At 42.0% G+C, this 144,179-nt stretch overlaps 3 protein-coding genes across 8 annotated transcripts; 2 read left to right on the forward strand and 1 right to left on the reverse strand.

The window, feature by feature from the left end:
- Nucleotides 1-16,837: 16,837 nt before the first annotated feature.
- On the forward strand, nucleotides 16,838-78,557 carry rtf2 (replication termination factor 2). 4 transcript variants are annotated; one of them, XM_014168125.2, is made up of 9 exons: nucleotides 16,838-17,078; nucleotides 17,573-17,667; nucleotides 21,872-21,965; nucleotides 22,343-22,482; nucleotides 23,068-23,158; nucleotides 60,001-60,114; nucleotides 62,475-62,529; nucleotides 77,091-77,168; nucleotides 77,540-78,557. In XM_014168125.2, the coding sequence occupies exons 1-9, from the start codon at nucleotides 17,010-17,012 to the stop codon at nucleotides 77,749-77,751; spliced, it is 948 nt and encodes a 315-aa protein (XP_014023600.1). In that variant the 5' UTR covers nucleotides 16,838-17,009; the 3' UTR covers nucleotides 77,752-78,557. The 4 variants fall into 4 exon arrangements, with proteins under 4 accessions (XP_014023600.1, XP_014023602.1, XP_014023601.1 ...); XM_014168126.2 differs by having other exon boundaries at nucleotides 16,854-17,078; nucleotides 23,068-23,146; XM_014168127.2 differs by lacking the exon at nucleotides 62,475-62,529 and having other exon boundaries at nucleotides 16,853-17,078.
- Nucleotides 40,935-55,340, reverse strand: gcnt7 (glucosaminyl (N-acetyl) transferase family member 7). Its single transcript, XM_014168124.2, has 4 exons — nucleotides 54,059-55,340; nucleotides 44,874-45,875; nucleotides 44,056-44,151; nucleotides 40,935-43,855 (listed from the first exon to the last, which is right to left on the reverse strand). The coding sequence occupies exons 2-4, from the start codon at nucleotides 45,865-45,867 to the stop codon at nucleotides 43,617-43,619; spliced, it is 1,329 nt and encodes a 442-aa protein (XP_014023599.1). The 5' UTR covers nucleotides 45,868-45,875; nucleotides 54,059-55,340; the 3' UTR covers nucleotides 40,935-43,616.
- Nucleotides 78,558-82,509: 3,952 nt separating the features above from the next.
- tfap2c (transcription factor AP-2 gamma (activating enhancer binding protein 2 gamma)) lies at nucleotides 82,510-99,934 on the forward strand. 3 transcript variants are annotated; one of them, XM_014168130.2, is made up of 8 exons: nucleotides 82,510-82,961; nucleotides 84,122-84,580; nucleotides 84,796-84,847; nucleotides 86,527-86,610; nucleotides 87,577-87,799; nucleotides 93,112-93,230; nucleotides 97,867-98,008; nucleotides 98,353-99,934. In XM_014168130.2, exons 1-8 carry the CDS (start codon nucleotides 82,914-82,916, stop codon nucleotides 98,645-98,647), a joined length of 1,422 nt encoding a protein of 473 aa, XP_014023605.1. In that variant the 5' UTR covers nucleotides 82,510-82,913; the 3' UTR covers nucleotides 98,648-99,934. The 3 variants fall into 3 exon arrangements, with proteins under 3 accessions (XP_014023605.1, XP_014023606.1, XP_014023607.1); XM_014168131.2 differs by having other exon boundaries at nucleotides 86,527-86,598; XM_014168132.2 differs by lacking the exon at nucleotides 86,527-86,610.
- Nucleotides 99,935-144,179: the final 44,245 nt, after the last annotated feature.

Raw genomic sequence — 144,179 nt, forward strand, 5'->3', positions numbered from 1 at the left:
ATAGTTTTGTTGTTATTACAGTATGTACAGTTCAATGTATTAACAAACACCTGTTGCATGAATGTAGCTAATTGGTTGGATTTTCAAAAAGTCATCAACCTGCATAGTTTTCTGTCAATTTAAACCCAAATTTTAACCAGAAATCAACAAGTCTCAATGTTCTATTTATTGCAGGTTGAATTCAAGTTTGCTGACTGCTCAATCAAATATCAACCAAAATTGGATGGTTTATCTGACGTCTTTGCCCAGTGGGTTGAGAGCTAAGTAAATGGGTAAATAACACAGTGGTAGAACACCAGGATGAAGCTTGGAGGCTTGGTTTGCTTCAGCCTAGGGAGTTTCAGTATTTCGAAAGAGAGTTTACTAACAGTGAGAGCACTCCATTGCCTAATGAAAATCCATACCTCAAAACATTTAGCTGTGTGTGAGAGAAGGAAATGTAATAAGACACATAACACAATTTCTGAATTACAGGAAGGCCTAATCGAACCAGCCAACATAATGGAGGAGCATATGTCTTTGTTTGTCTATTCCTTTATTTAGTATTTTTGCATAACGAGAAATTACTGCATTACGATGGTGACCTAGGAAATCCCCAGAAATCTATTTCTTGCCCCATATTAAGTTAAAATCTTGTTTTTTTTCTGACCTGCATTTCTAAACAGCGAATCAATCATGTGGCCGCAGACGTCTACACAAAGGTACCATTCCACAAACTAATGGTCACTCTCCAACGAGGACGTCGATGGTAAACTAATCTTAACGCTGGAAGGCACAGGAAGCCGATCTTGATAGCACTCAATGAGCTATCTTCCAAGGAAACTTTTATCTTCGAACCACCCTGACAAAAAGCCTAAGAGCAAGTCTAATGTCACTTACCACTTCTGTGTTGAGACCTACTATACTTACGGATGAGTCGGTCAATAACAGGCTGAAAACATTATCAAGCAGTGCAGTGGCTCTAAACCTTTGTTTTCTCCCATGGCCCCAAACAAAAATAGATAAAGGTCTCAGTAGACCCCCAATAGAATATTAGGCCTAAACACAAAGGGTATAATAATAATTTGGTGGGTGTTTATATTTGTCCTATTAGCTAATGTAGCTAGTGGTAGCTAATGTCAGATCAATTGCACATGAAAATATAAACATTGATTAATATGAGAGTAGGCTACACATTGCACATTTGTTGGTGACATGGCATTGTAAAAGTAGGTTATAATATCGATTTTGTGATCGATATGTGATTTTCGTGCATCATTGTCTTTTTGGCCTGCCATTTTCGTGAAATAAATCCAAAGTATTTTTTAAAGTGGGGAACCAGTTTGGAAACCTCTGAACTAGAAAAAAGGAGTAGTTATTTTGAATTAAGGTGTTGTTGCTTAAAACTATTATGGTGACTTTTACTTTTACTCAACTTAATTAAGAGTCTATTGATGCACCTGTGTGTCAATCTAAGTAACATAATTAAAAATCCCCATCAAAATCTGTCAGTTTAAGATAGAGATATCATTTTTTTTGCATCAGCCTATGTCAGCCTTTCGCATCTGCGGTGGAAGGTGGCCGCGCTACAGTGGTGTTTGTCAGACCATGAGACATCCCAAAAATCGGTCTTCTCACGAAAATGTCTGTAGAGTGCCACGGGACTCATGGGACCCGTCTAAAGGTAACCCATACAAATGAATGGAAGTATGGAGATATATATAGATATTAAACCTTCATCTGAAGGTAACCCATGCAAATGAATGGAAGTATGGAGGTAGTTTTGTGCCAACAAAAATAAGTGGTTAAATATGTGTCCCAAAAAACAAAAATATTTTCTGAGGTTTCTTATATCTCCTAGATATAGGACAGACACTTCAAAACCTTATTCCTAATGATTTATTTATGTATTTTTTTGTTGTTGCCGTTTATGAATATGTTATTCAATGCGTTTCTATGTGTAATAAAGGCCAAGTTCAATATTTTATCAAATAATGCTTAAATATATATTTGTTATACCTAAAGGGGTTCAAAAATTCATAATCAAATAGCTAAATGATCCATGATAGGACCATCTTAAAACAATTCCATATGTTCAATTGGTAGACCCCCCACCCCCCCAACAGCTTAGACTGTTAAAGGTTTTTAGTGTGGGAGGGAAAATATAACTTGCACATTAAGAAAGAGGTTATCCAGAGCCGTTTCTGTCTTAGGTTTATCCCTCAACATCACGTGTCCAGTAATTACCCTTTGTGTCCATTCTGGAGACGTTTGGTACTCTTTATAATAACTCCATCTGCACACCAATTTGTGGCATTGAAAAAATTCATGAGAACAGAAAGGAATATTGTCCTCTCAGCCTCCCCATAGCCAATTTAGAAGTTGTTCACTAAATAATGATACATTGAAATTATAATACTTTGAGAACTCGCATATACAGTACCAGTCAAAAGTTTGGACACACCTACTCATTCAAGGGCATTTTTAAATGTTTACTATTTTCTACATTGTAGAATAATAGTGAACACATAAAAATATGAAATAACACATATGGAATCATGTAGTAATCAAAAAAGTGTTAAACAAATCAAAATATATTTTAGATTTTAGATTCTTCAAAGTAGCCACCGTTTGCCTTGATGACAGCTTTGCACACTCTTGGCATTCTGTCAACCAGCTTTTCCAACAGTCTTGAAGGAGTTCCCACCTATGCTGAGCACTTGTTGGCTGCTTTTCCTTCACTCTGCAGGCCATTTCATCCCAAACCATCTCAATTGGGTTGAGGTCGGGTGATTGTGGAAGTCAGGTCATCTGATGCAGCACTCCATCACTCGCCTTCTTGGTCTTAAAGTAATGATGGACTGTCATTTATCTTTGCTTATTCGAGCTGTTCTTGCCATAATAAGGACTTGGTCTTTTTAAAAATAGGGCTATCTTCTGTATACCACCCCTTTAATTTTAATTTTTATTTCACCTTTATTTAACCAGGTAGGCTTGTTGAGAACAAGTTCTCATTTGCAACTGCGACCTGGCCAAGATAAAGCAAAGCCGTTTGACACATACAACAACACAGAGTTACAAATGGAATAAACAAACACACATAATACAGTAGAAAAATCTATATACAGCATGTGCAAATGAGGTAGGATAAGAGAGGTAAGGCAATAAATAGGCCATGGTGGCGAAGTAATTACAATATAGCAATTAAACACTGGAATGGTAGGGTGTGCAGAAGATGAATGTGCAAGTAGAGATACTGGGGTGCAAAGGAGCAAGATAAATAAATAAATAAATACAGTATGGGGATGAGGTCAATTGGATGGGCTATTTACAGATGAGTTATGTACAGGTGCAGAGATCTGTGAGCTGCTCTGAAAGCTGGTGCTTAAAGCTAGTGAGGGTGGTAAGAGTCTCCAGCTTCAGAGATATTTGCAGTTCGTTCCAGTCATTGGCAGCAGAGAACTGGAAGAAGAGGCGGCCAAAGGAAGAATTGGCTTTGGGGGTGACCAGTGAGATATACCTGCTGGAGCGCGTGCTACGGGTGGGTGCTGCTATGGTCACCAGTGAGCTGAGATAAGGCGGGGCTTTACCTAGCAGAGACTTGTAGATGACCTGGAGCCAGTGGGTTTGGCGACGAGTATGAAGCGCGGGCCAGCCAACGAGAGCATACAGGTCGCAATGGTTGGTAGTATATGGGGCTTTGGTGACAAAATGGATGGCACTCTGATAGACTGCATCCAATTTGTTGAGTAGAGTGTTGGAGGCTATTTTGTAAATTACATCGCCGAAGTCGAGGATTGGTAGGATGGTCAGTTTTACTAGGGTATGTTTGGCAGCATGAGTGAAGGATGCTTTGTTGTGAAATAGGAAGCCGATTCTAGATTTCATTTTGGATTGGAGATGTTTAATGTGAGTCTGGAAGGAGAGTTTACAGTCTAACCAGACACCTAGGTATTTGTAGTTGTCCACATATTCTAAGTCAGAACCGTCCAGAGTAGTGATGCTGGATGGGTGGGCAGGTGCGGGCAGCGAACGGTTGAAGAGCATGCATTTAGTTTTACTTGCATTTAAGAGCAGTTGTAGGCCACGGAAGGAGAGTTGTATGGCATTGAAGCTCATCTGGAGGTTAGTTAACATTGTGTCCAAAGAAGGGCCAGAGGTATACAGAATGGTGTCGTCTGCATAGAGGTGGATCAGAGAATCACCAGCAGCAAGAGCGACATCATTGATGTTTACAGAGAAGAGAGTCGGCCTGAGAATTGAACCCTGTGGCACCCCCATAGAGACTGCCAGAGGTCCGGACAACAGGCTCTCCTATTTGACATACTGAACTCTATCGGAGAAGTAGTTGGTGAACCAAGCGAGGCAATCATTTGAGAAACCAAGGCTGTTGAGTCTGCCAATAAGAATGTTGTGATTGACAGAGCTGAAAGCCTAAGCCAGGTCGATGAATACAGCTACACAGTAATGTCTTTTATCAATGGCGGTTATGATATCGTTTAGGACCTTGAGCGTGGCTGAGGTGCACCCATGACCAGCTCTGAAACCAGATTGCATAGCGGAGAAGGTACGGTGAGATTCGAAATTGTTGGTAATCTGTTTGTTAACTTGGCTTTCAAAGACCTTAGAAAGGCAGGGTAGAATAGATATAGGTCTGTAGCAGTTTGGGTCTAGAGTGTCTCCAATGTACTCTCTTCCTACCATACCTTTGTCTGTACATTATGCCATGAATCTATGCTATCGTGCCCAGAAAACTGCTCCTTTTACTCTCTGTTCCGAACGTGCTAGACGGCAAGTTCTTTTAGCCTTTAGCCGTACCCTTATCCTAATTCTCCTCTGTTCCTCTGGTGATGTAGTGGTTCATCCAGGACCTGCAGTGCCTAGCTCCACTCCTACTCCCCATGTGCTCTCATTTGTTGACTTCTGTAACCGTAAAAGTCTTGGTTTCATGCATGTTAACATTAGAAGCCTACTCCCTAAGTTTGCTTTATTCACTACTTTAGCACATTCTGCCAACCCGGATGTCTTAACCGTGTCTGTATCCTGGCTTAGGAAAATCACCAAAAACCCAGAAATTTCCATCCCTAGCTATAACATTTTCCGCCAAGATAGAACTGCCAAAGGGGGCGGTGTTGCAATCTACTGCAGAGATATCCTGCAGAGTTCTGTCTTACTATCCAGGTCTGTACCAAAACACAACACAACTGATTGGGTTAAACACATTAAGAAGGAAAGAAATCCCACAAATTAACTTTTAACAAGGCACATCTGTTCATTGAAATCCATTCCAGGAGACTACCTCATGAAGGTGGTTGAGAGAATGCCAAGAGTGTGCAAAGCTGTCATCAAGGCGAAGGGTGGCTACTTTGAAGAATCTCAAATAGAAAATATATTTTTATTTGTATTTGTTTTACACTTTTTGGGTTACTACATGATTCCATATGTGTTATTTCATAGTTTTGATGTCTTCAGTATTATTCCACAATGTAGAAAATAGGAAAAATAAAGAAAGACCCTTAAATGAGTAGGTGTGTCCAAACTTTTGACTGGTGCTGTATATAGTAGCTGTAAAAAGTAAAAGTGTATTATCATTCATGCCTAACTAATGATTGCCGTAATAAAGGTCTATTTTTGTGAGAGTAATTTTTGGTATCCATGATCGAAACAGTTCAGTGAAAAACATAACTAACCTCTTACAAGGTTATTGTGCACATTGTTACAAAGAAATTAATTGATAATAAATAATACAGAAATATGTAATATGATATACATTGAGTGTGCAAAACATTAGGAACTTTCCATGACATAGACTGACCAGGTGAAAGCTATGATCCCTGAATGATGTCACTGGTATATCCAATCAGTGTAGATGAAGGGGAGGAGACAGGTCAAAGAAGAATTGTTAAGCCTTCAGGCAATTGAGAAATGGATTGTGTATGTGTGCCATTCAGAGGGTGAATGATTGAAGATTGAAGTGCCTTTGAATGGGGTATGGTAGTAGGTGCCAGGCACACCGGTTTGAGTGTGTCAAGAACTGCAACGCTGCATTTTTAGTGTGTCAAGAACTGCAACGCTGCTGGGTTTTTCACGCTCAACAGTTTCCTGTGTGTATCAAGACTGGTGCACCACCCAAAGGACATCCAGCTAAGCATTGGAGTCAAAATGGGCCAGCATCCCTGTGGAATATGTTTAACACCTTGTACACAGACAGACAGACAGACAGACAGACAGACAGACAGACAGACAGACAGACAGACAGACAGACAGACAGACAGACAGACAGACAGACAGACAGACAGACAGACAGACAGACAGACAGACAGACAGACAGACAGACAGACAGACACCAGCAAGGTGAGGTGTTCTAAACAGTGGGCTGAACCATGAGGGTCTCTCCAATAAACATAAAGGTGAGGCTGTCTAAACAGGGCTGAACCATGATGGGTGATTAGATGCAGTTGAAAGGAAGTCCATTTCCCCCTTGGTTGAGGACGTCTACATTCCCCTCTGCCTCCTTGGACTTCTTCTTGCAGGTATCATCGCTCAGCTCATCCTTGTTTTATATCCTGGAAGGTACTTCTCCTGTTTAAAAACGTTTATTGAAAATAGATAAAAACTTAGATCTAGCAAATATAAACTCTCTCTCTCTCTCTCTCTCTCTCAACCCAGGCTTTATTATCTCAGGTCATAAATTCCTGGCAGAGACTCTCTCCCCCAGGTCATGCAGGAAGAGAGGGACAGAGCACAGAGAGAGAACAAAGGACTTAACTTGGAAAAGCTCCTGAATCCCCAAAATGGGAGAATTAAACAATATTTATACTTTTGAGAATGTGGGAATGGTCCGTGGACAGTTAGGGGACAGTTATGACGAGTGTGTTTCATTTGGCGATCTCATGGAGGACAGGAAACACACATAATAGTATATCTTAAAGTGTACATTTCCCAGCTGTCAGGTTTACATCTAAATTCATCTAAAAATCTGAAACGTATGTGATTAAACATGAAACTATTTGTGAAAAGATGTAATGTGATATTAACCTTCTTAATGAGAGTCTGGATTTTCATATCAAGATGAACTAGTCAGTGGCCACACCTCCATGAGCCCAGACATCACATTAGGTGTCATAGAACCGCCCCTTCTTCGACAGAGGATAAAACCACTCCTGAAGAAATTCACACCAGACCAAAACATGCCGGGCGACGCTGGTGTGTGAAATGGTTTAAACTACAACAAACCAAAGAGACCCATGTTAAGATGGACGTCTTGAATGGTTAAGAAATCTACAAACTGTAAGACTAGAAAACCATCCCACGTGGAGCATTGGCTACACGGCTGGAAATGGTTCAACTCTGAGACTATTGATTCACTGCAGAAGGAGCAAATTCTAGACGACACTAATTACTAGTCTGCAGCTAGAACTTACGTAAACCTAGAATGAGAATACCAACAACCGCCGAAGCATCAATTCTATTAGAACATTTCCGGATGATACTCTGAAGTATCCATTCTAACCACCTACAACCACCTACGACTTTGATCTTCTGGTAAACGCAGCCAGAGACTTTTCTGCCGACTCTCTCCAACAGATGGACCGGTTACCACAGAGAGAGACAGCAAGAAATACTCGTAAATATGTAAATTGCAATTTATTTTCAAATGAGCGGTCATTCGTGTAAAGTATTAGCAATTTCTATGAGTGTAGTAATCCTCTATGAGTTTCTCGCTCTTGAACTGCCACACCCCTTTTCTTTGTCTACCAAGCTGTCATATCAGTTTCGTCCGCCAGGGACTTTTCTTTGTATCATATAGCAACCCAATGTCTGAACTACTTGTGTGTGTTTTTATGTATTTCTGTGTTTTGATTAGTTTGTAAATAAATAATTAAGACAATTTGTATATCACTGATTCATAATTTATGCTATGACTAATCTATTAGATATTAAAATATCTGAAGAGCTATATTTGGAAAATTATAGCTCTGTAAATCAACATTTTCCCGTGGTGCACCGACTTCTTACTTAATTAAGTTTACATGATTAGTTTAATCATGTAATAATAATTACACATAGAGAATTGATTTGATAAAATAACAGTCTTCACATTTAATGATAGTAAAGACACGACAATGGGCATGACAGCCCATGTTTAGATCCTGAATCAGGCCACTTGAAGCTGTTTCAGCAATGGGCTTGACGGCCTCGTCTTTCAGGTCCTTTAGGAGGAACTGTATGGCGGAGGTTGATCCAATACTGCCGATTGGCTCCCACACATCTATCTCATAAACCCATAGAGAGATGTTATTAGATTCTGGAGAATAGAGGTATTTATCACCGAATATCTCCACATGGCACACAGAGTTAGAATGTAGTCTTGTTCCAAGCCAATGAAAGCATTGGCATATGACCGTGTCATTCGGTGTCCACGCTGAAAGATACACCATAGCACCACAAGGTAAATAAATGATTTCAGCAATAACATTATTTTCTCATTCTTATCCATGGTTATCATAGATTCAAGAAAATATTGACATTATTAATAAGCTCAATCATAAATCTCTCTAATCATAAATCTCTTTAGGGCATCAGTATTTGGTAGTCTATCCTATAGTTATTAAACCACAAACACAGACAACAGGTCTAATTCAACAAATAGGTCTACCTTGATATACAGTACCTTACTTCAAACAATTGTTTTCCTTTAAAATGTTGAATTAGAATTATTGAATTTGTCTCACGTAATGTACATTTTTCCCCATATTTGTGTTTTGTGTGAGAAGATTATGATATTAAAGATATTAAAATATTGAAACTGAATAAAGTGGTGTCTTTATTGTTTGGTATCTTGAGAATTCTGTGAATGAATTCTGTGTGATCAAAATCCAACAGTTCAGTAGTATCTAACAATTCACAACAATACAGACAAATCTAAAAGTAAAAGAATGGAATTAAGAAATATATAAATAATAGGATGAGCAATGTCAGAGTGGCATTGACTAAAATACAGAAGAATACAGTATAAACACATGAAATGAATAAAACAGTATGTAAAAATTATTAAAGTGACCAGTGTTCCATTATTAAATTGACCAGTGATTCCATGTCTATGTACATAGGACAGCAGCCTCTAAGGTGTAGGGTTGAGTAACCGGGTTGTAGCCGGCTAGTGAAAGTTACTAAGTTCAGGGCAGGGTGCTGGGTGGAGGATGGCTGGCTGGATGGTTATTTAACAGTCTGATGGCCTTGAGATAGAAGCTGTTTTTTAGTTTCTCGGTCCCAGCTTTGATGCACTTGTACTGACCTCGCCATCTGGATGATAGTGGGTGAACAGGCTGTTATTTGAGTGCTGTAGGTGTCCAGGAGGGCAGGCAGTGTGCCTCCGGTAATGCTTTGGGCAGACTGCACCACCCTCTAGAGAAACCTGTGGTTGTGGGCGGTGCAGTTGCCGTAACAGGCGAGGATACAGCCCGACAGGATGCTCTCAATGGTGCATCTGTAAAAGTTTGTGAGGGTCTTAGGGGCCACGCCGAATTTCTTCAGTCTCCTGAGGTTGAAGAGGAGCTGTTGCGCCTTCTTCATCACACTGTGTATGTGGGTGGACCATTTCAGATGTCAGCGATGTGTATGCCGAGGAACTTGAAGCTTTTCACATTCTCCACTGTGGTCCCGTCGATGTAGATGTTGGCATGCTCCCTCTGCTCTCTACTGAAGTCCAGAATCAGCTCCTTAGTTTGGTTGACATTGAGGGAGAAGTTATTTTCCTGGCACCACTCCACCAGGGCCCTCCCCTCTTCCCTGTCGGCTGTCTCGTCATTGTTGGTAAAGTATATACAGAGTATTATACAGTGCCTTCGTAAAGTATTCAGACCCCTTGACTTTTTCTACATTTTGTTACGTTACAGCCTTATTCTAAAATTGATTAAATAGTTTTTTTTTCTCATCAATCTATTATTTATTTATTTTATTTTATTTATTTCACCTTTATTTAACCAGGTAGGCAAGTTGAGAACAAGTTCTCATTTACAACTGCGACCTGGCCAAGATAAAGCAAAGCAGTTCGACACATATAACAACACAGAGTTACACATGGAGTAAAACAAACATACAGTCAATAATACAGTAGAAAAGTAAGTCTATATACAATGTGAGCAAATGAGGTGAGATAAGGGAGGTAAAGGCAATAAATAGGCCATGGTGGCGAAGTAAATACAATATAGCAATTAAAACACTGGAATGGTAGATTTTACACTAGATGAGTGTGTAAAGTAGAAATACTGGGGTGCAAAGGAGCAAGATAAATAAATAAATACAGTAAGGGAAGAAGTAGTTGTTTGGGCTATTTATAGATGGGCTATGTACAGGTGTAGTGATCTGTGAGCTGCTCTGACAGCTGGTGCTTAAAGCTAGTGAGGGAGATAAGTGTTTCCAGTTTCAGAGATTTTTGTAATTCGTTCCAGTCATTGGCAGCAGAGAACTGGAAGGAGAGGCGGCCAAAGGAGGAATTGGCTTTGGGGGTGACAAGTCAGTTATACCTGCTGGAACACGTGCTACGGGTGGGTGCCGCTACGGTCACCAGCGAGCAGAGATAAGGCGGGACTTTACCTAGCAGGGTCTTATAGATGATCTGGAGCCAGTGGGTTTGGCGACGAGTATGAAGCGAGGGCCAGCCAACGAGAGCGTACAGGTCGCAGTGGTGTGTAGTATATGGGGCTTTGGTGACAAAACGGATGGCACTGTGATAGACTGCATCCAATTTGTTGAGTAGGGTGTTTGTTAATGACATCGCCAAAGTCGAGGATCGGTAAGATGGTCAGTTTTACGAGGGTATGTTTGGCAGCGTGAGTGAAGGATGCTTTGTTGCGAAATAGGAAGCCAATTCTAGATTTAACTTTGGATTGGAGATGTTTTATGTGAGTCTGGAAGGAGAGTTTACAGTCTAACCAGACACCTAGGTATTTGTAGTTGTCCACATATTCTAAGTCAGAACCGTCTAGAGTAGTGATGCTGGATGGGCGGGTAGGTGCAGGCAGCGATCGGTTGAAGAGCATGCATTTAGTTTTACTTGTATTTAAGAGCAGTTGTAGGCCACGGAAGGAGAGTTGTATGGCATTGAAGCTCGTCTGGAGGGTTATTAACACAGTGTCCAAAGAAGGGCCAGAAGTATACAGAATGGTGTCGTCTGCGTAGAAGTGGATCAGAGACTCACCAGCAGCAAGAGCGACATCATTGATATATACAGAGAAGAGAGTCGCCCAAGAATTGAACCCTGTGGCACCCCCATAGAGACTGCCAGAGGCCCGGACAACAGGCCCTCCGATTTCACACTCTGAGCTCTGTCGGAGAAGTAGTTGGTGAACCAGTCGAGGCAATCATTTGAGAAACCAAGGCTGTTGAGTCTGCCGATGAGGATGTGGTGATTGACAGAGTCGAAAGCCTTGGCCAGGTTAATGAATACGGCTGCACAGTACTGTTTCTTATCGATGGCGGTTAAGATATCGTTTAGGACCTTGAGCGTGGCTGAGGTGCACCCATGACCGGCTCTGGTGCAGTGCTGTTGACCGGGGTAGGGGTGGCCAGGTGGAAAGCATGGCCAGCCGTAGTAAAATGCTTATTGAAATTCTCAATTATAGTGGATTTATCGGTGGTGACAGAGTTTCCTATCCTCAGTGCAGTGGGCAGCTGGGAGGAGGTGCTCTTATTCTTCATGGACTTTACAATGTTCCAGAACTTTTTTGAGTTTGTGTTGCAGGAAGCAAATTTCTGCTTGAAAAAGATAGCCTTGGCTTTTCTGCCTGTGTATATTGGTTTCTAACTTTCTAACTTTCTAATCTACACACAATACCCCATAATGACAAAGCAAAAACAGGTTTTTAGAAATGTTTGCCAATTTATAAAAAATATATATACTGAAATATAACAATTACTTAAGTATTCAGACACTGTACTCAGTACTTTGTTGAAGAAACTTTGGCAGCGATTACAGTCTTGAGTCTTCTTGGGCATGATGCTACAAGCTTGGCACACCTCTATTTGGGGAGTTTCTCCCATTCTTCTCTGCAGATCCTCTCAAGCTCTGTCAGATTGGGTGGGGAGTGTCGCTGAACAGCTATTTTCAGGGCTCTCCAGAGATGGTTGATCGGGTTCAAGTGCGGGCTCTGGCTGGGCCACTAAAGGACATTCAGAGGCTTGTCCCGAAGCCACTCCTGTGCTGTCTTGGCTGTGTGCTTAGGGTCATTGTCCTGTTTAAGGGGAACCTTCACCCCAGTCTGAGGTCCTGAGTGCTCTGGAGCAGGCTTCCATCAAGGATCTCTCTGTACTTTGCTCCGTTCATCTTTCCCTCGATTCTGACTTGTCTCCCAGTCCTTGCCGCTGAAAAACATCCCCACAGCATGATGCTGCCACCACCATGCTTCACCGTAGGGATGGTGCCAGGTTTCCTCCAGATGTGATGCTTGGCATTCAGGCCAAAGAGTTCAATCTTGGTTTCATCAGACCAGATAATCTTTTTTCTCATGGTCTGAGAGTCTTTAGATGCATTTTGGCAAACTGCAAGTGGGCTGTCATGTGTCTTTTACTGAGGAGTGGCTTCCGTCTGGCCACAAAGGCCTGATTGGTGGAGTGCTGCAGAGATGGTTGTCCTTCTGGAAGGTTCTCCTATCTCCACAGAGGAACTCTAGAGCTTTGTCAGTGTGACCATCGGGTTCTTGGTCACCTCCCTGACCAAGGCCCTTCTCCTCCGATTGCTCAGTTTGGCCGGGCGGACAGCTCTAGGAAGAGTCTTGGTGGTTTCAAACTTCTTCCATTTAAGAATTCTGGAGGCCACTGTGTTCTTGGGACCTTCAATGCTGCAGAAATGTTTTGGTAGCCTTCCCCAGATCTGTACCTCGACACAATCCTGTCTCAGAGCTCTACGGACAATTCCTTTGACCTAATGGCATGGTTTTTGCTCGGACATGCACTGTTAACTGTGGGATCTTAAATAGACACATGTGCCTTTCCAAATTATGTCCAATCGATTGAATTTACCACAGGTGGACTCCAATGAAGTTGTAGAAACATCTCAAGGATGATCAATGGAAATAGGATGTACCTGAGCTCAATTTTGAGTCTCATTGCAAAGGGTCTGAATATTTCTGTAAATAAGGTATTTGTGTATTTTATTTGTAATAATACATTTGCAAGAATTTCTAAAAACCTGTTATCGCTTTGTCATTATGGGGTATTGTGTGTAGATTGATGAGGGAAATGTTTTATTTAATACATTTTATATTAAGGCTGTAACAAAACAAAATGTGGAGAAACGGAAGGGGTCTGAATACTTTTAGAATGCACTGTATCTACAATACAAAATCCATCTGTACGTGTGTGTAGAGTGAGCGTGTTATCATGTGTATGTGTGTCTGTGCCTGTGTGTGTGTCTCTTCACAGTCCCCGCTGTTCCATAAGGTGTAGTTTTGTCTGTTTTTAAATCTGATTCTACTGCTTGCATCAGTTACCTGATGTGGAATGTAGCCATGGCTCTATGTAGCACTGTGCACCTCCCATAGTCTGTTCTTGACTTGGGGATTGTGACGAGACATTTGGTGGTGTCTCGACTTCCGCCAAAGTCGGTGCCTCTCCTTGTTCGGGCAGCGTTTGGCGGTCGGCGTCGCCGGTCTTCTGGCCATCATCGATCTACTTTTCATTTTCCATTTGTTTTGTCTTGTCTTTCCACACACCTGGTTTCAATTCCATCATTACATGTTGTGTATTTAACCCTCTGTTCCCCCCCATGTCCTTGTCCGGAATTGTTTATTGTAAGTGCTTGTGCACATAATGTCTGGTGTGCGACGGGTTTTGTACCCATTGATTGATTGTTCTGTTTCCGGTGGTTTTTATTATTAAACTGCACCGTTGTAAACACAGTTTTTGCTCTACTGCGCCTGACTTCTCTGCCGCCAGTACGCATCCCTTACAGGTGGCATGTCTTCTGGGGAACGCATGGGTGTCCGAGCTGTGTGCTAGTAGTTTAAACAGACACCTCGGTGCACTCAGCATGTCAACACTTCTTACAAAAACAAATAGTGATGAAGTCAACCTCTCCTCCACTTTGAGCTACAAGAGATTTACATACATATTATTAATGTTAGCTTTCCGTGTACATTTAAGGGCCAGCCGTGCTGCCCTGTTCTGAGCCAATTGTAATTTTCCGAGGTACCTCTTTGTGGTACCTGACCACATGACTGAACAGTAGTCCAGGTGTGACAAAACTAGGGCATGTAGGACCTGCTGTTTAGAGCAGTGCTTTATTATGGACAGACTTCTCCCCATCTTAGCTACTGTTGCATCAGCATGATTTGACCATGACAGTTTACAATACAGGGTTACTCCAAGCAGTTTAGTCACCTCAATTTCCTGAATTTCCACATGATTTATTACAAGATTTAGTTGAGGTTTAAGGTTTAGTGAATGATTTGTCCCAAATACAATGCTTTTAGTTTTATAAATATTTAGGACAAATGTATTCCTTGCCACCCATTCTGAAACTAACGGCAGCTCTTTGTTAAGTGTTGCAGTGATTTCACTTGCTGTGGTAGCTGATATGTAAAGTGTTGAGTCAACCACATACATAGACACACTGGCTTTACTCAAAGTCATGTCATTAGTAAAGATTGAAAAAAGTAGGGGGCCTAGACAGCTGCCTTGGGGAATTCCTTATTCTATTTTATTATGTTGGAGAGGCTTCCTTTAAAGAACACCATCTGTGTTCTGTTAGACAGGTAACTCTTATCACAATATAGCAGTGGGTGTAAAGCCATAGCACATACGTTTTTCCATCGGCAGACTATGATCGGGTGTCCTGTTTCGCCACGTCTTGTAGAGCCAATCTTTGTGTTGACCTCAGTGGCGAGAGTGGCTATTTATGTGGATAGGTCAGTGGATAGTGACTCCAACTTAGCCAGCATAGTCTGTTCAGACTTATTGATAGCCGCCATTATCTTGGCTAAGTTGGGGGTCAGAGTCCATGTCAGTGTCCGGTGAGCCCAAGAGGCTTGCTAATTTGTGAGTTGTGGCCATTGTGTTTTGACATTTTATGAAAAAAATGCCCAGAAATGGCGGGAAAAATGGCCAAATTAGTGAATTGGGTTTGATTCCTAATGAAATGTTACAAAATTAACATGGTTATGTTATGGCGCAAACCCGTGGAAAGTTAAAGACCCCCCGCCCTTGAATGTCACGGTATAATTCGCATTCTGGTTGATACTATTTATACTTTATAAACGATTGACCTTTTTTGTATCCCAATTCATTTCAATGACGGAATGCGGGCATAAAAACTCCATCGACTTCAAAGGCAAATGTGGATTTGCCACTGATGTTGAACCGTTCCTGTTACAAACACCACCCCAAAGTTAAAATGTGCAGACTGACTCAACATAGATTGCTTCAACAAAGCTTTTCGCTACCATTCATATTTCATAAACTATATAGCTTGTTGTATCCTCATTCATTTCAATGGTGGAATGCAGGCTTCAACATTACAAACTGAAATCACTGTCACAGAACTTTCAGAATGTTCAAACTAAAACAATTATAAAGCTTAAAAACACATTCTGTAGTACTCACTCTAGCCTACTATACTAACCAACTACTGTATAACCTGCTATAATAACTCCAAACCTACAAACCACCCCAAAATAACTCACTATAACTAACCCATAGCCTATGACAACCCTGTTACTACAATTACTGCTATTACCATTACTACTGCTGTGACTACCACTACCACTAGCTCTGGTCCAGGGTGTAGCTAGTACATAGCTATCTCTGGTCCGCACTAGCTCTGGTCCAGGACGTAGCTAGTGTAACCGATGTGAAATGGCTAGTTAGTTAGCGGTGGTGCGCGCTAATAGCGTTTCAATCGGTGACGTCACTCGCTCTGAGACTTGAAGTAGGGTTGCCCCTTGCGTTGCAAGGGCCGCGGCTTTTGTGGCGCGATGGGTAACGATGCTTCGTGGGGTGTCAGTTGTTGATGTGTGCAAGGGTCCCTGGTTCGAGCCAAGGTTGGGGTGAAGAGAGGGACGGAACCTACACTGTTACACTAGTAGCTAGCTAGCGCTGGTTGGTACTGGTCCTGCTCTTGTCCAGCCTGTAGCTAGTAGCATTGATCTAGCTCTGGTCCTCAATAACTAGCTCTGGTCCAGGGTGTACAGACTGACTCAACTAAGATTGCTTCAATAAATCTTCAATTTACCACAGTTGTTACTAATACCTACTATTGAAGTAACTACCATTACTACTACTACTACCACCACCACCACTACTGATACAGTAACAACTACTATAGTACCACTACCATTACTACTAGCCCTCTATAACCCACTATAATAACTCCACACCTACAAACCATCCCAAAATAGGTCACTATGACTAACCCATAGCCTATGACAACCCTTTTACTACAATTTCTAACACCGTCCCTACCACTACCACTTCTTTAATTACCATGAAAAACACCTCAAAAGGAGCAAGCAAACCACATTTTCTTCAGGAAATGTAATTTTTCTAGTTACAATCGAATGCTGGAGATCTGTAAAGTTCTAAGTATTGCGTTAGAAGTGACCTGATGAAATATTCATATTAATTTGTTTATTTGGGAACACGTCTTGTAGTTTAAGTGCAAGAAAGAAGCTTGCAAAAAATTTGCAATTCTTACAACATATTTTGGAAAACAATGTAAACTTAAATGCATTTTTTTTTTAACAATAGCATAGCTATTCATCTTATTTTGGTATAATTTCCTCTTGACAAAGTTTTTGAACTAGTTGAAGTCGTAGTAAAAACCTATATGCTGCTCCCTGGTGGTCATTACTGGAAAATATTATAACAGGCAAACCTATTTCTGAACACTAGAGAGCGACATCTAAATTTGTGGAACATTGAGAGATGTTCTTTGAATATTCTTTGTTTATTTACAACCAGCCTTTTTGGATTTTCTCCGTGCAAAATTATCAGGCCATTCCAAGAAATCACTTTTTGTGCTCTTTGTCAAAATGGGATGTGATGGTGGAACAATTCCTAAAAGGCATGAGTTGGTGAAAGGCCCAAAGAAAGTTGAGAAGGTAACCTTATAGCTAGCTAGCTTAAACTAGCTAACGTTAGTTAACGCATATGAGCTAGCTAACGTTATGGATGTTTTGTTAAAAAAAAAACTGATAAGCGATAGTGTACCACATAACGTTACATATAAACAGTTATCTTGCTTTTATTCATCAGTTAGTTCGCTTACTAACTCGCCATGCCCACGTAAAGTCCGCTAGCTAGCTAGCTAGCCTGTTATGCTAGTTTCAGAAATAACAAACCATCAACATTCATCATAGTTGATGAGATACTTTGACATGGTTGTGTAATTAGCTAGTTAATACGGAGCATTATGGCACAGGTGGTAGTGCAGTGGTCCTGCATCTCAATCAGAGTTACTGTAACAATTCCTTCCTTGGTTGTCCCCTTTCACTAACGGTATTTAGCTAGCGACGAAGTATTTAAGATATAACCAAATACAACGTAACAGCAGTGGGCATGAACTAAGTTGAAAGTGTGAATCTCTCCACTCAAGGTTGACAAAAATGCAGCGCTTGCTGCTCGGTGGAAGTATTGTGCTCTCAGCACGGAGAAACTCCGGCGCCCTATTGTTACTTGTGATCTGGGAAGGTGAGGATTATTTATATCAGTTTGTTTTTTATTTTATTTATTTTACCTTTGTTTAACTAGGCAAGTCAGTTAAGAACAAATTCGTATTTACAATGATGGCCTACCAAAAGGCCTCCTGCGGGGACAAGAGTCAACACTACATAAAGAGAGACCCAAGACAACAACATAGCATGGCAGCAACACAACATGGCAGCAGCACAAAACATGGTACAAACATTATTGGGCACAGACAACAGCACAAAGGGCAAGAATGTAGCGACAACAATACATCACGCAAAGCAGCCACAACTGTCAGTAAGAGTGTCCATGATTTAGTCTTTGAATGAAGAGATTGAGATACAACTGTCCAGTTTGAGTGTTTGTTGCAGCTCGTTCCAATCGCTAGCTGCAGCGAACTGAAAAGATGAGGGACCCAGGGATGTGTGTGCTTTGGGGACCTTTTAACAGAATGTGACTGGCAGAACAGGTGTATGTGGAAGAGGAGGGCTGCAGTAAATATCTCAGATGGGGGGAGTGAGGCCTAAGAGGGTTTTATAAATAAGCATAAACCAGTGGGTCTTGCGACAGGTATACAGAGATGACCAGTTTACAGAGGATTATAGGGTGCAGTGATGTGTCCTATAAGGAGCATTGGTGGCAAATCTGATGGCCGAATGGTAAAGGACATCTAGTCGCTTGAGAGCACCCTTACCTGCCGATCTATAAATGACATCTCCGTTGTTGTGTACTAGTCATATAGCTGGTGTGACACTTATGTATTTACACTGAACAAAAATATAACCACAATTTCAACAATTTTACTGAGTTACAGTTTTATAAGGAAATCAGTCAATTGAAATAAATTCAGTAGGCCTTAATCTATGGATTTTACATAACTGGGTGGGCCTGATAGGGCATAGGCCCAGTGCAGTTTGGTCACGGAGCCAGACTCACCCACTGGGGAGCCAGACTCACCCACTGGGGAGCCAGACTCACCCACTGGGGAGCCAGACTCACCCACTGGGGAGCCAGACTCACCCACTGGGGAGCCAGACTCACCCACTGGGGAGCCTGGCCCAGCCAATCAGAATGAGTTTTTCCCCACAAAAGGGCTTTATTGCAGACATAAATACTTCTCAGTTTTCATCAGCTGGTCTCAGATGATCCTGCAGGTGAAGAAGTCAGGTGTGGAGGTCCTTGGCTGGTGTTATTACGCGTGGTCTGCCGTTGAGAGGCAGATTGGACGTACTGCCAAATTCTCTAAAACGACATTGAAGGTGGCATATAGTAGAGATATGAACATTCAATTTTCTGGCAACAGCTCTGGTGGACATTCCTGCAGTCAGCATGCCGATTGCACGCTCCCTCAACTTGAGACATCTGTGGCGTTGTGTGACCAAACTGCACATTTCAAAGTGGCCTTTTATTGCCCCCAGCACAAGGTGGGCCTGTGTAATGATCATGCTGTTGAATCAGTTTCTTGATATGCCACACCTGTCAGGCGGATGGATTATCGTGGTAGTAATTACTTCAATAGTAGTGGTATTAGTAGCGACTGGCAAATTGTAGCATAAATTGACTGCGTGACTATCAGATTAAAAGCAATAAAAATGAAAATGAATGTTTCTGTTAAGAATTCACTTCTTCATTGATGCATATTTTCCTTCGTTAAAATATTGACAGCTGTTATATAAAAGGTTCAATCACTGAATAAGATACCCAGACATATCAAATCAAAGTTTATTTGTCACGTGTGCTGAAAACAACAGGTGTAGACCTTACAATGAAATGCTTACTTACTAACCAACAGTGCAATTTTTATGTAAAAAATAGGTATTAGGTAAACAATAGATAAGTAAAGGAAAAAAAAACTAACAAAAAAACAGTGAAAACAACAGTAGCGAGGCTATATACAGGTGGTACCGGTACAGAGTCAATGTTCGGGGGCACCGGTTAGTCGGGCTAATTGAGGTAATATGTACATGTAGGTATAGTTAAAGTGACTATGTATAGATGATAAACAGAGAGTAGCAGCAGCGTAAAAGAGGGGGGTGGCGGGACACAATGCAAATAGTCTGGGTAGCCATTTGATAACCTGTTCAGGAGTATTATGGCTTGGGGGTAAAAGCTGTTGAGAAGACTTTTGGTCCTAGACTTGGCACTCCGGTACCGCTTGCCATGCGGTAGCAGGGAGAACAGTCTATGACTGGGGTGGCTGGGGTCTTTGACAATTTTTAGGGCCTTCCTCTGACACCGCCTGGTGTAGAGGTCCTGGATAGCAGGCAGCTTAGCCTCAGTGATGTACTGGCCTGTGCGCATTACAGTGCCTTGCGGTCGGAGGCCGAGCAGTTGCCGTACCAGCCAGTGATTCAACCAGTTAGGATGCTCTCGATGTTGCAGCTGTAGAACCTTTTGAGGACCCATGCCAAATCCTTTCAGTCTCCTGAGGGGGAATAGTTTTTGTCATGCCCTCTTCACGACCGACTTGGTGTGTTTGGACTATTCTAGTTTGTTGGTGATGTGGACACCAAGGAACTTGAACTCTCAACCTGCTCCACTGCAGCACTGTCGATGAGAATGGGGGCGTGCTCGGTCCTCCTTTTCCTGTACTCCACAATCATGTGGAGTACTCCTCAATGCCATCGGGAGAATCCCGGAACGTATTCCAGTCTGTGCTAGCAAAACAGTCCTGTAGTTTAGCATCTGTTTAATCTGACCACTTTTTTATAGACTAAGTCACTGGTGCTTCCTGCTTTAGTTTTTTCTTGTAAGCAAGAATCAGGAGGATAGAATTATGGTCAGATTTGCCAAATGGAGGGCGAGGGTAAGCTTTGTACACGTCTCTGTGTGTGGACTGAAGGGGATCTAGAATTTTTTTCCCCTCTGGTTGCGCATTTAACATGCTGATAGAAATAAGGTAAAACTGATTTAAGTTTCCCTGCATTAAAATCCCCAGAGGGGACAAGTAGCGCTGCTTCTGGGTGAGCAGTTTCCTGTTTTCTTATTTCCTTATAGAGCTGACTGAATGAATGCATATTCGCTTTTGCTTGAGATACTGTAAGAAATACATCTTGCCATATTGCTCCACTTTTCCTGAGACAAAAATAACATTTGGTGTATCATTATCCTGGAAGAAATACTTAATTCTGCAGGAGTTCATTTTATATTTGGCTACATGTAAGATGTTCTAGCCCTGTCAGTGTCCAGATTTCACTTAGTATTCCATTAACCCATCTCAAGTTCAAAGGTGTCATTTTAGCTCTCTCATTTCAACTCTCTCATTTGTTGGCAAAGTAAACATGTTATAATGCAATATTTTAGTCTCTCACAATATTATTCTTTCACAATAAACAAGTAATTCACAATAATACTCAAAGTAGTTATTGTAAAAGACATTCGCAACAGTGTTGTGGGTGTAGAGATGTGCAATGAGTCATCTTGTGACATCGTCATGGAGAGAATAGATACTTTATTGTCCGTTGGTTAGAACGGAAATATGTCTTCTGTTTTTCCCAACTGCCTGCAGTGCAGCACCCCTGGGTGGAGAACAATTGTGGGCATAGAGTCATCCTGGGCAGAAACCATTGTAGTTATGCACCACACTCATTTATTGGTCCTGTAGAGCAGTGTTTCCTGGTCCTAGAGTCGCAAAGGGTTGCACATTTTACTTTTTGCAATAGCACTACACACCTAATTCAAATCATCAAAGCTTGATACATTGATAATTTGAATCAGTTGTGTAGTCTTAGGACAAAAACAAGAATGTGCACACCTTTGGGTCCCCAGGACCAGGATTGAGAAACAGAGGTTGGCGAGGCAGACCAGCAACTGGAAGGTTGATGGTTTAAGACCCGGACTGGGGCAACACAAATATGGGAATGGAACTGAACTGGCAACTGGAAGGCTGCTGGTCATTGATACCATGTACCATCTGCTACCACTATGCCCATGAGCAAGGCATCACACCTCCCACAATTGCTCACCATCTACTGGCAAGCTAGCCCTGTCAGTATACAGTAGTAGTAGTAAATAAGAATTTGTTCTTAACTGACTTGCCTAGTTAAATAAAGGTTAAATAAAATCAAAAATCTTGCCCCATGCAACAGGAAATGGTCAGGGGCCAAGATTTAACATTTAACAGTTCTCAAATTTTGGTCAAAACAGGTCTATTAGATAGAACTAACACACATGTATTCCGTAATCAAAATGTTATTCTGGTTTACAGACTTTATAACAAAGATGCCGTGATTGAGTTCCTTCTGGATAAATCCGCAGATAGACCCAACAGCGAGGTTGTATCACACCTTCGTGGCATTAAGGTATGGTAATTATCCGTGGCCACACCTGTATCTTGTTCTACATCTTCTTTTGTAATAGCGAGCCAACATCTTTCCTGCACTTTTATTTCCCTGATTGAGCAGAACTCGTTTTCTCGTGCTCTCTTGTATTTCCGCAGCAGACATATAGTGAGCAATATGTTTGGAACATCACTTTGCAATAAAATCTCAGTACCAAATTACAATACATATAGAATCATGATAATCGCAATACATATCGTATCGCTACATAAGTATCGTGATAATCTCTTATTGTGAGGTCCCTGGCAATTCCCAGCCCTAATATCATTGCATTATCTAAAGGGAATGAAATGAAATAATAACCCATAATATTATGGTGTGTGTGTGTCATTCCACAGGATATAAAGGAGCTGAACCTGACTGACAACCCAGCCTGGGAAGGCGAGCGGAGGAACACCAAAGGGGACCGCTACGAGGACATGCACTGTGCCATGTTCATCTGTCCTGTGGTGGGCCTGGAGATGAATGGCAAACATAGGTACTGTGTGCGTGCACGTTATTCCTCATGGATTTCTTCATCACTCTCAGGGACCTACCTAAATTTGTCCAATTAGTAAGGCTTGTTCTCCTTTGCAAAATGTTTTGCTACGGTGTGCACTAATGTATAGGACCCTAGATACTAGCATCTCGTCAACTTCTCACCATCTTATCAATGGGTTTCAATGAGAAGCGTAGATGGGTGCAGTTTGGTCTCAAAGTGTCATCTCACAATATCTGCATCTTACGGAGTACTGGCACTGAGTCTAGTGCAGTTGCCTCTACCCTGAGTGTCTGCATTACTTCACAATGACAGTAACGGAGTTGGCAAGAGCACACACAGATCTGGGACCAGGGTATGTGCAGTAGGACTCAGTGCTAAAGATGAGATTGAGTGATAACGTGAGCCACTCCACTATTTGAGCATTGTCACTTTCTTTAATCATTTTTTTAAGGAGAATATAATTCTGATCTCCTTCTGGATAGGAATAGAAGTAAGGAGACGGGCAGGTAGACAGAGTAAAAGGGGACAATAGAGGTTTGTTGCATGACAACCTTAACCCTTATGTGTGATCTTGTCTCTCAGGTTCTGTTTTCTGCGTACCTGTGGTTGTGTGTTTTCCGACCGGGCCCTGAAGGAAGTCAAGACTGAGATATGTCACAAGGTTGGTCAGACTGTATGTAGCATCCTCTCCAACAAGCTATCTGCTGTTCTGCTGTTGGTCAACTTTCAAGTTTTATTGTACACTTTCTTGCAATCTCTTGCCCAACAATGCAGTAACTAATATCCATAGTGCACATGAGAAGTAGAAGTAAGAAGAACATGAGGAAGTAGATAAGCTATATACAGAGTCAGTTCCATGGTCAGTGCCTATACCTTATTTACAATGTGCAGGTATACTGGAGTGGTAGTGGTAGATAGAGTGCCTTCAGAAATGATTCACGCCCCTTGACTTTTTCCAAATGTTGTTGTTACAGCCTGAATTTAAAATGGATTCAATTGTGATTATTTTTTTTGTCACTGGCCTACCCACTATACCCCATAATTTCAAAGTGGAATTATGTTTTTTAAATATTTAAAATGTAATAAAAAAATGTAAAGTTGTAGTGTTTTGAGTCAATAACTATTCAACCACTTTCTTATGACAAGCCTAAATAAGTTCAGGAGTAAAAATGTGCTTAACATGTCACATAATAAGTTGCATATAATTAAAATGCATCATACGGGGATGCTTCCTGTATTTTGAAAGTTACATATCTTTCAAAACGTTTAGGACTATGTCAACAATGGATAATGGACAAACAAATACCAGAATATAGTTTTTGGATGGAGTTTTCCTTTAACACGTTACACAATAGGTTGCATGGACTCCCACTTTGTAACACAACAACATTTGGAAAAAGTAAAGAGGTGTGAATACTTTCTGAAGGCACTTGTATGAATAGGCATCAGGAAATATGATAAACAGACTAGCAGCAGTGTATTTGATGATTGTATATGAGTCTGTTTGTGTAGAGTCAGAATGAAGTGTGTGTGTGTGTGTGTGTGTGTGTGTGTGTGTGTGTGTGTGTGTGTGTGTGTGTGTGTGTGTGTGAGTGGCCGTGTCCGATTACCCATACTTGTGTCCTAAATAGTACTTACTCAGGTGGTAAAACAGGACTCAGCTGCCTGCTTGTTTGTGTCCCGCTTGAGTATGTGACAAAAGAAAGATGAATAGTACAGTCGTGGCCAAAAGTTTTGAGAATGACACAAATATACATTTTCACAAAGTTTGCTGCTTCAGTGTCTTTAGATATTTTTGTCAGATGTTACTATGGAATACTGAAGTATAATTACAAGCATTTCATAAGTGTCAAAGGCTTTTATTGACAATTACATGAAGTTGATGCAAAGAGTCAATATTTGCAGTGTTGACCCTTCTTTTTCAAGACCTCTGCAATCCGCCCTGGTATGCTGTCAATTAACTTCTGGGCCACATCCTGACTGATGGCAGCCCATTCTTGCATAATCAATGCTTGGAGTTTGTCAGAATTTGTGGGGTTTTGTTTGTCCACCCGCCTCTTGAGGATTGACCACAAGTTCTCAATGGGATTAAGGTCTGGGGAGTTTCCTGGCCATGGACCCAAAATATCGATGTTTTGTTCCCCGAGCCACTTAGTTATCACTTTTGTAGTAACCAAAAAAGCGTTAAACAAATCAAAATATATTTTATATTTGAGATTCTTCAAAGTAGCCACCCTTTACCTTCATGACAGCTTTGCACACTCTTGGCATTCTCTCAACCAGCATCATGAGGTAGTCACCTGGAATACATTTCAATTAACACCTGTGCCTTGTTAAAAGTTCATTTCTGGAATTTATTTCCTTCTTAATGCGATTGAGCCAATCAGTTGTGTTCTGACAAGGTAGGGGTGGTATACAGAAGATAGCCCTATTTGATAAAAGACCAAGTCCATATTATGGCTAGAACAGCTCAAATAAGCAAAGAGAAACGACAGTCCATCCTTATTTTAAGACATGAAGGTAAGTCAATCTGGAAAAGTTCCAAGGACTTTGAAAGTTTCTTCAAGTGCAGTCGCAAAAACCATCAAGCAGTATGATGAAACTGGCTCTCATGAGGACTTCAGAGTTACTTCTGCTGCAGAGGATAAGTTCATTAGAGTTACCAGCCTCAGAAACTGCAGCCCAAATAAATGCTTCAGAGTTATAGTAAGAGACACATCAACTGTTCAGAGGAGACTGCGTGAATCAGGGCTTCATGGTTGAATTGCTGCAAAGAAACCACTACTAAAGGACACCAATAATAATAAGAGACTTGCTTGGGCCTAGAAACACGAGCAATGGACATTAGACCGGTGGAAATCTGTCCTTTGGTCTGATGAGTCCAAATTTGGTTCCAACCTCCATGTCTTTCTGAGACGCAGAGTAGGTGAATGGATGATCTCCGCATGTGTAATTCCCACCGTGGCTTCCTGCATGGCTACCACAGCATTCTGCAGCAATACGCCATCCCATCTGGTTTGCGCTTAGTGGGACTATCATATTGTTTTTCAACAGGACAATAACCCAACACACCTCCAGACTGTGTAAGGGCTATTTAACCAAGAAGAAGAGTGATGGAGTGCTGCAGCAGATGACCTGACCTCCACAATCACCTGACCTCAGCCCAATTGTGATGGTTTGGGATGAGTTGGACTGCAGAGTGAAAGAAAAGCAGCCAACAAGTGCTAAGCATATGTGGGAACTCCTTCAACACTGTTGAAAAAGCATTCCAGGTGAAGCTGGTTGAGAGAATGCCAAGAGTGTGCAAAGCTGTCATCAAGGCAAACGGTGGCTACTTTGAAGAATTTCAAATATGAAATATATTTTGATTTGTTTAACACTTTGGTTACTACATGAATCCATATGTATTATTTCATTGTCTTCATTATTATTCTACAATGTAGAAAATAGCAAAAGTTAAGAAAAACCCTTGAATGAGTAGGCGTTTCCAAACTTTTGACTGGTACTGTAGGCCAAGTCGTTTTTTGGTCTGCATAAAATAACGAGTATTTCATCATAGGCATATTATTATTATTTTTTACCCATACTGGATTTATTTTTTCTCATTGAAAAGTGTTTATTGTTCTCTTGGCCGTTTTAAACGAAATATTAAGCCATATTTTTTTTCCCTGAACGTGTCGGCATCGGGGACTCGGGATGTGGCTGCGTTTTTGACGTCATGTTAATCAGGCCTTTTGATTTAAACTTATGGATGTTAGGCTTCCTGTTTAATTATTTAATTCATGGATCAAGTATTTGCAGTCGTTCTGATCTTGCTCCCAATGATCCGTGCTTTACTTTATTATGTTGCTGTCCGGCGATAGTCTGCCTATAACCAGCCTGAGTAGGCCTATAACTCTATTCCTATTCTATTCAGAGTTTGGAGAAATTAATTGAAATGGAAATGAGCTATTATAAGGCTGGTTAATGCGATGCATGTCTGTTGAATTTGGAAAAATCCACCTAGCCCCATCTACTCAGCCAGTCAGGAGACGCTACTGCGTTGCAGCCGTGGCATACTACATACTTTTTACTAAACGTTATGTGCTAAATAGTATGCGATGATGAGTACATAGTATGCAGTTAAAGTATGTAGTACGCTAGTATGGGTATTTGGACACAGTCAATCCTGTTTGTGTGCATAGTCAGTCTGTGTAGCCGTTTTGTTAGCTACAGTGGGCTCCAAAATTACTGGCACCCCTGACTGGCAATGCATAAACAATACTTTAAAAAAAATATAAACAATATAATTATAGAGAAACTCAAAATACCAACATGTGAAAAATACTGTACTTTATTCATGTTTCAATTGAACCCACCAAAATCATTTATTGATTTAATTAAAAATCCATGTCCTCCAAATCAAGGTTTGACAATTAATGGCACCCTTAAATATTATTGTAAATAACATCTACCAAAATTAAACCAGGAATTAAATTCCACTTATTTAAGTTTATCTAAGTGTTAAGAAACTATATTGAGCCATTACATCACTTCCTTTTTCACTAGGGTATAAAAATGAGGTAACACGCATGCAATATCCCACTGTCATCCAACACCATGAAGAAAAGAACTGGCAGTTCAAAAGAAACAGATGGTCGTAGACCTTTTATAAATCTGTTAATGGCTACAAGAAGATCCACAAACGATTGAATATATGACTGAGCACTGTCAGGGCGATTATTAAAAAATTTAAAAGATATGGAACAGTTGAAAACCTCACGGGTAGAGGACGCAAATGCATTTTGCCCCCCAGGATAGGGGGGAGGATCGTGAGAGAAGCAACAAAATCCCAAAGAATCACTGTGAAAGAATTCCAGGCCTTGGTGGCATCTTGGGGTCACCAGGTTTAAAAAAGCACCATCAGACGCCACCTCTACAACCATAGACTCTTTGGAAGGGTTGCCAGAAGAAAGCCCTTAATGACCCCAAGACACAGACGCAAGCGCTTGGAGTTTGCCAAATGTCATTTAAATTATGATTGGAAGAAGGTGCTCTGGTCAGATGAGACCAAAATTGAACGTTTTGGTCAGATACAGCATCGGCATGTTTGGCGTCGAAACAGAGATGCATACAAGGAGAGGCACCTCATACCCACGGTGAAATATGGTGGTGGGTCAGCGATGTTTTGGGGCTGTTTTAATTCCAGAGGTCCAGAGGCACTGGTTAAGATTGATGGCATAATGAATTCCACCAAGTGTCAGGCAATTTTGGCTGACAATCTGGTTGCCAGAAGGCTGGGACTTGGCTGTATGTGGACTTTCCAATAGGACAATGACCCAAAACGTACCTCAAGATCCACACAGAAATGGTTCTCTGACAACAAAATCAATGTTCTGCCATGGCCATCTCAGTCGCAGGACCTGAATCCAATCGAAAACCTGTGGGCTGAGTTGAAGAGGGCAGTTGATAAGCGCAAACCCAAGAATGTGAAGGATCTTGAAAGGATCTGCATAGAGGAATGGTCCAAAATCCCTCCAAATGTGTTCCTTAACCTTGTCAAACATTACAGGAAAAGACCATGCTGTTATCCTTGCCAGTGGTGGTGGCACTAAGTACTAAATGAGGAGTGCCAATAATTATGAAACCTTGATTTTGGTGAAATGTATTTTGTATTAAATAATTGTATTAAATAATTGTATGATTTTGGTGGGTTCCATTGAAAGATTAATAAAGTACAGTATTTCTCACATGTTGGTATTTTGAGTTTATCTCTATAATTATATTGTTTATATTTTTAAAGTATTGTTTGTGCATTGCCAGTCAGGGGTGCCAGTCATTTTAGAGCCCACTGTATTTAACAGTCTTACGGCTTGGGAATAGAAGCTGTTCAGGAGCCTGTTGGTTTCAGACTTGTTGCTCCGGTAACGCTTGCCGCACAGAAGCAGAGAGAACATTCTATGGCTTGGGTGGCTGGGGTCTTTAACAATTTTCCGGGCCTTCCTTTCACACTCTCTGATATAGAGGTCCTGGATGGCAGGGTGCTCGGCCCCAGTGATGTACTGGCATTTGTATTTAAAATGGGACCTCCCTTGCTGTGTTTTTTTCACAGTATTACTTCAGCGCCTTTGCATACAAGATGCATGGTTGGAAAAAAATGTATTCTGTATATTTGTTTTCTTCTTTTTACTCTGTAATTTAGGTCATTATTGTGGAGTCACTACAATGTTGTTGATCCATCCTCAGTGTTCTCCCATCACAGCCATTGAACTCTGTAGCCAATAGCCCCATCGTAATATCCCTAAGCAGTTTCATTCCTGTCCTGCTGCTCAGTTCAGAAGGACGGCTGTATCTTTGATATGTCTGGGTGGTTTAATACCTAATCCATAGCATATCTATGAAGTTGGTAATGCTTAAAGAGATATTCAGTGTCTGGTTTGTTGTTGTTAACAATCACTGAACTTCTTTGAGGCTTTCAAAAATTTCCCTGGTCTTTGTAGGTAAATCTGGCATTGAAATGCAATACTTGACTGAGGGACCTTACAGATGTTGTTTAAATTACATGGACTCCATGTGATTTGTTTAGCCAAATTTTACTCTTGAACTAATTTAGGCTTGCCTAAACAATGGGCCTGAATACTTATGCAATGACTATATTTTAGTTATGCATTTTTTTTCCCTTAAATTGTATATTTTTTCTTCCACTTTGACATTCAAGTATTTTGTGTAGATTGACAAGGAAATTACAATTAAATTAATTTGAATCACACTTTAACACATTTTAAGAAATCCAAGGGGTCTGAATACTTTTGCAAGGCATTCTACTTATCTAGGGTGGGTGAGGGCAGTGTGGAGTGCAATTGAGATTGTGTTGTCTATGGATTGGTTGGTGTGGTATGCAATTTGGAGTGGATCTAGGGTGTCTGGGATGATGGAGTTGTGTGCAATACTTAGCCTTTCATAGCGATTCCTGATTACAGACGTGAGTGCTACAGGGCCGTAGTCATTGTGGCAGGTAGCCTTACGTGCTGACCACACCGCTCGTGCGCATGTTGATTTTTTTCCACCCACACCAGACGTGATCAGGACACACAGGTTGAGATATCAAAAAGAACTCTGAAGAAACTATATTCATTTGGGGACAGGTCGAAAAGCATCATTTTTGGGGGGCAATTTAGCTAGCTAGCTTAATGTTGATAGCTAATTTGTCCTGGGATATAAGCGTTGGGTTGTTATTTTACCTGAAATGCACAATGTCCTCAATGCCGACAATTAATCCACAGATAAAAGGGTAAACTAAGTTTGTTTCCAGTAATCTCTCCTCCTTCAGGCTTCTTCTTCTTCTTTGGACTTTATGTTGGCTTTACAACTTTAATGTGAATTACCACCACCAACTGGACTGGAGTGTGGACCTCAGTTCATCTTTCACCCACGTGGGTATTTGCTCCTAAAAAACTATGAGGAGATGGGAGAGGTGGAACTTGCAGAGTGTCAAGTGTCACAAATAGAACCAAGTTCTATTTTAGCGCCTGGCTACGCAGACGCGTGCAAGCAGTGTGGGTGCAATGATTGAATAACATGTATGTGTACATTTATTTTGCAATGCTCATGCATACAACGCGGGGGGTGTGGTCAGCATGTTAGAGTTCTTGGGAATAGGAACGATGGTGTTCAGCTTGAGACTTGGGGATTACAGACTGGGACAAGGAGAGGTTTAAAATTACCAGGAATATGGTTGCCAGCTCTTCTGCACATGCTCTGAGGATGTGCCCTGGAAAACCGTCCAGCCCCGTGGCCTTGCGAGTGTTGACCTGATTGAAAACCTTACTCACGTCAGCCTCAGAGCGAGATCACCCAGTCCTCTGGGTTGGCGGGGGCCCTCATCCAAGGCTTGGTGTTGTTTTTTTCAAAGAGTGCTTAACGTGCATTACGTTTGTCTGGTAGAGAGGCATTGTTGGGCAGATCCCAGCTGTCTCTTCCTTTGTAATCCGTAATGGACTGTAGCCCCTGCCACATGCAGCAGGTATCAGAGTCTGTGTAATAGGATTCCACTTTAAGCCTATATTGTCCTTTTGGCTCTGCAGAGGTCGTAGCAGGACTTCTTGTACTTGTTTGTGTCCTCAGCCCTAGCATCGGAGTTGGCTGTGATAGCTTTGTGTGTGGGTGCCCCTGTCCTTTACCTTAGTGCCAACCTTTGTGTTAATCCAGGGCTTTTGATTGGGGAAGCAGTGAATCTTCACTGAGGGTACAATGTCGGCGATGCATTTCCTGATGAAGTCAGTCTGGCTCATGTTGGGTACCAGAGCTCTAGTTGTAGTGACATTTCAAGGATGATCAAAGGAAATTGGATGCACCTAATCTCAATTTGGAGTGTCATAGCAAAGGAGTGTGACATGAATACTTGTGTAAATGAGATTTCTGTATTTTATTTCAATACATTTGCTAACATTTCTGTAAACATGTTTTCACCTTGTCATGATGGGTTATTGTGTGTATATGGGTGAGAGAGAAAAATCAAGGGCTAAGAATACTTTCTGAAGGCACTGTACATAAAAGGTATCTACTAATATTCAAATTTATTTAAAAAAACTTAAAGTAAATAGTTTCAACGGAATTGAAAAACCATCCCGTGGCTAGGGTTGTTGCAGCCACCGTATTACTGGCACACCGGCGGTCACGAGTCATGAAGGCAGTCAAATTTCATGTGACCGTTTAGTTACGGTAATTAGGCTTCTCCAAGTTCTGATGCTGCTGGTCATTAGTAGCCTACCAAACATGCTAACTGCCTGGTACTCAGGACTCTGTTGTCCCTCTAATCACTCTGACATCAATGCAAATGCGTTTGAAAATCAAACGCTTCATGAGAGCCCATGAGCTCAACGTTTCGCTACATTTCTATAGGCTATGCAATTTTGTGAGAAAACAGAGTGATGGCCTATATTAAAAAGAGGATCTCTTCAGCTTTCTATAGGCTAGGCTTACTATATTTATTTCTTAACTTTCCTAATACTAAGCAAATATTAAGCACATTGCTTATCTTTACAACAGGAGTATAGCCTTCCTGGCTGGCATGAAAATGAACCACAGGAAAAGCGTCCTCTATTCGCTATGACAGAGATGCAGAGATGACTTTTTTTCCTGACCCTGTTACGAGACAGGTACATAATAATGGTCCTTTCTACATCAAAATGAATTTCACACATATATTATTTAGTATATGTAAAGACAAGATTAAATCAAGAATATTCTGATGGGTGACAATATTAGCCTAACACTTGTGAATTATATATTATCACTTGTGAATGATGCCCAGATAAACGCAAGAAACAATGCCTTTTTTTGCGAATTTTTCTAAGCATAGTCGCACACCTCATGTAGGCTAGCCCATAAGCCTATATGTTTTGATAAGGTTTGTATCACAACTAAAGTGGCCAAATAACTTCTTAAAATTAAGCACATTAATCCACTTTACAAGGGGTGTAGAGCCTAACTGGCATACATAAGCAGCGCGTGAGTTTCAAGTTTGGGGAAGATAATTTTCACCATAAAAATGCACCTTTTTAATAAAAGCATTATATGCATAATTGCATTTTTGGTCACTTTTGATAATGATGTTTTCCCGCTAATGGAACATTTGTGCTTAGCCATGTGCGCATTGCTGCGCTTATACTGTGAAGAAATAGCCTAATAGTTTAAACATTTTAAGCTAAATGTTGTGATCTGCTGTGTCAGCCTCATTGCTTCAAAACGTTCGTTTGATGCTAGTGGTTGTTTTAATTTGGGATCTATCGCATGCCACAACTGTCCCAGACTATGTTTGGAATATTTATTTCTCACACAGAATAGAATAGGTCGACTTTTGTACTGTGGGGGATAGTTGATTGACATAGGCTAGTGCTTTGGCCTACTCATCTTGTTGGCTGATGAAAAGTAAATGTAGACAGTTCTTCCAATATCTTCAGTATGCACCTCGGAATTGGATAAGTACGTACGCAGCTGCGTCCCGGATGTGTCTGTCTTCACTTGTAGCCTGTGAGAAAGACCCAATCACGTGATGGAGAGCCATGTGAGTGAGATGAGAGGTGCTTCGGGGCAGGCAGGCATGGGTTTTTCTAGGGTGTATTATGGCCACACAAAGGGAATGCCACCGGGAAATTCGAGGCATTATCAAGTGGTTCTGAAATTGTGAATGAGAGACTGACGAAGTGTGTACAGCCTGCGCAAAAAAACAAAGCAGAGATCATGCCTTTCAATCGACTTTTTTCAAATCATCATTAGTCACATCATGAAGCCTTACAATGTATTAAAAATCAAAATATATAGCCCAACGTTTGTAGAACAACTTAAGTTAAATTAATAACTATAAATTAAGCATATGGAGTACCTATTTCGTTGTTAACTGCTCAACACAGAATAGCTGCATGTGCGCATTCCCTCAAATCGCTTAGAGAAAATATCGCTTTGTTCAATTGTGTTCTTCATACTATGAAATAATGTCACAGAATTCTAAGCAAATCTTGTCTGCTAAATGAACTAGTATAGCCCACTGCCATATGGCATAGCCAGATAAGGAACTAACATAAGGACAACTCAGAGTATGTTATTCTGTTCTTCTGAAATAGACTACATTTTCTTCATATCATGTTTCTTTAGACCTGTCTAAAATAAATCATGGATTTATTGTGATGATGTAGGCTATATTACATGGATTTATTGTAGAGGTCGACCGATTATGATTTTTCAACGCCGATACCGATTAATCGGACGATATTTTTTTTTAAACGATTTTTTAAAATTTGTAATAATGACAATTACAACAATACTGAATGAACACTTATTTTAACTTATTATAATACATAAATACTATCAATTTAGCCTCAAATAAATAATGAAACATGTTCAATTTGGTTTAATGGAAAAACAAAGTGTTGGAGAAGAAAGTAAAAGTGCAATATGTGCCATGTAAAAAAGCTAAAGTTTAAGTTCCTTGCTCAGAACATGAGAACATATGAAAGCTGGTGGTTCCTTTTAACATGAGTCTACAATATTCCCAGGTAAGAAGTTTTAGGTTGTAGTTATTATAGGAATTATAGGACTATTTCTCTCTATACGATTTGTATTTCATATACCTTTGACTATTGGATGTTCTTATAGGCACTTTAGTATTTCCAGTGTAACAGTATACCTTCCGTCCCTCTCCTCGCTCCTACCTGGGCTCGAACCAGGAACACATCGACAACAGCCACCCTCGAAGCAGCGTTACCCATGTAGAGCAAGGGGAACAACCACTCCCAAGTCTCAGAGTGAGTGACGTTTGAAACGCTATTAGCGCGCACCCGCTAACTAGCTAGCCATTTCACATGGGTTACACCAGCCTAATCTCGGGGGTTGATAGGCTTGAAGTCATAAACAGCGCAATGCTTGAAGAATTGTGAAGAGCTGCTGGCAAAACGCACGAAGGTGCTGTTTGAACGGCAAATCGGTGGCCAAAAATACCGATTACCGATTGTTATGAAAACTTCAAATCGGCTCTAATTAATCGGCCATTCCGATTAATCGGTCGACCTCTAATTTATTGTGATGGTGTAGGCTATATTACATGGATTTATTGTGATGGTGTAGGCTATATTACATGGATTTATTGTGAAGGTGTAGGCTATATTACATGGATTTATTGTGATGGTGTAGGCTATATTACATGGATTTATTGTGATGGTGTAGGCTATATTACATGGATTTATTGTGATGGTGTAGGCTATATTACATGGATTTATTGTGATGGTGTAGGCCCCATGGTTTTCTTTGTTACACAAAACCTGCTGTTATAGTCAGTCAGTCAGTCACTTCAGGTAGTTTGCTAATGGAGAGTGGTGCTGTTTGTGTGACTCTTCTACTGTAGATTACTCAACCTTTAGTACAGCTTGTCCTCTGTCGTGCCCTGCGGAATTTCTGTCAGGTGGAGGTGGGGGGGGGTTCTATCTGTGGAACATTTAGCTGTTTGTGCTCACTTGTGAATGAGTAACTGTTTTTCCACTTGTTTGACTCCATAGAGTTGGCCACATTTCCGTTGCTAATGCATCAATAATTTGCCTTGATATGAACATACAACTCTCCCTTTTTTGAGTTAATGATACAATGTGTTGTTTAGCCAAATAAGCAAATAAAAGGTAGGAGCTACCGTTTCTGTATACCATGGTGCACATAGAAAAGTACCATGGTGCCTCATCCACCATGCCTGCCCCATAAAGCTGTGACCATGAACCCAAAGTTACCGACACCAACGTTGCCCTCCCCTTATTTTGTGTACTTCTGTAATTTCCGCCATTTTTTTTCCCTTCTACACAATGTTTCTGTAGGTGGCTCTAAAACCATTATTTGGTCCACAGTAATAGCCTATGCATTCCGTTGATTCCTGCTATGAAAGCATCTGCCTGTCCCTGTTTCTCAGTCGTCTGCTGTGTGAGCGAGCCACTCTTACTCCCTCTCCCCACTGTGTGCATGGAGGAGGGAGAGATACATTCTGAGAAGAAAAAGCATATGACCATTGCTCAAAATGCAATTGTGTGAAAAAATACATTTTTCAAAGCAGCTACTGTTATAGTTATAAAGGAGAGTCTCACAGCTTTCTGTGAGTATATAATGTATTTCTAACCTTTAAAACCTCTTCAGCGTCTCATCCCGTCAGCGGGATCAAAATCCAGCGAAAAATCATATCGCCATTAGCATAACAAAATTTAATAATTAGAATATATATATATATTTTTTTTTTTCGTTTTATAGATACACCTCTCCTGAATCGACCCACGTCGTCCGATTTCCAAAAGGTTTTACAGGAAAAGCAAATCATTAGATTATGTTAGAGGAGTCCATCGTAAAAAGCAGAAACACAGCCATTTTCCGACCAACCACTTGCATCACAAATAACCAAAAAACAGCTAAATGCAGCACTAACCTTTTACAAACTTCATCAGATGACACACCTAGGACATCATGTTACACAATGCATGCATTCTTTTGTTCAATAAAGTTCATATTTATATATGAAAACAGCATTTTACATCGGCGTCTGACGTTGACTAACTATTTTCCCGTCAAATGCATCCAGGGAAACAGTGCTACATTTTACTGAATTACTATTCGAAAACATTTTTAAAATGTAATATTGTCATTCTAAGATTTATAGATGAATATCTCTTGAAAGCACCTGTCATACCAGATTTAAAAATAACTTTACTGGGTAATCACACTTAGCGATAAAAGGGGATGCGATACTCAGAAAATGAGCAATTAAATACAGCTCGGCGCCATCTTGGAACAATCGCATATCACATCTGATGTTGTATAATATTGTCAATAATCCCTTACCTTTAGTTGTCTTCATCAGAAAGCACTTCCAGGAATCCCAGGTCCACAACAGATGTATTTTCGGTCGAAAAAGTCCATCCTTTATGTTCCATTAGCTTGCTGATGTTAGTGTGTCCGAAGGGCATATCCAACTAATCTGCCTTGCGCGCCACAGTGGTTTCGAAATAGTACTTTTTTTTCACATTTAGGTTCGTTCAAACATGTCAAACGTTGTATAACATAAATCTTCAGAGCCTGTTTCAACAAGAGAGCCAATAAGATTCGAGGGGGACGATTTCAATGTGTTTCAAAACGTTTCCAAAGGTGGGGGTAGACAGGGCCGCCGGCGTCATAATGGTGATGGCCCTCCCGCTGTGACCAATTTCCAACGCGTCTCATTCACTGAGTTTCGACAGTAGAAGGATCAAAACACTTTGAAAAGACTGGCGACATCTTGTGGAAGCAATAGGAAGTGCTCAATAAACGATATCTCATGGTGTGAATTATAGGCGACTACGTGAAGTTGAGTCCACAATTCAGAATTCCACTTCCTGGTTCAATCGGTCTCGGGGTTTTGACTGCCATATGAGTTCTGTTATACTCACAGACACCATTCAAACAGTTTTAGAAACTTTAGGGTGTTTTCTATCCACAGGTATTAATTATATGCATATCCTAGCTTCTGAGTCTGATTAGTAGGCCGTTGAAAATGGGCACGAATTTTTTCCAAAATGCGCTGTGGCGCCCCCTATCCTAGGGTAACGTCAAGAGGTTAATATTGAGTTCATGGCACCACTTTACAACCGAGGTAGGCTGTAAGTATGGCTTTGATGGGCCTGCGGAGTAGAGCACAACGTTTGCAGTGAATAGGCCTTCATCAAGTAGCCTAGGCCTAGCGCTGAAAAAGTCAATCCGCCATCATTACCAAAATAGAAAAATCTAATGATTTTATTATTGAAATATTGAAATAGTATGGACGACCGAGGAAAAACAAATTGCTACAATTTAAGGCCATGTGGCAAACAATAATGCATGCACTAGGGATGGGGGTGTAAGCATGTGGGTCTGGGCAGAGGAGAGGTAGATGTTGTTTGTTTTTCGTATGTGTATGTTTGTTAATGGTGTGGGGGGTAAAAAAAGTAAATTCCTGGGAAAAAGGTTTTTGTAGGACATTAGTCAACATTTACTGATTTGGTTAATCAATTAGCCTACATGGTTATATAGCAACAATATCATATTTAGAGTTAGCAATCTACCTAAGTGTTTTGAGTTCCCACTTCCTGGTGGTGAACAATATAGCCTATAGGCCAATATACACTATATATGTTGGCAAGTTTCTCTGTAGAGCAAAAAAAAAAAAGAAGGTAATTCTGTATCCTATTTTGACAGGTTGCACATCCAAAATATCAATCATGCATTCCCTGGATATGTTAGATGAAATGGTATGATTCAAAAGTAGGCCATCTCAGTTGTAAAGTAACCGTCCATTAATATCGTGTCAAATCAGCATCTAAAGTCCATTGCGCGCAAGATGGCGCTGTCGAGCAAGATGAAACCTCATTGAACAACCAAACACTGAGTCGACGCGCAGAGGATGGGTCCCTCAAGCAGAGAATAAGTGCCGCAAGCGCATAGACCAGTCCAGAGCAATGTTCCCTCAAAAAAAATTCGGCACTCAGCAAATTTCATGTCTGCTGAGGGCAAACTTGAACATTTGGAAAATTCGGTGCAATTTCCAGCGCGTGTTTACCGTGTGCCGTCATTGTAAATAAGAATTTGTTCTTAACTGATATGCCTAGTTAAATAAAGGTTAAAAAAAAAATAAAAAAATACACTGAGGCTGTACCTGCTTTAATTTACAGTTTCAGACAGTGGTCAAGTACCTACTGTTATTATTTGATCATAATGTTGGCCTAACAGAGTGGCCTACCATCATGTGTGGTGTTCAATGTAGGCCTACATTCCATGAGACGTTTGTCCTTCAGACAAGGAGGTGACTGAAAATGTTGTGTTTGATGCAAGAAACCACTATACAAAATAAAATGCATTAATATTCCCATACCATTATTATAGAGAATACTCACAACTGCTCATGCTATAACACAATCCAGTTCAAAGCGAATGGCACCGATCCATATATGGCAATAGTTATTTGCATATAGTTCTACTGCAGCTCTGATTGGTTATGGTCTGTGTAGAGTACTGGCTGAGTCGTGTATGTCAATGCAATAGAATCATACTTCGATGCGTTCTGCCTACAACAAAATCTTGCATAGTTAGTTTTGTTTCGGTATGTTTCATTGAAAGTGGCTAATATTGCGATGATTTGATCACAATTCCCACAGAAGAGAAAGGTTGATTAGTGTTAATTAAGGGGGAAAACTCTAGAAAGTTGAGTGAAGTTCAATCTCGTGCTTCTCTGTGCGAGCTGATATTTCTTCTGTTCTCCAGTCCCGGGGGAGCTGCGTACCCGCGTGCACAGCTTAGAGGGAATATTGGTCGAGTGCGCAGAAATTTGTTTGAGAGAACAGATGTTCCTCGAGTGGACATGCCAAACTTCAGAGCTGGCAAGTGTGAGTTTGGGCAAGCAGAACATCATTGCCGCAGATCAAAAAGAAGTATGTATGAATCAAAAAATATAGAACCTTAAGCAAAGAAACATGATTCAAATGTGTACATTTTTTATTTGAAAGCATCAAATTGTCAAATTTTCACCACAGAGTTTCTAAACCATACTTTACTGTCTTCGTTTTAAATTTCTGATGTTGCTCTCAAGTCTTGACACCTTTTGGGTTTCAATTTCTCTTTTTTCTTGATTGGATTTCAGGCTGATGGAGGCTGACTTAGTCGCATGCGTGTCTAGAACAGCTTAAATTGGTCACTTTCATTGGAGTGATGGACAAACTAACAAATGCTTGCCATTTTTCAGTCCAGTGTTGTCATGTGATTGGTTGAGTCCTCTTGGGTGCATGATGTCAAACAGATGCGCTTCAGAGCCGTATGTTTAGCTTGCTAGCCAGCTTGAATAGTAAGCACTGAATGACTTGGAAAACCCAGCTTCAACTCATCCTCTGCTCGCTTGACCACATTCTGCGTTCTCGACTGGTCTGTGCGCTGGCGGGACCCATCCTCTGCTTGCTCGACAACATTCTGAGCTCTCGACCGGCCAGTGTGCTCCTGGGACCCATCCTCTGCTTGCTCGACAACATTCTGAGCTCTCGACCGGCCAGTGTGCTCCTGGGACCCATCCTCTGCTTGCTCGACAACATTCTGAGCTCTCGACCGGCCAGTGTGCTCCTGGGACCCATCCTCTGCTTGCTCGACAACATTCTGAGCTCTCGACCGGCCAGTGTGCTCCTGGGACCCATCCTCTGCTTGCTCGACAACATTCTGAGCTCTCGACCTGCCAGTGTGCTCCTGGGACCCATCCTCTGCTTGCTCGACCACATTCTGCGCTCTTGACCGGTCTGTGTGCTGGCGTGACCTATCTTCTGCTCGCGTGACCCATCTTCTGCACTTACGACACAGTGTTCGCTTGCTCAATTATGTGTCATCTTGCTCGACAGTGCCATCTTGCACGCAATGGACTTTAGAGGCTGATTTGACGCCATATATTAAAACTTTCTTCAAATCTTTGTATTTATTGTTAACGAGCAAAATAGTTACATTTGTCACAATTTTCCTTTTTGTCCATATCACCCAGCTCTTGCACTTCCCCCAAAATAATTTAACATAATTTATCGCTGATTTTATCGTTATCGCAAGAAATGGGTACATTTTATCGCGATAGGTATTTTGTCTATATCGCCCAGTTCTACTTCTCCATCCACCATGCCTGCCCCATCCTTCCGCCTGCCCCATACACCATGTTTTCCCGATCTGCCATGCCTTCCGCCACGCCTGCCCCTTCCGCCACGCCTGCCCCATCTACCATGCCATCCGCCATGCCTGCCCCATAGTGTTCTCGCCTTTTATTGATGACATGTTCTATTTACGGTAAGAATGTGATAAGAGAAATAGGACACACAATACACAGGGAGTCCTATTGAGAAACAACAGATGGCCTCCGAAAATCTATGTGCTGTGAACGTACGACAGTAACACCCACCTCCTAGCCGTCCACCACGCTAGCGGTGCTTTAATGCTGAGCGCCCCTCGGTGTCATGGAAACCAGATAACCCCCAGATCTATGCCTGTCATTATTCCCATGATGCCTCTTGCCAGCTGAGCAGAGGCTGAGCCATGCTATATGAGGAAGCTGCCAGATGATGGGAAACAGATGCTGCTGTGGTATAGGCAGAGGGAGCAACACAACAGGTCACCTCTCTGACTCTGTTTAATGTATTCAAAGCATTTGGGAATTTCCATGAATAGCTACACTTCCTTTACAGTGAACAAACAACATGTTTTGGGTAAAAAAATGTATGCTGTACGTTTTCAATAAACAAAGCCTTTGATAATATCATATGTTAAATCAATTGTTTTTACATCATTTGAAAATGGTTTGATGTGGAAGTTGAATACCATATAAGCCTCTTCCTAATTTCCATGTGTTGGAACCTGTTCTCTTCAATTGGTGGTGCAAATGTAGAATAATAGTGAAGATATCAGAACTATGAAATAACACACATGGAATCATGTATTAACCAAAAAAGTATAAAACAAATCCAGATATTTTATATTTGATGTTCTTCAAAGTAGCCACCCTTCACCTTGATGACAGCTTTACACAGTGCTGTCGCTGGCCTACATGTAGTACCCCATAATTTCAAAGTGGAATTATGTTTTTAGAAATTGTTACAAAATCAAAAACAAATGTCGAGTCAATACGTATTCAACCCCTTTCTTATGGCAAGCCTAAATATGTGAAGGGGGGGTTATTTAAATTTTTTTACAAGTCACATAAGTTAAATGGACTCACTCTGTGTGCCATAGTGTTTAACATGATATTGCGAATGACTACCTCATCTCCGTACCCCACACATACAATTATCTATAATGTCCCAGTCGAGCAGTGAATTTCAAACACCGAGTCGAGCAGTGAATATCAATATACCCAGTCACTACAAAGATACAGGCTTTGCAAGAGACTTTGCCGGAGAGGAAGGAAACCATGAGGCCAATGGTGACATTAACATAGTTTAATGGCTGTGAAAGGAGAGAACTGAGGACTGATCAACAACGTAGTTACTCCACAATACTAACTGAAATGACAGAGTGAAAAGAAGTAAGACTGTACAGAATAAAAAATTACAAAAATATGCATCTTGTTTACAATAAGGCACTCAAATAAAACTGCAAAAAATGTTTGTCCTGAATACAAAATGTTATGTTTGGGGCAAATCCAACACAACGCATCACTGAGTACCACGCTTTATATTTTCAAGCATGGTGGTGGCTGCATCATGTTATGGCTATGCTTGGCAAGGACTAGGGAGGTTGTTGGGGGGGGACGGGGGACGGGCGGGACGGGACAGAATAGAGCTAAGCTCAGGCAAAATCCTAGAGGAAAACTTGATTCAGTCTGCTTTCCAACAGACACTGGGAGACATTCACCTTTTTAAGCAGGACAATAATCCAGAACACAAGGACAAATATAATAGTTTACTTTAAATAGATTGTTCTTAACATGTAATCCAGTGTTCTTAACATGTAATCCAGTGTAACAAAAAAATAACATTTTTATTTTAGTTTTTGAAATGGCAATAAATATTCAAGTTGTTGCCACACCTCTAAGCCGCCATGTTCAGAGAGTTGTGTATTGGTCTCGCCTGTAAAGTTTACTGAATCCCTTTGGTACAGTGGCCTATTTGGGTCTGTTGTCAAAGTGCACCACATGTCTCTGAAGGGCCTTGTGTGGCGCAGCGGGGGGGACTTATGAATTCCTTACTGATTATGGTTGCGTCATCCTCTCAACCAATGTGCCCCTTAAGGCGTCTGCATACATAGTTCGAGGTTTGGTTTGCTCCAAGCAGAACTCGTCTAGAAACAAAGTGGCAATATTACAATAATGAATATTTGTCCCTCTTGAGCCACCCTAGCAACAACATAGCCAGTACACTTCCTCAAAATATCCCAAATTAATGTAAAATTAATCAAGAAATCTGTAATAAATGTTGACATTTTTGCAGAGGTTGTCTTAGTCATGCAATTTTACATCTAAGATGTTTGGTGGAGTATTTCTCAAGTGAAAAAATGTGCGTGAAAACTAGTCATCTCTCGTTGAATGACAACAAACACATAATTGAAGAATCCCGTCCATACTTCTCACTTAGGTCTGGGCAGTATACCCTATTTTACTATATACAGTACCAGTATTGATGCATGGACCGGTTTGAGTTTTTACTTTACCTTCTATAACAGTATTTCAATGTTTGGTTTGTTAAATGTGATACGAAACTCTAGCGTGTATAATATTGGTTTTTATAGTTACTCTGTTTGCTACTTGAGTCCTCTCTCTCCTCCTGCTGCTGCATGTTGCTAACCACACCAAGCCCTACCTGCCTACTGTCACTCAAGGAGAGAACAGTTGCTCGACCACAAGCATTTTCTTGCCGTTAACTCTGCATGTTCAAATATTGGTGACATGTTCCTTTCCACAAGCGTTCTATACATTATTAGTTTTGTGTGTCTTACTATCTGCAAACAACTATCTGCCAGTTTGTCTTTTCTTAACCGCTCATGCTAATTACTAGTTAGCTCGCTAGCTAGCTTGCTAAATGTACAGAGCGAACATAGCTAGCTAATACTGCCTGTGTACCAGTGCTGGTGTTGTTCTTGGTAAGCATGTTTCCATTATATTTCCATGATTCTAACAGTTCACATATTAACTAGGCCTATATTTTTTTTGCCCAAATGCTACATGGACCACTGTGGAAATGATAATAAAAGCGCAGGAATATTTTATTTTATTTAACTTATAAAGTCAGTTAAGAACAAATTCTTATTTACAATGATGGCCTAGGAACAGGGGCAGGGGCAGAACGACAGATTTTTACCTTGTCAGCTCGGGGATTCGATCTAGCAACCTTTTGGTTACTGGCCAAATGCTCTAACCACTAGGCTTCCTGCTGAAATGTATGAAAACTCAGAAAATTATTCTTGTTTGGAGTTGGATAGAACAGTATGAATAAGGGGTTTTTGTTTTTTCCTTTCAATTAAGACCTAGACAACCAGATGAGGGGAGTTCTTTACTAATCAGTGACCTTAATTCATCAATCAAGTACAAGGGAGGAGAAAAAACCAACAGACACTCGGCCCTCCGTGGAATGAGTTTGATACGTGGTATAAATAGAGAGAACGCCCACTGAAATGTGTTGACATCCTATAACTACTCATAAAGCATATTTAGAACCTTTATTCAAAAACATAAAATACCGTCCAAAATATTGTAATATGATATTTTGTCCATATCGCCCAGCCCTATTCCCACTCCTAGTAGAAGTAGTACTGTAGACCAATCACTGACGAACGGGCGTAGACTTTGGCTACTGAACTTTGATTTGTCTCAATAAAAAAAATGTGGTGTGCTCAAACAGCCGAAAAAACGAACAAAATGTTCACAAAGTTGTCATAATATATGCAGAAACTATTTCGACTGGCAGGCATGCGGCTTCAGTGATACACCAAGTCTATTTTTTATCACAAAGCGTTTCAGGACAACCGAGATATGTCAATAACAAGTGTTCTCCGGCCACCTCGCACACCCTAGCAGCACACTTTAGTACAGCCCTCTAAAGCGATACAGTAACCAACAAGTCTATTTGAGATGTACATCCATTCCGGTCAGGAGGAACCCCACGGCCTCGTCAAAGTCCCACTGTGGCGTTGAAAAGACCAGTTTTGTTGCCTTGCGTGGCAAGTTGCCACCATGACTGAATGGGAACCGTGGCTTGCTGCAGGACCTTTTCCCTGTGCCACTGCTCCAGGCAGTCCAAAGCATCTGGGAAGGTCTTGCTCTCAAACTTGTTGGCAAACATGCTGTTTCTGTTGATGATCCACTGCAAATCCTCCAGACCGTAGATGCAGATGTCCCTGACATAACGACCTGCGGAAAGACGAGCAGCAGCAGAAAGGGCATCAAGATGAGATCAGATCAGTGTCAAAATCTATCAACTGCTGTTGTGTAAACTGTTTACTTCCTAATCAGAAGGCTAATCTAATCTGGAACCAAAGAGCAAAACATGCCCTAGACACGTGAGGTCAAGACTGTAAACTGACAATGACTGGGATCAGGAGTTGTTGTACCTTTGCATCCATTGTGTTTCGTCCCCTCTTGGTCCCTCCATTTTATCGCCCGGATCTCGCCGCTCCAACCTCCGTCTACATGACTTCCTGGCGCTTCTAGGAGCAGATAACCGATCCAAAACAGATTAAATCTCATTCTCATTATTCATAGCCTTTTGATTGTCATCAATGATTCATGGGACACTGATCTACTCATATACTGTAGATAAGCAAGCTGCAAATAAATCAGAGCCTACCGTATGAATTAATTCCCCCAAACTTAATTTTAAGTCCTTCTAGGGAGTTTTTCCTAGCCACTGTGCATCTGCATTACTTGCTCTTTGGGGATTTAGGCTGAGTATCTGTAAAGCACTTGTGACAACTGCTCATGTAAAAATGGCTTTATAAAATTGATTGAGCTAGGCTGGCCTACTGTACTTGAAACAATGTGGGGATGTTGAACCCATTCCTTTAAGTTTCAAGCTTTATAAAGGCTAAAAGTAATCTTTGAACAGTGAACACCCCAAATAAATTTGTTTGCATGAACTTACATGAACTCACAGGTACTGGGCCACCAGGATTTATTGACTTCTCATAGCTTTTTCGTCTCCTAGGTGTTTTCTTTTGGAATGCATTTCAAATTGGAAAGGTTGTGTGTAGCATATGGAAAGGTCTAGGGTTGTAGAAGTCTCATCTGTTTTCCTCAGGGATGTAACAGTTCTAAATGTCCCTATATATTGACATAAGCTCAGTATCAATTGTGTTGTGGAGATTAACTTCTATTGGCCACTGTATTACAAAGTTGCTTTTTATGAGCGGTTCTAAAGCCTGGCCTTTACCTTTGATGTGATTGAGTGTCACCCAGTAGTGCTCATCTGGGCTGAATGTGTCTTTGGACCACTCCAGCAAGTCCCTGGACACCTGACTTCTCAGTACAAACTCCACAAAGGTCCTTGTTAGCGCGTAGTAGGCTGTTCCAAAGTAAATCTGCACCCCGTGGGGTGGAGCACCCTTCTTTGGTGCTCCTCGCTTGGGGGCCACGTGGGAGCCCCTGATCTCCCTGTAGCTTAGCTGAGTCCGGTGCCTCATGGACGCCGGCTGCTTGATGCCCGGGGTCATGTTCCTGTCCCTCCACTCCTTGCTCTGCATGTAGCGCACCAGCTCCAGGTTGCTCTTGACGGGGAAGTCCTGGCCGCACAGGTTGACCACCTTCCTCCAGGGCACCGTAGATGCCGCCAGGTCCCTCATACAGTTGATGTCAGCCTGTAGCCGCGAGAAGCCGGCGTAGGTCACCATCTCGCTGCGGCTGGCCAGGAACACGTTGGGGAAGCAGCCCACCAGGCTTTCCACGGCTTCACTGTACTCCTGTGGAGCCTTGACGTCCACATGGACACAATAGATATTCTGGGGTGCATAGATGGCCCTCAGCAGGCGCACAAGCAGCTCCAGCTCCTTGTGGACGGTGAGGATGAAGGCCAGAGGGTAGTCTTCCTCCTCACGACTCAGCGGACTGGTGATGAAGTGGAGCTCCCTCACCAGGCGGGAGCAGTCCAGGTCCCCACCTCCACCCCCCATACCCAGAAGATTTCTCTCCACCTGGCAGTCGCGGCGTTGCCATGCTGGAGAGCCCTCAGTGCTGGGGAGGAAGGCTTGGCAGTACTGGGAGAAGGGCCTGCAGCCCAAGGGCCCGTGCTGAGCTTGGGGATCTGTAGGGGCCTTGGTACTCAGGTAGATCACAGAGCAGATGAACATGCAGATTCCCAGGCAGAACAGGAAACTGCACTTGGTGCCTTCCAGCTGGAGCATAATAGTCCAGCACCGGACGGACACCATGCAACCACCTGCAACAAAAAACCAAGGTTAGGCTGTGCTTTGAAACAACAAAGCCCGACTCGAGACATTAAAAGTCTCTAAGACTCTGACCCTTCCATACAGAAGAACCAAAATTATCCATGGCAATGTTTTACAATCTGAGACTCTGTTTTGTTTCCTTGTTGCTGCTTAGTTTGGGGTTCTTTCTAGAGGTGTTTAACGATCCAGCACACAGCAAGAAAGAGCAGCTTTCTGTGGAGCTCGTAGTAGTCCGATAATAACAGATGACTCATGAAACAAGTGTTTAGAGTGAAAATACATAGCCAGTGCTGCTAGATGGACTTAGGAACCCGGCTCAGGAAGTTGAAGAAATTAATCACTAATCACAGGTAGCTTGCTCTCCTTTACCACTAGCAGTTACCAGACGCGGTCTACTAGGTAATTGCTTCCTTTACTGTTCCATGCCTCTGTTGCACAGAGGCATGGAACAGTCTGCAAACTACGTTTCAGTGAGTTTAAAACTCTGGCCCAAAATTCTGTTGAGGAGGTGTGTCAGTGTTTCCTGTAGTCCTAATCTACTCTTAATGACGTGCTGTTTGTATTATTTTTTTTTAACCTTTATTTAACTAGGCAAGTCAGTTAAGAACAAATTCCTATTTTCAATGACGGCCTAGGAACAATGGGTTAACTGCCTGTTCAGGGGCAGAACGACAGATTTGTACCTTGTCAGCTCGGGGATTCGAACTTGCAACCTTTTGGTTACTAGTCCAACGCTCTAACCCCTAGGCTACCCTGCCGCCCCTGCCGCCCCGTATTGTATGTCGAAATGTTTTAATGTTTTAATGTTGTATTGACTGCTGCTGCTTTCTTGGTCAGGTCTCCATTGCAAAAGAGGGATTTCTTCCTGGTTAAATAAAACATAAAAAAAATATGTATGAAGATGCACTGAGAAGCTCAGTTCTGGTGACTTTTTAAAAGGACATTCTAGTCTAAAATGATTTTTGTTTAAATTATGTTGACACCATATTGGTTAAAATATTTGTTTAAATTATTTTTAACATATTGGAGCATGCATATAGCCTATGCATGTTCCATATTTCAGGTATGCTTTTAGCAATGAGCATTATCACCTGTTGCCCAACTGATGCAGTATTTTGGCCATAAATAAATAGGCTAAAGTTCACCTGGCTGTGCTGCTGCTCCAGTTCCAACTGTTCTGCCTGCAGCTATGGAACCCTGACCTGTTCACCGGACGTGCTACCTGTCCCAGACCTGTTGGAACCCTGACCTATTCACCAGACGTGCTACCTGTCCCAGACATGCTGTTTTCAACTCTCTAGAGACAGCAGGAGCGGTAGAGATACTCTGAAAGATCGGCTATGAAAAAGCCAACTGACACTTACTCTTGTGTTACTGACTTGTTGCACCCTCAACAACTACTATGAATATTATTATTTGATAATGCTGGGCATTTCTGAACATTTGAACATCTAGGCCATGTGCTGTTATAATCTCCACCCGGCACAGCCAGAAGAGGACTGGCCACCCCTCATAGCCTGGTTCCTCTCTAGGTTTCTTCCTAGGTTTTGGCCTTTCTAGGGAGTTTTTCCTAGCCACCGTGCTTCTACACCTGCATTGCTTGCTGTTTGGGGTTTTAGGCTGGGTTTTTAAGTACAGCACTTTGTGATATCAGCTGATGTAAGAAGGGCTATATAAATACATTTGATTTGATTAAAGCATGGTGTTTCCAATCTGCATTTACCCACTGTACCCTGTTTGGCTAATCATTTTCAAGATACCAAATGTGATCTTTTGACTAGTTAGCATCCTACTGATGAATTTTATGTCCCAAAAAAACATACATAAACACAGTGAATGTAATGTAGCACTACCTTTTAGGGTAACTTGGTAAACTGCTACCCGGGGTAACTCTACTTCTCACATAAACATATTTTTAGGTGGGGTGGTGTTTTACACCAAGTTACCCTGCAATTGAGCCTTGTTACCTCTAGCCCCACTCTCCTCTATGCACTCATAGCAAATTGTGGAGCGGTAACATGCTTAATTAACCATGGCACTGCATATTTAGGAGTTGAGAAATAAATAAAGTAGGAATGGAAAACTAGGATCCCCCTATTTTTAACAATGGCCATCAAACCTGCTGTTTTCCCCCGCGATTGCAAAACTTGTGCATTGAGTGCTTGTCAGAATGCATGTTTCCCCCCTATGGCACATGGATGCACCTGTAGAGGAATATTTATCTTGTATAGAACACACAACAAAAAGCTGACTAGGTACAGTGCCTTAAAGAAAGTATTCATACCCCTTTACTTATTCCACATTTTGTTGTGTTACAGCCTGAATTCAAAATTGATTAAATAGATTTTTCTTTTCACCCATCTACACACAATATCCCATAATGAAAAAGTAAAAATGTTTTTTGAAAATTAAATACAGAAATATCTAATTTACTTAAGTATTCACAACCCTGATTTAATACATGTTAGAATCACCTTTGACAGTGATTACAGCTATGAGTCTTTCTGGATAAGTCTCTAAGAGCTTTGCACACCTGGATTGTACAATATTTGCACATTATTCAAGATCTGTCAAGTTGGTTGTTGATCATTGCTAGACATCCATTTTCAAGTCTTGCCATAGATTTTCAAGCCAATTTAAGTCACAACTGTAACACTCAGGAACGTTGTGTTTATTTGGCCTTGTGTTTTTCGTTATTGTCCTGCTGAAAGGTGAATTTGTCTCCCAGTGTCTGTTGGAAAGCAGACTGAACCAGGTTTTCCTCTAGGATTTTGCCTGTGTGCTTAGTTCTATTCCATTTATTTTTATATTAAAAAAACTCCCTAGTCATGGTATGGGTATGCATGGCCGATGACATGCATACCCATACCATGATGCAGCCAACACCATGCTTGAAAATATGAAGAGTGGTACTCAGTGATGTGTTGTTGGATATGCCCCAAACATAATGCTTTGTATTCAGGACATAAAGTGAATGTCATTGCCATATTCTTTGCAGTTTTACATTAGTGCCTTATTGCAAACAGGATGCATGTTTTGGAGTATTTGTATTCTGTACAGGCTTCCTTCGTTTCACTCCGTAATTTAGGTTAGTATTGTGGAGTAAATACAATGCTGTTGATCCATCCTCAGTTTCCTCCTATCTCAGCCATCCAACTCTGTAACTGTTTAAAAGTCACCATTGGCCTCATGGTGAAATCGTTGAACGGTTTCCTTCCTCTTGAGGCAACTGAGTTAGGAAGGACGCCTGTATCTTTGTAGTGACTGGGTGTATTGATAAACCATTCAAAGTATAATTAATAACTTCACCACGCTCAAAGGGATATTCAATGTCTGCTTCTTTTATTTATTTATTTTGTCTACCAATGGGGGATCTTCAATGCGAGGCATTAGAAAAACCTCCCTGGTCTTTATGGTTGTATTTGAAATTCACTGCTCGACTGAGAGACCTTACAGATAATTGTTTGTGTGGGGTACAGAGATGACGTAGTCATAAAAAAAAATGTTAAACACTATTATTGCACATAGTGAGTCCATGCAACTTTTTATGTGACTTGTTAACCTCTATGGGCAAGGCGGGACGAATTCGTCCCACCTACGTAACAGCCACCTGAATTCAGTGGCGCGATTTTTGAATCGTTTGAAATACTATTACTTCAATTTCTCAAACATATGACTATTTTACAGCTATTTAAAGACAAGACTCTCCGTAATCTAACCACACTGTCCGATTTCAAAAAGGCTTTACAACGAAAGCAAAACATTAGATTATGTCAGGAGAGTGCCCAGCCAGAAATAATCAGACACCCATTTTTCAAGCTAGCATATAATGTCACAAAAACCCAAACCACAGCTAAATGCAGCACTAACCTTTTATGATCTTCATCAGATGACACACCTAGGACATTATGTTATACAATACATGCATGTCTGTTCAATCAAGTTCATATTTATATAAAAAAACAGCTTTTTACATTAGCATGTGACGTTCAGAAAAAGCATACCCCCGCAAACTTCCGGGGAATTTACTAACAGTTTGCTAAATTACTCACGATAAACGTTCACAAAAAGCATAACAATTATTTTAAGAATTATAGATACATTACTCCTCTATGCACTCGATATGTCCGATTTTAAAATAGCTTTTCGGATGAAGCACATTTTGCAATATTCTAAGTACATAGCCCAGCCATCACGGCTAGCTATTTAGACACCCGGCAAGATTAGCCTTCACCAAAATCCTATTTCCTATAAGAAAAATGTTCTTACCTTTCCTGTTCTTCGTCAGAATGCACTCCCAGGACTTCTACTTCAATAACAAATGTAGGTTTGGTCCCAAATAATCCATCGTTATATCCAAATATCCTCTGTTTTGTTCGATGCGTTCTAGACACTATACCGAATGGTAAATAACGGTCGTGCGCATGGCGTGACAAAAAATGTCTAAATATTCCATTACCGTACTTCGAAGCATGTCAACCGCTGTTTAAAACCAATTTTTATGCCATTTATCTCGTAGAAAAGCGATAATATTCCGACCGGGAATCTGCAATAAGCTAAACAGCCGAATGAAATTTCTCCACGGGGGCGAATCGTGCACGCGCCTCATTCAATGGTCCTCTGATCGGCCACTTGGATAAGGCGATAATCTGTTTCAGCCAGAGGCTGCCTCGTCATCGTTCAGGTTTTTCCCGGGTTCTGAGAGCCTATTGGAGCCCTGGGAATTGTCACGTTACAGCTAAGATCCTTACTCTTCAATAAACAGATGCAAGACGCACGACTGCTTGTCAGACAGGCCACTTCCTGCATGAAACCTTGTCAGGTTTTTGCCTGCCATAGGAGTTCTGTTATACTCACAGACACCATTCAAACAGTTTTAGAAACTTTAGGGTGTTTTCTATCCAAACCTGAACAATAATATGCATATTCTAGCTTCTGAGTTGGTGTAGGAGGCAGTTAAAAATGGGCACATATTTTTTTCCAAAATTCTCAATACTGCCCCCTAGCCCAAACAGGTTAAGCACATTTTTACTCCCATAAAAGGGATTGAATACTTATTGACTCACGACATTTCAGCTTTTAATTTTTAGACTAAACAAAAATAAACGCAACATGCAAAAATGTCTACGATTTTAGAGTTGCAGTTTCATATGAGGAAATCAGTCAATTTAAAATAAATACATTAGGCCCTAATCTATGGATTTCACATGACTGGGAATACAGATATGCATATGTTGGTCCCAGATGCCTTAGAAAAAAAGGTCGGGACGTGGAGCAGAAAACCAGTCGGTATTCTGTGTGACCACCATTTGCCTCATGCAGCATGACACATCTTCCTATAGAGTTGATCAGGCTGTTGATTGTGGTCTGTGGAATGTTGTCCCACTCCTCTTTAACGGCTGTGCAAAGTTGCTGGATATTGGCGGGAACTGGAACACGCTATCGTACACATCGATCCAGATCATCCCAAACATGCTGAATGGGTGACATTGAGCATGCAGGCCATGACATAACTGGGACATTTTCAGCTTCCAGGAATTGTGTACAGATACACGGGCTGTACATTATCATGCTGAAACATGAGGTGTGGCGGCGGATGAATGACATGACAATGGGCCTCAGGATCTCGTCAGGGTATCTCTGTGCATTCGAATTGCCATTGATAAAATGCAATTGTGTTCGTTGTCTGTAGCTTATGCCTGCCCATACTATAACCCCACCGCCACCATTGGGCACTCCGCTTGCCCACACAACACCATACACGCTATCTGCCATCTGCCCGGTACAGTTGAAACCGGGATTCATCCATGAAGAGCACACTTCTCCAGCGTGCCAGTGGCCATCGAAGGTGAGCATCCCTGAGACAGTTTCTGACAGTTTGTGCAGAAATTTGGTTGTGCAAACCCACAGTTTCATAAGCTATCCAGATGGCTGGTTTCAGATGATCACGCAGGTGAAGAAGCCGAATGTGGAAGTCCTGGGCTGACGTGGTTACACATAGTCTGCGGTTGGACGTACTGCCAAATTCTCTACAATTACGTTGGAGGCGACTTATGGTAGAGAAATGTAAGTTCAATTCTCTGGCAACAGCTCTGGTGGACATGCCTGCAGTCAGCATGCCAATTGCATGCTCCCTCAAAACTTGAGACATCTTTGACATTGTGTTGTGTGACAAAACTGCACATTTTAGAGTGGCCTTTTATTTTCCCCAGCAAAAGGTGCACCTGTGTAATGATCATGCTGTTTAATCAGTTTCTTGATATTCCACTCCTGTCAGATGGATGGATTATCTTGGCAATGGACAAATGCTCACTATATAGGATGTAAACCATTTTGTGTACAACATTTTGAGAAATAAGCTTTTTGTGCTTATGTAACATTTCTGGGATATTTTATTTCAGCTCATGAAACATGGGACCAACACTTCACATGACTTTGACATTATGTGGTATTGTGTCAGAAAATCACAATTTTATCAATTTTAAATTCAGGCTGTAACACAACAGAATGTGGAAAATGTCGAGGGGTGTGAATACTTTCTGAAGGCACTGTAAATAGATGAACTATTCTACTATGTAGTAGTCTGATTTTTATATTCATTACTTGTTTTGTTTGCAGAAGAAAAGTAAATATTGCCTGTTCTAGCATCTTGAAAGTGTTTTTTTTTCTTCATATTACATATTTCTTTGGAGGATCTAGCAATGATTTTGCTGTGGCGCCACGCCATATGTAAATGACTGCAGCGGAAACACTGACCAACTCTAGCTCCTAAATACAATATCCCTTCTCTAAATAGAAGCACATGGCCGTCATTACCTTCATTCATTTACATTTTTCATTAATAAGTGGACACAGCTTAATCATCACGTAGGTCTACCAGTTGCTCCTGCTAACAGATGAATTATCTCCCTAAGAAGTGAGCTACACTGCTTCGCTTCGTTCACCGAGAGTCAATAAGAATCGTCTAGAAAAGGGAGACATTTTGCTCTTTAACACCCTCTAGAGTCGCCTAACAGCACACTAGAGAGACGTATTCACCTGAGACTTGCTGAAACCCTGTAATCGGTGGCAACCCGTCACAGAGATTTGGATATCGGGCTTGTTATGGAAACGTGTGAGAGTGTAATGAGATCACAAGGGTCTCCCACAGAAAGGACACAGGCCATTGTGACATTAGGAAAAGAACAAACTAATTTGATCTCTGCAGTAACTACGTCAACAGACAGAGAAAGCTGTCTAGGCATATTGACTCATGAAGTAGAGTAGCTGTCTTGTTTGCTTATGACAAATGTAATTTCGACAACTGGAGAATGCAGATAAACCGGTCTACTGACATACTGGATAAACTGATCAGTACTGACATACTGGATAAACTGATCGGTACTGACATACTGGATAAACTGATCGGTACTGACATGCTGGATAAACTGATCGGTACTGACATACTGGATAAACTGATCGGTACTGACATGCTGGATAAACTGATCGGTACTGACATGCTGGATAAACTGATCTATAGTAACATATTGCATTAACTGATCTATAGTTCATCCAGTATGTCACTATAGATCAGTTGATCCAGTAGGTCACTATAGATCAGTTGATCCGGTAGGTCACTATAGATCAGTTGATCCAGTATGTCACTATAGATCAGTTGATCCGGTAGGTCACTATAGATCAGTTGATCCGGTAGGTCACTATAGATCAGTTGATCCGGTAGGTCACTATAGATCAGTTGATCCGGTAGGTCACTATAGATCAGTTGATCCGGTAGGTCACTATAGATCAGTTGATCCGGTAGGTCACTATAGATCAGTTTATACGGTAGGTCACTATAGATCAGTTGATCCGGTAGGTCACTATAGATCAGTTTATACGGTAGGTCACTATAGATCAGTATATGAAGACATGATTTCCAAAAAGAGCTGACTTTAACACCACCTGTTGCCGTTATTAGATTAAACACTGCTAGTTCTCATGGAGCCATACGTTTATTTTTATCACCAGTTAATGAACTCAATATTCAAACACTCTTAGGTGTTTGTAATTAAAATCTCATCGGGGCGATGTGTGTTACCACCACCATTTCAATAAATACAATCTTTCATCACTTCCAAGAGTTGATGAAACACACGCACAGAGAAAGAGCCTCAGGCTAAGGCTAGCCAGTTACCTTAATTGCAGTTCTGCCCGGGTCCTTTTGCTGAAGAAGATCTTAAACATTAAGCCCCTGACCAAAACATGGCGAGCCGAAACCAGCAGGGAGTCAAGCCAGGTGCACACAGGGAGCTGGAACCATTGGTCGGCAAGCGATGGGCGGGTGGAGCTGAAGCTGTTGCTGCACCCTGCTTTTGTTGTAGTTGTCTCTGGGCAGCACGTGGCTCGCAAGGTCGCTGTGCTCTGCGTGTTTCCCAGCTGTTTTGTTTTGTGTGTGTAGGTCACTATAGATCAGTCACTATAGATCAGTTGATCCGGTAGGTCACTATAGATCAGTTGATCCGGTAGGTCACTATAGATCAGTTGATCCGGTAGGTCACTATAGATCAGTTGATCCGGTATGTCACTATAGATCAGTTGATCCAGTATGTCACTATAGATCAGTTGATCCGGTATCTGTATCCGGTATCTGTCACTGCATCTGCATTTCTTGCCCTCGTGTCTGTTTTTGAAGCACTCCCTCTGCATTTCCCCTGAGACGTTGGCCGGCCCTGCCTGGTAACAGGCGGCTTCTCTCTCATTTGGCACACACACACAGACTCATACACAAGCACCGGCAACCAACAGTCTCCTCCCCCATTCAAACTACTCCTGACTTCCTTTTTACTCACTTCCTCCTCTCTCTTTCTCGATCTCGCTCTCTCACACAAGCACCAGCAACCAATAGTCTCCTCCCCCATTCAAACTACTCCTGACTTCCTTTTTACTCACTTCCTCCTCTCTCTTTCTCGCTCTCGCTCTCTCACACAAGCACCAGCAACCAACAGTCTCCTCCCCCATTCAAACTACTCCTGACTTCCTTTTTACTCTCTTCCTCCTCTCTCTTTTCGCTCTCGCTCTCTCATCCTCTCACACCATCTCTCACCCCATCTCTCTTTCTTTCGTTCTCTCTCTTTCTTTCTCTCTTTCTCTCTTTCTTTTTTCTCTCCTCTCTCACCCCATCTCCCTCCCTTTCATTTACCTATTTCTGAAAAAAAACAAAAAAACAAAGCCACCCCAATCTCCTTTCTTCCATTTTCAGATGTGCAGCAGTCACAGCATGGAGTATCATTTACTTGCCTGTTTGCCTTTCTCTTTGCCTTTCTCATTTCCTTGCCTCTGTCTGTTTCTCTTTCTGTCTCTGTCTGTTTCTTTATTTTCTTTGAGACCTCTCTGGTGGTTATGCTGCCTGTGGTTTGTTTAGTACTGAGTAGAGGGAGGCCAGCAGCGACGACAGCCCCAGCCAAGGTTTGTTTGCTGCCTGATCAGCGACTGAGATTAGCCCTCGTTGTGTTAACAGAGCCACATGTTCAGAGGTCACATTGAGCTGCCACCAGGACACAATAGGTCCCCCCTGCTGGTTGGCTTTTGTCTTCCTTTGGCTGAGTGTGACGTTATTAGTCTGCATGTGTCTAACCTCTCGTTTTATTAATGAATTAAACATTTAGTAGTGATCCACAAAGGTCAGTGTTTTGTTTTTATGGAAAAATCGTGATAGGGAGTCCCATAGGGCGGTGTACAATTGGCCCAGAGTCGTCCGGGTTTGGGGAGGGGTAGGCCGTCATTGTAAATAAGAATTTGTTCTTAACTGACTTGCCTAGTTAAATAAAACAATGAATTCCTGCACTTTTATTATAATTTCCACACTCGTCCATGCAGCATTTTGGCAAAAAATATAGGCCTAGTTAATATGTGAACTGTTAGAATCATGGAAATATAATGGAAACATGCTTACCAAGAACAACACCAGCACTGGTACACAGGCAGTATTAGCTAGCTATGTTCGCATACATGGATGAACGCTTCTCCCTCTCTGTCACGGATGCCATGGTTGCCCTTAGTTTGAAGATATAATCCGGAAAGACAGGTGTTTTATACAACAGCCATCTTTGTTCTCTTTTCGACTCCCTCCGCATTTGCAATCAAATGCCAGAACTTTCTCCATCTGCTTAGCCATCATACTCTGCTTCCACCGGCCATTGTAGTGATTTCAAAACTTGGTCAACTTCTGTGACAACAACACTGTTGATTGCCATTTCTTCCCCATCGCTGTCACCAGAAGACTCTACAATGTCTGGTTCAATGTTATGGAGTCAGGGATTTCCTCATCGTCTAATTCATTTTCTGAATCAGAGAAAGTCAGCGCATGGCACGATCGTCCTCCAGAAAGTAGTCAGTCCATCGCACATTTTTCCCACTGATCTTTGTCAATAGCGCCAGCTAAATTCAGGGCAGCAATAATGTTGATAGCAGTAGCAACACTATTGCAGTTCTCCATGATATCTTTAAAAAAAGCCACAGTTGCAAAAATTAACTACACATACTGAGCAGCTCATGTTATAGACAGAAGCATGCTACAAGTCAGACCAATCCAAACTAATCTCTCGGCATGTCCAGCCCATCCATTATCTCAGCCGATCATGTCTAGCGGGAACATTCCTGTCTTTTTCTGTGGCTAGGCTGGCCAATTACTGTCATCCAAAATTCCAAGAGCCTCACAGCCCTATTTGCTTCCACACTGTATAAAATCACTTTGGTTGCAGATATATTTATTTTTTATTTTATTTATTTCACCTTTATTTAACCAGGTAGGCTAGTTGATAACAAGTTCTCATTTACAACTGCGACCTGGCCAAGATAAAGCAAAGCAGTTCGACACATACAACAACACAGAGTTACACATGGAATAAACAAACATACAGTCAATAATACAGTAGGAAAAAAAGTCTATATACATTGTGTGCAAATGAGGTAAGATAAGGGAGGTAAGGCAATAATTAGGCCATGGTGGCGAAGTAATTACAATATAGCAATTAAACACTGGAATGGTAGATGTGCAAGTAGAGATACTGGGGTGCAAAGGAGCAAGATAAATAAATAAATATAGTATGGGGATGAGGTAGTTGGATGGGCTATTTACAGATGGGCTATGTACAGGTGCAGTGATCTGTGAGCTGCTTTGACAGCTGGTGCTTAAAGCTAGTGAGGGAGATATGTGTCTCCAGCTTCAGTGATTTTTGCAATTCGTTCCAGTCATTGGCAGCAGAGAACTGGAAGGAGAGGCGGCCAGAGGAGGAATTGGCTTTGGGGGTGACCAGTGAGATATACCTGCTGGAGCGCGTGCTATGGGTGGGTGCTGCTATGGTGACTAGTGAGCTGAGATAAGGCGGGGCTTTACCAAGCAAAGACTTGTAGATGACCTGGAGACAGTGGGTTTGGCGACGAGTATGAAGCAAGGGCCAGCCAACGAGTGTGTACAGGTCGCAGTGGTGGGTAGTATATGGGGCTTTGGTGACAAAACAGATGGCACTGTGATAGACTGCATCCAATTTGTTGAGTAGAGTGTTGGAGGCTATTTTGTAAATGACATCGCCGAAGTCGAGGATTGGTAGGATGGTCAATTTTATGAGGGTATGTTTGGCAGCATGAGTGAAGGAGGCTTTGTTGCGAAATAGGAAGCCAATTCTAGATTTAATTTTGGATTGGAGATGTTTAATGTGAGTCTGGAAGGAGAGTTTAGTCTAACCAGACACCTAGGTATTTGTAGTTGTCCACATAATCTAAGTCAGAACCGTCTAGAGTAGTGATGCTGGACGGGTGGGCAGGTGCGGGCAGCGATCGGTTGAAGAGCATGCATTTAGTTTTACTTGCATTTAAGAGCAGTTGGAGGCCACGGAAGGAGAGTTGTATGGCATTGAAGCTCGTCTGGTGGTTTGTTAACACAGTGTCCAAAGAAGGGCCAGATGTATACGGAATGGTGTCATCTGCGTAGAGGTGGATCAGAGAATCACCAGCAGCAAGCGCGACATCATTGATGTATACAGAGAAGAGAGTCGGCCCGAGAATTGAACCCTGTGGCACCCCCATTGAGACAGCCAGAGGTCCGGACAACAAGCCCTCAGATTTGACACACTGAACTCTATCAGAGAAGTAGTTGGTGAACCAGGCAAGCCAATCATTTGAGAAACCAAGGCTGTTGAGTCTGCCGATAAGAATGCGGTGATTGACAGAGTCGAAAGCCTTGGCCAGGTTGATGAATACGGCTGCACAGTATTGTCTCTTATCGATGGCGGTTATGATATCGTTTAGGACCTTGAGCGTGGCTGAGGTGCACCCATGACCAGCTCTGAAACCAGATTGCATAGCGGAGAAGGTACGGTGGGACTCAAAATGGTCGGTAATCTGTTTGTTAACTTGGCTTTCGAAGACCTTAGAAAGGCAGGGTAGGATAGATATAGGTCTGTAGCAGTTTGGGTCTAGAGTGTCTCCCCCTTTGAAGAGGGGGATGACCGCGGCAGCTTTACAATCTTTGGGAATCTCAGACGATACGAAAGAGAGGTTGAACAGTAATAGATGTTGCAGCAATTTTGGCAGATAATTTTAGAAAGAGAGGGTCCAGAGTGTCTAGCCCGGCTGATTTGTAGGGGTCCAGATTTTGCAGCTCTTTCTGAACATCAGCTATCTGGATTTGGGTGAAGGAGAAATGGAGGAGGCTTGGGCGAGTTGCTGTGGGGGGTGCAGGGCTGTTGACCGGGGTAGGGGTAACCAGGTGGAAAGCATGGCCAGCCGTAGAAAAATGCTTATTGAAATTCTCAGTTATAGTGGATTTATCGGTGGTGACAGTGTTTCCTAGCCTCAGTGCAGTGGGCAGCTGGGAGGAGGTGCTCTTCTCCTCCATGGACTTTAGTGTCCCTGAACTTTTTGGAGTTTGTGGTACAGGATGCAAATTTCTGCTTGAAAAGCTAGCCTTAGCTTTCCTAATTGCTTGTGTATATTGGTTCCTAACTTCCCGATCTAACTCGGGAAGTTAGGGAAATTCCCATATGCCATTCATGCCTGTTAGCTTTGTGTGACTGGGGTTGTAACATAGAAGTAGAATACTGGAATGGACATGAGCCTTCTCATGATGGTCCAAAGGTCAGCCATGTTGGTCAGGGAGTTGGTCAACCATGGTTTTCTATTGCTGTGATAAGATATTGTGCAAAACAATGAATGTGAAGAATTTATCTACACTGTATGTGTCTTTAGCTAGACAGCCAGCCAGTTTTAGAGGAATGGTTCCATAATTTTGTTTAATTAACTGCAAATATGGCAACATTCCATTCAGACAATGCAGTCAATCGACAGCCATACACTGGCTCAAATCAGTTGATGATAGGACTTAGACAAGTTGTAAATGCAACAGGTACTGATATTGGATCATATAATAAGCTTTCCATATAATGGATCATATCATAAGCTTTCCACAGCTTTCCAAGAAAACACAATCTGAGACATTTATGGTCTGTTTACATATATTTTAGAGGCTATAAATAGAGAATGTGTATAAAACCCATATAAACTGTATTTATAATTAACTATAATTCCATCACACAATTTCTGATACATCACGTCTTACTTTTATTTTCCTGCACCTATGCCTCTACTGACGTTCATTCCAATTAGACTGGTTTTGGATTTCTCCCTGACGAAGGTGGCTGCCATTTTGTCCCCATTTTGGAACTTTGCGGGTTTATGACATAGCCCCTCTAGTACTATAATAGGATCTCTATGGGTTGTAATATCTTAGTACTAGGCTTAGGTTATTCAACTATTTATTGTTTTGTGATTGTAACAATGTACCACTGACATTTGGATTGTATTATTGATCCTCAGTACACTGACTGAACTATGACCTTTGCTTCATGTCTTTGTTGTTGCGGCTCTAAAGTACACCAAATGTATTTCATATGTTTAACTTTTTTTTTTTGAACATTGTGCATACAATAGACATACCGTCGGTGAGAAGCCCTAAATGAAGGTTTTCATTAAGCCATCACTGTTATGTTCATGAATTAAAATAAGATACTGAAAAGCATGTATGTCATAAAATAATGTAGAAAAATGTCAGGGCTTAGCTAAACCTTCTCTTGGTTGCAGTGTGGCGACCCGTTCAAAGAAGAAGACCTCGTCGTCCTCAATGGGACCAAGGAGGAGGTGGAGAAACTGAGAAAGATAATGGAGGAGAAGAGAGCCAAGGCCAAGGCAACAAAGGTTTGTGTTCCTAGAGTTTTCAAATCAAATTTTAAGGGGTAATCCTAACTTCCACTTAAAGGGAGAGTTCATCCAAATTACAAAATGACATGTTTGTTGCTAACTTTTTTGCATTTTTGGTACACTACAATTCCAATGCAAGAATGGTACCTACAGTGGCAAGAAAAAGTATGTGAACCCTTTTGGAATTATCTGGATTTCTTCATAAATTGGTCATAACATTAGATCTGATCTTCATCTAAATCACAACAACAGACAAACACAGTCTGCTTAAACTAACACACAAATTATTGTATTTTTCTTGTCTATATTGAATACATCATTTAAACATTCACAGTGTAGGTTGGAAAAAGTATGTGAACCCCCTAGGCTAATGACTTCTCCAAAAGCTAATTGGAGTCAGGAGTCAGCTAATGAGGAGTCCAATCAATGAGACAAGATTGGAGATGTTGGTTAGAGCTACCCTGTCCTAGAAAAAACACTCACAAGAAGCATTGCCTGGTGTGAACCATGCCACGAATAAAAGATATCTCAGAAGACCCAATATTAAGAAATGTTGACTTGCAGAAAGCTGGAAAGGGTTCCAAAGTATCTCTAAAAGCCTTGATGTTCATCAGTCCACGGTAAGACAAATTGTCTATAAATAGAGAAAATTCAGCACTGTTGCTACTCTCCCTAGGTGTGGCCGTCCTGCAAAGATGACTGCAAGAGCACAGCGCAGAATGCTCAATGAGGTTAAGAAGAATCCTAGTGTGTCAGCTAAAGACTTACAGAAAACTCTTGAACATGCTAACATCTCCGTTGACGAGTCTACGATACATAAAACACTAAACAAGAATGGTGTTCATGGGAGGATACCACGGAAGAAGTAACTGCTGTCCAAAAAAAAACATTGCTGCTCACCTGAAGTTCACAAAAGAGCTTCTGGATGTTCCACAGTGCTACCGGCAAAATATTATGTGGACAGATGAAACTAAAGTTGAGTTGTTTGGAAGGAACACACAACACTGTGTGGAGAAAAAAAAAGGCACAGCACAGCACACCAACATCAAAACCTCATCCCAACTGTAAAGTATGGTGAAGGGAGTATCATGGTTTGGAGCTGCTTTGCTGCATCGGGGCCTGGACAGCTTACCATCATCGACGGGAAAACGAATTCCCAAGTTTATCAAGACATTTTGCAGTAGAATGTAAGGCTTTCTGTCTGCCAATTGAAGCTCAGCAGAAGTTGGGTGATGCAACAGGACAATGACCCAAAACACAGAAGTAAATCAACAACAGAATGGCTTCAACAGAAGAAAATAGGCCTTCTGGAGTGGCCCAGTCAGAGTCCTGACCTCAAACCGATTGAGATGCTGTGGCATGACCTCGAGAGCGGTTCACACCAGACATCCCAAGAATATTGCTGAACTGAAACAGTTTTGTGAAGCGGAATAGTCCAAAATTCCTCCTGACCATTGTGTCGGTCTGATCCGCAACTACAGAAAATGTTTGGTTGAGGTTATTGCTGCCAAAGGAGGGTCAACCAGTTATTAAATCCAGGGATTCACATACTTTTCCCATCCTGAACTGTGAATGTTTACACGGTGTGTTCAGTAAAGACATGAAAACATATAATTGTTTGTGTGTTATTAGTTTAAGCAGACTGTGTTTGTCTTGTTGTGACTTAGATGAAGATCAGAATTTTTTTTATGACCAATTTATGCAGAAGTACAGGTAATTAATTCTAAAGGGTTCACATACTTTTTCTTGCCACTGTATATTAGCATTTTTGCGCTTCATATCCAAATCATATTTAAGTAACTTAATTGAGTTACACAATCAATTTTAAGATACTTTAGGATGATTTGGAGATGAAGCGCGAAAATTGTAATATAGGTACCATTGACTTGCAACGGATTTGTGCCACAAATGCTAAAAAGTTAGCATTTGAAACTTTGTCCATAGACTGTTTACAGCAGTGGTGTCAAAAATCTTTCCGTGGGGGCCGAGTGTTTGCGGCTTTCTGGGATTTCCTTTCAATTCAGACCTAGACAACCAGGTGATGGGAGTTCCTTACTAATTAGTGAACTTAATTAATCAATGAAGTAGAAGGGTGGAGCGAAAACCTGCAGACACTTGGCCGTCCATGGAATGAATTTGACACATCTGGTTGACAGGGTAAGGAAACCCTATCACTATCCCTTTCAGTAAATTTTCCACCTATTCATGATGCTTGCATGATGCATTGATGTCAAAGTGTAGATTTGACTCACCATAGGTAGAAGTTAGGATTCCCCACTAGTTATGTGAGTTGCCTGGAATTTACGGTAAAATGTGTATATTTTTTTTTTTTTTTTTATTTTTTTTTAATTTTTTAGAAATCAAAGAAAAGCAAATTTGCTGAGACTGTTTCCAAGCCATCAGAGTCAAAAGGTAGGAAGTAGTGATGCACTGATATGACATTTTTGGCCGATACCGACATCCAATATTTTCCTTGGTAAAACAAAACGATACCGATAACCAATATTTAGCATTTTGGCAGCCTTTTAAGCATTCTATTACAGTTAGATAGTTAACACACACATGGACACAGCGGTCTAAGGCACTGCATCTCAGTGCGAGAGGCGTCACTACAGTCCCTGGTTTGAATCCAGGCTGTATCACAGCCGGCCGTGATTGGGAGTCCCATAGGGCGGCGCACAATTGGCCCAGCCTCGTCCGGGTTTGGCCGGGGTAGGCCGTCATTTTAAATATGAATTTGTTCTTAACTGACTTGCCTAGTTAAATAAAGGTTACACACACACACACACACACACACACACACACACACACACACACACACACACACATTCACCACACTGACCAAAAAGTTATTTTGTTGGCATTTACGTATGTCCCCATTACCAGTAAAACATAAGCAAAACCTATTTCTTTCACTTACTTGCTGTGCTGTTTCATTGTTCATTTGTTCAGTCGTTTCATTCTCAACCAGGATTTCTATGGAACGCTGTTTGGGTCTTTGCATGTCAAAAAAGATACACATCAAATAACACTATTTGACATGTCAAATAAGCTTGTTGACCAATCAGGACCTGAATATGACTGTACTTCACATAATAATTTAACACGTTCATAAATTTGAACATGCAAAACATTAGATTATGTCAGCAGAGTACCCAGCCAGAAATAATCAGACACCCATTTTTCAAGCTAGCATATAATGTCACATAAACCCAAACCACAGCTAAATGCAGCACTAACCTTTGATGATCTTCATCAGATGACACACCTAGGACATTATGTTATACAATACATGCATGTTTTGTTCAATCAAGTTCATATTTATATCAAAAACCAGCTTTTTACATTAGCATGTGACTAGCATTCCCACCGAACACTGCCGGTGAATTTACTAAATTACTCACGATAAACGTTCACAAAAAGCATAACAATTATTTTAAGAATTATAGATACAGAACTCCTCTATGCACTCGATATGTCCGATTTTAAAATAGCTTTTCGGTGAAAGCACATTTTGCAATATTCTCAGTAGATAGCCCGGCATCACAGGGCTAACTATTTAGACACCCAGCAAATTTAGCACTCACCAAAGTCAGATTTACTATAAGAAAAATGTTATTACCTTTGCTGTCTTCGTCAGAATGCACTCCCAGGACTTCTACTTCAATAACAAATGTTGGTTTGGTTCAAAATAATCCATAGTTATATCCAAACAGCGGCGTTTTGTTCGTGCGTTCAAGACACTATCCGAAAGGGTAAATAAGGGTGACGAGCATGGCGCAATTCGTGACAAAACATTTCTAAATATTCCATTACCGTACTTCGAAGCATGTCAACCGCTGTTTAAAATCAATTTTTATGCCATTTTTCTCATAAAAAAGCGATAATATTCCGACCGGGAATCTGCGTTTAGGTAAACAGACGAAAGAAAATAAAGCATTCGGTCGACTCGGGCACGCGCCTAAGCCCATAGTACTCTGATTGGCCACTTGCCAAAAGCGATAATGTGTTTCAGCCAGATGCTGCCTCGATATCGTTCAGCTTTTTCCCGGGCTCTGAGAGCCTATGGGAGCCGTAGGAAGTGTCACGTTAGAGCAAAGATCCTCAGTCTTCAATAAAAAGAGCCAAGATGAAACACAACTTGTCAGACAGGCCACTTCCTGCATGGAATCTTCTCAGGTTTTGGCCTGCCATTTGAGTTCTGTTATACTTACAGACACCATTCAAACAGTTTTAGAAACTTTAGGGTGTTTTCTATACAAAGCCAATAATTATATGCATATTCTAGTTACTGGGCAGGAGTAGTAACCAGATTAAATCGGGTACGTTTTTTATCCGGCCGTGTCAATACTGCCCCCTAGCCCTAACAGGTTAATTTGACAAAAATCTGTTGAAATCACACCATAGATGTATTATACTTTACAATTGTATTGGGGGCGTACTTATTTCACTGTACAGTCTTACCTATGGATTGTGGATCAATGACATGGGGTATCAGTCTACTCAGTGACACCCAGAGAACATAAAAATTGTAGCTCTTATTGCGGAAATGAGCCACATTTATTGTCAACCTATGTGTATTGAACACTATTCCAGAGGAAAAACAATACTGCGTGGATGTTTTGTAGTCTGAGGAGGCGTTGGGAAAAATATATTGGGTATTGAGTAGACTGATACCCCATTTCATTCATCCCCAATCCTTAGGTAAAGCTGTACAGTGCAATATGAATGTCAATACACACAATAAGCTGACTGGGGAGGTGATTTCACACAGTCAGAGTCCCGCGATAAGAGCTACAACATGAATATTTGCGTAAACTCTTCACAGTTGTGTTCTGTGGGTGTCACCGAATAGACTGATACCCCATTTCATTGCTTCACATTCCAACATTGTTTAACATTATCTAGTCTAAATAAGTCATGATTCCACCAATTGTAACCTTCTGCATCACTTATAAAGAGGTACTTTTATTTTGAAGGCAAACCGTGAATTCCACTATTGTGCCTAATCCTTATTGTGGCTAGCTTCACAACACATAACCCGGTCAGGTTGAGCCTCACTAGCCAGATGAAGCTAGCTGGCTGCTTATAACGTTAGCTTTGGGCAACAGGGTTAAGTAGCTGGCTAACTATTTATTTTCATGAACTGAAGTTCAATTTCAATAGGCGAACAACAAGTGGCTACCTAGCTAATACTTACTCACAAGGATTCCTAAATCATTGCTAAGAATCGTGAAAATGACTGCAGTTTCTACTTGTCATTGTTTTCAGGCTGGTTGTATTACTGCTAGCTAGGTACCAAGATAAAGCTAGCTAGCTACCCCAGAAGTTGCGGTCAAACAAATAATGCTTTATTACCAACGTGGTATTGTAAACACATCGTTCATGACCGGTGTTTGCTTGTTTGCACACTTTTTTGTACAGCTTTGACAGTGCTACTGATAGTAGTGGTGGCGCTTGGCTTGCACGTGCAAATTCAGAACACACAACATTTTATAATAGAACGGTGATATTTGACGTGTCAAATTAAAAGCTTATTTAATGCGTCAAATAGTGTTATTGTCAAATAGTGTTATTTGACGTGTATCTTTTTTGACAGGCAAAGACCCAAACGACGTTCCATAGTATGTTGTGAAGTTAATAGTAGTGATGCTATTACTGTGTAACTCTGGTAGGGCAACATCTGAACAATTGCGCACTTGGTAACATTAGTGTGTACCGGTGCTCGACCAGTCACGAAAGCCAACATCACCCACGACAGAGGACGGTTGATTGTCGAGGGCAGTGAATTATATTATCTTGGCGTTAATGAATTTCGTCTTTGAGTTGTCTCGCTGAAATGTTCTTACTCTTTCAAGTGACTGCTCGACTTGACTGCTTGATCCACACTAGAGGTCGACCGATTAATCGGAATGGCCGATTAATTAGGGCCGATTTCAAGTTTTCATAACAATCTGTAATCGGTATTTTTTGCCACCGATTTGTCGATTTTCTTTATATTTTTTTACACCTTTATTTAACTAGGCAAGTCAGATTAAGAACACATTCTTATTTTCAATGACGGCCTAGGAACGGGGGTTAACTGCCTTGTTCAGGAGGGATTAGGGGGTTCGTTTTTGCAACCTTCTGGTTACTAGTCCAACGTTCTAACCACCTGCCTTACATTGCACTCCACGAGGAGCCTGCATGGCAGGCTGACTACCTGTTACGCGAGGGCAGCAAGAAGCCAAGGTAAGTTGCTAGCTAGCATTAAACTTATCTTATAAAAAACTATCAATCTTAACATAATCACTAGTTAACTACACATGGTTGATGATATTACTAGTTTATCTAACGTGTCCTGCGTTGAATATAATCGATGCGGTGCCTTTTAATTTGTCATCGAATCACAGCCTACTTCGACAAACGGGTGATTTAACAAGCGCATTTGCGAAAAAAGCACTGTCGTTGCACCAATGTGTACCTAACCATAAACATCAATGCCTTTCTTTAAAATCAATACACAAGTATATATTTTTAAACCTGCATATTTAGTTACTATTGCCTGCTAACATGAAATTGTGTCACTGCTCTTGCGTTCATTGCATGGCTCGTTGCAAACTAATTTGCCAGAATTTTACGTAATTATGACATACCATTGAAGGTTGTGCAATGTAACAGGAATATTTAGACTTAGGGATGCAACCCGTTAGATAAAATACGGAACGGTTCCGTATTTCACTGAAAGAAAAAAGCGTTTTGTTTTCGAGATGATAGTTTCTGGATTCGACCATATTAATGATCTAAGGCTCGTATTTCTGTGTGTTTATTATATTATAATTATGTCTATGATTTGATAGAGCAGTCTGACTGAGCGGTGGTAGGCCACAGCAGGCTCGTAAGCATTCATTCAAACAGCACTTTACTGCGTTTTGCCAGCAGCTTTCACAATGCATTGCGCTGTTTATGACTTCAAGCCTGTCAACTCCCAAGATTAGGCTGGTGTAACCGATGTGAAATGGCTAGCTAGTTAGCGGGTGCGCGCTAATAGCGTTTCAAATGTCACTCGCTCTGAGACTTGGGAGTGGTTGTTTCCCTTGCTCTGCATGGGTAACGCTGCTTCGAGGGTAGCTGTTGTCGATGTGTTCCTGGTTTGAGCCCAGGTAGGAGCGAGGAGAGGGACGGAAGCTATACTGTTACACTGGCAGTACTAAAGTGCCTATAAGAACATCCAATAGTCAAAGGTATATGAAATACAAATTGTATAGAGAGAAATAGTCCTATAATTCCTATAATAACTACAACCTAAAACTTCTTACCTGGGAATATTGAAGACTCATGTTAAAAGGAACCACCAGCTTTCATATGTTCCCATGTTCTGAGCAAGGCACTTAAACGTTAGCTTTCTTACATGGCACATATTGCACTTTTACTTTCTTCTCCAACACTTTGGTTTTGCATTATTTAAATCAAATTGAACATGTTTCATTATTTATTTGAGGCATTATATTAAGTTAAAATAAGTGTTCATTCAGTATTGTCGTAATTACAAATAAATAAAAAAATTGGCAGATTAATCGGTATCGGCTTTTTTTTGGTCCTCCAATAATCGGTATCGGCGTTGAAAAATCATAATCGGTCGACCTCTAATCCACACAGCAGACATTGTGGGCTAGGTTTGAATGCTGTGTTGCATGTGTAGCGCAAAATTTTACGTGGCGTCATTACGTCATGTACCTACGTTATATAGGTATGCATGTCAGCTTTGACTTCGGTTTTTCACATCGGCGTTAAACTAGACATCGAGGCCGATACCGATGTTAGCCTTTTTAGCTAATATCGTCCGATTCCGATATGTTCACCGATATATTGTGCATTCCTTGTAGGAAGTGTGGAGGACATATCTTATTTTTGTTTTATACATATCTTATTAATCTACAAAACTCAAATGGGCCATGTGGACATAGTCAAATCAAATTGTATTGGTCACCTGCACCGAATACAACAGGTGTAGACTACTGTGTAATGCTTACCCATTCCCAACAGTGCAGAGTTAAAAAGTAACACAACATTTTAATTAAAAAAGGATGTAAAGTTATTAATGAGGCTATATACAAGGAGTACCAGTACTGAGTCAATGTACAGCCGTACGGGGTAGTCAAAGTAACAGTATCTATGTGTAGGTAGGGGTAAAAGTGACCAGGCAATCAGGATATATAATAATCAGTGTAGCTGCAGTGTACGTAAAGTGTGTGTGTTTTGAGTGTGTGGGCAGAGTCTAGTTAGTGTGCATAGAGCCAGCAAGGGGGTCAGTGCAAAAATAATTAAGATAGACATACACTGAATATAAACTCAACATGTAAAAGTGTTGGTCCCATGTTTCATGAGCTGAAATAAAAGCTTATTTCTCTCAAATTTTGTGCACAAATTTGTTTATATCCCTGTTAGTGAGCATTTCATCTTTGCCAAGATAATCCATCCATGAGACTGGTGTGGCATATAAAGAAGCTGATTACACAGTATGATCATTACACAGGTGCACCTTGTGCTGGGGACAATTAATTACCACTCAAATATGCAGTTTTGTCACACAACACAATGCCACAGATGTCTTAAGTTTTGATGGAGCGTGCAATTGGCATGTTGACTGCAATAATGTCCACCAGAGCTGTTGCCAGAGGATTTCATGTTAATTTCTCTACCATAAGCCTACTCCAGCGGTTTGCTGATGTCAACGTTGTGAACAGGGTGCCCCAGGATGGCAGTGGGGTTATTGTATGGGCAGGTATAAGCTACGGACAATGAACACAATTTTCTCTATGGAAATTTGAATGCAAATGTACACTGACAAGATCAAATCAAATCAAATCAAATGTCTTTTTATATAGCCCTTCGTACATCAGCTGATATTCTCAAAGTGCTGTACAGAAACCCAGCCTAAAACCCCAAACAGCAAGCAAAGCATGTGAAAGAAGCACGGTGGCTAGGAAAAACTCCCTAGGAAAAACTCCCTAGAAAGGCCAAAAACCTAGGAAGAAACCTAGAGAGGAACCAGGCTATGAGGGGTGGCCAGTCCTCTTCTGGCTGTGCAGGGTGGATATTATAACAGAACATAGTCAAGATGTTAAAATGTTCATAAATGACCAGCATGGTCAAATAATAATAATCATAGTAGTTGTCGAGGGTGCAACAAGCACGTCCGGTGAACAGGTCAGGGTTCCATACCCGCAGGCAGAACAGTTGAAACTGGAGCAGCAGCACGGCCAGGTGGACTGGGGACAGCAAGGAGTCATCATGCCAGGTAGTCCTGAGGCATGGTCCTAGGGCTCAGGTCCTCCGAGAGAAAGACAGAAAGAGAGAATTAGAGAGAGCATATTTAAATACACACAGGACACCGGATAAGACAAGAGAAATACTCCAGATGTAACAGACTGACCCTAGCCCCCCGACACATAAACTACTGCAGCATAAATACTGGAGGCTGAGACAGGAGGGATCAGAAGACACTGTGGCCCCATCCGATGATACCCCCCGGACAGGGCCAAACAGGCAGGATATAACCCCACCCACTTTGCCAAAGCACAGCCCCCACACCACTAGAGGGATGTCTCCAACCACCAACTTACCGTCCTAAGACAAGGCCGAGTATAGCCCACAACGATCTCTGCCATGGCACAACCCAAGGGGGGGGCGCCAACCCAGACAGGAAGACCACGTCAGTGACTCAACCCACTCAAGTGACGCACCCCTCCCATGGACGGCATGGGAGGGGTGCGTTGCTGTGCCATTCATCCTGAGGCCCATTGAATGGCCCATTGCTGTGCCATTCATCTGCTCCCATCACCTCATGATTCAGTATGATAATTCACAGCCCCATGTCGCAAGGATCTGTACACAATTCCTGGAAGCTGAAACTGTCCGGTGTTTCTGTACTGCACATTAGATGGAGTTTGCAAAACAAATGGCCACTGGATTGATGCAAATAATCATGATATTATCCTGCCAGGAAGGCTAATTTGTTAAATTTAGGTTTTTGGGAAAGCCTTTCCATATACCAGAAGACAGTTAGGTCTATCATTAGCATCATTATTTTTCCTGTTCCTTCATTGTTTGAAACCTGGATTTTTCCATACCCAGCCAAAATCCGACCATAGAAATATCTGTTGGAAATATTTTTAAAACATTTAATTGTTTAGCAGCCAAAGGCATTATCCTAGTCATATTAGAAACCCATGATAGTTGTTGCATCTTTAGATCTCCCGTTTGTACATTTGTAATGTATATTTCCATCTGTCCATGAAACCGGTCACATGTGCAGTGCGCATTGTATAACTCTTTTTTTTCCCATAAATTGCATTTTGGATCATTTGCGCGTAGGCTTACACACACGTAGGCCGTGTGTATATTGCTGCGCTTAAAATGTGAATAAAAATTTTTTAATCAATTTTTACGATAAACATGCATGATCTTTTCCATCAGCCTTATTAATTTATACAGCTTATACCTCCACTACACTACTTTGATTCGCATTAGTGGGGATTAAGAAGTGAGAATATGCACAAAAAAAGTAGTATACGCCTTATTATCCACCACTGCACAAAAAGTGTGAATTTGGTTCAGACAGTCATATTTTGAGCAGGTTCTTCTGCGGTCTGGCTTGGAGGGAGGCAAGACTCCCTGCTCAGCTCTCTTTCTCTCTCTGTGGTTTCCTGTTTTAGCCTAAAATGATTAAGCAATGCACTACTTGATGAGTGAACAAGGCGTTTGCTGAAAAACAAGTTATGTTTTTTCCATTTATGTTTTGAGGTTTGACTTTAGCACGTAGGGCGTAGCGATTGGTTTCACCTCGTAAGTATGTGTTTCACGACATGTGCCATCTCGTTAGTAGGAAGGTGTTTCACCTGTGCTGGCCCAAGTGCTATTGGCAGCGGTCTAAGGCACTGCATCTCAGTGCAAGAGGTGTCACTACAGTCCCTGGTTCGAATCCAGGCTGTATCACATCTGGCCGTGATTGGGAGTCTTATAGGGCATCGCACAATTGGCCCAGCGTCGTCCGGGTTTGGCCGGAATACGCCGCCATTGTAAATAAGAATTTGTTCTTAACCTCTCTAGGGTAGGGGGCAGTATTTTCACGGCCGGATGAAAAACGTACCCAAATTAAACGGCCTACTACTCGGGCGCAGGAACTAGAATATGCATATTATTAGTAGATTTGGATAGAAATCACTCTGAAGTTTCTTAAACTGTTTGAATGATGTCTGTGAGTATAACAGAACTCATATGGCAGGCAAAAACCTGAGAAAAATCGAACCTGGAAGTGAGAATTCTGGTGCTTGTAGTCCTTTCAAGTCATTGCCTATCGAACGCACAGTGACTTATGGTTCATTTTGCACTTCCTAAGGCTTCCACTAGATGTCAACAGTCTTTAGAAAGTTGTTTGAGAGGTCTATGATGAACAGAGAGCGAACAGAGGAAGTTGGAAGTTGTTGACTCAGGAAGGTACTGGCGTTCATTGGCGCGCGTTCACGTGAGCGTTAGCTGTGTTCCAAAACGTTTTTCAAGACACTGCAATCGTCCGGTTGGAATATTATTGAAGTTCTAAGTGATAAAGGCCCTAAAGATTGATGCTATACAACGTTTGACATGTTTGAACGAACGTAAATATAACTTTTTTTTACTTTTTGTCGTGACATTTTCCGCGCGCTTCCTACACTTGGAGTAGCTAACTGAACGCGCTAACAACAAGGAGCTATTTGGACATAAATTATGGACTTTATCGAACAAAGCAACATTTATTGTGGACCTGGGATTCCTGGAAGTGCCTTCTGATGATCATCAAAGTTAAGTGAATATTTCTAATGCTATTTATGATTTTAGATTACTCCAAAATGGCGGGTATCTGTATTGCCTAGTGTATTTTTCTGAGCGCAGTACTCAGATTATTGCAAAGTGTGCTTTCCTCGTGAAGCTTTTTTGAAATCTGTCACAGCATTTGCATAAAGGAGATGTTCATCTATAATTCTTTGAATAACAGTTTAATATTTTATCAACGTTAATGGTGAGTATTTTTGTAAATTGTTGTGCTGATTCACCAGGAGTATTGGAGGCAAATACAAATACATCACGCGCCAATGTAAAATGGGGTTTATGGCTATAAATATGAACTTTATCGAACAAAAAATGCATGTATTGTGTAACATGATGTCCTAGGAGTGTCATCTGATGAAGATCGTCAAAGGTTAGTGCATAATTTTAGCTGGTTTTCTGGTTTTTGTGACGCCTGTCCTTGCTAGGAAAATGGCTGTGTGCTTTTTCTTGTGTTGGAACTGTCCTAACATAATCTAACTTTATGCTTTCGCCATAAAGCCTTTTTTAAATCGGACAATGTGGTTACATTAAGGAGACGTGTACGTTTAAAATGGTGTAAAATAGTCCTTTGTTTGAGAACTTTGAATTATGGCATTTTGTGGTTCTGAATTTGGTGCTCTGATTTTTCACTGGCTGTTGAATAGTGTGAACCGTGGGTGGGACGCTAGCGTCCCACCTGCCCAAGAGAGGTTTTAACTGACTTGCCTAGTTATATTAAATAAAAGTGGCTGGACCAGTGCTTCAGTTGTCTTAATAGATGTGGCGATGCCTATTTTGATTTCTAGACAAACAATCCTTTATCTGATCTTCCCTGTTTAAATTTTGCTCCACTTTTTGGTCTGCTTCCTGTTAAGTTTTGTGTAGGTTTTTCTTTTGATTGCCTCTTCTTCTGCAAATTTAGTGGGCGCTTGTTGTGGGTGTCTTTTAGGTTCCAGTTTTTGTTGCTAGTCAGTGGACACACCCATGCTTGTCTTTCAGAACCCCTCCTAAAACCACCTGTTATGTTTTGATTGTTGTCAGTAACTCTTTGTTAGTTTCCCTTTCTGTTTGGGCGACATTATTCTTGCTGGGGAACGTACAGGTGAAGTCGGAATTTTACATACACTTAGGTTGGAATCGTTAAAACTCGTTTTTCAACCAATCCCAAACAATAGTTTTGGCTAGTCGGTTAGGACATCTATTTTGTGCATGACACAAGTAATTTTTCCAACAATTGTTTACAGACAGATTATTTCACTTATAATTCACTATCACAATTCCAGTGGGTCAGAAGTTTACATACACTAAGTTGACTGTGCCTTTAAACAGCTTGGAAAATTCCATAACATGATGTCATGGCTTTAGAAGCTTCTGATAGGCTGATTGACATCATTTGAGTCAATTGGAGGAGTACCTGTGGATGTATTTCAAGGCCTAACTTCAAACTCAGTGCCTCTTTGCTTGGCATCATGGGAAAATCACAAGAAATCAGCCAAGACCTCAGAAAAAAATGATTGTAGACCTCCACAAGTCTGGTTCATCCTTGGGAGCACTTTCCAAATGCCTGAAGGTACCACGTTCATCTGTACAAACAATAGTACGCAAGTATAAATACCATGGGACCACGCAGCCGTCATACCGCTCAGGAAGGACACGCGTTCTGTCTCCTAGAGATGAACGTACTTTGGTGAGAAAAGTGCAAATCAATCCCAGAACAACAGCAAAGGACCTTGTGAAGATGCTGGAGGAAACAGGTACAAAAGTATATATCCACAGTGAAACGAGTCCTATATTGACATAACCTGAAAGGCCGCTCAACAAGGAAGAAGCCACTGCTCCAAAACCGCGATTTAAAAAGCCAGACTACATTTTGCAACTGCACATGGGTACAAAGATTGTACTTTTTTGAGAAATGTCCTCTGGTCTGATGAAACAAAAATAGAAATGTTTGGCCATAATGACCATCGTTATTTTTGGAGGAAAAAGGGGGACGCTTGCAAGCCGAAGAACACCATCCCAACTGTGAAGCACGGGGGTGGCAGCATCATGTTGTGGGGGTGCTTTGCTGCAGGAGGGACTGGTGCACTTCACAAAATAGATGGCATCATGAAAATTTTGTGGATATATTGAAGCAACATCTCAAGACATCAGTCAGGAAGTTAAAGCTTGGTCACAAATGGGTCTTCCAAATGGACAATGCATACTTCCAAAGTTGTGGCAAAATGGATTAAGGACAACAAAGTCAAGGTATTGGAGTGGCCATCACAAAGCCCTGACCTCAATCCCATGGAAGATTTGTGGGCAGAACTGAAAAAAGTGTGTGCGAGCAAGGAGGTCTACAAACCTCACTCAGTTACACCAGCTCTTTCAGGAGGAATGGGCCAAAATTCACCCAACTTATTGTGGGAAGCTTGTGGAAGACTACCCGAACGTTTGACCCAAGTTAAACAATTTAAAGGCAATGCTACCAAATACTAATTGAGTGTATGTAAACTTCTGACCCACTGGGAATGTGATGAAAGAAATAAAATCTGAAGTAAATCACTCTCTACTTTTATTCAGAAATTTCACATTCTTAAATTAAAGTTGTGATCCTAAGACACGGAATTTTTACTGTGATTTAAATGTCAGGAATTGTGAAAAACTGAGTTTAAATGTATTTGGCTAAGGTGTATGTAAACTTCTGACTTCAGCTGTAACTATTCACATCCCTTGACTTTTTCCCAAAATGTTTTGTTACAGCCTGAATTCAAAATGGATTAAATTGACATTTTGTGTCTCTGGCCTACAAACAATACCCCATAAGTATTAACCCCCTGGGACAATACACCTTTGGCAGCAATTACAGCTGTGAGTCTTTTGGGGTATGTTTCTAAGAGCTTTGCACACTGGATTGTACAATAGTACGCCCATTATTCTTTTTAATATTCTTCAATCTCTGTCAGGTTGGTTGTTGACCATTGTTTAACCTCTTACATCTAGACGTTCCGCTAGCGGAACACCTGCTCCAATATCCAATGATAGGCGTGGCGTGAATTACAAATTCCTTAAAAATACAAAAACTTCAATTTTTCAAACATATGACTATTTCACAGCATTTTAAAGACAAGACTCCTTTATCTAACCACACTGTCCGATTTCAAAAAGGCTTTACAGCGAAAGCAAAACATTAGATTATGTCAGCAAAGTACCCAGCCAGAAATAATCAGACACCCATTTTTCAAGCTAGCATATAATGTCACAAAAACCCAGAAGACAGCTAAATGCAGCACTAACCTTTTGATGATCTTCATCAGATGACACACCTAGGACATTGTTATACAATACATGCATGTTTTGTTCAATCAAGTTCATATTTATATCAAAAAACAGCTTTTTACATTAGCATGTGACCTTCAGAACTAGCATACCCCCCCCCCGCAAACTTCCGGGGAATTTACTAACAATTTACTAAATTACTCACGATAAACGTTCACAAAAAGCATAACAATTATTTTAAGAATTATAGATACAGAACTCCTCTATGCACTCGATATGTCCGATTTTAAAATAGCTTTTTGGTGAAAGCACATTTTGCAATATTCTAAGTACATAGCCCAGCCATCACGGGCTAGCTATTTAGACACCCGGCAAGTTTAGCCTTCACCAAAATCAGATTTACTATTACAAAAATGTTATTACCTTTGTTGTCTTCGTCAGAATGCACTCCCAGGACTGCTACTTCAATAACAAATGTTGGTTTGGTCCCAAATAATCCATCGTTATATCCGAATAGCGGCGTTTTGTTCGTGCGTTCCAGAAACTATCCGAAATGGTATATCAGGGTCGCGCGCATGGCGCAATTCGTGACAAAAAAATTCTAAATATTCCATTACCGTACTTCGAAGCATGTCAACCGCTGTTTAAAATCAATTTTTATGCAATTTATCTCGTTAAAAAGCGATAATATTCCGACCGGGAATCTCCTTTTCGGCAAACAGAGGAAAAATCACAAAGACGGGGGCGGCCAGGGCACGCGCCTAAGCCCACAGTCCCTTGATCGGCCACTTGAGAAAGGCGATAATGTGTTTCAGCCTGGGGCTGGGATGACGACATTCTGTTTTTTCCCGGGCTCTGAGAGCCTATGGAAGACGTAGGAAGTGTCACGTTAGAGCAGAGATCCTTTGTAATTGAATGAGATGGCAAAGAAGTTCAAGAAATGGTCAGACAGGCCACTTCCTGTAAAGGAATCTCTCAGGTTTTGACCTGCCATTTGAGTTCTGTTATACTCACAGACACCATTCAAACAGTTTTAGAAACTTTGGAGTGTTTTCTATCCAAAGCCAATAATTATATGCACATTCTAGTTACTGGGCAGGAGTAGTAACCAGATTAAATCGGGTACGTTTTTTATCCAGCCGTGAAAATACTGCCCCCTAGCCATAACAGGTTAAAACAGTTTTCAAATCTTGCCATAGCTTTTCAAGCTGATTTAAGTCAAAACTGTAACAAGGCCTAAACATTTGCACCACCATGGAATATTGTTACATTGTCTATGTTCTCAATTTAAGAGAACATGGTCCAACAAATGGAAATTAGGAAGAGGCTGTTATGGTATTCAACTTCCACTTTGACATCAAACCATTTTCAAATTATTTAAACACAATTGATTTAACATATGATATTATCAAGGGCTTTGTTTATGGAAATCGTACAGCATACATTTTTTTTACCCAAAACGTGTTTGTTCACTGTAAAGGAAGTGTAGCTATTCATGGAAATTCCCAAATGCTTTGAATACATTAAACATTAGTTATAAATTAACTTGGTCTTAACTTAGCTTGATCTTATCTTCATTTTATGACTTTGTAAAGCGGTTGTCGATACGATTCACACAAACCATACATCACAACATCAAACCGTACATCACAACATCAAACCGTACATCACAACATCAAACCGTACATCACAACAAATGAACAAGGCACTAGGATCTGTTCTCCCTTGAGAGGTAGGCCCAACAGGGCATTGAAAGGTCTTTGTGGTTGAATCTGTGCTTCAAATTCACTGCTCGATTGAGGGACTTTACAGATAATGATTGATGTTAAAGGTTGTTCAAACTTTTTATGTATTTCTTGTTCACATTCACCTGTTTTGTTCCTATGTAGAAAATCCAGACTCCACCGAAACCGTTTTTGCAGAGGGCAAAACTTCAACAGAAAATGGCGAAGACCGCAGCCAGCCAGGTGTTTATTTGTGGATTATTTAACTAGGAAGAGATATTAACACGTTGAACAAACAATCATTCAATGCAGTGCACCATAATGTGTAGCTTGCACTCATTTTTATTGCCTTTCCGACACTATACTCCCCTTACAGTTCATAACTCAGCAGCATGATGTCTTAGCCCTAAAACTGTCACTGTGCCCTTGAGCAAGGCACATAACCCCTAAAGTGTTCCCCATCCTGGACCGGATCCCTGTGTGTGCGTGCTCATTTGAAGGCATTGTGATAGACAGGAGACCAATTTCTGTTTTTCACAAAAGTGGCAAAGTATTCTATTTTATGCTACACAATAGGGGTCATGATAGGTCATTTTGTCTTCTCACCCGAGCAGTCCCTGGACCCTCTGGTTCTTCCAGCACCTCCAAGGTGGTCAAACCCTTGGCAGCATCCGGAAGCTTGGCGGAATCCGGGAGCAAGAGGTCCATCCAGTCCATGGAAGAGAAGTCGGAGACCTACAAATCTCTCTTCACCAGCCACAGTTCAGCCAAGCGCACCAAAGCCCAGACGTCCAACTGGGTTACCCACACCCCCTACCACTTCTAAATGACCCCCCAGTGGTCATGGCAGGCAGCACACACAGCCAGGTGATGCTGTGTATTTGCAGTGAGAAACAATTTGAGGTAACCCTTTATTTGAAGGGTACCTAAAACATTTTTTTTATTTATAATCTATACTTAATGCATTCATGAGCACATGACCGTTTCATAAATGCTTATGTCAACAACGGCAAGTTGAAATATGCAGTATAAGTGCACATTTCTGTGACAAAGGGAATATCAACTTGCTACTGCTTATGAATGTGTTGTACGTAGGTGATGGAGCCCTTATGGTGCTGTCATTTTAATAAAGTGTTACTTCATTTGACAGATTACTTTTTCTTGTAGGTATCCTTGGTGAATCAATACATGTGCTATAGGTTAGGGTTACTAATTCTCCTTTTCCTTTTTCTATGAATTGGCTGTATTATATGTTGGTCTTATCTAGGCTATCTATCTAGTTGTTTTTTATAGATGTGGATCACTATGATTCATCTTTAGATTATGGTTTGCTATGCAATATATGATAAAAATGTTTTGAAATTATATTACAAGGACTTAGTTTAAAGAAAGTGGAATAGTGAGTGTTTATTCATAAAATCTTATTGCTTATGTAAGTAAACACTGTTTATACTCAATATTGACATTTCCTCCAAATAACTTGTCAGCAATCCAAATATAGATTGATATAAACATTTTAATGTTCATATTTGATTTTTATTTAAACGGATACCTTTTAAATACTTTTCCCACGCATGTTTGTTCAACCCTCAACCCAAACAATGTCAAAATAAAGTATTTTTTCCTTAAAAATGGGTATTCCTTTTTATTATAGGACAACATATAGTACTGTGTACAAGTTAAGGTGCATTAAGTCGAATGAAACAATTAATTTGTTCCCTTCTGCTGGTATTTTAGTGATATCCCCAAATTACTGCCGTGTCTCATGTTCTTCTGTGTTTTCAGGTTTGTGTTGGGGTTAAAGCGTTTGCTTTATATTTCAATTCATATTAAATTAATATTATATTATTTCTTATTCTAGGACACACCATGAAAGTGTGAAATGTAACCAAAATGGAGTGCAAATATGTATTTTAGGGTCACACAAAGGTGTGAAGGAAACATTGATAGCACAGAAAAAGATGTGCTTGGCTTTAATAATTGAGTCAAGCCACAAGATGGCAGCAGAGGTTTAACTTTGCCTTTAGAATCTACTTAGTGTTGAGCAGACAGACCTCTGGAATTCTACTCTGCAGGTGGCTAGAGTCAACTAATTTAGGATATGCAGCTGCGTTTACGCAGGTAGACCAATTCTGATATTTTTTTTTCACTAATTGGTCTTTTGACCAATCATATCAGCTCTTTTTGCCAACAATTGTGCAAATGCCACCTATGACCTCTTGAAAAAGTCACATTGGGGAAATTCTGTTTCCCATTCAAGTAAATAAATTAGATAGTCTTTGCCCTTGTCATTTCTATCTTGTAAATGTTTTGTTCATTATTCCGTTTTTTTTACAGATACTGTATGTTCATACGCATCTTCATGTATTCCTTAAAGATGGATCAAATAAAATAGAGCGACCATGCATTTATTCACCTAAGTCATTACATTGTCACAGTGGATGTAAAGGCTAGCCTTATAAGCCTTCAGTCGTTCGTTGAATGAAACTTGGAACGCATCAATGCAACTTTCTTGATGTTGTAGGCGGCAATTATCGGTATTTCGCTGCAAGCTATCCTTTGCAATAAAGCGTTTTGGTTATCCTCTGGCACTAGGCTTTGGAGTTGCGACTATTTCAGGATACATATTTGAATCTCTGTACGTTTGACATTTTAGTCATTTCGCAGACTCTCTTATCCAGAGCGATTTACGAGCAATTAGGGTTAATAAGTATATTACTCATGGGCACATCGACAGATTTCTCACCTAGTCGGCGAGGGGATTCCAACCAGCGACCTTTCTGTATTGTGTTATTAATTAGGTCTACCCTACACAAGTTTACGATTGGCTAAAATACGTTTAACGTTTATATGAGACTGGATCAATTGAGTGTCTAGTATTTTAGGCCTAAGGAATCCACAAAACACACTGGAAAAGAAAATGTAACTGTAGTTAATTTAAATGGAAAGAAACTAAAATAAATAAGCCTATTGGCTATTCAGAAGCTCCTCTGATGGTTTAAATGCGTTTATTCTATGAAGATACACTTCCATAAGCGTCGTTTAGGCCACCCTCGAATGTGTAGATTCAACTGCAATGTAATTGCAGAGATCTGTAGGAAAGTCGAACAACCTTAGAGTGGGCCTATCACAGGAATGTGCATAGGGTTTCACTCAGGTGCGTTACCATGCAGGGCGCATGCGCATTCCAAGAGAACCAGGTGTAGTCAGCAATATAGACTTGCGAATTCCCTCTTTCATAGCCTCTCCACTGGAATTATACCGCGATCCTCACAGATGTCTTTACTCGAGAGGCTCGAATCAGACTGGCGGGTAAGCAAATGCATGTTTTGCTTTTTATTTTAAATGATTATGACTATTACTTGTCTATCTTTCGACCTAATAAGTCAGCACGTTACATTAATTGTAGGTTACAGGTTTTTAGGACCTTGTGGTCGTTTGTACTAGGCTACTGCGCGGCCATTGACAGTGGCTTTACTATTGCTAAATATACCATTTCAATTAATTATTATTATTAAACCAATAATTATGATAATAGACCCTATAACGTTGATCTATTGAAATACTCGGGTGCTCACGACTTCGGAGGTTAAAGCCCTGCAGAAGAGAGAGGCCTACATTTGCCATACACCTTGGTCATTACATATCGTGTATGATTTAAAAATATATAACCAACGTCAACTCAGATTTATAGTTCATATTGGCAACTGGATTTCTGATAAACCAGTTGTCAATATTCGTTTCAAAAACATTATGTCTCACAATACACAGTAGCCTATAGCCTAGACCAAATGTGCACCTTTAAAATAGTAATATATAGGCTACACTAATAAATTAGTAGCCTAAATAATATTAGACTATTAATAGAAAATCTGTTACATTAATATTGCATGTCCATCAAAATTGGTAATTTGTCTCTGAATATAGTCAAACATACTATACATTCTACATGAGTTTAGCTTCTTCAGTGTGACAGAATTTTTGCATAATTCACCTACGTGTTCTATTTCGAAAGAGGATTTCATATTAACGCTAAACCACATGGTCCACGTGAAGCCTAACATTTGTAACTAATTGCCTTTATGGATAACAATTTAGGCCTACTTTAAAATGGGCTATTCTGTCAAGAGTTCTTGTTTAAACGAATTGGCATTGGCATGATTGTCATTGACATGATAAAAACCCCTGTTCAAAACACAACGGCTAGGCAATTCTTGCGTGTCTAACCTCATTTACTCTGCCACCGCGATGTAAAGATCCCTTAATTAGTGAGCATTCATTTCTGGTTCATATCTTAACACGCTCAGAAGAAGCACACGCAGCTTAAAGCCACTGCGTCGTTCATGGATGAGCTGATCTTCCCCAATCGTTATTGTTTCCCAGGCGTCGAATCATTATTAAGCATTCCCAAAACCTTAATGATAAAGACACGTGTATTGTTTTCCCATGCATATTAACAATTATCAGACAGAAAATTATTCAAACCCTTAGCTTAACTAACTGCTGTATCTATAGGGTAAATCATATTTCACAATGATATTGGAAACAACAAAAAGAAAAACACAAATATGGTCTTTAAAATAGGCTATAACTTCTTTATTGGCGTGATGTTATGCATATCAAAACATCAAGGACACCTTTATTTTGGACATTGCAATGCTCCACCAAAAATGTTAATGAAGCTCTAAGGGGGAGATTTTCGTTAAGATGCCTGGTGCTTAGTGGTTTGAAAAAGAACTATGCTTTTAAGCCTTGGGGCTTTAAGGTTTTGAAGGTACCAAACGTCAAGGTAAAGCCTCGAAATGCAGCTATTCCTTTTTAAGTACGTATAAGTAGTCTAGGTGTCAATTATTTAAAATGTTTAGCATGGAAATCTGATTATTTGATATGAGCGCGTTGACTATTGCTTTATTAAAGCTGGAATCCTAGATCCATTTTTGACCCATTGATTCTTGAAGAATGTAACCTATAAATGCATCGCGAGCTTAGTTCAACTGTCAGAACCCATCAGAACCCCAAATATAAGCTTTTTTTCTCCAGTGTTTTCTCCAACGTAAATGTAAACAAACACGGTATAGCCTCAAAACATGGTTAAAACTATGGGGGGGGTTGTTATTGTTCCAACTAAGGAGTCTAGCTTTTAGCAAAATTGGTTAATTCATGTTTAAAGCCTTTTCGTAGGCTATTGTTTTGCAAATTTCTATTGAAGATCTTATTGTCAACTTAACATGGCTAAAAAATATCAATTTTCTCGATTACATTCAAAGGCTATTGTTATCACTTACAGTATTTTTAAATCAAGGTTTCTAACTATGATATTATTGTAGGCTATGCAATATTCTGCATTCAGTTATTCGGCCACAATTACTAATAATAGCATAATAATAATAATAAAATAGTATTATCGAAAGTATATGCCTATAATGTTTTTGTCAAGAGAGCAACTGCAGACGGACAGCAATATGATTGGCTCCTTATTCCAATAATAACCAATCAGCAAACTTTGTCTTCTGCCATATTCAAGATGACATCACGACGAATGCACGCCCCCTAAAAATATCTAACCTATGTAAATATAGTACACATACTTTCAAGCGGATTCAGTAAGGAGCAAAGGTTTGAACATCATCACTTTGTCCGTCAGAGGGAGTCGAGTTTCATATATTCAGCGCTTCGTCCCATAGTCACTGCGTAACTGCTTACCGCGTCAGACTGGAAGGGATCTTGCTTGAAAAACTGTTTTCACTCATAGTTGCTTTTAAGACTTATGTTGATAGCCGCCCGAATCACGCTCAAACGTCAGTAAGCTACGCTCCAACGTCAGTGCGCTTCAAGGAACCGCAGCCCCACTCGAGTTGAATAAGTCTATTCGTGATTTCTAGGAAGTGGGCTACAGTCTAACTTTGTTTCCCACCTGGATTAACTCGTAGACGACCACCAATTTACCTGGTCAACCTTCTTGTTTAAAGCTTTTGTCTGTCAGAAACTATGCTGTGGAAACTAGCAGATAACGTGAAGTACGAGGATGACTGTGAGGTGAGTTTTAGCGACACAAACCGCACGGCATTACGTTTCAACAAGGTTCGAAAATATGAAAGAACATTATTTCATAAAAAAATATTGTGGCCCTCATGCGCCCCATCGCTTTATCGCGTCTTTAATAGGTAGACTTTTTGTTTATAGATATTTGTTGCGCGGCAATCCCTTTTAGACACACTACTTGATAAAAGCTTGACGGAATGAAAATTATTTTAATGGTAAATGGTTATAACTATGAAGCATATTTTGAATAAAAAAGATCAGTGGTTAGCTTATGCTATTTTTCATTGTCGAGTGTAAGTTCAAGTGCATTAGCAGAAATGTTTTTTTTTTCTTCTTTGAATGGTAGCCTGAATATGTTTCTTAATGTAACATTATAAGTTGTATATAGGCTATTCTAGATGGGCTACTCTTCACGCAGTATCTCGACCTGTGCATTGGCTACTGACGACATGTGGTTTGATTTCAGTAAATAACATTTTATTTTGTGTTAAATAAAGTATATTTTGTGTTACTTGAGTTGGATTTAGGTGATAGTATAAAGCATTTTGATTTACTTAGGCAGGCCTATTTTTCTGAGCCGAGTCAGGTTATTGTAAATAATTACAATTACCAAAGTGTTGTTGTTATTATTATTATTAATAATAATAATAATAATAATATAGGCCACAAGGGTAGTAAAATAGTCCCCTCCAGACTGTCTTTTGAGAGGTGATGTGGTAACAGCAATATCACAACAGTCCACATAGATTGTATGCTATCAGAAATGAGACAATTATTTTTGTTATTTTTCTGTGCAACAAAATATGCATTTTTTCTTTGAATTGTGAAACATGTCTTCCTTTTCAAGGCTGTTCTAAGCAGCCTTCTTCTGATAATTGTGTACTGAAATAACATTATAAATATAGATTAATTTCAGCCTCTAAATATTATGCATGAATGTGTAAAACATTTCACCAAATGCTTTCCTAATCGATGGTGAAAAATAAATATTGACATCTGCATCAGGCTTAGCTGTCAACAGTTGTCTTTCCAATAAATTCTGTCGAGGACTGTTGATTCACTACGAATTTGTCTAGTTGACAAGGGGCACAATATATTATAATTTATCCCTATATCATTATCAACCTAAACTAAGGTCTCTCTTCTGTCCCCAGGAAAGGCACGACGGGAGTAGCAATGGGAACCCCCGCTTACCTCACCTCCCCGCGGTGAGCCAGCACATTTACAGCCCGTCACCGTCCCTCTCCCACTCCGCCAACTCAGACTTCCAACCCCCGTACTTCCCCCCTCCATACCAGCCTATATCATACCCCCAGTCCAGTGACCCCTACTCGCACCTCGGCGACCCTTTCAACATCAACTCCATACACCAGTCGTCCTCTAACCAACAGCAGTCATGGCCGGGGCGACATGGTCAAGAAGGACTGGGACCTCATTCGCGAAGCGGACTCGCGAGCCAAATTCTGGGCCTGGACGGCGGCTCGTCCGGCTTGAGGAGAGAAGGCTTCCGTCGGCCAGAGCTGTTACCGCCTCACGCCCATAGCATTGAGTCAACCATCATTGGTGATAACATAGGACTGCATGAAATGGGCCATGGCCTGGATGATGTTCAAGTGAGTGATTTGATTGTGATTTTGTTGTCTGAGTGAAATTGAATGAGGCATGCTGTCTAAAACAATGGTCAGGCTAAAACTAAATAGACTTGCAAATGAAAGGCATGGTTTTATTGTCATGAATGGAATGGAAATGTCATATTCATAATTAACTCCCTTAATTATTATTCTAAGAATAAGTATTACATATTGCTTTTTTTAAACTTATTTTTCAGCATGTAGATGACCACAGTATTATAATGGCAGATCAGACAGTCATCAAAAAAGGTGGGTTTATTTTACTTTCCAAATATGTAGCCTACAATATATTGACATATGAGAAATGCTTTCACAATTTCAAGACCATATTCCCTTACTGGTTTGTGAGTTACACATGCTTGATGTATAAGGGCACAGTGCCAGAAATTGGTGTGCAACAGGTAACAAAAATGCAATAGAGAAACATTGAGAGCTGTTTACATTTACTCCATAGCTGAGATTGCTTGTTTCTAAGTACATACCTGGAAAATTCTACTTCTACAAATATTTAGCAATTATTTGTACAGTGACATGTCTTTGCATTTGATGATAGAAAATCTGAGTTGGAAAGCCTGGTAGTTATACTTGTTGGTACATACATTGATAATCCCAGTAGTCATGAGGTTCACTTAGCTAAGCCTAGTTTGGTCCTCTATGGATTCCTGTGCTGAGGTTGTTTGAATAGAACATCAGAAAAATAACCTTTTCAAAATGGCAGCCTATAGCTGACAAGATGGGACTGAGGACATTGTGCAACCGTTGAAATACTGCATTGAGAGGTAGAGGGAGCGCTTTGGAAAGTCTTTAGAGGTCTAAGCTGGTGCATTCGACTCCTTTTGAATTCCAGTTGAAAGCAGTCCAGTGGGTCGTTGCTCTTCTCGAGACTCGCTGGCTGACTTTCTGCAGAACAAGCTTTAGCTGGGGTGTGGCATCCTCCTTGCATGCGAAGGACAATTCAGTAATTTGTTGGGACATGAAATATTTTGAATGAGCAGGATTCAGTGTTATCTAGTAGGCCCTACCCTCAACAGTCTTTCATTCAGTCATTTTGTGCATTGATTTGAAATTCTGCACCACCTTTGTAACCGAATGAATGTATAGATGAATGAATTGTAGATATTGAATTCAAGGCTATCATATTAGTAGTAAATTGATAATAGATGTTAGTGAGGTTTGTTAAAACAACATCACTGTGAACATACAGGTTCAGGAACTGTGACGCTAGATAACATTATTGTGATGTGGTGGGTGACTAGAGTTTGTGTGAATGGTATGTCCTTCGCAACATTGGCAAGAACGGTAAAGAATAGTTCATGTATTTTCTGTAATAAAGCCTACATGTATAATGCTAAACTGCTTGCTTCACAGGATGAAGTATGAGACTGATACAGTGTAAAAAATGTATAGTAAACAGTATTTAGAATGAATAGCCTAACGTGCACGCACACATTTATTTGTATTTTTAGCCCAAATAAACAAAATTAGTACAAAACTCGGCCGGATTTTTGATGGCCATTTTTTTTAGGCAGTTGAAAGCTTGAATAAAATATTAAATCCAGCTACAGTATAAGCATTTGTGTTAAAGCTACCTAAATGGTATTAATGCTTTGTTTTGCATATTTTTCTCAATGGCAGCCATTTTGGATTGTATTAAATTGGTGGACGTCTTTGATGATTCGTTTTAAATCAATTCGACAATCCGATAAAAAACATACAATATTAAGGAGGTAGCAAGTTGTACAGCACGATAAAGGACATATAGTCTTCGTTACAGTGTGTGCTGGCTCACTTTATTGATCTCCACTCAAGGTCAGACTGGGTAGCCTACATTCTTGTAAACGGCGGCAGCAATACCTCACTCTTAGCCTTGTACCCTATAGATGAGCTGTAAATTGTAATTTTGTCCCCCTTTGTGATTCTTGTCTCAGTACTAGGACTACGAGGGGGCAGAAACCTTGATCGCTTACAGAGGACTTATTATGAGGGGGGCATTCTTGCGGGTGAGGACGAAGGTATATGTAGTGTACTTGTATGTTTGTCTGGGTGTAACTTGTGTGGTTTGACCCTTGAAATGTTGATCTAAAAGGGCCACCCAGTTTGCCAGTTTGGGCCCTGTTGCTGTACAACAGAAGTTTTTAGGTTAGGTTCTTATTATTCACTCGATTAGAAGCTACAGACCATTGAACATTTGATCCAAAATGGCCATCCAATTTGGGCCATGTTTCTATAAAACAAGTCTTTATTTTAGTCACTCAATTAGAAGTAGCGATAGGGTTGGTCTACGGCAAGGCAGGGAGAAGGGACTCTCTGTGAAGTAGCATGGAACAGTTGTGTATGCGTATGGATGTCATGTCAGTGGGTGGTAGGAATGAGGGGACTTTTAGCTGTGAAACCTCAGGAATGACTGTTGGTGAAAAACACACCAGTTCATCATAGTTATCTAGTGAATGGCCACTTATGGTGTACATCTTGGCTTCCGCAAAGGAAACAGGTTTGTTGTGTACATGTAATAATTCTGAGTTATACAGATTTTTTTACAAATCATTATGATGATGTTACATTTCACAGTTTATTATAAGAGAAAGCATGTTAAAGTTGGAATCCAAGCTGCAGTATGGGGCGGCAACAGACAGTGGAGAGGGATTTTTACAACTGTCGGCAAATGCAACCAGTCTTGATGACTCAAATCCTTTTAAAAAACTAAACATTTTCTGGAGTTTCTCAAAGAAACAGTCTCTTCACCCAGAACATGTTTACAATGTAGCACAGCCTCCATACAGTCCAATAATGTTGTCTAATTTCTGTCTATCCTCTCTGCAAACCATAATTTCCAATGGGACAGTAAAGATACTCTACATTAACCTTGATACTCCAACTTTTCCTCGTACTTTTCCTCTCATTATAATGTCTCTTCACATTATTAACATTATTAACCAACACTCATACTAACCTCTCCTCTCTCTCCACCCCTTCCCCAGGCCCCGTGTCCCTCCCCAAGGGCAACTCATTGGGCCTGCCCTTCCAGAAGGAGTCCCTGTTAGGCATGGTGTCCAACCCCACCGAGGTGTTCTGCTCAGTGCCTGGACGTCTCTCGCTTCTCAGCTCCACCTCCAAGTACAAGGTGACTGTGGCAGAGGTGCAGCGGCGTCTGTCTCCTCCCGAATGCCTCAACGCCTCTTTGCTGGGGGGAGTCCTTCGTAGGTCAGTATCCGCACAATATGAATCCATTATGAGATGGTTATAAGACATTTTAAGGGTGTTAAACATGCTTATGACAGGTCTTGCAAAGCAATATAACATCAATCATAATGTGCTATACCTGGTAAAGTGTTACCCCAAAGATTTAAATAAACAAATCCATTATAACTGCATCATAATGCATTATAATGGCGGGTGTTACTGTTTTTTCATTGGGTGCAATTGTGAACAATGCCCAACATCTAGTCTGTTACAATATGGTTGACAGCAGCTCAAAGGATCACTGATTTTGGTCTAGCTGATATGGTATATTTAGGAAATGATGGAGAGATGTCCATACGAAACATAACATGCATGTCTCCGAGAGATGTCCCTGGTAAATTGGATAATGCTGCTGTTCTATAGTTAGTGAGCTACAGATGTACAGTGCAATCGAAAAGTATTCAGACCCCGTGACTTTTTCCACATTTTGTTACCTTGCGGCCTTATTCTAAAATGGATAAAAAATAAATACAACTCATCAATCTACACACAATATCCCATAATGACAAAGCAAAAACAGGTTTTTAGAATATATATATTTTTTAAAATAGTGAGCTACTTCAGATGTGTTGACTCAGGGGTATGTATGCTAAATTAAATTACATATTTATGTATTTTCAATGCATTTGCTAACATTTCTAAAAGCATGTTTTCACTTTGTCATTAAGGGGCATTTTGTATAGACGGGTGATACAAAAAATCTATTTTTGTCCATTTTGAATTCAGGCTGTAACACAACAAAATGTGGAATAAGTTAAGGGGTATGAATACTTTGTGAAGGCACAGTGCTTCAGGGTGCTGCTGGATACTAAGTGAATGAAAGCTTCAGGATACTGCTGGATACTAAACTAATGAAAGCTTGGTATCAGTTGCAGGTCTGTAGTGTGAAGAAAAGTTCTGACCTGGTTCATAGACAGACAGTAGGTCAGTAAAGCAACGTTGACTGATTCGTAAAAAAGGGGTTCTCTAAAAGCAGCTGTTCCTCTTCAGTAATTGTGTGGTTGAAAGCATCTTGACTACCTTTTTGTATACTCTGCAATTCCTGGTACTTCACTTTGGGGAAAGGTTACATCAGAGTAGTTAGCACCAGTATATGAGAGAGTGAGGGAGACAGAGTGTGTGTTCAGGGGGGTTGCAGGGCTATTTTAATTGCTGCTGAGTAGTTGACCTTGTGCCCCATATGTCAGCAGGCAGTCTGTTGAGGGACTATGGGATTCTGACCAGGGCCCCTGCCTGTTTCTGCTGGGAAGGCATGTTTCTCACTTCCCATGTGCCCCTGCCAGTGCCACAGACGTTAAACGCCTCTCTCACATGCACACACACACACACACACACACACACACACACACACACACACACACACACACACACACACACACACACACACACACACACACACACACACACACACACACACACACACACACACACACACACACACTGTTAAGTAGGTCATGAAGCGATAGGATAGAGTGGGGGCTGTGGAGAGAGGGAGGCAGTCACACACATGCCTCCCCAAAGACGCTGTCTCTCTCACCCACCACAGAGGGAGCGAAGCCTGCCAATCAGTCATGCGGAAAACTGAATCGTGTGTGTGTGTGTGTGTGATTTCCCTGCTATGTGCTTAAGGCGGGAAAAGCATAATTTGTGTCAGTGTTTTATTTATTTTTAGGTCAGGAAGGGTATCGGAGGCTCTTTTTCATTTGATTTATTTGTTTTCAAAAGTGTATGATGTGGCCTCCTTCAGGGATGGGCCTTTCACTGCTATGCTCTCTCAAAGTGACAGGAAGCCTGGAGTTAGGGTGACAGGAAGCCTGGAGTTAGGGTGACAGGAAGCCTGGAGTTAGGGTGACAGGAAGCCTGGAATTAGGGTGACAGGAAGCCTGGAGTTAGGGTGACAGGAAGTCTGGAGTTAGGGTGACAGGAAGTCTGGAGTTGCTGTCTCTGCGCTTTATAGAAAAACCATTCCATCACAAATAGCCTATAGAATGGAACATGCTAAATTCTAAAGTTAGAGCAGATTTGTCAAACTCATTTTGCCCCGGGGGCCACATTCGGTTTTCAAAGATGCCCAGAGGGCCACACTAAAAATGTTCCCTGACTGTCTAGATTTCATATTAGTGATTATTTGGTGAGCTGGACACAGTCAAGAAACTGTATGAATGTAGGTCCATTATATTTCTACACAGTTTCTATTTGGTTTCAGTCATTTTAAAGTATATTGAGTTTGCCCCCCCAAAAAGAGAATATACATAATAATATACATAATATATGTATATATACATATACATACAGTTGAAGTCGGAAGTTTACATACACCTGAGCCAAATACATTTGAACTCAGTTTTTCACAATTCCTGACATTTAATCCTAGTAAGAATAGGCCAGTTAGGATCACCACTTTATTGTAAGAATGTGAAATGTCAGAATAATAGTAGAGAGAATGATTTATTTCAGCTTTTATTTCTTTCATCACATTCCCAGTGGGTCAGAAGCTTACATACACTCAATTAGTATTTGGTAGCATTGCCTTTAAATTGTTTAACTTGGGTCAAACTTTTCGGGTAGCCTTCCACAAGCTTCCCACAATAAGTTGGGTGAATTTTGGCCCATTCCTCCTGACAGAGCTGGTGTAACTGAGTCAGGTTTGTAGGCCTCCTTGCTCGCACACGCTTTTTCAGTTCTGCCCATACATTTTCTATAGGATTGAAGTCAGGGCTTTGTGATGGCCACTCCAATACCTTGACTTTGTTGTCCTTAAGCCATTTTGCCACAACTTTGGAAGTATGCTTGGGGTCATTGTCCATTTGGAAGACCCATTTGCAACCAAGCTTTAACTTTCTGACTGATGTCTTGAGACGTTGCTTCAATATATACACATATTTTCCTGCCTCATGATGCCATCTATTTTGTGAAGTGCACCAGTCCCTCCTGCAGCAAAGCACCTCCACAACATGATGCTGCCACCCCCGTGCTTCATGGTTTGGATGGTGTTCTTCGGCTTGCAAGCCTCCCCCTTTTTCCTCCAAACATAATGATGGTCATTAAGGCCAAACAGTTCTATTTTTTTTCATCAAACCAGAGGACATTTCTCCAAAAAGCATGATCTTTGTCCCCATGTGCAGTTGCAAACCGCAGTCTGGCTTTTTTATGGCGGTTTTGGAGCAGTGGCTTCTTCCTTGCTGAGTGGACTTTAGGGTTATGTCGATATAGGACTCGTTTCACTGTGGATATAGATACTTTTGTACCTGTTTCCTCCAGCATCTTCACAAGGTTCTTTGCTGTTGTTCTGGGATTGATTTACACTTTTCGCACCAAAGTACGCTCATCTCTAGGAGACAGAAGGCGTCACCTTCCTGAGCGGTATGACGGCTGCGTGGTGCCATGGTGTTTTTACTTGTGTACTATTGTTTGTACAGATGAACGTGGTACCTTCAGGCGTTTGGAAATTGCTCCCAAGGATGAACCAGACTTGTGGAGGTCTACAATGTTTTTCCTGGGGTCTTGGCTGATTTCTTGTGATTTCCCCATGATGTCAAGCAAAGAGGCACTGAGTTTGAAGTTAGGCCTTGAAATACATCCACAGGTCCTCCTCCAATTGACTCAAATGATGTCAACCAGCCAATCAGAAGCTTCTAAAGCCGTGACATCGTTTTCTGGAATTTTCCAAGCTGTTTAAAGGCACAATCAACTTAGTGTATGTAAACTTCTGACCCACTGGAATTGTGATACAGTGAATTATAAGTGAAATATTCTGTCTGTAAACAATTGTTGGAAAAATTACTTGTGTCATGCACAAATTAGATGTCCTAACCGACTTGCCAAAACTATAATTTGTTAATAAGACATTTGGGGAGTGGTTGAAAAATGAGTTTTAATGACTCCAACCTAAATGTATGTAAACTTTCGTCTTTAACTGTATATCCACTACCGTTCAAAAGTTTAGGGTCACTTAGAAATGTCCTTGTTTTTGAAAGAAAATCACTTTTTTGTCCAGTAAAATAACATAACATTGATCGGAAATATAGTGTAGACATTGATAATGTTGTAAATGACTATTGTAGCTAGAAACAGTAGATTTCTTTATGGAATATCTACATAGGCGTACAGAGGCCCATTATCAGCAACCGTCACTCCTGTGTTCCAATGGAACGTTGTGTTAGCTAATCCAAGTTTATAATTTTAAAAGGCTAATTGATCATTAGAAAACCCTTTTGTGATTATATTAGCACAGCTGAAAATGGTTGTGCTAATTAAAGAAGCAATTAAACTGGCCTTTAGACTAGTTGAGTATCTGGAGCATCAGCATTTGTGAGTTCGATTACAGGCTCAAAATGGCCAGAAACAAAGTACTTTCTTCTGAAACTGGTCAGTCTATTCTTGATCTGAATAATGAAGGCTATTCCATGCAAGAAATTGCCAAGAAAATGAAGATCTCGTACAATGCTGTGTACTACTCCCTTCACAGAACAGTGCAAACTGGCTCTAACCAGAATAGAAAGAGGTGTGGTAGGCCCCGGTGCACAACTGAGCAAGAGGACAAGTACAATTGAGAGTCTAGTTTGAGAAACAGACCACCTCACAAGTCCTCAACTGGCAACTTCATTAAATAGTAACCGCAAAACACCAGTCTCAACATCAACAGTGAAGCGATGACCCCGGGATGCTGGCCTTCTAGGCAGAGTTGCATAGAAAAAGCCATTTTGAGCATGTAATCAAACCCATAAATGCTGATGCTCCAGATACTCAACTAGTCTAAAGAAGGCCAGTTTTATTGCTTCTTTAATCAGTACAACAGTTTTCAGCTGTGTTAACATAATTGCAAAAGGGTTTTCTAATGATCAATTAGCCTTTTTAAAATGATGAACTTGGATTAGCTAACACAACGTGCCATTGGAACACAGGAGTGATGGTTGCTGATAATGGGCCTCTGTACGCCTACGTAGATATTCCATAAAAAAATCTGCCATTTCTAGCTACAATAGTCATTTACAACATTAACAATGTCTATACTGTATTTCTGATCAATTTGATGTTATTTTAATGGACCAAAAAAATGTGCTTTCTTTTAAAAACGAGAGAGAGAGAGAGAGAGAGAGAGAGAGAGAGAGAGAGAGAGAGAGAGAGAGAGAGAGAGAGAGAGAGAGAGAGAGAGAGAGAGAGAGAGAGAGAGAGAGAGAGAGAGAGAGAGAGAGAGAGAGAGAGAGAGAGAGAGAGAGAGAGAGAGAGAGATTACATATTGTCAATTAATGATGACACTATTTTTCCTGCAGAGCCAAGTCTAAAAATGGTGGCCGGTCATTGAGAGAGAAGCTGGACAAGATTGGGCTCAACCTGCCCGCTGGAAGGAGAAAGGCTGCTAACGTCACCCTGTTAACTGCACTGGTAGAAGGTACGCCGCTCAATTTCCTCTTCAAACTTAAACTGTGGTAAATGTGCCCCAGAGTGGTCTCAACATATAACACCATAGAAATACAATGCATAGAACTCATCTCCATCTTTACTCTTTGAACAAGCTGGCTCATCCAAAAATGGTCTGTCAATTGAATTGATTATTGCACATATTATGCACGGAGAGATGTGATTAGCAATATCTGATTAAGTTGTCTGAGATGGTGATCAGACACCGTTGCTTACACCCATGGTTGTTTCTACCATCTATCTATTCATTATACAGTATTTCTATGATAAACAGAAAAGTTGAGATCCCTAAGCTACTGTGACAGTATTACTATAATACTGGCTGTATATAGTATATAGTAAACGTGGCTAGTACCTTTCTTGTAATTTCTTCCTTTTTGGTCAAAATGGCTGTGACCAATCTGATGTTTGAGTTCTTGCTGGCATTCCTCTGTCTTTGAATATCAAGGCAGCGTTGACGTTATCCACACTGACTGTCTTGGTGATATTTTGAGGTTATCACGAAGCTGGCAAGACCAAAGAGCACGAGAATAGCCCTGAAACTTTATCGAGTCCAGGCCTGTCTATTACGGCTGTGACACTATCTAATACAACACACATGACCAAAGGACAAAGAAATGTGTAGCTTGTAACCTTCCTGTCTTACAGATCACACAAACTCTTCAAAGATGTAAAGGGAACATGTGAAATCACCACACAGTACACATCTCCAGAGCTGTAGCCAGGGTGTGAGTTTTAATGTGTGTGTGTGTGTGTTGGGGTTGGTGGGGTTTTCTATACAATTTAATAACTCTAAAATGCTATTTGTAGAATGGCAAAAAAACTAAAATTACCCAAGCCATTATCACATTGGGTACTGTAGCTTCATTCACCTCAGTCGATCTACAAACGCATAGTCTATTAGCTATTTAATTAGCCGATACACATTAATTCACATTAACTCAGCACAGGAATTAAAAAATATAACAGAGGGATCTGTTATCAAAAAAAGTATTCTATTAACAATAGGTAAGCAAATGCTTTACATAGGGGAAAAAAATGTTGCCATTTTACAGCTAATTTCCTGCAGTTCTACACATTTTGCTATAGGGTGGGGATAAATGTTTTCAGTTTTAAAAGCACATTTCCTGCAATTCTACACATTTTGCCATGACTTATGCCATGTTAATATGATACTTTTGGCCAGGTATTGTATGTGGACACGTGCTCGTCAAACATCCCATTCCAAAATAATGCTATAATAGCCTCCCCTCTTCTGGGAAGGCATTCCACTAGATGTTGGAACATTGCTGAGGGGACATGTTTCCATTCAGCCACAAGAGCATTAGTGAGTTCGGGCACTGATGTTGGGTGATTAGGCCTGGCTGTCAGTCAGTGTTCCAATTTATCCCAAAGGTGTTCTATGGGGTTGAGGTCAGGGCTATATGCAGGCCAGTCAAGTTCTTCCACACCGATCTCGCTAAACCATTTCTGTATGGATCTTGCTTTGTACGGGGGCATCGTCATGTTGAAACAGGAAAGGGCCTTCCCCAAACTGTTGCCACAAAGTTAGAAGTACAGAATCATCTAGCATTTCATTGTATGCTGTTGGGTTAAGATTTCCCTTCACTGGAACTAAGGTGCCTAGCCCGAACCATGAAAAACAGCCCCAGACCACTATTCCTCCACCACCAAACTTGACAGTTTGCACTATGCATTGGGGCAGGTAGCATCCTCCTGGCATCCTCCAAGCCCAGATTTGTCCGTCGGACTGCCAGATGGTGAAGCTTAATTCATCACTCCAGAGAACGCTTTTCCACTGCTCCAGAGTCCCAATGGCTGCGAGCTTTATACCACTCCAGCCGACGCTTGACATTGCGCATTTTGATCTTATGTTTGTGTGCGGCTGCTCAGCCTCGGAAACCCATTTCATGAAGCTCCCGACAATCAGTTATTGTGCTGACGTTGTTTCCAGAGGCATTTTGGATCTCGGTATTGTGTTGCAACTGAGGACAGACGATTTTTACACCCTACGCGCTTCAGCACTCGACGGTCCCGTTCTGTGAGCTTGTGTGGCCTACCACTTCGCGGCCGAGCCGTTGTTGCTCCTAGACGTTTCCGCTTCACAATAAAAGCACTTCCAGTTGACCGGGGAAGTTCTAGCAGGGCAGACATTTTACGAACTGACTTGTTGGAAAGGTGGCGGTGCCACGTTGAAAGTCACTGAACTCTTTAGTGCAGGCCATTCTACTGCCAATGTTTGTCTATGGAGATTGCATGGCAAAATGTTATACACCTGGGTGTGGCTGAAATAGCTGAATTCACTAATTTGAAGGGGTGTCCACATACTTTTGGCAGTGTAGTGTATCTAAGTTAGAGTGAATAACGAAATCAATGGGGGCCCCCTCGAAGTCAGGGCCCCTGGGCACATGACCTGTGTGCCCGGTCGGTAATTTCAGCCATGATTACTACAAGTTTAGATAGCTGGCTAGACTAACTAGACTACTTTACCAATCTAAATTGTTTTAACTGACATGGGCTAATTGACTGACTGTCAGTGAGTGAATTTAACAAGAGGAAAACTCCTGATAGACAATCAAGTTTGGAAATTGCACCTTGTGAATTCTACTACTATAACACTCAACAGTATTATTAAAAACAATAATAATAATAATAATACATACTGTGCTCCTGACCTCCAGTGTACTCATACAGTTGAAGTCGGAAGTTTACATACACCTTAGCCAAATACATTTAAACTCAGTTTTTCACAATTCCTGACATTTAATCCCAGTAAAAATTCCCTGTCTTAGGTCAGTTAGGATCACCACCTTATTTTAAGAATGTGAAATGTCAGAATAATTGTAGAGAGAATGATTTATTTCAGCTTTTATTTCTTTCATCACATTCCCAGTGGGTCAGAAGTTTACATACACTCAATTAGTATTTGGTAGCATTGCCTTTAAATTGTTTAACTTGGGTCAAAAGTTTTGGGTAGCCTTCCACAAGCTTCCCACAATAAGTTGGGTGAATTTTGTCCCATTCCTCCTGACAGAGCTGGTGTAACTGAATCAGGTTTGTAGGCCTCCTTGCTTGCACACCCTTTTTCAATTCTGTCCACACATTTTCTATAGGATTGAGGTCAGGGCTTTGTGATGGCCACTCCAATACCTTGACTTTGTTGTCCTTAAGCCATTTTGCCACAACTTTGGAAGTATGCTTGGGGTCATTGTCCATTTGGAAGACCCATTTGCAACCAAGCTTTAACTTCCTGACTGATTTCTTGAGCTGTTGCTTCAATATATCCCCTTCATTTTCCTGCCTCATGATGCCATCTATTTTGTGAAGTGCACCAGTCCCTCCTGCAGCAATGCACCCCACAACATGATGCTGCCACCCCCGTGCTTCACGGTTGGGATGGTGTTCTTCGGCTTGCAAGCATTCCCCTTTTTCCTCCGAACATAACGATGGTCATTAAGGCCAAACAGTTCTATTTCTTTTGATTTTCCCATGATGTCAAGCAAAGATGCACTGAGTTTGAACATAGGCCTTGAAATTCCTTCCACAGGTACACCTCCAATTGATTCAAATTATGTCAATTAGCCTATCAGAAGCTTCTAAAGCCATGACATCATTTTATGGAATTTTACAAGCTGTTTAAAGGCACAGTCAACTTAGTGTATGTACATTTCTGACCCACTGGAATTGTGATACAGTGAAATATTCTGTCTGTAAACAATTGTTGGAAAAATTACTTGTGTCATGCACAAAGTAGATGTCCTAACTGACTTGCCAAAACTATAGTTTGTTAACACGAAATTTGTGGAGTTGTTGAAAAACGAGTTTTAATGACTCCAACCTAAGTGTATGTAAACTTCCTACTTCAACTGTATGTAGCAACGACCCTGCCCATCTCCTCTCATGAAGTATTTCATGAAGATGTCTCTTGTCTAGATTTGTTTGTTGTTTTGAGGTAGAATAGTCACATCCGTTTATTTATGAATCCCATCTTTGACGCCCTCATCAGTCATACCTCGGCTAGACAATGTCTAAACAATGACGCATAGCTGTGTGCCCAATATTAATTTAATCACGTCTAACCGCTCATAGCCACGTGTGAATTCATTTTTTCCCTCTTATCCCTAATCCCTATAAATGGGTGCAGGAGAATGACTCGGGGCCGGTGTTATTTAGAGACCTTCAAAGTCTGAATCAAGGCTGGTTATCACGTGTTCCACTTGCCAGGAGGGCCAACTGACCTTAAAGCCTAGCGTTTCTGAATTGCTACATTCCCCATGTGATGTGCGTGTTTATCAATAAGTGACTCTGTTTGGTGCTACAGGCCGTCCGGGTGCAGTTAGCCACATCAGCCCATTAAAGACCATGCAGGAAGTCCCCCCTGAAGATGGGATACATTCACCCTCAGTGGCTTGTCTTCACCCTAGCTAAGAGACTGAGCACGACTGATTATTGTTCCTTGCACTGTTCCACTATCTACATATAGTGCCCCTGTGGGCTGTGGTATGTCAGCAAGACCACATTTGCATTTCGGTCTCCAAGATAAGAGTTTTGGTGTCTTATTTTGCATCTGTTTGTGGAGTTTTCAAACTGTGTCTTTGTCTTTATAGGAGAAGCCGTTCACTTAGCAAGGGATTTTGGCTACTCGTGTGAGACAGAGTTCCCGGCAAAGGCCATCGCTGAATACCTTGGTCGACCACACGTGGAACGTAATGAGGTCAACTCCCGCAAGAACATGCTCCTTGCTGCTAAGTGAGTATCTCTCTGTCTTTCTGTCTCTCTCTCTATCTCTCTCTCTCCTCCAAATTAAGGGATGTAATTTACATAAAAGCCCTGCAGGGTTTTGAAGGTATGTGAAGTTTTGACTCGGTTTTCAACGTTTTTCAAAAAAAAAAATCTGTAGTTTTCAATCTGCTCTTGATTTATAAAACATCTTGATAACTATGCTACTTTTGAGACCTCCCAATTTCATAGTGTCAACATGAAACCGTGTACTTCTCTGATTGGATCATTGTCAACTAGATGTAAATCCAGTAGTCCATGTCTGGGTCATGTACATTTCGCTATCAACATTTCTGTCATCTTTTTTTCACCAGGCAAATCTGTAAAGAGTTCACTGATCTGCTGACTCAGGACCGTTCGCCTCTGGGGAACACGCGACCGGCACCCATCCTGGATCAGGGCATCCAGGGCTGCCTGACCCACTTCAGCCTCATCACCCACGGCTTCGGCTCGCCCGCCATCTGCGCCGCCATGACCTCCCTCCAGAACTACCTGAATGAGGCCCTCAAACAGGTGGACAAAATGTACCTGAGCTCGGGCAGCGACACGCAGGGCTCCTCCGACAACGGTAGCAAAGCCTCTGACAAAATGGAGAAGCACAGGAAATGAGGAAATACTATCCTGTTGGACTGTACAGCCCCCCGTTTCCCCTTTGGACTTCTTTGACATCGATATTTAGAAGCGAAAATGATCTGTATGATTCTGATTCTAGATTTTTTTGTGTATCCGCCCAGTTGAATTGAACATTTTACCCCGTTATGGCCAATGTTTACAAGTTTAGTTTCTCAAATAACACTGCTTTTGCCCGGCTACCACCTTTGGGCTGCTTTCAATGCGAGATCGACCTACCTTGGTGCCTACTGTAGTAGTGGGTGCTTAAAGTGTGCACAGCCAAAGGGTCTGGACTTAGTTGACATGGGGTAAGGAACAGAAAGCAGACTTTGTTGTTTCCCTAGAGGACATCATTTCAAGATGGGTTGCTGTGGCTGTGAATTCTTTTCAGCTTTTTTCCCCTCTTCTGTCTGGAGGCAAAGCCTCTGATTTCCTGTGTCTCTTCCGCGGTGCTCAGTTCCCATTGGACTTACCAAAGGACACTTTTTTTCTACGGAAGAGAAGAACATTTTCAAAATGGCTTCAATGGGTACAGTGTTATTGTGGTTTTTTTCATGGGAGTTTTTTTAGTAGGTCTGGAAAAAAGCCTGTTTGTGTGTTTGTCTGTTTTCCCCAGAAACCTTAAAGGTGATTTGCAATAGCAGCCATTCAGTGTTTGATACCGGATGGTTACTTGTGGGCTGTGACAAAAGGCAATGGGCTCTTTGCTACTTTGAATCCTGTCTTTAAGTACTCATATTGCCCATTGGTTCCTTTAGTATTTGTAAACTTTGCAATGTAAAAGGAATCAGTCCTGGACCAGATTAGATATCCCTCACCTTCAGTACAAAAACTATTCAACATTGATGTTAAATGTATCCAATCCTAATAAGACATTTTCATCTGAACTGTATCTCTTTCAGCCAGTATGCCAGCAAGAGTGTATGTGTTTCATTGTGTGTGTGTGTGTGTGTGTGTGTGTGTGTGTGTGTGTGTGTGTGTGTGTGTGTGTGTGTGTGTGTGTGTGTGTGTGTGTGTGTGTGTGTGTATGCAAAATGTTTATATTTTTGTCCATTACCTTTACCCTGAATGTAAATATTTTCTAATTGATGTTGTAATTTAATGGGATATGTAAATAATGGTATCATTCTGGTGTATGGCTTAACTTTTTACAATGTGTTAAACTTTTATAAATGGGTTAGTTTTTATAATGTAGAGGTTAGGCAGTGGGTATGATATGCTTTTTGAATATGTGTAAAACTGTTTTAAAGTCCTAGGAAAAATAATAAAAAGACAGCCCTGTTATAAGGACTTTGTTGATTTTCTCCTCTCTGGGCGAGAGCCTTGCATAGACGTTAATGAGCTATCAGACAAGGACTTCTGTCCCTCTCGCCATTTCTCTTTTTCTCGCAACCACACACACACACACACACACACACACACACACACTCATGCTCACACACATACACACACACACACACACACACAAAGTACAACAGCCCCTGTTTTTTCAGCTTTGTGTTTCATAAATGATGGACAAGTCATGTGTGTGAAGATTTTCCTATTAATAAACAGTAAAAGTCCCACAAATAATGGGAACATTGGGCATCATTATCTGTAGTAATTTAGCTACACAAATAAGGAATGTGGCTTGGTGCATGAAAATGGTAGAAAAAGGATTCATTTGAGGGTCATGCACTCAGGTCCGAGCCAAACATTGCTAGTTTATGTTTTCACTTAGTTAACCGTTTGGTGCACAGCACACATACCTGTTTGTCCCCCTAAAACTGTTGTTAATTTTGTGGACTTTATTTTTTAGAAGGTTCCCCCTTTTCACATTCATATGCCCATCTGGGGAACAGGTGTTTTCATGTGTTGCCTAATCTAAGCTGATCTCTACTTTATCATATGACACACTGACAAATGTGTGAGTTGGATGTTTCACAATAGGGGGAAGACCATTTTGATCTGTGAGGAAAAAAACGATTGAACTAAGGTGCTGTGGTGCTCAATGTGTTGACTCTTGAGCAAGGCACCGTAATACTCTACCACTGATTCATGCAGCAAGTCTATTTACATGGATCACATCAACTCTCAACACAAATCCCTGCCCCCATGTGAAACAAACGTATCATACGATTATCCATGTTAGACACTTGACTCAAGATTACAGCGGGATTTCAGAGTAGCTTTCACTTAAGTGACACATACGGTATGTAGGAAGCCTACAACATACTTCTTATCTGGGCTATCCAACGCCTCATTGAAATGTGTTACTACTGACCTCCCTATTTTACTACCCTGTGTCCTGCGGTGTTGTTCACTAAGAAACCATTGGCCGTATCCGAAGACCCATACTAGCGTACTAAATAGTATGCGAAAAATTTTTTTATAGTAAGCGAAATGTCTAAACTAGTACTCCAAATGCGCCATCTAATGTGCAACTGCGTTGAGCCCCGCCATTCGTTCATTTTGGTACAGCGCGTCAATTTATCTGATTATCAGCTGTTGTCAAACACGTGAATCGGAAAAGACAAGCGAATTCTACCACAGTAGATCAAACACCGAAATGAGTATGCAGTTTAAGTATGTAGTACGCTTGTATGGGTATTCGGACACAGACACCGCCTAGTTGGACAAATAGTTTTCTGTTTGACTCATGTCATGTCTAGCAGCCCAACAAGTAGGAGCATCTCCCTTAGAACCTGTTTGACCAGACCTGTCACCCCCGCTGTAGCTGAGCACTCTGCTAGCGGTAGTCCGTAACTGCCTTCAGTTACATTTATTTATTTCTCCAGAGGGGTTGAAAGCTGACACAAGGAACTGCTTCAATTGTCTTTGATTACTGGTCTAGCACGGTTACGGCAACACTTCCTTCCTCTTCGACCAGAGGAGCTTTTATTTATTTTTTTCTCCACTATCAAATACTTGTTAATGTTTGTCTACTCCCAGGTGTTGCTTTTTGCTGTTAGCTTTAGCCACAAACTAGTTATTAGCTAAGTAACTGTTTATAGTTCTTGCCATCGCTGTTTGGCCTTTTGAAAGCCGCCAGTGGATGTCATAGATTCGTTGGGGGGGGGGGGGCAGTGCCCCTGTGACAACAATTTTGGACCCCTTGTGGCCCCCCTAAATGTGGAGTATGAAATCATTTTTACATAACAAATTTTTGCTATCATTCTTTTTTTACATCCATTATTAGACAGTGGCAACGCGGAACACTAATTAACCCACACATTTTCTAGAGGGATGGCTTTAGGCGGAACACAACAGTATCGTACCACATGCAAAACGATATGACAACAATAACGTCTAATGTAACTGGCCCCTCTAACAGTACAACTGGCCACAGCTTGGCCCCCCCAGTTGAAATGGTCTAGAACCGCCACCGGTCAGAGATAGCTTGGCCTTCTATGTAGCGAGGTTTTAGATTGACACGTTTCACTCCTTTACATGACAACATGTACAATATTCAATAAAAGCTGAATGATCCTGCATTTGTGCCTGTTGATGAACTTGTAAAGTGTTTTTCCTCTGCCACTTCCCCACATTCATCACAACTAGATACTCATTTGCATTGGCAATATTCCACTCATAACATGGTAGTAAGGGTTATGGAAACCCCCTTTCCTCCTTCCCCTTTTTCATAGACATGTTATTTGTTTTGATGGTGTTTTGTTGATAGCAAAGGGAGCATGACAGTTCAGCAGTATAAAACTATGTTTTTTAATTGTATCACTATATGGTCAAACTGCTGCACCCACTCACACATTTTCAATCAACACAGGGTGGTTTATATGTGAAGCAAGTTTGGACCTGTTACGTGTACCTGTAACTGATTCTAATTTGCGTCTGTTCTCCGAAACATAATTGACGAGCTAATATATAATAATTCTTTGATCTCATTTCGACACCCGGAGCTAGTTATCAACTCTCAATTCATCGGGCCATAAACGTATTTTATGTAAGCCGTGACTCGATGACCTTTCTATTTAGGTCACGAGAAGTAACATGACACTGTTGTTTCAAGATAGAGGAGGACAGATCATGAAACACTCACTGGCTTCAAAGATGACAAGAATCTTCAATTGTTACCCAAGTTGTGTGTCACATTCTTTTGGCAAATTATCTATCCTGTCTTGATTTAAACAAATGGGTTCCGTTGACAGCCCCTCAGTGGGAATGTGTTCATGTATGATTGACTGCATTCCAAAATGTCAATGTCAGTTTCATAGAAGAAATGTCAAAGTCAATTAGAAGCTCATCACTTCTTTTATCCACTCAATTCTTAACCGTTTCCTAACAGACGCAACATAACCGCCTTTTAATTCTGCTGCTTTACATTAAGAGTAATTTGTAGTCGCTCTAATCGGTACTGAACCTCTCGACCACTGAAACCACTTAATAGCACAAGGTTGAAAACATGGGGGTCAGTGGAGGGGTCAGTTAAATAACAAGGACATCGAACTACAGCGGGGATGATAAACAACTAAATGTGTGGAGAAAATGTGGAAGAAATCCATCTAAATTACAGACAGAATGGGTTTAGCTAGGGTGGGGCGGAGGGGCGCACAGACCCAGGGAAGGATGGGTTTAGCTAGGGTGGGGCGGAGGGGCGCACAGACCCAGGGAAGGATGGGTTTAGCTAGGGTGGAGAGGAGGGGTGCATAGACCCAGGGAAGGATGGGTTTAGCTAGGGTGGGGCGGAGGGGCGCACAGACCCAGGGAAGGATGGGTTTAGCTAGGGTGGAGAGGAGGGGTGCATAGACCCAGGGAAGGATAGGTTTAGCTAGGGTGGGGCGGAGGGGCGCACAGACCCAGGGAAGGATGGGTTTAGCTAGGGTGGGGCGGAGGGGCGCACAGACCCAGGGAAGGATGGGTTTAGCTAGGGTGGAGAGGAGGGGTGCATAGACCCAGGGAAGGATAGGTTTAGCTAGGGTGGGGCGGAGGGGCGCACAGACCCAGGGAAGGATGGGTTTAGCTAGGGTGGAGAGGAGGGGTGCATAGACCCAGGGAAGGATAGGTTTAGCTAGGGTGGAGAGGAGGGGTGCATAGACCCAGGGAAGGATGGGTTTAGCTAGGGTGGGGCGGAGGGGCGCACAGACCCAGGGAAGGATGGGTTTAGCTAGGGTGGAGAGGAGGGGTGCATAGACCCAGGGAAGGATGGGTTTAGCTAGGGTGGGGCGGAGGGGCGCACAGACCCAGGGAAGGATGGGTTTAGCTAGGGTGGAGAGGAGGGGTGCATAGACCCAGGGAAGGATGGGTTTAGCTAGGGTGGAGAGGAGGGGTGCATAGACCCAGGGAAGGATGGGTTTAGCTAGGGTGGAGAGGAGGGGTGCACAGACCCAGGGAAGGATGGGTTTAGCTAGGGTGGAGAGGAGGGGTGCATAGACCCAGGGAAGGATGGGTTTAGCTAGGGTGGAGAGGAGGGGTGCATAGACCCAGGGAAGGATGGGTTTAGCTAGGGTGGAGAGGAGGGGTGCATAGACCCAGGGAAGGATGGGTTTAGCTAGGGTGGAGAGGAGGGGTGCATAGACCCAGGGAAGGATGGGTTTAGCTAGGGTGGAGAGGAGGGGTGCATAGACCCAGGGAAGTGGGGAAAGGGGAGGGAGGAGGCACTCACTGCCTAAGTGACTCCTCTTCTCTGCTTTTTGTTATTTTATTTTGGACTCATTCTGTGGGAACATGGTGGCCTGTCCCTCTTCCTCCTCGGCCGCCGACCCAACACCCCTCCCTTCCCTGCTCCTCACAAATTCTACCAATTAGGCTGCAGTCCAGGCTGCAGTGTCGCCAGGGGCCGCAGCGACCCTTCTATCCCTTTACTACCCTCATAGACAACAGATGTCTAGATTTCTCAGGGAACTAGCTTTGCTAGCTACCTCCTCTAGGAACCAAAATAAGGATGTTTCCCTCTTCCTCGAACTGCTAACTAACTGGGACTCTGCCACTTGTGAAAGAGGTCACTTTTATCGAGGACAAGATTCCCCCCATTCGCCAGGGCCTCCTCTTCCTCCCTCTTTCTATTTAGCACAACAACAGAAAAACAGATAAATTACAAGATGGCCGACACAGCATCTCTAGCCAAATTAAAAGCGTCTGTCGTCTCCCGAACAAACACACAGGCAGCCCTGTCCACCTATCTAGCACTGAGCAGCAACAGTAATTGGAACAAGCTGTTTGGTCAACAAACTACATGTGCACAGATGTGGTACTGTACGGCCCAAATGGCTTGACAAACACAGCCTTCATAACAATGGAGTTGAAATGTCTGTTCGCATAAGTAATATCCTTTGACATTTGTCCAGTATTGTCTTCAATTTCTATGGATTATGGTCCTTATGGATTATGAAGAGATTATTGATTTCTCTTCCACTTCTCTCCTCTAGGTCTCCCTCTCTCTCTATTTGTCTCCTCCTCATTACTGACCACATGGCTGATTCCCAAGGCTATGGTGTTAATGATTGTTAGCAGACTCCTAATGCTGCTGTAATGTGCTAGCCGTTAGCACTGAGTGGGAGGACTCTGTGGGGGAGAGGGACAGGAGTCACCCAGGAGCCACCTGTTAGCTAGGCCAGCCCAATGCATCATGGGAAGGCTTGGTGATGCCAACTGCCAATCAGTGTGTGACACCCAGATACTATAAATTTAAGAATTTAGGCTGATAGAATTACCAAACACATATTTTCAAAAAGCAAAGGTTTTATGGAATACAACTCAAATGTAGCCAAACGAAGCACCTTATGAAATTCTGTTGTACATTCTGTTATTGCAAAAGTGGAAAATTACAGAAAATGAAATAAAATGAAGGGAATTTACTGAGGTGCATGACACAGCTAATTTCTATGCATCAGAAAAGTCACTTGGGACAAAACCTGATCTATGTGATGGCCTATTGACACATACAGAACATAAAGCATATACCATCATTGTTTCTCAGTTATAGTGTTGATATTTCCAATGGAATAAAAGCATTTTAAAACCAACAGTGGAGATTGTAGCAGTGAATCATGAAGCAGGAATTCTGGTTGTGACTTTGTAGCAATGTTACAGATGAGATTTCTCTCTTTACATAGTAAAGTTGAAGTCGGAATTTTACATACACCTGAGCCAAATACATTTAAACTTAGTTTTTCACAATTCCTGACATTTAATCCTAGTAAAAATTCCCTGTCTTAGGTTAGTTATGATCACCACTTTATTGTAAGAATGTGAAATTTCAGAATAATAGTAGAGAGAATCATTTATTTCAGATTTTATTTCTTTCATCGCATTCCCAGTGGGTCAGAAGTTTACATACACTCAATTAGTATTTGGTAGAATTGCCTTTAAATTGTTTAACCTGGTTCAAACATTTCGGGTAGCCTTCCACAAGCTTCCCACAATAAGTTGGGTGAATTTTGGCCCATTCCTCCTGACAGAGCTGGTGTAACTGAGTCAGGTTTGTAGGCCTCCTTGCTTGCACACGCTTTTTCAGTTCTACCCACAAATGTTCTATACGATTGAGGTCAGGGCTTTGTGATGGCCACTCCAATACCTTAACTTTGTTGTCCTTAAGCCATTTTGCCACAACTTTGGAAGTATGCTTGAGGTCATTGTCCATTTGGAAGACCCATTTGTGACCAAGCTTAAACATCCTGACTGATGTCTTGAGATGTTGTTTCAACATGTCCACTTCATTTTCCTCCCTCATGATGCCATCTATTTTGTGAAGTGCACCAGTCCCCCCTGCAGCAATGCACCCCCACAACATGATGCTGCCACCCCCGTGCTTCACGGTTGGGATGGTGTTCTTCAGGCTTGCAAGCCTCCCCCTTTTTCCCCTAAACATAACGATGGTCATTATGGCCAAACAGTTGTATTTTTGTTTCATCAGACCAGAGGACATTTCTCCAAAAAGTATGATCTTTGTCCCCATGTGCAGTTGCAAACCGTAGTCTGGCTTTTTTATGGCGGTTTTGGAGCAGTGGCTTCTTCCTTGCTGAGCGGCCTTTCAGGTTATGTCGATATAGGACTCGTTTTACTGTGGCTATAGATACTTTCTTACCTGTTTCCTCCAGCATCTTCACAAGGTCCTTTGCTGTTGTTCTGGGATTGATTTGCACTTTTCGCACCAAAGTACGTTCATCTCTAGGAGAACGGCTGCGTGGTCCCATGGTGTTTATACTTGCGTACTATTGTTTGTACAGATGAACGTGGTACCTTCAGACGTTTGGAAATTGCTCCCAAGGATGAACCAGACAAGCAAAGAGGCACTGAGTTTGAAGGTAGGCCTTGAAATTCATCCACAGGTCCTCCTCCAGTTGACTGAAATGATGTCAATTAGCCTATCAGAATTTTCTAAAGCCATGACATCATTTTCTGGAATTTTCCAAGCTGTTTGAAGGGACAGTCAACTTAGTGTATGTAAACTTCTGACCCACTGGAATTGTGATACAGTGAATTATAAGTGAAATAATCTGTCTCTAAACAATTGTTGGAAAAATTATTTGTGTAATGCACAAAGTAGATGTCCTAACCGACTTGCCAAAACTATAGTTTGTTAACACGAAATTTGGGGAGTGGGTGAAAACTCCATCCTAAGTGTATGTAAACTTTTGACTTCAACTGTATATTGTAATTCAACCTCTTAGTATATTGTAATTAAACTTCTTTACAGACCACTGAACCATCTAATAAAGTCCAGGCAATGTCTAGCTCAACAAAGATTTCAGGAAGAGTAAAGATAAGCAAGAGCGAAAGATACTGTGTGCTGTAGCAGAATTCAAATGACCCATGAAACAAGGTAGATACAGCCTTCAAATGAACCTCTTTGGTCTGTTTACCATCAATCACGCCTTCAAATGAACCTCTCTGGTCTGTTAACCATCAATCACACCTTCAAATGAACCTCTCTGGTCTGTTTACCATCAATCATGCCTTCAAATGCACCTCTCTGGTCTGTTTACCATCAATCATGCTTTCAAATGAACCTCGAGACATTTAACCTCCTTGGTTTCAAAGTATGGTAATGTTTGTGACTGTAGAGTGAACACTTGAGATTAACAATCTTCAGGGATGGACTGGGACCAGAAATTGGCCCTTGGCAATTCTAACACACTCGCCCATTTGGTGCTATTAAACTGGCCAATTTTTTTCCCCTCGAGGCACCCGTTATCAGCCAAATTTGGATTATTCTGCGCAAAACCCCCAATTTAGACCGGCCCACTGGGCTAAAGATGGACCAGCCCGTCTTGTATTTTCCAGAACTGCCCTATAACCAGTCTGTATCTAAGGGTAGTTAGACTAGTTCAAGTAATAAATGTTACATCCAAGGATAGATTGAATGTCATGACTATTGTGCATGGTCTGTGAAGGAGTCATGTCCTGTCTCAAACTAATGTGCATGGTCTATAAAGGAGTCATGTCCTCTCAATGTCACGTCCTGACCAGTAAAGGGGTCATTTTGTTATTGTAGTTGGTCAGGACGTGGCAGGGGTGTGTTTGTTTTGTGTGTTTCGGGGTTTTTGGTTTATGTTCTATGTTTTCTATTTCTATGTGGGTTTTCTAGTTTGTCTATTTCTATGTTAGTTTTGGGAACGACCTCCAATTAGAAGCAGCTGGTTGTCGTTGCTTCTAATTGGAGGCCATATTTAAGTGGGTTTATTTTCTCTTGTGTTTGTGGGTGGTTGTTTCTTTATATAGCTGTGTAGCCTTACAGGACTGTCGTTCGGTTTTTCTTGTTTTGTTTAGTGTTCACATTTAAAAAATAAAAGTTAAGTATGGACACTTACCACGCTGCGTATTGTTCCGATATTTCTTACTCCTCAGAAGACGACACTCAAACTAATGTGCATGGTCTGTGAAGGAGTCATGTCCTGTCTCAAACTAATATGCATGGTCTGTGAAGGAGTCACGTCCTGTCTCAAATGAATGTGAACGGTCTGTGAAGGCATCAATTCTAGGGCTGCGGCCATCATATTCCAAACATAGTCTGAGACAGTTGTGTGATGCGATAGATCCCAAATGAACTCAACAGATCAGAACATTTAGCTTAAAATGTTGATAAACTATTAGGCTATTTATTCACATTATAAGCACAGCACTGCACACATGGCAGTAGGCTATAAGCCCGAATGTTCCATTAGTGGAAAAACACCATTATCAAAAGTGACCGCAAATGGCAGTTAGGCTCTATACCCCTTGTAAAGCAGATTAATGTGCTTAATTTTAAGAAGTTATTTGGCCACTTTAGTTGTGATACAAACCTTATCAAAACATATAGGCCAATGGGCTAGGCTACATGAGGTGTGCGACTATGATTTGAAAAAGTTGCAAAAAATGCATTGTTTCTTAAGCTGGGCATTATTCACAAGTGATAATATATAATTCACAAGTTATAGGCTAATATTTTCACCCATCAGACTGTTCTTGATTTTATATTGTCTTTACATATACTAAATAATATATGTGTGAAATTTGTTTTGATTTAGAATGGACCATTATCATATACCTGTCTCGAAACAGGGGCAGGGAGAAAAATACATGTCATTTATGCACTTAAATAGCGAATGGAGGACACTTTTCCTGTGGTTCATTTTCATGCCAGCCAGGTTGGCTATACTCCTGTTGTAAATATGATCAATGTGCTTGATATTAGGAAAGTTGAGAAATGAATATAGTAGGCCTTGCCTATAGAAAGCTGATGGGATCCTCCTCTTTTTAGAAGAGGCCATCACTCTGTTTTCACGCGCAATTGCATAGCATATAGAAATGTTGTGCAACATGAACACATGGGCTCTCATTAAGTGTTTAAATAGATTTTCCATGAAATTAGCATCGCTGTCAGAGTGATTAGAGGGACAATAGAGTACTGAGTACCAGGCAGTTAGCAGGTTGGTAGACTACTAATGACCATCAGCAGCATGAGCTTGGAGAAGCCTATTTACTGTGACTACACTGTCAACTGGAATTTGACTGCTTTCATGACTTGTGACCGCTGGTGTGGTGGTAATGTGGTCACCGCGACAGCCCTAGTCATGTCCTGTCTTGAACTAATGTGCATGGTCTGTGAAGGCATCACCATTATACAGTGCATTCGGAAAGTATTCGGTCCCTTTGACTTTTTCCACATTTTGTTATGTTACAGCCTTATTCTAAAATTGTTTTTTTTTTAAGTATCATCATCAATCTATCAATCTACACACAATACCCCATAATGACAAAGCGAAAACTGGTTTTACATTTCTTTTTGCAAATTTATGAAAAATAAAAAACAGAAATACCTTATTTATATAAGTATTCAGACTCTTTGATGTAAGACTCGAAATAGAGCTCAGTTGCATCCTGTTTTCATTGATCATCCTTGAGATGTTTCTACAACTTGACTGGAGTCCACCTGTGGTAAATTCAATTGATTGGACATGATTTGGAAAGGCACACCTGTCGATATAAGGTCCCACAGTCGATAGTGCATGTCAGAGCACAAACTAAGTGCGGGCGAAGGTATTGTCCGTAGAGCTCCGAGACAGGATTGTGCCGAGGCACAGATCTGGGAAAGGGTACCAAAATATTTCTGCAGCATTGAAGGTCCCCAAGAACACAGTGGTCTCCATCATTCTTAAATGGAAGAAGTTTGGAACCACCAAGACTCCTGATTGTCACTCTGACAGATCTCCAGAGTTCCAATGTGGAGATGGGGAAACCTTCCAGAAGGACAACCATCTCTGCAGCACTCCACCAATCAGGCCTTTATGGTAGAGTAAACCTCCTCAGTAAAAGGCACATGAAAGCCCACTTGGAGTTTGCAAAAAGGCACCTAAAGGACTCTCAAACCATGAGAAACACAATTTTCTGGTCTGATGAAACCAAGATTGAACTCTTTGGCCTGAATGCCAAGCATCACGTCTGGAGGAAACCTGGCACCATCCCTACGGTGAAGCATGGCGGTGGCAGCATAATGCTGTGGGGATGTTTTTCAGCGCAGGGACTGGGAGACTAGTCAGGATGGAGGGATAGATGAATGGAGCAAAGTACAGAGAGATCCTTGATAAAAATCTGCTCCAGAGTGCTCAGGACCTCAGAGTGGACAGAGGTTCACCTTCCAACAAGACAATGACCCTAAGAACACAGCCAAGACAATGCAGAAGTTGCTTCGGGACAAGTCTCTGAATGTCCTTGATTGGCCCAGTCAGAGCCCAGACTTGAACCCGATCTAACATCTTTGGAGAGACATGAAAAAAAGCTGTGCAGCAATGCTCCCCATCCAACCTGACAGAGCTTGAGAAGATCTGCAGAGAAGAATGGGAGAACCTCCCCAAATACAGGCGTGCCAACCTTGTAGCGTCATACCTAAGAAGACTCGAGGCTGTAATCACTGCCATAGGTGCTTCAACAAGTACCGAGTAAAGGGTCTGAATACTTACGTATGTAAATGGGATATTTAAGGTTTTTTTCTTTAGTAAATTAGCTAACATTTTTCACAACTTTTTTTGCATTGTCGTTATGAGGTATTCTGTGTAGATTGATGAAGGGGAAAAAACAATTTAGTCCATTTTAGAACAAGGCTGTAAAGTAACAAGATGTGGAAAAAGTCAAGAAGTCTGAAAACTTTCCAAATGCACAGTATGTAATCAGTTACATGTAATCTGTTTACAAAAAAATCAGGTGACATGTAATCAGTTACGTTACCAGCTATTGTAATCAGACAATAGATACTTTTAAAAACTACATGATTACTTAAATTCAGACTTCAGTTTGCAAAAAAATACATTATGACACCGTTCTGTTTTCTCAATGACATTAAATTAATAATTGAAAAAAGGTGCAAATTCAAGTTTGTTCCACCTGAGTGAGTCTGACCACAAGTCATAGACCCCTATGATGACACACCAAATGCGTTTGATGGATCCTTTTTGTCTTTTTCTAATGGCCCTTAGGAGGAAAGTAATCCAAAAGTAATCAGATTACGTAATCCAAAAATTACATTACTGATTCCAATTTTGGACAGTTAAGTAGTAACTGTAACGGATTACATTTAGAAAGTAACCTACCCAACACTTGGCTTCATGTCCTGTCTATGTTATACGCTGTCATACCTCTAGATGTAGCATGCCATTGCATCATACACACTTTTCACAGGATATTATCTTAACTGTCATCTATGCCTTTAAAGGGATAAGCCATACTGAATATTTTTTTCTCCCCGTGAAACCTTGGCCTTGATGACACATAGACGGTGTACTGGTTGACCCTTGTAAGGAAGTCAAGTTCATCAGTACTGTTGTTTAATAAAATACATTTGTTATCATCGTAATTTGAATTTACTTCAACAGGATAATTGTAGCGACTCTTGAAGGTTCTGAACAGTAATACCATACAGTTCATGTAACTAATACAACCAGCAATAACTCAAAACAAATCTGGATGAGATATTCTGTGCTATTCTGTGATATGTCTTGACTTGACCACTTTCATGTTTGTTTTCAGTGTTTGTGTTGTTTTATTGTTTGTGTTGGTCGTTGTTGCTGTGGCACAGTTGGATGTGTGGAAAATGCCTGTCCTGTAAGGGGAGGGAGGGATAGATAACAGGTGGGGGGAATGCCCATAGGCACGCATCAGCCTTTATGGTTCAGCTAAAGGTAACACTCGTTGCTCCTTCCGACAGTCCCTAACCAGCTGTACTATAAAGATAGAAGAGCAGAGCAGAGCAAGGGAGAACCCCCCCAAAAATAATATGTAAGTCAATTTCACCAAGAAAGCAGTTCTGGTTACATTGAAACGTTGAGGGAAGTATATTGTTACAGTGAGATAGAAACAGACATTTACATCAAAACTTTACCAAAGATTAATCCAATATTAAATAAAAAAATTCCCTCGATAAACTATTAATAAGTCAGAAGCTTACAATATATATTTGTAAAAAATTAGATATGTATCTGATAAAGAGGCAATAGTGAACATGTGAGGCCAAAGCTATGTTGAATGGGCTTTCGTACAATAAATGCTTCCAGTATGGAGTGAATCACTGGAAACCACATTCATTTCCTGCATGTGTTTATTCAGCAGAGATGTGATACAAGCTGTCCCGACTTGTTTGCAATGTGCAGGATCGAGGGGGAAAAGATTAGCTGACAGAGAGGACCATATTATCCAGGGTAGGGCCATGGCTGTGCTTTAAATGTACCGTATGACAATAGTTTAGGGACTAGACAAGATAGACAATACCAAAAGAGAAAATGTTAGGACATCTTCTAAGAGCGATGAGAGGGATGTATTTTTTTAATTCTTATTTGATTGACATTGGATATCTCCAAAGAAATGCCTGATTTGAGCTAGCAAAATGTTTTAGTCTCAAGTAAACAATTGATGTATGATAGACTCTTGGATTGTTATGGGAAGCAACCTGGTAGAGTAGTGCTGGATGCAGTATGTACAGGGGGGTTATTATTGCATCTCTTGATAGAAAAAAGACTGTATGAAATAAAATACAAATACTGAGCTCAGTATCTGTATAATTTGATTTATACAGTCTTTTTTGTTCATCTTTATCAAGGAATACAATAATTCCGGACCCCACTGTACATTGATTAAGAAATGGGTTATTCATCATTCTATAACCGGTGACAATACTGTTTCGTAATAGATTCCATACTCACCACCACACCCACTTATTCATGTGTTGGAGAAAGACTAGTGCTTACAGTATACTCTGGCATCCGGCCAGGGTACAGATGTCTGCCAAAAGAGGGAAGGTGGTGACGAAAAGTGTCAATGCCGCCCTGTCAAATTGGCTTCCCCATCTTGAAACAACAGGGGAGGGAGGAAGAAAACCCTTGCTGATCTCTCTACCTGAATCAGGAAGTTCTCTGCCCCTCGTAACCATTAAGTCAAGAGACTTGAGAGGTGTAAAGAGGTCTGATATGGTATGATAGCGTATTGCTGTCCATTCTAGTTCACACACACAACATGCCCAGCTCTTAAAGCTCAGTAAAAGCTAAGTGAAATGTTTATGTTACTTTGAGGTAAAAACATCGTGTTACTTTGAGGTAAAAACATCATGTTACTTTGAGGTAAAAACATTGTGTTACTTTGAGGTAAAAACATTGTGTTACTTTGAGGTAAAAACATGTTACTTTGAGGTAAAAACATCATGTTACTTTGAGGTAAAAACATTGTGTTACTTTGAGGTAAAATCATCATGTTACTTTGAGGTAAAAACATCGTGTTACTTTGAGGTAAAAACATCATGTTACTTTGAAGTAAAAACATCGTGTTACTTTGAGGTAAAAACATCATGTTACTTTGAGGTAAAATCATCATGTTACTTTGAGGTAAAAACATTGTGTTACTTTGAGGTAAAAACATGTTACTTTGAAGTAAAAACATCATGTTTCTTTGAGGTAAAAACATCATATTACCTTGAGGTAAAAACATCATGTTACTTTGAGGTAAAAACATCATGTTACTTTGAGGTAAAAACATCATGTTACTTTGAGGTAAAAACATCATGTTACTTTGAGGTAAAAACATCGTGTTACTTTGAGGTAAAAACATTGTGTTACTTTGAGGTAAAATCATCGTGTTACTTTGAGGTAAAAACATCGTGTTACTTTGAGGTAAAAACATCATGTTACTTTGAGGAAAAATCATCATGTTACTTTGAGGTAAAACATCGTGTTACTTTGAGGTAAAAACATCATGTTACTTTGAGGTAAAAACATTGTGTTACTTTGAGGTAAAAACATCATGTTTCTTTGAGGTAAAAACATCATGTTTCTTTGAGGTAAAAACATCATGTTACCTTGAGGTAAAAACATCATGTTACCTTGAGGTAAAAACATCATGTTACCTTGAGGTAAAAACATCGTGTTACTTTGAGGTAAAAACATCATGTTACTTTGAGGTAAAAACATCATGTTACTTTGAGGTAAAATCATCATGTTACTTTGAGGTAAAAACATTGTGTTACTTTGAGGTAAAAACATGTTACTTTGAGGTAAAAACATCATGTTACTTTGAGGTGAAAACATAATGTTACTTTGAGGTAAAAACATCGTGTTACTTTGAGGTAAAATCATCATGTTACTTTGAAGTAAAAACATTGTGTTACTTTGAGGTAAAAACATGTTACTTTGAGGTAAAACCATAATGTTACTTTGAGGTAAAACTTAACTAAACATAATAGAACACATGCATTTTCTGAAATAACACAGGATAGCGCAAAGCGTTTGGTGAACATCTTTCCACTTTTGGTGGTACAACTGTTTACTTTGAAACTCTGGCTCTCGATGGCTTAGGAATATTATCACGTTAGATTTGCTTTAGAGTCGCTTCACTGGCAAGTTCAAAGGGATATATGGTTGTAATGTGCACGGCATTAAATTGGCTTACTTTGCTGCAACAAATTGTGGTAGACCAGCTTTCATGGATTAAAGTGGTAGGCTTCCAATGCCTTTGAATATTAAACCTTGTGTGAGAGAGAAAGTGAAACAGGGAGGGAGGGAGGGAGGGAGGGAGGGAGGGAGGGAGGGAGGGAGGGAGGGAGAGGAGAGGAGAGGAGAGGAGAGTTCACATCAATGGCTAGATATGAACAGCAGGGTACACTTAGATGGCCTGAAATGTCAAACCACAGAACAAATGCAGAAATCTCTCTCTCTCTCATCTGCGGGCTGTGCATGTGTGTGCGTGTGATTGTGCTTGCAATATGTCTGTGTGCGTGTGTGTGTGTGTGTGTGTGTGTGTGTGTGTGTGTGTGTGTGTGTGTGTGTGTGTGTGTGTGTGCGCGCGCGCATGCGTGTGCGTGTGTGTGTGTGTGTGTGTGTGTGTGAGAGAGAGAGAGAGAGAGAGCACTCCGCCCGTGCACCTGTTTGTCCTGGGTAAAGAGAGACTAAATGAGCGTGACTACCACAGACAACGGTTCTGCTGACGCCCCCACTTCAGGAGAAATGGGTATATCAGAGAGAAAAAATGACCAAAATACAGTAGAGCATGAGAGAAAAAGAGAGGGAGGGCCCCGAGAGAAAGAGAGAGGGACTGACAGGAAGAAGAGTAGATGGAGAGAGAGAGGGAAATAAGCCAAGTGGAGGGGGGAGAGAGGTAGAGAGAGAGAGAAGCATAGTAGAGAGATAAGGAGAGAGAGGCTAGCGGAGGATAACGAGCGAGATAGCAGTAGATAGATCCCAGATGGCAGAGACAGTGAGGCTGATAAACGTCTTATCTCAGCATGTTTTCACTATGAGAGATGCTGCACACAGTATTGTCTGATTACACTGTGGTCTAACTGCAGCTTTCTTACAGTATAAATATTCATTATCAGCATCAAAATAAAGATTCAGCATCAAAGCACTCCACTCTATATTTGCCATATAAAAAAATAGTATCTCAAAGGTGTATTCAGAGAAAACAAACAGATTAAAGGTTTTATGTCTGCATTATCTGATAGTAGTTTCTTACCACCCAATCCTGACAATAGGAGTCATGTGCATTTTAACTGAACACAATGACATTGCAAGAAAAATGACAAGTGTATTTTTTGTATAATGTGATTGATAGCTGTACTTTGTTTTGATTATGAATTATGCATTTAATTTGTTAAATTATTATTTATAAAAAAAATTGTGCACACCTACTTAAAGAAATAGTGTCTTGTCAGGAATCTTAAGCAACTGAAAACTCATAGCATAGGGTACTAATTGGAATTCGCAACATATCATACGAAATGCATATATATATATATATATTTTTACATATCATACAAAATGGATGATGTACTGTAGTACACAATTGTACACAATTTTCAGGGGGACCCATTCTGGCTCTTGAGCACAACTTTCAAAACTACTGGCTGATATTATACAAAACCTTTGGGCACCAATTGTTGTGTGTTGCTGAAAAAAATAAAAAAAATATATATATATATATATATATATTTTTTTGTATATATAATAATAATAATAAATCAATCATTGGACTACTGTCTCATAACATTGATAAACAGCATGCCCAGAGCTCATTTCAGAGTATCCAGTTAAAACACATTCTCACAAGACATCAGTGCAGCTATTCAACGTTGTGTGTATGTTCATGCATGTGTGTTAGTGCCTGTTTTGTTTTGCATCCCTGTGCTTGTCTGTCTTTGTGTTGATATCTGCAGTGCTATCAGATGGCTGGGGTATTGTCACAGCAGGTGTGAGGGTTGGGTGTGTATCGGACGGTTGTCACCATAGAGATGTGTCGAGGGGTAAAGGTTATTGTGCCATAACATTAATAATACAGATTGGGAATGATACCACGTCACGTTATCACTTTGGGTTTATTGCAAGAGTTTTTGTCTGGGCATGAGGGAGCTTGTACCAAATTACATTGTGGAAATCTAGCAACCACCTCATTGTGTATCATAACACAAATGAGTCTTGTGGTGTATTGCAACGCCCTATATATTGGTTGGTTGTTTAGCAACCAAACCGACACATGTGCAACTATGGGGCAAAATAGACTGGGTTGGCTTAGACTGTTAACAATATGTAAACTATATTTAGTCTCCAATGTTTATTGAAAACATAAATAAAGTTGCACAATGAGCTATTGTCTCTCAAATACATTGTTACAGTTGTTGGTTAGCTAGCTACAGTAGCTAGCACATTTTAGCCATATTAGCATAGATGTGACATCAGTCAAATCATCTCAAAACAAGACATGGTATCAAAAACAAGATCAAACAAGCTGAAACAAGCCACTTACGATTTACCACATGGCAGTTTCTTGTCATTGATAATAGCTATCTGGACATCCAGAACCATAACAACACAGGGGAAGCACCCACATAATTTTTGTGATGTTGTCAGCTAACCTGCCATTGGAAGGTTTTATTGACATGCCGCACGCACGCACGCACATGCACGCATGCACACGCACGTACACACACGCACAAACATTTATTAAGCAATTCCTCTGTTATTTTAATGTAACATACTGTATATGTGACTAAATGGGGTTTGAAACCGGGCCTCCGGTACACCACAAAACTGCCCACTGATCTAAAACCTATACATATGCATATATATGAGCTGAGCTAAAATATAAACCTATACATATAACTGCTGTACTATACATATAGTTACTGTACTATACATAACATTATTGTACTGTACATATAGCTTCTGTACTATACATACAGCTACTGTACTGTACATACAGCTAATGTACTATACATACAGCTACTGTACTGTACATATAGCTACTGTACTATACATACAGCTACTGTACTGTACATACAGCTACTGTACTGTACATATAGCTACTGTACTACACATATACAGTAGCTACTGTACTATACATACAACTACTGTACTATACATATAGCTACTGTACTATACATACAGCTACTGTACTTTACATACAGCTACTGTACTTTACATACAGCTACTGTACTGTACATATAACTACTGTACTATACATATAGCTACTGAACTGTACATATAGCTACTGACCTGTACATATAGCTACTATACTATACATATAGCTACTATACTATACATATAGCTACTGTACTGTACATATAGCTACTGTACTATACATATAGCTACTATACTATACATATAGCTACTATACTATGCATATAGCTACTATACTATACATATAGCTACTGTACTATACATATAGCTACTCTACTGTAGCTACCGTACTATACATATTGCTGCTGTACTAGCTATATGCTGTATGGGCTCCCGAGTGGCGCAACGGTCTAAGTCACTGCATCTCAGTGCAAGAGGCTTCACTGCAGTCCCTGGTTTGAATCCAGGCTGTATCACATCCGGCCGTGATTGGGAGTCCCATAGGGCGGCGCACAATTGGCAGAGCGTCGTCCGGGTGTGGCTGAGGTAGGCCGTCATTGTAAATATGAATTTGCCCCTAACTGACTTGCCTAGTTAAATAAATCAATAACATACAACTACTGTACTATACATACAGCTGCTGTAATGTACATATAACTACTGTACTATACATATAGCTACTATACATATAGCTAATGTACTGTGGCTACTGTACTGTACATATAGCAACTATACTATACATACAGCTACTGTACTATACATATAGCTGCTGTACTATACATATAACTACTGTACTATACATATAGCTGCTGTACTGTACATATAACTACTGTACTATACATATAGCTACTATACTGTACATATAGCTATTGTACTATACATATAACTACTGTACTATACATACAGCTACTGTACTGTACGTATAGCTGCTGTACTATACATATAACTACTGTACTATACATATAGCTGCTGTACTGTACATATAACTACTGTACTAAACATATAGCTACTATACTAAACATATAGCTATTGTACTATACATATAACTACTGTACTATACATATAGCAACTGTACTATACATATAACTACTGTACTATACATATAGCTGCTGTACTATACATATAGCTACTGTACTGTACATATAGCTGCTGTACTATACATATAACTACTGTACATATAGCTACTGTACTATACATATGGCTACTGTACTATACGTATAGCTGCTGTAATGTAATCATAACTACTGTACTATACATATAGCTACTATACTATACATATAGCTACTGTACTGTACATATAGCTACTGTACTATACATATAGCTACCCTACTATACATATAGCTACTGTACTGTACATATAGCTACTATACTATACATATAGCTACTATACTATACATATAGCTACTGTACTGTACATGTACCGTAGCTACCGTACTATACATATTGCTACTGTACTAGCTATATGCTATATGGGCTCCGAGTTGCGCAACGGTCTAAGTCACTGCATCTCAGTGCAAGAGGCTTCACTACAGTCCCTGGTTCGAATCCAGGCAGTATCACACCCGGCCGTGATTGGGAGTCCCATAGGGTGGCGCACAATTGGCAGAGCGTTGTCCGGGTGTGGCCGAGGTAGGCTGTCATTGTAAATAAGAATTTGTTCTTAACTGAATTGCCTAGTTAAATAAATCAATAACATACAGCTACTGTACTATACATATAGCTGCTGTAATGTACATATAACTACTGTACTATACATATAGCTACTATACTATACATATAGATACTGTACTGTAGCTACTGTACTGTACATATAGCAACTGTACAATACATACAGCTACTCTACTGGACATATAGCTGTTGTAATGTACATATAACTACTGTACTATGCATATAGCTACTATACTATACATATACATACTCTACTATACGTATAACTACTGTACTATACAATTAACTCTTGTACTATAAAGCTCCTGTACTATACATATAGCTAATGTCCTATGCATATAGCTACTGTACTATACATATATCTACTGTACTATACATACAGCTACTGTACTATACATATAGCTACTGTACTATACATATAGCTAATGTCCTATGCATATAGCTACTGTACTATACATATATCGACTGTACTATACATATAGCTACTGTACTATACATATATCGACTCTACTATACATATAACTACTGTACTATACATATAGCTACTGTACTCTACATAGATCTACTGTACTATACATACAGCTAATGTCCTATACATTTAACTACAGTACTATACATATAGGTAATGTCCTATACATATAGCTACTGTACTACACATTTAACTACAGTACTGTACATATAGCGACTGAACTATACATATAGCTTCTGTGCTATACATATAACTACAGTACTATAAATATAACTGCTGTACTATACACTTAACTACTATATTATACATATAGCTTCTGTACTATACATATAACTACTGTGCTATACATACAGCTAATGCCCTATGCATATAGTTACTATACTATACATATATCTACTGTACTATACATACAGCTAATGTCCTATACATTTAACTACAGTACTATAAATATAACTGCTGTACTATACACTTAACTACTGTACATTACATATAGCTTCTGTACTATACATATATTGACTGTACTATACATACAGCTAATGTCCTATGCATATAGCTACTGTACTATACATATATCTACTGTACTATACATACAGGTACTGTACTATACATATATCGACTGTACTATACTTATAGCTACTGTACTATACATATATCGACTGTACTATACATATATCGACTGTACTATACATATAACTAATGTCCTATACATTTAACTACAGTACTATACATATAGCTAATGTCCTATACATATATCTACTGTACTATACATACAGGTACTGTACTATACATATAGCTACTGTACATATACAAACCTACAGCACACATAAACATATACATCACACCCCTTGACTTTTTCCACATTTTGTTGTGTCACAAAGATTTTGTTTCGCTGGCCTACACACAGTACCCCATAATGTCAAAGTGGAATTCTGTTTTTAGACATTTTTACAAATCAATTAAAATCTGAAATGTCTTGTCAATTAGTATTCAACCCCTTTGTTATGGCAAGCCTAAATAAGTTCAGTTGTAAATAGTTGCTTAACAAGTCACATAATAGGTTGCATGGACTCACTCTGTGTGCAGTAATAGTGATTAACATGATTTTTTAATGACTTCCTCATCTCTGTACCCCACACATACAATTGTCTGAAAGGTCCCTTAGTCAAGCAGTGAATTTCAAACACAGATTCATCCACAAAGACCAGGGAGGTTTTCCAATGCCTTACAAAGAAAGGCACCTAAAAAAGCAGACGTTGAATATCCCTTTCAGCATTGTGAAGCCACTACAGAGATACTGGCATCCTTCCTAACTCAGTTGCCAGTTACAGAGTTTAATGGCTGTGATAGGAGGAAACTGATTGATCAACAACATGGTAGTCACTACGCAACACTAGCCGGCACACGGGCAGATTGGCTAAGGCGGTTTTAAGACCTGAGCCAACTCCCTGTGCTTACTGTGGGGAGCGAGTGACCGAGCAAGCACCGTGTTATGCGGTGATGCGCACTGTGTTGCCAGTGCGCACTCACAGCCCGGTGCGCTCGGTGCAAGCTCCTCACCGTTGCCGTGCTAGAGTTGGCCGTCAGCCAGGAAGAAATGCGCCGGCTCAGCGAATCTGGTCTCCAGTGCGTCTCTTCGGTCCAGGTTATCCTGCGCCTGCTCTACGCACGGTACCCCCCATTCACCAGCACAGCCCAGTTTGTCCTGTGCCGGCGCTCCACCCTTGCTTGGCTCAAATAACCATCCAGCCAGGACGGGGTGTGCCAGCTCTAAGCTCCAGACCTCCGGTGGACCTCCGGAGCCTCCAACGAGGCCTCCAGCGACACTCCCCAGTCCGGAGCCTCCAGCGACACTCCCCAGTCCGGAGCCTCCTGCGACGCTCCCCAGTCCGGAGCCTCCAGCGACGCTCCCCAGCCCGGAGCCTCCAGCGACGCTCCCCAGCCCGGAGCCTCCAGCGACGCTTCTCAGCCCGGAGCCTCCAGCGACGCTCCGCAGCCCAGAGCCTCCAGCGGCGGTCTGCAGCCCGGAGCCTTCAGCGGCGGGCCGCAGCCCTGAGTCTTCGACGGCGGTCCGCGGCCCAGAGTCTTCAACAGCGGTCCGCAGCCCAGAGTCTTCAGCGGCGGCCTTTAGCCCAGAGTTTTCAGCAGCGGTTGGCGGTCCGAAGCCTACCGGTGATGATCCATGGTCTGGTTCCTCCGGACACACAGAAGTGGGGGGGATCAGCGGGCGGTGGGGGTACTACGCCCAGAACCAGAGCTGCCGCCATAGACATTAGTCACCCACCCTACCCTCCCTTTGTGTTTTTTTTGTTGGGGGGGAGGGTTTGTTGTTTGGGGGGGTTCTGTTGTTGTTTTTTTGTAGGTGCGGTTGGAGTCCGCACCTTTGGGGGGGTACTGTCACGTCCTGACCATAGTAAGTTGTTATTTTCTATGGTAGAGTAGGTCAGGGCGTGACAGGGGGTGTTTATCTGTTTTTGTATTTCTATGTTCAGTTTCTAGTTTTGTATTTCTATGTTGGTTTTTGTTTGGCATGACCTCCAATTAGAGGCAACCGGTTGTCGTTGTCTCTAATTGGAGGTCATATTTAAGTTGATGTTTGTCCCACCTGCTTTTGTGGGTGATTATATTTTGTGAGTAGTGTTTGCTTCTCCTGCGTCACGGTTTGTTGTTTTGTCCTTCAGTTTATTTTGGTATTGCATTAAGTTTCACAGTCCAATAAATATGTGGAACGAAACAGACGCTGCATTTTGGTCCGATCATTTAAACAGCCGTGACACTGGGAGACAAATTTACCTTTCAGCAGGACAATAACCTTAAACACAAGGCCCAAATAGTCACTGGAGTTGCTTACCAAGACAACACGGAATGTTCCTGAGTGGCCTAGTTACAGTTTTGACTTTAATCGGCTTAAATATCTATGGCAAGACTTGAAAATGGCTGTCTAGGATTGATCAACAACCAACTTGAGAGCTTGAACAATTTGAAAAAGAATAATGTGCAAGCATTGTACAATCCATGAGTGCAAAGCTCTTAGAGACTTACCCAGAAAGACTCACAGCTGTAATCACTGCCAAAAGTGATTCTAACATGTATTAACTCAGGGGTGTGAATAATTATGTAAATTAGATATTTCTGTATTTCTTTTTCAATACATTTGCCAACATTTCTAAAAACACATTTAAACTTTGTCATTATGGGGTATTGTGTGCAGATGGGTGAGAGAGAAAAAAATATGTTTAATCAATTTTGAATACAGGCTGTAAAACAAAATGTGGAATAATTAATGTGGTGTGAATACTTTCTGAAGGCCCTGTAAATACACACTTTACGTATACAGTACATACAAGTATGTTTACAGCTGCACCTCCTCCCCATAGCAATCCCCAACAGCAATCCCTTGAGAAGGGAAAATGTGCAGCCTGTGAACAATCGTCCTGTTCGGACATGTTCAAACGTTTTTAACTACCCTGAGCAACTCTACTAAACCTTTGGAGAAGGTAGACACGAGCAACATGGATGTTGCCAAATTGTAAAGTGACATTTCGAAGCGTTGCACATCCTGACCTTCCTAGTTCTTATTTACACACTTTCAGAGGTGAAATCCATGTCTGAAATACTTAGTTGACGTACGAATTAGCTCCCCTAGAAATGCTGACCTCACAGTTAACATGTAATTGGCTCACTAGGAATCAGACCTGGGTTCAAATACTATTTTAAGAACTTTCAATTGTGTTGAGAGTTTGCTTTAGCCTGTCTGGAGTGCTGTGTGGACAGGGTTTGCTCTGGGATCGTTCTATTAGTTATACTGCAACAGCCAAACTCAATCAAGCCCAGTTAGAGCATTTGACATGATTTTTTTTTTAACCCAGATCTGTTAGGAATGTTGACCTCACAAAACCAGGATGCCACATCTGCTGGTCACAGGTCATTTGTGCTCTGAGCTACAGCCTAGCGCGTCCCTCTACCACCTCTCCTCTTCACTTCTAAAGGGTATATACAGTAAACACGTCAAAGCAAAGAGAAGAAACACAAATCAATAGCTGACTAATGCACTGGAAACACAGCATACATCCTAAATGGCACCTTATTCCCTATTTAGTGCAGTACTTTTGACCAGGGCCCATAGGTAATAGGGTGCCATTTGGGACACGTGTCTTTAGGATCTAGCCGACAAACTGAACGGACATACAAGGCATACTTGATTATTAAGTGCTCATGTTATCTGACTTCCAAGCCTTGGTAAGTTTGCTTGGAGGTCAGACAGTCGACAGCTGTCACAGAAGCAGGAGGTGGTAGTGTTTGTTTTTAAAGGTGAAATACTGTATTTAGTGTCTGTGCCACGGTGGATAACCTAGCAGGGGTGTTCCTCTTCCTGTCATATGCAGCAGCTGCCTTGTGAGGTTATACCAACATAGTCTCATTAGATTATGGCCGGGATACAATCTGATTGGAGGTTATAAACATTGCAGCTTTAAAAGGCTATTTAAATTGAGCCGACGTATGCAGCGTTTACATATGCATCCGCAATGCGTATAACCCCCGATCGGATTGAATCCCAGCCTAAGTCAATATAGGAACATTGTATTTAAAGTATATGTCCTCTGTGCAGACATATTACTTAATAAAGTATATATTTAATGGTTTGCATTTATAGAGGGCATTTCACCAGGTTTAATTGAAAACATTTGACATTATACAGGGCTGTTTAATCCATCACCATATGACCTTTGTGATGCTACTAGTAAGTTTTATTCTATGCTATAATTTGTAGCCCAAACAGATGTAATATTTGCATAAAGCATGATCATTTCAAACCTTGCTTGTAATTGTGTACAACCACATATATCTCTCTATTATGCGTGGGAAAACTTTGGAACAGATTTTCCCAATTAAAATCCCTTGGAGCTGATTTGCTGTTTTTTATGTGTTTCTATTGTGTTCTTTCTTGTCTCACAAAACTTAGGTGGACAGGATGAGTGGAGGTGATAATGAAGTAAAGGGTTTAGGGGGACAGGAAGAGTGGATGTGATAATGAGGTAAAGGGTTTAGGGGGACAGGATGAGGGGAGGTGATAATGAGGTAAAGGGTTTAGGGGGATAGGATGAGTGGAGGTGATAATGAGGCAAAGGATTTAGGGGGACAGGATAAGTGGGGGTGATAATGAGGTATAGGGTTTAGGGGGACAGGATGAGTGAAGGTGATAATGAGGTAAAGGGTTTAGGGGGACAGGATGAGTGGAGGTGATAATGAGGTAAAGGATTTAGGGGGACAGGATGAGTGGAGGTGATAATGAGGTTAAGGGTTTAGGGGGACAGGATGAGTGGAGGTGATAATGAGGTAAAGGGTTTAGGGGGACAGGATGGGTGGAGGTGATAATGAGGTTAAGGGTTTAGGGGGACATGATGAGTGGAATTGTTAATGAGGTTAAGGGTTTAGGGGATGAGTGGAGGTGATAATGAGGTAAAGGGTTTAGGGGGTCAGGATGAGTGGAGGTGATAATGAGGTTAAGGGTTTAGGGGGACAGGATGAGTGGAAGTGATAATGAGGTAAAGGGTTTAGGGGATGAGTGGAGGTGATGATGAGGTTAAGGATTTAGGGGGACAGGATGAGAAGAGGTGATAATGAGGTAAAGGGTTTAGGGGGACAGGATGAGTGGAGGTGATAATGAGGTAAAGGGTTTAGGGGATGAGTGGAGGTGATGATGAGGTTAAGGGTTTAGGGGGACAGGATGGGTGGAAGTGATCATGAGGTAAAGGGTTCAGGGGGACAGGATGAGTGGAGGTGATAAGAGGTAAAGGGTTTAGGGGGACAGGATGAGTGGAGGTGAGAATGAGGTAAAGGGTTTAGGGGGACAGGATGAGTGGAGGTGATAATGAGGTAAAGGGTTTAGGGGGACAGGATGAGTGGATGTGATAATGAGGTTAAGGGTTTAGGGGGACAGGATGAGGGGAGGTGATAATGAGGTAAAGGGTTTAGGGGGATAGGATGACTGGATGTGATAATGAGGTAAAGGGTTTAGGGGGACAGGATGTGTGGAGGTGATAATGAGGTTAAGGGTTTAGGGGGACATGATGAGTGGAGGTGATAATGAGGTAAAGGGTTTAGGGGGACATGATGAGTGGAGGTGATAATGAGGTTAAGGGTTTAGGGGGACAGGATGAGTGGAGGTGATAATGAGGCAAAGGGTTTAGGGGGACAGGATGAGTGAAGGTGATAATGAGGTAAAGGATTTAGGGGGACAGGATGAGTGGAGGTGATAATGAGGTATAGGATTTAGGGGGACAGGATGAGTGGAGGTGATAATGAGGTTAAGGGTTTAGGGGGACATGATGAGTGGAATTGTTAATGAGGTTAAGGGTTTAGGGGATGAGTGGAGGTGATAATGAGGTAAAGGGTTTAGGGGGTCAGGATTAGTGGAGGTGATAATGAGGTTAAGGGTTTAGGGGGACAGGATTAGTGGAGGTGATAATGAGGTTAAGGTTTTAGGGGGACAGGATGAGTGGAAGTGATAATGAGGTAAAGGTTTTAGGGGGACAGAATGAGTGGAGGTGATAATGAGGTTAAGGGTTTAGGGGGACATGATGAGTGGAGGTGATAATGAGGTTAAGGGTTTAGGGGGTCAGGATTAGTGGAGGTGATAATGAGGTTAAGGGTTTAGGGGGACAGGATGAGTGGAAGTGATAATGAGGTAAAGGATTTAGGGGGACAGGATAAGAAGAGGTGATAATGAGGTAAAGGGTTTAGGGGGACAGGATGAGTGAAGGTGATAATGAGGTAAAGGGTTTAGGGGATGAGTGGAGGTGATGATGAGGTTAAGGATTTAGGGGGACAGGATGAGAAGAGGTGATAATGAGGTAAAGGGTTTAGGGGGACAGGATGCGTGGAGGTGATAATGAGGTAAAGGGCTTAGGGGATGAGTGGAGGTGATGATGAGGTTAAGGGTTTAGGGGGACAGGATGGGTGGAAGTGATCATGAGGTAAAGGGTTTAGGAGGACAGGGTGAGTGGAGGTGATAAGAGGTAAAGGGTTTAGGGGGACAGGATGAGTGGAGGTGATAATGAGGCAAAGGGTTTAGGGGGACAGGATGAGTGGAGGTGATAATGAGGTAAAGGATTTAGGGGGACAGGATGAGTGGAGGTGATAATGAGGTATAGGATTTAGGGGGACAGGATGAGTGGAGGTGATAATGAGGTTAAGGGTTTAGGGGGACAGGATAGGTGGAGGTGATAATGAGGTAAAGGGTTTAGGGGGACAGGATGTGTGGAGGTGATAATGAGGTTAAGGGTTTAGGGGGAGATGATGAGTGGAATTGTTAATGAGGTTAAGGGTTTAGGTAATGAGTGGAGGTGATAATGAGGTAAAGGGTTTAGGGGGACAGGATTAGTGGAGATGATAATGAGGTTCAGGTTTTAGGGGGACAGGATGAGTGGAAGTGATAATGAGGTAAAGGTTTTAGGGGGACAGAATGAGTGGAGGTGATAATGAGGTAAAGGGTTTAGGGGATGAGTGGAGGTGATGATGAGGTTAAGGGTTTAGGGGGACAGGATGGGTGGAAGTGATAATGAGGTAAAGGGTTTAGGGGGACAGGATGAGTGGAGGTGATAATGAGGTTAAGGGTTTAGGGGGACAGGATGAGTGGAGGTGATAATGAGGTAAGGATTTAGGGGGACAGGAGGAGTGGAGGTGATAATGAGATAAAGGGTTTAGGGGGACAGGATGAGTGGAGGTGATAATGAGGTAAAGGATTTAGGGGGACAGGAGGAGTGGAGGTGATAATGAGGTAAAGGTTTTTTTTGGGACAGGATGAGTGGAGGGGATCTCCCTTTGCCTCGTCTACTGTCTCCAATTGTATTTAGGAAATGCAGCATGTGTGTCGAGCAGCATGTACACGCGTAAACGTCCTCCGGGCAATAGGTGTCATCCTGGGAATATTTATTTTAGCTGGTAACTCAAAGAGGCAGCCAAACCCTAATCTGGCCTTTAGCTATTTCCTCTAAAATCCAGGGAAAAAGATAGAGAAAGAGAGAGTGGTGGGTGCCAGGGATGAAAGGGCGATAAATGGAAGTGGACAGCACTGGCATGGTGTGTGTGTGTGTGTGTGTGTGTGTGTGTGTGTGTGTGTGTGTGTGTGTGTGTGTGTGTGTGTCGTGTGTGTGTGTGCGTGTGTGTGCGTGTGTGTGTGTGTGTGTGTGTGTGTGTGTGCAGATTGAGCAAGGGGGTTGACTGGGGGCTGGGCGCTGAGGCGTGGTGGAGATGGGGCTCTCAGGCGGGAAAAGGGGGGCGGATGTGGTCTTGGGGGGGCGGATGTGGTCTGGGGTGGGGGGGGTGGGTGGAGGTGAGGAAGGGGGTTCTACTAGTAAAGAGGGCGCTGGGTGTTCCCGGAGGCTGAGTGGGGCTCGCCGTGCGCCTGATTCGATGTGAATGGCAGCGTGCCGTGCGGCCCCATCCCGTCCAAATCCCTTTTGACACTCTTCGCCTTCTCTTAGATGTCTTTGTGGCATGGAATAGGGACACACACCAGAGCAGGCACTGACACTCACTCAAACACTCTGTAGAAAACACACGTACACAACACACCGGCAGATGCACAGGCCAGCAATTCAGTGGTGTACATCCATGACATGCCACATGCTTTCCCTTTCACACACGTCCACACGGACACGAACTACAGTATCTGTGGTGACTTGGACCTGAAGCGGACGTCTACATCACTTGTGACAGCTCCTTGTAAATAAACTGCTTTGGCTTTTAATCTGGACTGGTATATAATCAATTTACGGTGGTCACTGGACACACTAAACAAGGCTGCAATCAGTTTGAATTATTTTGATTGGGGAGCACTGACATACACTTACAAGTCCTTGTCATTGTTTTTAGATCCCCAAGATGAATGTGTTTCCTTTGCAAGATTTACCACCACATTTCTTCTCTACTTTATTAAATTCTGTCTTGCTAGATCTATAGTCATTTCAGGGTTACACTCATCTCCGTCTTATGACAGTGTAAATGTGTTTGATTCTCGTCACTATATTCACTGTGACACTCGTTATGTTACAGAGGGGACATGTTTTCAGTTGAGCACAGTTGAGTTCCCTTCTGTATTTGGGGGCATATTTTAGCGTTGCACAGAGCTGGATACAGGTCCTATGACATGGGGGACAGGGTACTGCTGTTTTATGACCAAGGCTACAAGTCCTCATGTCATCCTAGTGCATAAAGTGTGTGTGTGTGTGTTGTGTGTGTGTGTGTGTGTGTGTGTGTGTGTGTGTGTGTGTGTGTGTGTGTGTGTGTGTGTGTGTGTGTGTGTGTGTGTGTGTGTGTGTGTGGTGTGCGTGCGTGCGGCGTGTGTGTGTGTCTATGCGTGCGTATGTGTGGAAACGTTGTGTTTGTTTCATTAACTTGTATGTTTCACTTTAACATCCCTGATCCTAAACTAAGAAGTCCCGAGGGGGAGGTACACACACACACACACACACACACACACACACACACACACACACACAGATCAACTACATCTTATTCAGGGGGGTTGGGGAGTCACTTCCTCACTTCCTTCTTGAGTGACAGACTTATGCACTACCCCCCATTCCACATCCCACATCCCTAGTCTGGGTGTTGGAATCCCTGTAATGCCGCGTACAGCCTGTTGTGTGGCTGTGTTTGTCCTGTTTCCTGTTGTGTGGCTGTGTTTGTCCTTTTCCTTGTTGTGTGTCTGTGTTTGTCCTGTTTCCTGTTGTGTGGCTGTGTTTGTCCTTCTCCCTGTTGTGTGGCTGTGTTTGTCCTCGTCCCTGTTGTGTGGCTGTGTTTGTCCTCGTCCCTGTTGTGTGGCTGTGTTTGTCCTCGTCCCTGTTGTGTGGCTGTGTTTGTCCTCATCCCTGTTGTGTGGCTGTGTTTGTCCTCGTCCCTGTTGTGTGGCTGTGTTTGTCCTCATCCCTGTTGTGTGGCTGTGTTTGTCCTCGTCCCTGTTGTGTGGCTGTGTTTGTCCTCATCCCTGTTGTGTGGCTGTGTTTGTCCTCATCCCTGTTGTGTGGCTGTGTTTGTCCTCGTCCCTGTTGTGTGGCTGTGTTTGTCCTCGTCCCTGTTGTGTGGCTGTGTTTGTCCTCGTCCCTGTTGTGTGGCTGTGTTTGTCCTTCTCCCTGTTGTGTGGCTGTGTTTGTCCTCGTCCCTGTTGTGTGGCTGTGTTTGTCCTTCTCCCTGTTGTGTGGCTGTGTTTGTCCTTCTCCCTGTTGTGTGGCTGTGTTTGTCCTTCTCCCTGTTGTATGGCTGTGTTTGTCCTTCTCCCTGTTGTGTGGCTGTGTTTGTCCTCGTCCCTGTTGTGTGGCTGTGTTTGTCCTCGTCCCTGTTGTGTGGCTGTGTTTGTCCTTCTCCCTGTTGTGTGGCTGTTTTTGTCCTCGTCCCTGTTGTGTGGCTGTGTTTGTCCTCGTCCCTGTTGTGTGGCTGTGTTTGTCCTTCTCCCTGTTGTGTGGCTGTGTTTGTCCTTCTCCCTGTTGTGTGGCTGTGTTTGTCCTTCTCCCTGTTGTGTGGCTGTGTTTGTCCTTCTCCCTGTTGTGTGGCTGTGTTTGTCCTCGTCCCTGTTGTGTGGCTGTGTTTGTCCTTCTCCCTGTTGTGTGGCTGTGTTTGTCCTCGTCCCTGTTGTGTGGCTGTGTTTGTCCTCGTCCCTGTTGTGTGGCTGTGTTTGTCCTCATCCCTGTTGTGTGGCTGTGTTTGTCCTCGTCCCTGTTGTGTGGCTGTGTTTGTCCTCATCCCTGTTGTGTGGCTGTGTTTGTCCTCATCCCTGTTGTGTGGCTGTGTTTGTCCTTCTCCCTGTTGTGTGGCTGTGTTTGTCCTTCTCCCTGTTGTGTGGCTGTGTTTGTCCTCGTCCCTGTTGTGTGGCTGTGTTTGTCCTTCTCCCTGTTGTGTGGCTGTGTTTGTCCTTCTCCCTGTTGTGTGGCTGTGTTTGTCCTTCTCCCTGTTGTGTGGCTGTGTTTGTCCTCGTCCCTGTTGTGTGGCTGTGTTTGTCCTCGTCCCTGTTGTGTGGCTGTGTTTGTCCTCGTCCCTGTTGTGTGGCTGTGTTTGTCCTTCTCCCTGTTGTGTGGCTGTGTTTGTCCTTCTCCCTGTTGTGTGGCTGTGTTTGTCCTCGTCCCTGTTGTGTGGCGGTGTTTGTCCTCGTCCCTGTTGTGTGGCTGTGTTTGTCCTCGTCTCTGTTGTATGGCTGTGTTTGTCTTGGCCTCAGGCCCAATGTGTCCAAGACAAGCATGTTGTTTGACATCGGCCATCTTGGTGCAGGTTGATGTTAATTGTCATGAGTCTTGTCCTGGAGGCAGAACTGAGTAATTTCCGCTAGATCGGCAAGTTGAAAAGTCAAAATTGGCTATATGGGAGAGTGGGGTATGTTGAGCCACCCTTGTTTCTAGGAAACCATACACAAAATGTATAATCTGACCAAATATTTAGGAAGAGATCATAATTTAATGGAGTCTGTGAAGGAAGAAACCACATGGAAAAAGTGGGAAGCAAGTTAGGTTAAAAAAAAAAGATTTTCACCAAGTCAAATTAATTTATTGTGTTAAGAGGTGTCATGATGCTTGTATCTTTAACCAAAGTAGATCATTTTAAGATTGTTTTATATATCATTTGTTTTGTATTTAAACATTTTATTTCACCTTTATTTAACCAGGTAGGACAGTTGAGAACAAGTTCTCATTTACAACTGCGACCTGGCCAAGATAAAGCAAAGCAGTGCTACAAAAACAACACAGAGTTACACATGGGATAAACAAACGTACAGTCAATAACACAATAGAAAAATCTGTATGCAGTGTGTGCAAAATGGAGTAAGGAGGTAAGGCAATAAATAGGCCAATAGTGGTGAAGTAATTACGATTTAGCAATTTACACTGGAGTGATATATGTGCAGATGAGGATGAGCAAGTAGAAATACTGGGGTGCAAAAGAGCAGAAAAACAAAAACAAATAAGGGGATGAGGTAGGTAGTTGGTTGGATGGGCTATTTACAGATGGGCTGTGTACAGCTGCAGCGATTGGTAAGCTGCTCTGACAGCTGACGCTTAAAGTTAGTGAGGGAGATATAAGTCTCCAACTTCAGTGATTTTTGCAATTCGTTCCATTCATTGGCAGCAGAGAACTGGAAGGAAAGGCGGCCAAAGGAGGTGATGGCTTTGGGGATGACCAGTGAAATATACATGCTGGAGCGCGTGCTACGGGTGGGTGTTGCTATGGTGACCAGTGAGCTGAGATAAGGCGGAGCTTTACCTCCATGACCTTTATAAGCTTCAATATGATGTCCTAAACCTAGCATGAAAGTAAATCCTTGTAGCTGTGTGGGCTTATATAGTCAAAATGTTTGCCTTGGTGTATGTTGAGCCAATGGCCTTGGGGTAAGTTGTGCCAAGAGCACTTTTTTTTGGACAAGCTATGTTTTCAAAACTGTAATGTTTACATGAATTCTAATGAAACACAACATCCTGAAATAATGTATATCGGATTTTGAACTAAACCCCTGGTATATTTAACAATCATTTTTTTTATTGCAGTGGAAATACAATTTCCAAGAGAGTTTGTTGTGTTGGAACTCAGGTCAAATGATGTAGTTGTCTCTTTCAGTGAGTGTCACCCAGACCAACACCGTGGGTCTTTCACAAGCCTGCCCTTCCCCTAAGCCCAAAGTAACTGTTCAGAACACAACACAGAACCAAACACAACACATAGATGGCTTCAACTAAAGGACCCAAGTTCCTAAACATTCAGCGTAGTGAAATATCTTTGGAGGTACATTTTTTAAATTATTATTATAATTTCAACTTTTTACCCCTTTCCCCCCCCCCCCCCCAATTAGTAGTTACGGTCTTGTCCCATCGCTGCAACTCCTGTATGGACTCGGGAGAGGCGAAGGTCGAGATCCATGCGTCCTCCAAAACACGACCCTGCCAAGTCCCACTGCTCTTGACACACTGCTCGCTTAACCCGGAACCAGCCGCACCAATGTGTGGGAGGAAACACCGTCCAACTAGTGACCGTGTCAGCCTGCATGCGCCCGGCCCACCACAGGAGTCGCTAGAGCACGATGGGACAAGGACATCCCGGCCGGCCAAACCCTCCCCTAACCCGGACAATTGGGCAATGCCTTATGGGTCTCCCGGTTGCAGCCGGCTGAGACACAGCCCGGGATCGAACCCTGATCTGTAGTGATGCCTCTAGCACTGCGATGCAGTGACTTAGACCGCTGTACCAGGGTCAGTAGTGACTCCTCTAGCACTGTGATGCAGTGACTTAGACCGCTGTACCAGGGTCAGTAGTGATGCCTCTAGCACTGCAAGGCAGTGACTTAGACCGCTGTACCAGGGTCAGTAGTGACGCCTCTAGCACTGCAAGGCAGTGACTTAGACCGCTGTACCAGGGTCAGTAGTGACGCCTCTAGCACTGCGATGCAGTGACTTAGACCGCTGAATCAGGGTCAGTAGTGACGCCTCTAGCACTGCGATGCAGTGACTTAGACCGCTGTACCAGGGTCAGTAGTGACTCCTCTAGCACTGTGATGCAGTGACTTAGACCGCTTTACCAGGGTCAGTAGTGACTCCTCTAGCACTGAGATGCAGTGACTTAGACCGCTGAACCAGGGTCAGCAGTGACGCCTCTAGCACTGCGATGCAGTGACTTAGACCGCTGCGCCACTCAGGAGGCCCTTGTTTGAACACTGTTACATTTAAAAAGCTGTACGCTTGCAACCTCAGTGAGCTACCCTTACGGGAATTTAGAAAAACAGTCGAGAGAGACAATAAACCCATTGCAGGAGATCGGGGATACGACTTTGTGCTACACGTTCAGATGTCCAGCTTCTATCCCTTGGGCGAACGTTGATGTCATTGTCAAACTCTGTACTCACTCCCCGCCATCCCCTCCATCACACACCCCTTCCTGCCTCCCCACTTCCTCTCTCAGCACTCACGCCTCTGACGCTGCAGACAAGCCTTTGTGAGGATTAATTAACCAATTAGGAGAGCTGCCTCTGGGACATGTTGCGGGGGCGCCCCTGTCGTCATCACCTGGACACTGAGGGGCAAGCCTCTCGTCATCACCCCGACACTGAGAGGCGCCCCTCTCGTCATCACCCCGACACTGAGGGGCAAGCCTCTCGTCATCACCCCGACACTGAGGGGCAAGCCTCTCATCATCACCCCGACACTGAAGGGCAAGCCTCTCATCATCACACTGACACTGAAGGGCAAGCCTCTCATCATCACCCCGACACTGAAGGGCAAGCCTCTCGTCATCACCCCGACACTGAGAGGCGCCCCTCTCGTCATCACCCCGACACTGAGAGGCAAGCCTCTCGTCATCACCCCGACACTGAGGGGCAAGCCTCTCATCATCACCCCGACACTGAAGGGCAAGCCTCTCGTCATCACCCCGACACTGAGGGGCAAGCCTCTCGTCATCACCCTGACACTGAGGGGCAAGCCTCTCGTCATTACCCCGACACTGAGGGGCAAGCCTCTCGTCATCACACCGACACTGAGGGGCAAGCCTCTCGTCATCACCCCGACACTGAAGGGCAAGCCTCTCGTCATCACCCCGACACTGAGGGGCAAGCCTCTCGTCATCACCCTGACACTGAGAGGCGCCCCTCTCGTCATCACCCCGACACTGAGGGGCAAGCCTCTCGTCATCACACCGACACTGAGGGGCAAGCCTCTCGTCATCACCCCGACACTGAGGGGCAAGCCTCTCGTCATCACCCCGACACTGAGGGGCAAGCCTCTCGTCATCACCCGACACTGAGGGGCAAGCCTCTCGTCATCACCCCGACACTGAGGGGCAAGCCTCTCGTCATCACCCCGACACTGAGGGGCAAGCCTCTCGTCATCACCCCGACACTGAGGGGCAAGCCTCTCGTCATCACCCCGACACTGAGGGGCAAGCCTCTCATCATCACACCGACACTGAGGGGCAAGCCTCTCGTCATCACCCTGACACTGAAGGGCAAGCCTCTCGTCATCACCCCGACACTGAGAGGCGCCCCTCTTGTCATCACCCCGACACTGAGAGGCGCCCCTCTCGTCATCACCCCGACACTGAGGGGCAAGCCTCTCATCATCACACCGACACTGAGGGGCAAGCCTCTCGTCATCACCCCGACACTGAGGGGCAAGCCTCTCGTCATCACCCCGACACTGAGAGGCGCCCCTCTCGTCATCACCCCGACACTGAGAGGCGCCCCTCTCGTCATCACCCTGACACTGAGAGGCGCCCCTCTTGTCATCACCCCGACACTGAGAGGCGCCCCTTTCGTCATCACCCCGACACTGAAGGGCAAGCCTCTTGTCATCACCCCAGCACTGAGGGGCGCCCCTCAATTAGGCCATGCTGGGATCCCAGGAGAGAGAGGGAGAGAGAAAAAAAAAGAGAGAGAGAGAGAGAGAGAGCGAGAGAGAGAGAGAGAGAGAGAGAGAGAGAGAGAGAGAGAGAGAGAGAGAGAGAGAGAGAGAGAGAGAGAGAGAGGAGAGAGTAAGGGAGTGTGTTTGCGTGTGTGGTAGAAAGAGAAAGAGAGAAAGAGAGAGCGAAAAAGAGAGAAAGAGAAAGGGGAAGAACTTGTGCATCCCCCTGAGTGAGCAACCTTTTTAATTGAATTATCATTAGTCCTGATGTCGATCGCTGTCTCGGGGTCTTGCAGCCCCCTCTTAGCTGGGAAGCAGACCCCCCTCCCTCCCTTCTTCTCTCTTTTCTTTAATCACTGCTTATAGTTCATACTGCAGGTGGCTCTGATTGACTGTCTGTCTACATACCTATAGGCAGCATCTGTCCTTGGAAGGAGACCTCCCTTTCTTTTGGAGGAGATACTTTAGGGTAAGGGTGAGTGTGTGTGTGTGGCAGGGTGCTTGGGCGTGTGTGTGTGTTCAGAGGAAAGAGAGAGAAAAAAAGAAACGACCAAAATACAGTAAAGCATGAGACAAAAAGAGAGACTGACAGGAAAAAGAGGAGATGGAGAGAGAGAGGGAGAGAAGTCAAGTGGAGGTGGGAGAGAGCTAGACAAAGAGAAGCATAGTAGAGAGATAAGGAGAGGGAGAGAGCAAGAGGGAGAGAGCAAGAAAGAGAGAGAGAGAGAAATATAGACAGAGAGAGGCAAGGCGATTGAAAGAATTTCATGTTTATGATATTATTCATTTGTTTTTGCCCCAGTTTATAATCACATTGGTCCATAATCATATCCCTGTACATTACAGTGGACATGCCCTAATACGCCCACTGAACTTACTGAATCAACCCGTCAGCCAGCCAATCAGCCAGCCAATCAGCCAGCCAATCAGCCAGCCAATCAGCCAGCCAATCAGCCAGCCAGTCAGCCAGCCAGTCAGCCAGCCAGTCAGCCAGTCAGTCAGCCAGTCAGTCAGCAAACCAGACAGGCAGCCAGCCAGCCAGCCAGCCAGCCAGCCAGTCACTTGAGATTGACGGGTGTTGCGATTCTGGCCTACTGTGGCATGTATGCTCAGTGTCAGTTTTGAATGGCCGTAGACAGCAGGGGGGACTGGAGAGAGGGAGAGAAAGACAGGGACAAGATGAGTCCACACACACACTGTCTCCCCTGCTCGCATGGCCAACTTGTGACAATCACTGATCTGCATGGCCGTGCATTATGAGCAGGCAGGCTGAGATGTATACCCACTCTAGATGATGGGGCCTGACCTCTGGGGGCCGAACCCACTTAGCCCCTGAGTGTGCAAGAGTGGGCCCCCGCTGTGCGGTTAGCGATAAGCCTGATTCCAGGAGAACTGAGGGGTCACTCGGGGAATGGTGGTGTGTTTTATGCATATGTAGATCTGGTCATCACTCGTATTGGCGGTGTGTGGTTATTGTAGTGCTCTTTAGTTTTAGTTTGATTTCAGTAGTGTTGTACACTATATTACAGTAAAGTATGTATTTACAGTATATTATACAGTTAGCAAGATTTTAGCATTAGCTTAATGTTGGTAAAAAAATGCTACATTTTTTATACAATTGTGATCTACATTAAAATATTATACATTTGAATGTTAGTACTGACAAAAGCTTGCCAAATACACAGAAATTGCTACAAAAAAACTATTTCTAAAACTGAATGAAGGCGTTAACTTAACTGATGTCTAGTTAGGTTATCATGCCCGTACCTCAAGCGAACATTAACGTGACGCTCCTCTTAACATGAGAAACAAACTAATTTCAGAAAAGCAGTTCAAATGTTTGAGACAGCAAATCTGAGACAGCAATAGTTGTCTGGGACAAACATGGGCACAAACTAACTGGTATTAGTGAAACTCTACTGGTGGGCTAGCCTTCTACTTCACTCAGGGGGAAATTGTTTAGAAGAACAATGTCGTCTGCATCATATAACCTTCACAATGTTATTATATGTCATAAAATATCCCTTTTTAAGGTGAACACACTATCTTAAAACATATATGTCAAAGGATTAGTCTGACCATGGGGGTCTGAACACAACCTCCATCCTCCAGATCAGATCAGTAAACCCATCTCTCTGCTCCTCATTCCTCTCTGCTCCTCCTTCCTCTCTGCTCCTCATTCCTCTCTGCTCCTCCTTCATCTCTACTCCTCATTCCTCTCTGCTCCTCATTCCTCTCTGCTCCTCCTTCATCTCTACTCCTCATTCCTCTCTGCTCCTCTCTACTCTTCCCTCCTCTCTGCTCCTCTCTGCTCCTCCCTCCTCTCTACTCCTCCTCCTCCTCTCTGCTCCTCCTTCATTTCTACTCTTCCCTCCTCTCTGCTCCTCTCTGCTCCTCCTTCATCTCTACTCTTCCCTCCTCTCTGCTCCTCCTTCATCTCTACTCTTCCCTCCTCTCTGCTCCTCCTTCATCTCTACTCTTCCCTCCTCTCTGCTCCTCCTTCATCTCTACTCTTCCCTCCTCTCTGCTCCTCCTTCATCTCTGCTCCTCTCTACTCTTCCCTCCTCTCTGCTCCTCTCTGCTCCTCTCTGCTCCTCCCTCCTCTCTACTCCTCCTCCTCCTCTCTGCTCCTCCTTCATTTCTACTCTTCCCTCCTCTCTGCTCCTCTCTGCTCCTCCTTCATCTCTACTCTTCCCTCCTCTCTGCTCCTCCTTCATCTCTACTCTTCCCTCCTCTCTGCTCCTCCTTCATCTCTACTCTTCCCTCCTCTCTGCTCCTCCTTCATCTCTACTCTTCCCTCCTCTCTGCTCCTCCTTCATCTCTACTCTTCCCTCCTCTCTGCTCCTCCTTCATCTCTACTCTTCCCTCCTCTCTGCTCCTCCTTCATCTCTACTCTTCCTTCCTCTCTGCTCCTCCTTCATCTCTACTCTTCCCTCCTCTCTGCTCCTCCTTCATCTCTACTCTTCCCTCCTCTCTGCTCCTCCTTCATCTCTACTCTTCCTTCCTCTCTGCTCCTCCTTCATCTCTACTCTTCCCTCCTCTCTGCTCCTCCTTCATCTCTACTCTTCCCTCCTCTCTGCGTCTCCTTCATCTCTACTCTTCCCTCCTCTGCTCCTCCTTCATCTCGACTCTTCCTTCCTCTCTGCTCCTCCTTCATCTCTACTCTTCCCTCCTCTCTGCGTCTCCTTCATCTCTACTCTTCCCTCCTCTGCCCCTCCTTCATCTCGACTCTTCCTTCCTCTCTGCTCCTCCTTCATCTCTACTCTTCCCTCCTCTCTGCGTCTCCTTCATCTCTACTCTTCCCTCCTCTGCTCCTCCTTCATCTCTACTCTTCCCTCCTCTGCTCCTCCTTCATCTCGACTCTTCCTTCCTCTCTGCTCCTCCTTCATCTCTACTCTTCCCTCCTCTCTGCTCCTCCTTCATTTCTACTCTTCCCTCCTCTCTGCTCTTCTCTGCTCCTCCCTCCTCTTTGCTCCTCCTTCATCTCTACTCCTCCCTCCTCTCTCCTCCTTGCTCCTCTCTACTCTTCCCTCCTCTATGCTCCTCGCTCCTCTCTGTTCCTCCTTCCTCTTTATTCCTCCTTCCTGTTTATTCCTCCTTCCTCTCTGCAGTGTTGCAACGACAGAGCAGCAGCAGCATCTCGTTACATCTGCAAGTGATCTCCTGGAGCACTCTGGGAAACGTCTTAAAAAAAGAGAAAAAGGAAAACAGAGTTTTTACTGCATCCTTGCATATCCTGCCCTAATGAGGCCCCCCTCTTCCCTTGACCCATCTGTCCCCAGCGGGACAGGCGGTACCAGGGCCGCACGGGGCCCGGATAGCCCTGGCTGGCTGGGGGGGGGGGGGCATTATTAGGAGCCAGTATGATATCCATTCCTGGGGCCCCTGAGATAGCCCCAGGCACCCCCCTCTGGCTGGTGACCCCCTCTACATGGAACAGTCTCATTATCTCTGGCTGGTTGGTTCCATCTACATGGTACAGTCTCATTATCTCTGGCTGGTGACCCCCTCTACATGGTACAGTCTCATTATCTCTGGCTGGTGACCCCCTCTACATGGTACAGTCTCATTATCTCTGGCTGGTGACCCCCTCTACATGGTACAGTCTCATTATCTCTGGCTGGTTGGTTCCATCTACATGGTACAGTCTCATTATCTCTGGCTGGTTGGTACCCTCTACATGGTACAGTCTCATTATCTCTGGCTGGTTGCTACCCTCTACATGGTACAGTCTCATTATCTCTGGCTGGTTGGTTCCATCTACATGGTACAGTCTCATTATCTCAGGCTGGTTGGTACCCTCTACATGGTACAGTCTAATTAGCTCTGGCTGGTTGGTTCCCTCTACATGGTACAGTCTCATTATCTCTGGCTGGTTGGTTCCCTCTACATGGTACAGTCTCATTATCTCTGGCTGGTTGGTTCCCTCTACATGGTACAGTCTCATTATCTCTGGCTGGTTGGTTCCCTCTACATGGTACAGTCTCATTATCTCTGGCTGGTTGGTACCCTCTACATGGTACTGTCTCATTATCTCTGGCTGGTTGGTTCCCTCTACATGGAACAGTCTCATTTTCTCTGGCTGGTGACCCCCTCTACATGGTACAGTCTCATTATCTCTGGCTGGTGACCCCCTATACATGGTACAGTCTCATTATCTCTGGCTGGTTGGTTCCCTCTACATGGTACAGTCTCATTATCTCTGGCTGGTTGGTTCCCTCTACATGGTACAGTCTCATTATCTCTGGCTGGTGACCCCCTCTACATGGTACAGTCTCATTATCTCTGGCTGGTTGGTTCCCTCTACATGGTACAGTCTCATTATCTCTGGCTGGTTGGTTCCCTCTACATGGTACAGTCTAATTAGCTCTGGCTGGTTGGTACCCTCTACATGGTACAGTCTCATTATCTCTGGCTGGTTGGTTCCCTCTACATGGTACAGTCTAATTATCTCTGGCTGGTTGGTTCCCTCTACATGGTACAGTCTCATTATCTCTGGCTGGTTGGTTCCCTCTACATGGTACAGTCTCATTATCTCTGGCTGGTTGGTTCCCTCTACATGGTACAGTCTCATTATCTCTGGCTGGTGACCCCCTCTACATGGTACAGTCTCATTATCTCTGGCTGGTTGGTTCCCTCTACATGGTACAGTCTCATTATCTCTGGCTGGTTGGTTCCCTCTACATGGTACAGTCTAATTAGCTCTGGCTGGTTGGTACCCTCTACATGGTACAGTCTCATTATCTCTGGCTGGTTGGTTCCCTCTACATGGTACAGTCTAATTATCTCTGGCTGGTTGGTTCCCTCTACATGGTACAGTCTCATTATCTCTGGCTGGTTGGTTCCATCTACATGGTACAGTCTCATTATCTCTGGCTGGTTGGTTCCATCTACATGGTACAGTCTCATTATCTCTGGCTGGTTGGTTCCCTCTACATGGTACAGTCTCATTATCTCTGGCTGGTGACCCCCTCTACATGGTACAGTCTCATTATCTCTGGCTGGTTGGTTCCCTCTACATGGTACAGTCTCATTATCTCTGGCTGGTTGGTTCCCTCTACATGGTACAGTCTCATTATCTCTGGCTGGTTGGTTCCCTCTACATGGTACAGTCTCATTATCTCTGGCTGGTTGGTTCCATCTACATGGTACAGTCTCATTATCTCTGGCTGGTTGGTACCCTCTACATGGTACAGTCTCATTATCTCTGGCTGGTTGGTTCCCTCTACATGGTACAGTCTCATTATGTCTGGCTGGTTGGTTCCCTCTACATGGTACAGTCTCATTATCTCTGGCTGGTTGCTACCCTTTACATGGTACAGTCTCATTATCTCTGGCTGGTTGGTTCCCTCTACATGGTACAGTCTCATTAGCTCCGGTTGCAGCAGCTTGTTAAACCTGCTAATAGAAAAGGGGAGCCAGTATAAAAGACCCAAGGAATTTACTGGCCGGTCCTGACATCAAAGGATAGTGGTTGAAGTTGGCCAGGGGATGGGAGGGAGGGAGGGTTCGGTGTAGAAAGAGACAGGATAAGGACTGCACTTAACAGTTGGAGAATATGAGGAGAGTATGGTGTTTGAGGTATGTTGTCATGGTAAAGGCATAGCTTCACACAGTTTGCCATTTTGGTGACAGGTTCAGGTCAAATTTTTAAATATGACCACCAAACTTTATGCTCTGATAAATGAGACATCCGTTTTGCTGAGATTCAATCTATTTGTTACACAAAGTTGACATTTGAATCCAGTTGGAAAAGCGGAGACGGCCTTGAGCCTGAATGGGACACTGTTGAATTCACAGAGACCTTCCTAATGTATGTGTCTCAGGGGCATGCCATAGCACGCCCAGATATCATCTCCATCCACATCGGTTAGGCAGCAAATAGTCCCATGCAACTACAATTTCCAGCAAGCAGTGTCTGGCATGGCTACAACGGGCGAACTGGCCATCTGGCATTTCAGGCAAATGCCAAATGGGCTGGTCCATTTTTTGCCCAATGAGCCTGTCTAACCTTGTTTTTTTTGGTAAAAATATTATTATCTGGCTAATAATGGGGGGCCTCAAGGAAAATAATGGTCGGTGTGATAGAAATGCCAGAGACGATTTCTGGTCCCAGTATGCCCCTGATGGCTACTACAGGAATAGAAGCAGCTGAGTTGACATGTACATGAAGTCTTGAGGTATCACGCCAGAGGACTGAGCACGCACCCATGAGGGGCTGATCCTCAACACGGGGGCCACTCAGGGGTGCGTGCTCAGTCCCCTCCTGTACTCCCTGTTCACTCATGACAGCATGGCCAGGCACGACTCCAACACCATACGTTTGCTGATGACACAACAGTGGTAGGCCTGATCACCGACAACAATGAGACAGCCTATAGGGAGGAGGGCAGAGACCTGGCCGTGTGGTGCCAGGACAACAACCTCTCCCTCAACGTGATAAAGACAAAGGAGATGATTGTGGAATACAGGAAAAAGAGGACCGAGCACGTCCCCATTCTCATCGACGGGACTGTAGTGGAGCAGGTTGAGAGCTTCAAGTTCTTTGGTGTCCACATCACCAACAAACTCTCATGGTCCAAACACACCAAGACAGTCGTGAAGAGGGCACGACAAAGCCTATTCTCCCTCAGGAGACTGAAAAGATTTGGCATGGGTCCTCAGATACTCAAAAAGTTCTACAGCTGCACCATCGAGAGCATCCTGACTGGTTGCATCACTGCCTGTTATGGCAACTGCTTGGCCTCCGACTGCAAGGCACTACAGAGGGTAGTGCGTACAGCCCAGTACATTACTGGGGCCAAGCTTCGTGACATCAAGGACCTATATCAGAGTGTCAGAGGAAGGCGCTAAAAATTGTCAAAGACTCCAGCCATCCTTGTCATAGACTGTTCTCTCTGCTACCACACAGCAAGCGGTACCGGAGCGCCAAGTCTAGGTCCAAAAAGCTTCATAACAGCTTCTACCCTCCTCTTTTACGCTGCTGCTACTCTGCTACTCTCTGTTTATCATCTATGCATAGTCACTTTAACTCTACCTACATGTACATATTACCTCAATTACCTCAACTAACCTTTGCCCCCGCACATTGACTCTGTATAGGTACCTCCTGTATATAGCCTCTCTTCTGTTATTTTACTGCTGCTCTTTCATTATTTGTTATTCTTATCTCTTACTTTTTGGGGGGTATTTTCTTAAAACTGCAGTGTTGGTTAAGGGCTTGCGAGTAAGCATTTCACTGTAAGGTCTACACCTGTTGTATTCAGTGCATGTGACAAATACAATTTGATTTGATTGGATTTGATTTGGTTTGATTCAACCGTTGCCTTTTCAGAGACTCAATCGGTCTAAGCCGGGTGTGGCAGTCGTCACTTGGCAAACTGAAATCCCCGAGGTGCGGAAAGCTGCTTTGTTGAGAAGAACATGTAATCCACTTACTGAGTCATATGTGTTTGCATTTGGATCCTACTTGTCATTGACATTGTCATTGTTTGCTTTGTCTTTTCTCGATTTGTGAACAGAAACATTTTTGAGGGCAGAAGTGAAGGGCAGTGGTTTGGTATGGTATTCTGGTTTTCCACTAGATTCTGGGCCAAATGAAGGTGAACCACAATAGCATAGAAAGAGGAATTGGCGTGCTCAACTCAAACGTTTGTAGTATTAAAAACTATTTGGGTGCTGGGTTCAAAAGGCATACATTTGAGAAAAGGAAAAACCTGCACTCACTGAAATATTCTTGAAGTTGTAATGTATTTTCTTAGAAGCAGTAGAGGTCAGAGGAAACAGACGTGTTTCGGCAACAGCCTTCGTCCGCGTCATTACATCCCCTAATACCAGGTTCTGGCTTGTCATTCGATGAGCCGTTGTCAATAAACCAGCTAATTACTCTACATGATTAAAAGGTGAATATCTCAAATATGAGCTATAAAAACAGTTTAAATTACAGTCTATACAGTTTTCTTGAATGAATGAACCCATTGGGCACACACTGGTTGAATCAACGTTGTTGCCATGTCATTTCAGTGAATTGACGTCTGTGGCCAGTGGGAAGCGCTTCTCAGGAAGCAGCACCAACATGAGAAAAATTAGCTGGTTTATTTTTACTGTAACTAATCTTCTTGTCTATCAGTTCGACTTTTTCCATCAATTACAGTTGAACTTGGCTATGTCTCTTTGAATATCTCCCCCTTCCATTCCTTTTAACGTGGACTGTTTACGCTCAAGGGTCAATTAGA

This window comes from Salmo salar, chromosome ssa22, assembly GCF_905237065.1.
Source record: "Salmo salar chromosome ssa22, Ssal_v3.1, whole genome shotgun sequence".
Lineage (NCBI taxonomy): Eukaryota > Metazoa > Chordata > Actinopteri > Salmoniformes > Salmonidae > Salmo > Salmo salar.

Excerpts from the sequence above, each read along its gene's own strand:
- rtf2 (XM_014168125.2), top strand. The coding sequence starts at position 17,010 with ATGGGATGTGATGGTGGAACAATTCCTAAAAGGCATGAGTTGGTGAAA. Across the intron at positions 21,966-22,342 it reads CACACCTTCGTGGCATTAAG|GATATAAAGGAGCTGAACCT; the intron begins GTATGGTAATTA and ends GTCATTCCACAG. Across the intron at positions 60,115-62,474 it reads CCAAGGCCAAGGCAACAAAG|AAATCAAAGAAAAGCAAATT; the intron begins GTTTGTGTTCCT and ends TTAATTTTTTAG.
- gcnt7 (XM_014168124.2), bottom strand. The coding sequence starts at position 45,867 with ATGGTGTCCGTCCGGTGCTGGACTATTATGCTCCAGCTGGAAGGCACC. Across the intron at positions 44,152-44,873 it reads GACACTCAATCACATCAAAG|AAGCGCCAGGAAGTCATGTA; the intron begins GTAAAGGCCAGG and ends ATCTGCTCCTAG. Across the intron at positions 43,856-44,055 it reads GAAACACAATGGATGCAAAG|GTCGTTATGTCAGGGACATC; the intron begins GTACAACAACTC and ends GTCTTTCCGCAG.
- tfap2c (XM_014168130.2), top strand. The coding sequence starts at position 82,914 with ATGCTGTGGAAACTAGCAGATAACGTGAAGTACGAGGATGACTGTGAG. Across the intron at positions 82,962-84,121 it reads AGTACGAGGATGACTGTGAG|GAAAGGCACGACGGGAGTAG; the intron begins GTGAGTTTTAGC and ends TTCTGTCCCCAG. Across the intron at positions 84,848-86,526 it reads TCAGACAGTCATCAAAAAAG|TACTAGGACTACGAGGGGGC; the intron begins GTGGGTTTATTT and ends TTCTTGTCTCAG.